The 127,500-nt window shown below is 41.1% G+C and overlaps 9 protein-coding genes across 12 annotated transcripts; 4 read left to right on the top strand and 5 right to left on the bottom strand.

Moving 5' to 3' along the window:
- Positions 1-1,512: 1,512 nt before the first annotated feature.
- Positions 1,513-3,127, top strand: LOC308088334 (uncharacterized protein). The gene is made up of 3 exons (XM_080432741.1): positions 1,513-1,606; positions 1,820-1,977; positions 2,464-3,127. The coding sequence occupies exons 1-3, from the start codon at positions 1,591-1,593 to the stop codon at positions 2,926-2,928; spliced, it is 639 nt and encodes a 212-aa protein (XP_080288867.1). The 5' UTR covers positions 1,513-1,590; the 3' UTR covers positions 2,929-3,127.
- Positions 3,128-4,497: 1,370 nt separating this feature from the next.
- On the bottom strand, positions 4,498-9,961 carry spring1 (SREBF pathway regulator in golgi 1). The gene is made up of 5 exons (XM_080432393.1): positions 8,958-9,961; positions 8,338-8,494; positions 7,507-7,658; positions 6,488-6,601; positions 4,498-5,077 (listed from the first exon to the last, which is right to left on the bottom strand). Exons 1-5 carry the CDS (start codon positions 9,051-9,053, stop codon positions 4,994-4,996), a joined length of 603 nt encoding a protein of 200 aa, XP_080288519.1. The 5' UTR covers positions 9,054-9,961; the 3' UTR covers positions 4,498-4,993.
- Positions 9,962-11,916: 1,955 nt separating this feature from the next.
- On the top strand, positions 11,917-28,314 carry rnft2 (ring finger protein, transmembrane 2). Its single transcript, XM_080433272.1, has 9 exons — positions 11,917-12,002; positions 13,945-14,471; positions 15,011-15,087; positions 15,909-16,009; positions 17,016-17,169; positions 21,128-21,277; positions 25,705-25,770; positions 26,348-26,449; positions 27,848-28,314. Exons 1-9 carry the CDS (start codon positions 11,956-11,958, stop codon positions 27,980-27,982), a joined length of 1,359 nt encoding a protein of 452 aa, XP_080289398.1. The 5' UTR covers positions 11,917-11,955; the 3' UTR covers positions 27,983-28,314.
- A 4,640-nt stretch (positions 28,315-32,954) lies between these two features.
- Positions 32,955-59,184, top strand: fbxw8 (F-box and WD repeat domain containing 8). The gene is made up of 11 exons (XM_080432323.1): positions 32,955-33,557; positions 34,200-34,304; positions 35,291-35,455; positions 35,637-35,725; positions 38,836-38,993; positions 39,884-40,080; positions 41,264-41,482; positions 51,896-52,023; positions 56,557-56,730; positions 57,156-57,272; positions 58,254-59,184. Exons 1-11 carry the CDS (start codon positions 33,114-33,116, stop codon positions 58,417-58,419), a joined length of 1,962 nt encoding a protein of 653 aa, XP_080288449.1. The 5' UTR covers positions 32,955-33,113; the 3' UTR covers positions 58,420-59,184.
- Positions 58,829-68,839, bottom strand: tesca (tescalcin a). Its single transcript, XM_080432324.1, has 8 exons — positions 68,483-68,839; positions 64,033-64,102; positions 63,166-63,246; positions 62,254-62,393; positions 60,292-60,353; positions 60,066-60,170; positions 59,779-59,826; positions 58,829-59,673 (listed from the first exon to the last, which is right to left on the bottom strand). The coding sequence occupies exons 1-8, from the start codon at positions 68,553-68,555 to the stop codon at positions 59,584-59,586; spliced, it is 669 nt and encodes a 222-aa protein (XP_080288450.1). The 5' UTR covers positions 68,556-68,839; the 3' UTR covers positions 58,829-59,583.
- Positions 68,840-71,926: 3,087 nt separating this feature from the next.
- fbxo21 (F-box protein 21) lies at positions 71,927-84,486 on the bottom strand (the record flags this gene model as incomplete). The annotated part of the gene is made up of 12 exons (XM_080432771.1): positions 71,927-72,891; positions 73,761-73,918; positions 74,984-75,174; positions 75,621-75,753; positions 76,975-77,151; positions 77,794-77,930; positions 78,042-78,178; positions 79,220-79,366; positions 81,468-81,589; positions 81,796-81,905; positions 82,706-82,841; positions 84,248-84,486. The coding sequence occupies 12 exons, from the start codon at positions 84,484-84,486 to the stop codon at positions 72,632-72,634; spliced, it is 1,947 nt and encodes a 648-aa protein (XP_080288897.1). The 3' UTR covers positions 71,927-72,631.
- A 3,281-nt stretch (positions 84,487-87,767) lies between these two features.
- LOC308088545 (DNA-directed RNA polymerase III subunit RPC6-like) lies at positions 87,768-88,709 on the bottom strand (the record flags this gene model as incomplete). The annotated part of the gene is made up of 1 exon (XM_080433021.1): positions 87,768-88,709. The coding sequence occupies one exon, from the start codon at positions 88,707-88,709 to the stop codon at positions 87,768-87,770; it is 942 nt and encodes a 313-aa protein (XP_080289147.1).
- Positions 88,710-90,528: 1,819 nt separating this feature from the next.
- On the bottom strand, positions 90,529-96,802 carry gpr135 (G protein-coupled receptor 135). Of its 2 annotated transcripts, XM_080434008.1 has the most exons (4): positions 96,767-96,802; positions 96,475-96,586; positions 93,443-93,580; positions 90,529-92,308 (listed from the first exon to the last, which is right to left on the bottom strand). In XM_080434008.1, the coding sequence occupies exons 2-4, from the start codon at positions 96,504-96,506 to the stop codon at positions 90,982-90,984; spliced, it is 1,497 nt and encodes a 498-aa protein (XP_080290134.1). In that variant the 5' UTR covers positions 96,507-96,586; positions 96,767-96,802; the 3' UTR covers positions 90,529-90,981. The 2 variants fall into 2 exon arrangements, with proteins under 2 accessions (XP_080290134.1, XP_080290133.1); XM_080434007.1 differs by lacking the exon at positions 96,767-96,802 and having other exon boundaries at positions 96,475-96,763.
- Positions 96,803-101,884: 5,082 nt separating this feature from the next.
- LOC308088784 (uncharacterized protein) lies at positions 101,885-113,432 on the top strand. 3 transcript variants are annotated; one of them, XM_080433366.1, is made up of 13 exons: positions 101,885-102,279; positions 102,832-103,093; positions 106,708-106,806; positions 106,961-107,095; positions 107,759-107,968; positions 108,105-108,224; positions 108,502-108,624; positions 110,062-110,160; positions 110,549-110,680; positions 110,960-111,079; positions 112,095-112,208; positions 112,321-112,968; positions 113,230-113,432. In XM_080433366.1, exons 3-13 carry the CDS (start codon positions 106,774-106,776, stop codon positions 113,287-113,289), a joined length of 1,794 nt encoding a protein of 597 aa, XP_080289492.1. In that variant the 5' UTR covers positions 101,885-102,279; positions 102,832-103,093; positions 106,708-106,773; the 3' UTR covers positions 113,290-113,432. The 3 variants fall into 3 exon arrangements, with proteins under 3 accessions (XP_080289492.1, XP_080289491.1, XP_080289490.1); XM_080433365.1 differs by lacking the exons at positions 101,885-102,279; positions 102,832-103,093 and adding an exon at positions 104,940-105,129 and having other exon boundaries at positions 110,549-110,674; XM_080433364.1 differs by lacking the exons at positions 101,885-102,279; positions 102,832-103,093 and adding an exon at positions 104,940-105,129.
- Positions 113,433-127,500: the final 14,068 nt, after the last annotated feature.

Raw genomic sequence — 127,500 nt, 5'->3', positions numbered from 1 at the left:
CTTTAACCCTATTTTCTCTTGGGCTATGCATAAACAGTTGATCTAGAAGCTCATGTGACGCCATGCGATGTGCTGTGAGCTTGTACAGCTGCTTTTTAAAACATTTATTTTGGAAAAGTCTTGAAGAAAATTTTGAAAATATTTAGAAATTGTTAAACACAAATCTTCTTTTATGGGGGTCCCTGGCACAAAATAATTTCCAACGGAGGTCCGCACTGCATGTAGCATCTTCAATATCTGCCACCTACAGCTCTGCCTTTTGTCTTTTCGTCAGTGCCACCGTTTGCAAGCCATATAGCATGGCTGGTCTCACAAACATAGTTAACCCCAGGTATTTTAAACTCCTTCACCTCTTTGCCACCTCTCCTCCTTGTATCCTCACTGGTCCACTGTCCTCCCTCTTGTTCACGCACACATACTGTACAGTATTCTGTCTTACTCCTGCTAACTTGCATTCCTCTTCTCTCCACACTCTCTTCAACCTATTCCCTCCTCTCACTACATATCACAATGTTACCTGCGAACTTCATAGTCCACGGTGCCTCCCGCCTGTCCTCATCTGTCAACCTGTCCATTACCAATGCGAACAATGTAAGCCCACTTCCACCGTGAACCCAATCCTGCAGGGGGTTCAGTTTCAGCTTCACCCAGCTGGTGGCTGCTCAGATGGTCATGATACCCACTAAGCTACTGCCGCCACGTGGCGTTATTATTATCAACAGTAGAATCTCAACAAAATGAAACCTTTCACAGTTTATCATTTATAAAATACATGTTCAATGATTCTCATTTACTTTACTTTATTGGACATACCATCTGCCACATAAAATACATAGAATTATAATGCAATGACAGACATGAAGTGAACACCAAAAACAGGTCCAGACATGTTTTTGGTGACACATTCAGTACATTCAAATACATGTAACACAGCCCATCATATAGCACCCTCCTTGTTTAGAAGATACACTGTTGAAGGGATGAAAGAGTTCTTACACCTATTCAGGTATCTTTATGTTTATTTAATTGGAACCCCATGGGTCTACCTGATGACAGCAGTTTATATTCTGAGTACAGATCCTAAAGAGGGGCCAGTGATACTTTTCCTAGCATTCCCTTTCATTTATACATTTTTACTCTTCGTATTCTTTGTATTTGTTTCAAGATATATTCTTTATTGGGATTGTAACTTCAAATTGTCACTTGTGGCTATAATCTTTTATTTACTCATTTATTTATTTGTTTTGCTACAGTATCTGTTTGAGTTTGCAACACCAAAACATTTGTTCTCTTTTTTTTTTATGTGAACATTTTAAATGCAATTGACATGACACAGAAATGACGTGCAAGGCATATAATAATTTGATCTTTATCACTTTGAAGAGTGTGGTTTTTTTTTTTTAACCAAAGGATACAGATATGAAGGAAGTCATCATTTGAGACACCTCCTCTATGAGTCTTTCTGAATATATATAAATGCATCTTGTGTGATTTGGATATAGTCACTGGATATAGTCACACACTGCAAAGGTTATCTGACATTGCTTTAAAAAATATTTGACAACTGTGCACTTGTTCTCGTCTTTCAGAATGAAGTACAATTCAGGTACAGTTAACAATACTTGGTTCATCATTTCAACCATTCAACAAAAACATTGTGACAGTCTGACATTTCTTAACAGCAGACCATATCTTTGAACCTTTACCAATACAGGATTACTATCTGTGTGCTTTCAGAGCGACACAAACACTCACATTTCTAATTTAAGTTTGAACGGTGAGCATTGCAAGCATTGTAACTGTGCTCACATCTCCTCAGGATTTCTCAAGGTGACATTTTTCTGGGTGCTGATTGTGAGACAAAGCATGGATGCCTCCCATGTGCCTTTGAGGCGTCATTTCATCGGTGATCCCTGCAGGCCCAAAGAGTTGACATTCCTTTCTGAAACTCTTGTCAGACAGAGTTTGACCCTCTTTGTAAGTATTTCTTTGCCTTATTAATGTAACGTTGCTTTTGCCTTTATAAGACTTCATCTCATGGTGTTTTAAAGCTATTTTCTTTCACACTTAACCCATTTCAGCAGAATAAGGCTTACATTTTACAGTACATTTTTAACTTCTAAAACAGTTGTGTTGTTGTTATTCATGGACTGAAATATGTTTTGGGTGTTTCATGACTTGGTTTTGAATTGGCAAATTGTTTTTATGGTGTAAAGACGAAGTGGGGTTTAGTGCAGATTTCTTCAACGAATAATAATAACCATAGTGGCTCCATATTGTGTGCTAAATACAGTATGCTTTGAGAAGGACGTGATCATGACATAATTTTTTTATGTTTAAGGAGTGGGTGAATAATTAAAGAATTATACAGTAATAATGGCATTTGGGTTTTGGCCCTATATCTTCTGCAGATTAATTGAATCAAATTCTACTTAATGACACGCTGTTTTTCTTTCCTTCCAGAATGAATGGAATGGAAACGATCTCCCTCCATGGTCCCCTGGCTTTCCTGAGCTCCGCACTCCCAGGAACTCATCTCAGACTGGGTCAAAAATTCAGTGTAGCCTGCTATTCATGACCCAAGCCCTGGTTGAAATCCTGAAGGAGCAGGAGGACGACATAAACCCCAAAGCCAACGACCTTCATGATAAGCTCAAAGAGGCTATTAAAAGGGTGAAAAGCCTCGCTGTCTGTCTGAAGGGAGTTCTTGGAGGGGAGTGCTCCCCAAGACCGCCCAGACCCAATATGCCAAATCACACCTTTGAGAAAAAACAGTGGGGACATACGCTATTGGTGGCATCTAGGGATTACCTGGCCTGGCTGCAGCATGAAATCACGCTTCAAAAGTCAAAGGTCAATATGAAACATCGCACACCTATCAAGCCGGCTCTTGTTAAATACTTTGAGGGGAGCGGTTATCTTTTGTAAGTCTGGAGCTGATGCAAACTTTAAATGCAATGTGTTATGCAGACATGGATATTGTTTTTTGGCAGTTTATCTATGTCAACATGAATAGCATTTTAAAGGCATTGGTCTATATGTACCACTTTACTACTGCATTTTTTGAATCAAAATGTATAATTGATTGATCTTTTTCACATCATGAAATTCAGTTCCATCATGTATTGCTTTGGATTTACATGTTTTTTAAGCTTTATACATTTTCTACATATTATTTTCTATTAAAAATAAATGATATTATATTTGATAACGAATTCTTCGTCCCATTCTTAATGCGATAGAGATTCATTATGTTCTAGCCTTTACTTTTGGCCTAATGCAGAATAAAAGCTTTAAACCCACGGTGCTTTATTCTTGCCCAGTTAACTATTGTACTGACAATATGAACCATGGCTTTGCTGATTTAATAGTTTATTTAGTGACAACAAGCTGCTCTCCAGTGACCGTAATTAATCAACTTGCCAACGAGGCAAAAATGAGAAGGAGTTCTAATAAATTTCCTAATTACAATACAGTTTGTTTTCTGTGCCTTCAGAATGATTAATTGTGCTGCTCTGACCATCCTTCCCATGTGATTGGTTTACTTTGCCTGAGGTATGAAATGCTGATAAGAATCATCTTCAGGGAGCCAACAGTTTGGACTCCAATCACTAAAGTCCATATTGCAATTTGTGGACAGATGGACAGTGCACAGTAAGGCAGATAAGGCTGTCAATCTCTGTCACATCAATGCAAGGGAAACAACTGCGCTGCAAACAAGACCGATGTGTGTGTGCCGTCTTTATTAAATTAAGTTTTCAATTCATATTCAGTGATAAAAGGTTTCATGATCCTACAGGAGGAGTTCCCAAAAATGTTCAGCTCGAGACCCAAAATATCAATTTAGTGTCTCCACGGAACCCCCCAAAAAAAACTTTATATATACATACAAAAAAAAGATGTATATAAAAAAAAAGGTTGGGTAAAAAAAAAAAGGGATATTACTACACGACCCATAATGCGACCTTATTTTGGGAAACAATGTTATACAGTAGCTTCGTACGTCATGAGTCATCGTTTTCGGAAATGTTTTCAGTTTGACTTGATAAAGACATTTTCCTATGTTGTCTTTTGATTCATCCTAGCATTACTGCCACTGATTTCATCATCTGTGATTTTTCTCAGTTCTGTGGTTAAGAAAGTGCACAGAAGCTGCCATGACATAAGACTTTGTTCTTTTTCAAATGTCTATCGCCTTTACCACATCAGTTTCATCATATCTGTTAAAGCTACTGGAAAGTTGGGTTGCTGCTCAAAATGGTCAGAATTGTTAGGTAATACTGTACAGTACCTAACATTTAAATTTAAAATCAGTTTTGCAAAACAACAAAGGCTTTTGAATCTTTTTGGAATTAGTTTAATTAAAGAAAATTGTATATTTATTTTACATTTCTAGTTACATTCGTTCATTATAATAATGAGAATTTCCACTGAAATTCCACATTATAGCGAATACTGTCTTAAACAATTAAAAAGCATAAAATATGAGCCAATTAATTTCACAGTTACTTTTATTAAATAGCTATTCCATATGCATGCGCTACACACATAAGTTATGATACATTCTTTTGCAGTTTAAAAATACCCAACGATACATAAAACATTATTGCCTTATGTCAGGGGTTAAAATGAAGCCTATTACATGATGGTTGGTATGAAGATAATTCCATTGGATGAGCTGCCTGCTAATGTAGACCTGATGATCATCACGGATGAAGTTATGAAGCATTTCTATGCACTTATGAAGTGTAAATAACAAAGTCACATACAGCATTTGTCCATTCTGAGGTTGCTATTGGAGGCATGGTTATCCAGCCTTATATATGTCACCGCAATTCAAGATTGTCCAAAATAGCAATTCAGACAGAGATGGAGAGGGCTTTGTTGTTTTGTTTTTCTCCAGGCACCATTAGTGGTCCCACATGTGCACTCTCTCTAGGACCACTGTTCTTCTTGTACTTCCTTAGTATGATAGGATGAGGATAGCAAACATTCATATAGGAAGGAGTTCTGGAGGGCTTTCTCCATAGCAGTACTTCGCCTGAGGATTTCGATAGGTGTTTTCATGTTGAACACTCTGAAGGAGAAATAAAGGATGGGAATACTTAAAAGGCAGGCAAATACATTCAAGAGTTATTCAAAGTGAACTTGTAATACACTACTTCTGGGATATTTAAGTCCTATCCGGTATCCACTTAAACCCTATATTTATATATACAGTATATACATTGACTGGAGTCTCCCAGGGGCCTTAACTAGGCCCTCTCCTTTTGTCCTAATCCAAATTTAAATGTATCTGGAATGCCTCAAGTGTAAGTAAGGAGGAGAAAACGTTATTTTTTTTGTTGCCTCTGTCTTTAAAAATGTATAAGATTAATAATGACAATCTCCAGCACTGACAGTGTCCAAAAACTTGTTTTATTGTGAAGAGAAGCAGCCTACAAAAAAATCAGCTAACTCACTTCATAAATAAACTCACAATTACCAGATTAATGGTAACTCGTTATTTTATGACTCAATGCCCCTCTAGTTATTTTAGACAAGTTAACAAAGTGGAATTTACATTGAAATATGTTTATTTGTATTCTTTTGCCATATGTATCGCAATATCTAAAATGCATGAGTTGCATAATTCTACCTGATACTGTATGTAGATCTGCAAATATATAAACTTCAATAGCTCCATTTATCACTCTACAATGATTAGGGTGAATTTAAAGGGTGAAATAACTTGGCCATTGTTCGATATTCTGGTTGACTCGACATGACATCTCTGTGAATGCAATATGTGCGTACAAGATCACCAAGAATTCATTAAATCACTGGTATTTATCAGATGGACTGACTCACTTAAACTATGTTTCTTGCAAAGTAGTCATGAAGAATGCAAATATTGCCAATTTTCATTTTATATACTGTATCAATAAGTGAAAGTCTTTTAATACTAAGTGACTGACTGACTCAACTTGCCTTAGCTATACTTAGCAAAGTCACTATTGCACATGTGTACAATGTGGTGTCAATGTTGAAGCAATATGTTGAGTAGGCCTGTCACAGTTATTACATAATCGCCTAATCGCAATTATTTGAGATAATCACAATTATTTTGCATAATCGTCATAATCGTTTCCATGTTGAAAAATGCTCATACAGAAGCAGAAACAGTTGATCTACAAGCTTAGATCGTAGATTGCGAGCTTGTAGATGAGCTATTTCCGTTTATTATATCATTATTATTATATCATTATTATTATATCATTTCTTTATATCTTTCAGTTATTTGTCATATCTGCCCCGTGCAATTTTCGATTACAAAGCCTAAAAGGCAAACAAATGTAATTTGTATTCATATGTTCCAATGTCCAATGCCAAAAACGCAATAAAATCGTTAATCGCAGTTATTTGTCCGACAATTAATCGTCAAGTTGTTTTATAGCCGTTTGAGCTGAGATGTCACAGTTGACCTCAGTCTAAACTCTAAACCTACTTGTGAGGACGTCCTGCACTTGGCCAGGCACAGTTCAAAATGGTCCTCCACTGCGGTGAACAGGTTCTGGAAGCCCTCAGCAGCACGGTTCAGGAAACGCTCCAGCAGAGGTTGCTGAGGAAGAGGAACAGAGATAAGAACGAGGCCTGTGAGTGTGAAATTAACATATTTTGACCCGAGGGCGATTTCTAAAAATGCCTTCTAAATCGTTTTTCTGAAAAACGTATGTTGTCGGGAAGAAACCTCTATCTCCATATTTGATTTTTTTTTGTTTGTAAATTAACACCCTACTTGATCATACTTGATCATACGTCACACTGAAAGCATCAAAAGTAACAGATCCGGCCCGGACTGCTGGCGTAGCGGTCCGGGCACCTAGGCTACGATGAAGCCTGACAGCGCATCGCGGGTTCCAGTACCGATCCCGAAAGCCTTCGCTGCGTGTCACTCCCCATCTTTCTCTCCCCATTTCCTGTCAGCCTACTGTCCTATCAATAATACAAAATAATAATAATAAAGGCCCAAAAAAAAAAAAAAAGCAGATATACAAGCTCGAAGCGTGGCGCGAAACGGCGCGTTTTGAGCTTGTAGATCTGCTACTTTTGAGGTTTCCATCCGACCGAGACGATGTCTAGCTAAAATCTATAAATGACATAGATGCTTTCTCGGTTTCAATGGGTTAAGGCACAGAATCTGATTTCAATCTGCGCTCGACTGTTTGTGCTCACATGCTAAGCCCACTGCCATGTGATGTTTTTAGGTGAAAGGTGTTGTCCATCGAGATTAGAATTTGAGTCATATCTCATCTTACATGGTAAAAGATAAGCACACAGCAGTTGCAATGTCTCAAGAAACTGTGCAAAATGCATCTGGGTACACAGTAAAATCCAGAGTGTTGATTTCACTCCAAGAGTGTACAAATGGAACCAAACAGGTTCATTTTGTTCCATTTGTACACACTCAGAGTCAAACTAACACTCAGAAGCCCCCGGGCAGAGTCCCGACATTATGTAGACTACCTTGTCAGGTTGGAGGCAGCAAGACACACAGTACTCGTAGATGTTGCAGCAGCCATTGGCCAGACAGCTTTTACAGATGTACTGCCTGGAGCTGGGAGCGTTCACGTTACAGCAGCCGTTCACCAGCAGATCCTTCCTCTCGCAGACATAACCTGTGAATCGTTAACAATGACCCAGATCAGTGGCTCTCTTTAAACATTTTAACAACACAAATCTTGTATGGGGGTCCCTGGCACAAACTCCTTTCAGATGGGGTTCCGCAGCCAATTACATGTCATTTTGGGGGTCCTTGACATGAAAGTCTGAGAACCACTCAGACCAAAAATCTTCACAAGGCTACACATATCTGTATGGTAGAGCCAGAGTAGAGACAGAATTTTGTGTTGGAGTTTGGAAGCGCTCGTGTTCAGTAACGCAACGCCCTGCTGCCTCCTGCATTATGTGCAATTTCGAAACAGGTGGCACGCAGGACCGTTGAGTGATTTCCAACGAGCGCTTCCAAACTCGAACACTTAGAAAGATTATCACCTGCCCAGGATTTATTGACAGAAAGTAGCTCATAACATGTCTATGGTGGATTTTTATGAAACAAAAACAGTCTACAAAGAGGATAATCCAAGCTTTCCGTACAGCTGCAATGTTGGTGAGTTTAACGCTGTTTAATACAATCAGATCGGACCTTTCTGTTTGGATGTATGGGCTGTCAAGGGTTGGTATTGCAACTCTAGTTGGCAGATATTAAAAATGGCATCTAAGAGTCGCTAGCGGCTAGGCAACACATATCTGTAAGGTAGAGCCAGGACTTCAATCCAGGCCTATCTCAGTGCTCACCAAGTTCATCCGTGAGCAGCGTCTTGCCCTGGATGGAGTTCCTGCACTGAGTGATCTGTCGGCTGCTGTTGCCCAGGTTGAAGCGGACCTTCCACGGGATGCGATGGTCCGGATCCCTCACCTCCAGGAGGGTGCGGTCCCGTATGGTTCGCTCCTCCTGCGCAAAACATACGACAGCAAATCATTTTATAACCTGCATCGCCCTGGATCACAGATTATAGCTCGACAGGCTCAGGGAGGTTTACCACAGCACTAGGGCACTAGGAACCGGATCCAGCATTGAGGAACCGGAATCGGTTCCATCACGTTTGGAACCGTTTCTGGAGCCGGTTTATCACACTGTTAGAGTTGGTATGTGGACTTCACGTCAATTACAATACCGGTGATTCTCAAACTTTTACATTTCAAGGACCATCATAACTCTGAGAGTGTACAAATGGAACCCAATGGACCTCAGAGTTACAGACCTGTTAGTGTCCATTTGGAACCCCCTATAGGAATCGTTAAAGGGAAACGTTAAGCAATCGGACCATTAAGGAACCAGAATCGTTAAAATCCTAAAGGATCCCATTCCCAACCCTAACCACGGCACAGCCGGGGCAACATTAGTTCCAAGTTACCTGTTTGAGTGTGCTAGTGAGGAAGTAGATGAGGGAAAGTCCAAAGACTACACCTAGGACCCAGCGCTTTCTTAGTAATCGGCGTAGAACCATCATGGCATGGTCTTCTTGGGGAGATGCCACCAGACCAGTGAGCTCTCAGTCCAACCCTCTATAGGTCTGAGCTCTGGGATGTATATGTAATACTGTCTGACAATACCTTACTATGTCTCAACCCCTCAGACGACAGCTAGCAGGGAGGCTAGCTGTCTTTATTAAAACACAAAGAGAACTCCCAGACACAAAGAGGCCAATGCATTCCAGTATTGAGGTTAGGACCTCTATGGAAACAAGTCCACTGGACTTTTTTTTTTTTGGGGGGGGTGATCCTTTTTTAGACTAAGTGTTTGACTGTGCTGTTTGCATTTCTGTCTAATAAAATATTCAATCAATCAATCCACTACTTCAGCTAACCCATTTTTGCACGTTTACTAGCAGCTGGCTGAGCAGATCATGCCTGTGAGACGCGTTGATGTGCAGCTACAGACATGAAATCACAATATGACTGATGCACATGCACGCTGCACTGACAGAACAGATGATGGGGTGTGCATTCCCTGTGCATTCCCTATGCATTAAAATAGATGATGAAATTCAGTATTTTCTGCACTGTTTGTTTTATTATTCTATGAATTTATTTTCTTTTCCAAAGCTGCTTGCAGATGGAAAACAAATGACAAATAAAGCAATCTTGAATATTGATGCAAGCAAGCTAACGGTTTATCAACCTAAAAAGGCTGCTTTGTTAGCCTATATAGCTAGCTGGCCCTGCTAGTTGTCTCACGTAGACGTCCATGGGATAATATTTTTAAACACTATGTTTTTTTTTATCAAACGCTCTTCTTGTGACTCTATAAGTGTAATAATAAAGTATATAAGGGTCCAACGTGGTGTGATCAGAGAGCGGCTGGTTTGGTTCGTTGGGTTGAATCCTCTCTGGAGCTGCTGTGACTGACATCCACCATCAAAACAGACTGCAAACCAGCGTTGCCAGATCGTGCGAGAGAAACAAGCAACCAGAGTCTAGGAAAACAAGCCCAAAAGAAGCCCTTTAAACATATTTAAAGGGCTTCACGCTTCAAGCTCACAACGCGTCGCGATGCGACCCGTTTTGAGCTTGTACATCTATTTTTTTTTTTTAATCTTGGAAGAAAATGTGAAAATAATTGGAATCATTTTGAAACTTTTAGGCTAACAACAAATCTTGTATGGGGGGTCCCTGGAATAACATATTTTCAAATGGGGGTCCGCAGACAAATACATATTAATTTGGGGGTCCTTGACTTGAAAATGTTTAAGAACCACTGGTTTAAACAACATTTAGGAAACAAGCCCAAATATGCACCTTACACTTTAGAAACAAAAACCCCAAAAAAACGCTACTCGCAACTAACCAATATTTTCATGCAACTTTGCAGAAAAAGAAGCCCAAAGTCGCTTATAATAAGCCGACATGGCAACACTGACTGCAAACACGGATGTGTTGTGATGGAAGGAGAGGCTCGCTGATTGGTGGACGGGCTGTCTGGTGACGTCACGCAGGAAGCTCTAGCTTCTTTTTTTTTATTGTCGGCGAGTCTTGTTCATCCCATGGCCCGAAAGGACGGTCATGTGATTGGCTATAGTTGGTTGTCTAGCAACCGTAGAAATATAAATTTAAAACACTGCTTCATGGATTTTTTCATATTTTAATGGGTATGTCACCTACTACAGCAACTCTGTAGTAGATGAGTCTAAATGCAGTCTAAATTAAGAAATTAAATCCTAGTTTCAAACATTTTATTAAATATGGCCTAAACCCTTTATTTATTTATTATTTATTTTATTTCTTTATTTTTATATTTTTTTGAAATTGCAGAACTACAAGCTCACAGATCAGCTATTTTCGAAGACTTTTGTTTTTACGTCGTCGACATCACATTCCCTGACAACCAACTAGCCAATCGACAACGAGCAGTCACTTTGGGCTATAGGATCTAGAAGACTCGCCCATCAATTTCCCACAGCATCGAAGAATCTCTCAGCTTCCAGCTAACCAACCTATCTAACATAGAATGACACATGCAGGAGGCTAGTGACTGAGGTAACATTTATCTTATGTGTAGGTTACCACTTACAAAGCTGTAGAATAATGCATTCAATAAAAAACAAGGGCAGTATATAGCAGGTGCAGCCAATCCACCTGTCATGTTGATGCTTTGCCTTTGTTATTGTGCATCCCCAATGCAATGTGTGTGTGTGTGTGTGTGTGTGTGTGTGTGTGTGTGTGTGTGTGTGTGTGTGTGTGTGTGTGTGTGTGTGTGTGTGTGTGTGTGTGTGTGTGTGTGTGTGTGTCCAACAATGTTGATGTTTTGTGGGTGTCTGTGTGCATCCCAACAATGTTGATGTTTTGCGGGTGTCTGTGTGTGTGTGCATCCACCCCAACAATGTAAATTTTGTGTGTGTGTGTGTGTGTGTGTGTGTGTGTGTGTGTGTGTGTGTGTGTGTGTGTGTGTGTGTGTGTGTGTGTGTGTGTGTGTGTGTGTGTGTGTGTGTGTGTGTGTGTGTGTGTGTGTGTGTGTGTGTGTGTGCGCGCGCGCATCCATCCCAACAATGTTCATGTTTTGTGTGTGCATCCATCCCAACAATGTTCATGTTTTGTGTGTGCATCCATCCCAACAATGTTCATGTTTTGTGTGTGCATCCATCCCAACAATGTTAATTTTGTGTGTGTGTGTGTGTGTGTGTGCGTCCATCCCAACAATGTTAATTTTGTGAGTGTGTGTGTGTGCATCCATCCCAACAATGTTGATGTGTTGCGTGTGTGCATCACAACTATGTCGACGTTTTGCATGTGTTCATCGATTCCCGACAATGTTGCTGTTTGGTGTTTGTGCATGCAGCTGGATGATGTGTTGATGTTGTGTGTGTGCTTGTGTATCAGAGCAGGACTGGACCATGTGGTGATGAGCAGTGTGCCATGCAGAGGAGACACAGCAGCAACACGGATGGCATGCCCTCGGAAAGGTGGGGAGGGGAAATCACACAAATAGGCAGTGGTGGACAGGAACAAATTAGATATACTTGAGTCCTGTACATAAGTGTGTCCGGGTAGCTCAGTCGGTAGAGCTCTCTGCCTTTGGACCACAAGAGGTCATGAGTTCGATCCCGGGCACCGCCAACTCAGCGTATGAGTAGCACAGCTTGGGTGAGGCATGTTGTACGGTAAGCACTGGGAGCTGATGGGAAGGTGTGTCTCTCCACCTCAGCATTCCATCTCCCATGAGGTCTAGCTAACGCATTGTAACGGGGACAGACTCCTCCGTTCTCGGCTGCTACCGACAATAAGCCTCTCTGACCTACTTAGTGTACATAAGTAAATATTTTTGAGTGTCTGTGTTTTACTTGTGTAGTATTTCTGGATATACTTATGACTTTCGCTCCACTACATTTCAAAGGCAAATGGTGGGTTTCTGAAGTGTCCACAGCCCTCTTATGAGACACAGACCGAGTAGAAACAAATGGTACCATTTTATCATGAGCATTAGTGAGGACCAATTATTTGAAGATAGGTTGAAAATGGGTGAGGTCATTCTTTAAGTATTTTCTAAACCATGTGTTTTCACTTGCAGTTGAGTAATATTTGACCAGGAGTATTGTACTCGAGTATACTTTCACTCAAGTACTAGGAGTGAGTACTTTGTCCACCACTGCAAATAGGCCACATGCAGGCCCGCTGTGATAGTGTTGCTTTTTGATCAGCTCTCCTTACTGTGTCAGTGCTGCAATGTCATACGCATCGTTTAATACAGTGATTCTCAAAGTGGGGCCTGGGGACCCACATGGGTCCCTGAGGGGGTCCCAGGGGCTCCCCAGCAAAATGAAGAACAGTTTCCAAACGAGTGAATGTACAGTATAAGAATGGCTGTTCAGATCATAGGTTTCAGTCTCTCCATTTCTATCTCACAGTAGACTATTAGACAGTTGAAGAATTACTTAGAAAATCTAATTTAACAGCAAGAATCTTCTCTTATGGGGGTCCCTGGCACAATGTATTTTTAAATCTGTGTCCGCAGCCTAATAGGTGGAACTTTGGGCATCCTGGACATGAAAATGTTTAAATTAAGATCCACTGGTTCCACTATAATAATAATAATAATAGAATAACCTACACCTCATGAAGGCCACTGGTCTCTGCAACATGGTGATGGCATTTGCTCACAGCCAGCTAAAGAGTAGCTCACCTTTCTAGAAACAAACAATTATTAAATTTGTATTTATGAATGAAATAGCACATGCAAAAAGAGACACTTCACCTTTCCATTAAATAAAAAAAATAACAAAACCTAGAAAAATATGCTCAAAAATATCCTCAGAGCACAGGTCTCTGCCAGGCTAGGTAGTAGAAGTCAATCTTAGCCAATCAGGATGAAATCTGAAAAATCGGATAGGTCCGTCTTGATAATATGACTAAGACTGAGATAATGTGTACAAATTTGTGTTGTGATGTTTGGACAAAATCTGTTGGAGTAATAATTTTGCAAAAATCTGCCTCCTGGTGGCGCTATAACAGGACATGTGAAAAGGGTGACATTTCTTCCTCAGCCTAGTGGGAATGTGCGTGCAAAGTTTCACGGCAGTCGGACGCTGCGTTCATGATTTGAGGCATTTTGTTCAAAATGACGCTGCAGGAGATTAGACGGACGGACAGGGGGCAAAAACATAGTCTCGGCCACGCCTTCGGCCTGGCGGGGAGAAAAAAATAAATCACCCAATTTATTGTAAAATGTACCACAGTTTACTATGTACCCACGTTCTTTGTGTGTTGCAGCCAACCAGCCCCAATGTATTACGCACATTCTAAAATATACATGAAAATCATACATTACGCTTACGGTATCCCCACATATGATAAGAAATAAAAGGAAGACTCTTGTCTAACGGTTTGGTTTCAATGCCTCCCATACAGGAGTCGTAGCCAAACCCTAGGGTCAGAGAGCAGCCTGGATGAGGGAGGCGTGTTTGACTGCCTGAAGCCCGAATCGCCCACCTCCCCCCAGCAGCTCTTCTCTGGTCTGGTGGGAGTCCCCTCCGGCTCTGTCTCCTCTGCAAACTTCCAGGCAGCCGGCCTGGTCCTGGGCTCGCCCCCGGACGTTTTCATCCAGATGACCGCCTCGACCAGGGAAGAGGGGGGCTCCCACCTCACCCAGGGCGGGTCCTTCCTGGTTCCCCGGCCCCCGCAGCCGCACCACCACCACCTCCACCACCACCATTTCCACCACCAGGCCCTCCAGCACCGGACCTCCTCCCTCCTGCAGCAGGCCACGGCGTCGGCCGGCGGCTCCGAGAGGCACGGCTCCCGCGAGGAGGCCCAGGAGGACCCGTCCACGCCGGCCCCGGCCCTGTCCGAGCTGAAGGCGGTGGTCACTTGGCTTCAGCGTGGCTTCCCGTTTATCCTCATCCTCGTGGCCAAAGTCTGCTTTCAGCATAAGCTAGGTAAACCCATATGTACTGTACTAGTAATACTAGAACAACTCTACAGCTCTTAAAAAAAACTAAAAAACTCCACAGCAATCACATCACAGGTTTACAGGCATAAAAGAGTGGGTGAAATTCTTTGTCATTCAATTTCCATTATTAGCATTTTCAAGAAAGAGGAGAAAGAAATTTGAGCATGAGCAGTGTATAAAATATACGGGTGCATGGTTAAAAGTAGCAATGGAATGAGACATTTAAAATAGCAGCTGGTCTGTATGGTACATGGCATAAAGAAAAGGCCATGTAATAGCAGCAGATATAACAGATGTTTTAACAGTTTGACCTTTTGTTTTGCGTTTGGATATTGCCTATTATTGCATGCCATTGCATACCCTGGATGGGGGTCCCTTCTTTTATGAGCCTTCCTAAGGTTTCTCTTTTCTTTAATTGCTGAGAGTTTTTCCCTTGCGCAGATGAGAGTTGAGTTTTCAAGTGCAGATGGTGTGGTGTCGGGTGTGGTTAAGTGACAGCGTTGTGTGTCTCTCTGTCTCTGGCAGGTATTGCTGTGTGTGTGGGGATGGCCAGCACGTTTGCCTTTGCCAATTCAACATTTAAACACCAGGTGTCTTTGCGGGTAATGATGAGTAACGTGCACTTTAACCTTTCACTCTGCACTTCAGATAACACTCAACAGTGGATGACAATATTATGTTACGTTCATTTAATATAAGCATTGTGGGACATTAATACTATGCCACCAGCCAAATGTGGCTAGATTTTGACTGTGGGCTGTTAAAGTTTGTCTTCAGAGCCAGGCACTTTGGCGGCTGACCAGACATCATTAAAATCGACTGTTTCCATTTTTAATTTCCAATTTGGCTTGTAAAATCCTGTAAGTGGCAGGTGAATATTGCAATCCATTAGCTGGTGGACACATGGACAAAGAAAGTTGACTGAATGTAAACCTACGGAACACCACGTCATCCTAAGATAACAGAGGTGGTGTAAAGTAACTAAGTACATGTACTCAAGTACTGCACTTAAGTACAATTTTTACTTTACTGGAGTCTTTCCACTTTTCTGTACTTTTACTTCTACTCCACTACATTTCAGAGGCAAATATTGTACTTTTACTCCACTACAATTATTTGAAAACTTTAGTTACTTGTTACTTTGCAGATATAAATTATTACATTATAGAACCTACATTAACCACTTTAGCCCTATTTTATACCTTGGCTATTTTCAAACATTTTAGTACTTTTACTTTTGGTACTTTAAGTACATTTTGATACCAATACTTTTTGTACTTTTACTCAAGTAAATGTTTAATTCCGGACATTTACTTGTAACAGAGTACTTCTACATTGCAGTATTGATACTTTTACTTAAGTAAAACATTTGAGTACTTTTTCCACCACTGAATAACAGTACCTGTGCTCTGTCCTTGTTCAGGAGGAGCGCTCTGTGTTCTCTGCCCTGTGGATCATGGTTTTCCTTGCAGGGAACATAGTGTATCTCTACTACACATTCAGTCAAGAGGAGCTTTATAACAGGTACAGTAGAGTGGTGGAAGCAGGTATTGTTATGAGCTCTTTATTGTTTGTAAAAGTTTTTGGTTCCTGGTTTAGCTTTTAGTTGTCCTTAATTTGCCATTTTTGATTTTCATGTCCATTTCTTGTAGGAAGTGTTCCCGTTCATGTCTATTCTTGTCCTGTGAGTATTTTGTGTTCATTTTGTGTTCATTTTATTGATTTTCGGCATATTTTCTGTTAGGGCTGCAACTATCCATTATTTCCGTAGTGATTATTATATCTTATTACATTTTTGGTTTATAGAATAATCGATTATCCCATTTAGACGTGAGGCAGATTCTTTCTAAGTAAATCGATGATTAGCCTATTTTATATTTCGCCATACAACATTGTGTTGTGCTTAAATACTAAATACTGAAGCAATGTACAAGCTTGCATGGCCACGTGTTGAGCTTGTAGAGCTGCTATTTTTGCTCTACTAAAACCTACATTTAAAATGTTCCCCCAACATCGATTATCTTATTAAAATATAATTTTTATAATCGATTAAGTCCACTAGTTTTATTAACTGTTGCAGCCATGTTTTATTTTCTGTTCCTCTCCATCTCGTCCATCTTCCATGACGACCCCAGTGTTGCTTGTCATCCCTGTCGGGCAGAAACCTTGTACTATCTCCATGATTCAACTTTTTTAGTTTTTTTTGTAAATTAATGCCCTACTACTATGCCATAAAAATTGCTGATCTACAAGCTTAACAACGCGATTAAGCTTGTCAATGGGCAATCTTTTGCTACTTCTGAAAACGTTTTAAAGTTAAAGTGGTTAAGCCTGTCTGTGGGTTTTACAAATATTGAACAAATGAAAGTATTAACAAGAGCTGGTGACTAAAGAATAACCACTGGATCCATTCGAACACAGGTTTCTTTTTTTAACATTTCCTGAAAAGTAACTGTTTTGGACATTGGAGTGTTCTACCCGACGTTGACCTTGTAATAATGAGTCATGTTGATATTCTGTGTCCTTCCAGTCTCATGTTTGCAAAGCCCAACATCAACAGCTTTGACTTTTTTGACCTGATCTGGGCGGTCGGCATCACTGACTTTGTCCTCAAGTACTTCACCATCAGCCTGAAATGCTTCGTCCTCTTCCTGCCCAAGATCCTGCTGGCCTTCAAATCCAGGGTAGGACATCCATCTTTCATGCTCCTTTTCAGCTTTCACTAGGCCACCTGTGGGCCGGGGCCTACTGGGGGCCTGTGATGAAACTGCAAGTGGGCCCCCACATAATCGGCAAAACCTTAACCCCTTTATAGATAATATAAAATCAGATCAATCTATAAAAACAAACAAAAATCTGTTTTCTTTAAAACCTTTAAAAAATAGTTGTCATTGTGATACTGATAAATACAAACTTTAAGTATACTACGCTAGTTCACTTAATCAAAGCCGTAACATAATCGATTTGATTGATCATTTAAATAAACATGCTCTGAAAATGCATGCGGCCCACCCCTCTGACCACTCAACACAGCAGCCAAATGGCTGCCGTGTTCAGATCACACTTTTAAGATTTTTCAAGTGGGGCCTGATCCAGAAACGGTTGGGAAATGCTGCATTAGACAGTGCAAGAAATAAGAAGGATGGGTGTTATGGGAGGATGAGGGCCTTAACTGTATTTGAATGGAATGAGGTGAAATGTGTGCATCCTTTTATTCACCATAGGGCTGGGCAATATTATGATGTCATATGTGATAATGGCATAAGTGTTATCTTTTCCTGCCATTATTAACCAATTAAGCCCTACATACTTTGTCGTACGCCAATAGTGAAAATAGGCAATCTACAAGCTCACAACGTGCCACATTGTGACACGTTGTGTGCTTGTAGATTTGCTATTTTTTTTCTTACTTTACATTTCTGACTGTTTTTATGTTCGCCTAGAATGACATTCCCAAAATACTATAGGAATGCCGATGTTGAAAGTGGTTAAAGGCTGTATTACAGTCTTTACCCATTAATTATTCTATAGGCATTATTGACGATTGTTTATCAAAAACCTCATTGTGTAAATATTTTGTAAAAGCACCAATAGATATCCCCACAACACTGATGATTAAACCACAAGGTATTTGGGCAAAAATATTGTGATATTTGATTTTGCCTATAATATCGCCCAGCGCTCATTTAGCCCATGATGCAAAAACAGCATCTGTTAATAATGCATCTTCAAGTGCAGGTGGGTGAAAAACCTGTGTGAACTCTGTGGAAAAGGCATCTTAATTCTGAAAAACACTCCCGCCTTGAGATGTTGTCCAATCGTTAACGCTGGCAGTGATTTAGTGGTAGTCCCATGGTTGAGTAATGAGCAAGGTGACTGCCTGTGTTGAGGACAGAACCTTGTAGACTTTAGGCAAAGAGGAAAGGAAACTATGGTGAAATGAGTTTGGGCGACTGCACACGGTAATGGGAACTGCTACAGGGTCACAGTGTGGTGCTGATTTGTATTCATAGGGTTTGAAATGGTACTGTACGCCTAAGGTGAGCTTTTTGGAGTCTGACCATGTTGTGCACACGTTTGACTGTGTATCAGTGCTGTGATCGCCATGACCCAAGGCAATAGAATGTTTTTATGTGGCAGGGTGGACACACACACACACACACACACACACACACACACACATACACACACACGCACACATGTTTTAATTGCTATACTTGTGAGGACATAGAAATGTTAGGTTGGCATTGAATATAGTCAACCTCTAAATGCCTAATCCTAACCCTAACCTGAATCTTTTCCTAATGTAAGCCCAACTCTAAAACAATTTTTTAACCATAAAACAACAATGTTGTTGTTTGACCCTCACAAGTATAGTAATACTAATACAAGTGTACACACACACACACATACATGCACGCACACGCACACACGCGCACACACTCACAGTTGGCGTTACACCTGCATCGCACTAGAAAAATGTGTGTGTGTTTGTTATTTAGAGGGGGGTTGCACTGCAGACTATTTGGATAAAATTTTCCACTGATAAACAGAGCAACAGGCCAATCTGAACCATGGCAGTCTGCAACTGAGCTCATTTTCCCCAGGGGGCATTAACATGGGTGAGGTCATACCTACTCCCTTGAGCTGGACTATTACCTGTACACTCCACTCTGACACACACACGCACGCACGCACGCACGCACATGCACGTGCGCACACGCACACAGATTATAGACACACACACATGCTCACAGTGTTGGACGTGCACAGGCTCAGCTTTGGCTCTTCCCAGACGGCGCTGCTCTCTCGCTCAGCCAGGACCTACAGTACAAAGTCGTGCCAACAGCCTCATTACCGCATCCATTCGAGGACATGCTAACGATCCCACACGTAAACACTGGCGTCAGCGCGAGGTCTCGTGAGTGATAGCACGCTAGTCAACGTCAGGCCCAAGACAGAGAGAGATGAGATGCATGAGCGTGCTTAGATCTCCCTCAGCATCGTTTCATAGTGGTATCTGTGTAATCACACTGATGCCGTGCTGGGACTATTGACCTAAATTTATGTTCGCTAATAGTTTGGTCTCATGAACAGCTTTTGTGTTTATTTTAACCTATGTACTATTTTTACACTCTCTGACCTCTAGTTAGTAAGATTTAATCAGGTGTCTGAAGCTGAGTGAGCTATAGCTCAACAGGAGCACAATTGACTTGTATGTATACATGCGTTTGTGCATGCATGAGTGTGCACGTGTATGTTTTCTGTGTTAGCGCAGGATCAAGAGATCAGCCGCAGTGCTGAAACAGAACAAAGCAGGAAACTCCTCAGCAGGTTCCTGCTGCTGTGGAGTGAACTCAAACTCCCTGGCTCGGGTCCAAGCTTTAGATTTGACAGGTTTCTCTTGCGTGGGCGTGATGGGCACAGTGGGATGCAGGGTTGAGAGGGACAATAAGGAAGATGAATTGCCCACTAGCAGAGGTCTGCCTCTGCTACCAACCTGGCTGCTTCAGGCTCTTTACCCACAAGTCATCAATCTTTGTCAGCCGGCATCCAGGAAGTCATTATGCAAGCTGGGGTGCCACGGGCGCCATCGGGGAATCAAGTTTGCCTTCGGTTTGGGCATCTCCTTGCTTTTTAACCGCTCCCCTGTTCCACTTAACGTACTTTGTGGCGGCAGGGACTTATTCAGAAGTTGGTTTCTGACTCTGCGTTGACGGGTGGCCCTTTTTTAAAGGCGGCTGGCAGCCTCCCGTAGGGCTAGGCTTGATGTGGGTACTGGGTAGCAGGTGGAACAAGCCACTGCCAGTTCCCCTTGCAGTGTGGGGAAATTGCCTGTACTGCTGTGAAGCTGCAGAGCCTTGGACAGTGGCCATGTTTGGGCTGGAGGCATGCTGTTTTAAGCTCTTCCCACTGCAGGACTCTTGACTAGATAGAAGAGGACCTGGAGGCTGCTTGGTCTCTCTGCTTTGTGGGCAGTCAGGTGACAGACTGAATACATATTGGTCTAATTAAGTATTAAAAGAGCTGCTGTTTCCGTTGTTTAAAACTTTGAGGTCTTTGATTTCTCCAACTTTTGTTGTTTTTTACTGAAGCCCTGCCAGCACAGATGCAGTTAGTAACTTTGAAGGACCATACTGATGGTGTGGCATGTTTAGACCACCACTCATGAAATACTTGACATTATTGCTGACCATTTTCCATGTTCCATTAATTTCAATAAGGTATGAAAGTAAACCGTAGAGACTTTCTTAACATAGTGTTAGGGTTAGACAATGAACTTTATGTTCACTTACTTTATCGTTGTGTTTCAGTGCAATTTAAAGCACAGATTTATGAATGAAATTCAAGCATCCTTGACTTTTTTAAGGATGGTAAGTTTGGGACCATTTTAATGATATAATGGAGAAAATATGGAAATAAAACAAATTAGGTAATTAACATGAACATGGAGAGAATGACTTGTACTTGACACCAAGTCCTTGACGGTTTCCTGTACTTACAAGTCACAAGCATATTTACACCCCATCTAGAATAAACAGTTGCCTGTACTTGTGGGATTGTGTGTGTGTGTGTGTGTGTGTGTGTGTGTGTGTGCGTGTGTGTGTGTGTGTGTGTGTGTGTGTGTATCGGCATTCCCAGGGTAAATTCTACCTATTGATTGAAGAACTGAGCCAGCTGTTTCGGGCCCTGGTCCCCATCCAGCTGTGGTACAAATACATCATGGGAGATGACCCGTCCTCCAGCTACTTTCTGGGAGCCTCGCTCATCATCATCTACAGCCTCTGCAAGGTAACCTTTGACCCTCTACCAATCCATTGGAGATTGACTGTATGCTAACATGATTATATTGCCGCTGTCAGAAGCTCTTATTAATACATTCATTGATTAAATATTCATAAAATCCGCAGACAGACTTAACCGCTTTCACTTAAAAAAGATGTTCACTATTATTTGCTATTTTTGCTACTTTTGTGCGGTGAAGTAGGGAATCCTTGAAAAAACATAAAAAGTTGAATTATGGCGATACAAGCTTTCTGCCCAACGGCAACGAATGATGGTAATACACCATGGGAGTAGCCTCATGTCGCGTTTAGCTTGTTTGTCGGTGCAATTGCGTGTGCTCTTGCACCAGCATACTGGGGAATTTTGGACCACGGTTTTCTTAACTTTTCTATGATGTTATGATATCTTAGGATGAATGGTAACCGTACAGTAGGAAAATGTCATAACTCCATCCCGGGTCCGCCACAGCTTAAAACGTGTGCCAATAGGGCATAGCAGTGGCGGCCATTTCCTGGTTCCACTTCAAAATACTCAATGCATTTTTCCCATTCCAAAAATATTTATATCAATTAATTTAAGCCTAGAATCAAGCCATCCAGGGTCCTGGTGAATCATGACCATTAAACATTTTTTTCTGTGATTTTACTTTATTTAATTATATGATATACTATATTTAATAAATACCCTTTGTTTTGCCGTTTTCAAAAAAGTTTTTTCACAGAATCAAACGTTTTATAGTCATGATTCACCAGGACCCTGGATGGCTTGATTCTAGGCTTAAAATAATTGATATAAATATATTTGGAAATGTCAATGGGAAAAATGCATTGAGTATTTTGAAGTGGAACCAGGAAATGGCCGCCACTGCTATGCCCTATAGGCCTTGCGTTAGATCGCGTATTTTAATATATTTTGGGTTGTTTTTTTTTGGTGAGATCTGACGTTCATAGTGACAGAACACTATGCAACCTGGGAAAAAAACATTGAAATCTCGAGATTTGAATCTCGTCTAGCGAGACTTCAGTTTTTTTTTTTTTGCATAGTGTTCTGTCACTATGAACGTCAGATCTAAAAAAATATATAATAATTAAAATACGTGATCTAACGCAAGGCCTATTGGCGCACGTTTTAAGCTGTGGTGGACCCGGGATGGAGTTATGAAAATGTTCTACTGTACCATTCATCCTAAGATATCATAACATCATAGAAAAGGTAAGAAAACCGTGGTCCAAAATTTCCCTTTAAGGTTTAATGACATTCACTTTTACACCACATTCAAAGTCTTTGTCCTGGTCCTTCAAAAGTGTACAAAAAGTTTTAAGTGAAAATTCCATTCCAGTGATCAATGGCAGGTGTTTTTCTCTCACATTTCTAAAGCCTTTTCAACTGCAATGAAAAAATAAATCTTTGCCTGCGGGTGTCGCTGGTGAGGGATTTTGCCTGTCAATCATCGCCTCTGCTCCGCCCCCCCCAAAGGAAAGGATAGGGGAGGGGAGGGGCGAGGAGGAGAGTGGGCGGGATTATTCGACTGTGACCTCACTGTCGAAGGGCCAAGCTCAGATTACTTTTCAGCCTAATTATTCAGAAAACCCCAGACCACAGAAAATCCACTGAATAGTTCAGGTTTTTTGGGTGTAATTGAGGTCATAAAACCCCAAATAAAACATTGAAAATAAAAAAAGTGAAAATGAATGTCATGATACCTTTAACCCATTAAAACCGGGAAAGCATCTTTGCCTTTTTAGATTTTTTCATTGGCTATTCAAAAATAGCAGATACACAACTAACTACTGATTTAGAAGGCATTTGTAGAATCGGCCTCAGGTCTTAATGGGTTAAACTCACACCAGCATACTGACTTAAACTCTGTATGAAGGTATGAAAGTATAATCAGAAAGAATGATGATTATTTTGTGATCACATTGTGAGTTTGTAGATAATGTAGAAAATGATTAGGCTAAAGTGGTTAAATAAAATACATTTCCATTCATGTGTATTTTATATTGGCTTATTAACTCTCTCAGTGCCAGGCCCCCGAGTTATAAAAAAATTGCTGGCACAGTTCGCAATATCTTTTTTATTTCATTGGCACTGAAAGAGTTAAGTGTACAATTAAAATGAAATGTTCTTTTCATATATTTAAGTTTAACATAAAGTATATACTAAGGTATATAACAAAAAAGGCAAAACATTGGTAGACGGTGGGTTTCTATCAGACCCCCAAAATCTGTCATTGGTTGGGCTCTAGTGTTGTACATGCACACTAATATCTTATTTACTGTTTGCACCATTATTTTACTGAGTTTGCACCATTAACCCTGGTCTAAATACTTGACGCATAATGTAAAGGACCTGGACGTGTTGTCTCTCTTTCCTACATCTACGTTTTATGATACTGTACATAATCATTCAGACATATGCACACATTAAGAAACCTACAAGAAATCGGACAATGTTTACATGCCTAAACATTTATTGATTGTCAAAAAACAAAAACACCTTAATCAGGATGTGCTTACCCTGAAATCAAATGACGGTGTTAACATGACCAACGCATCACATCGCAGGATGCTGTGAGTTTGTCTATTTGCGGTTTCCATCGTTTAGCAAATTTTGAAATTGTTTGACATTTGTTTTAACATTTTCTCGTATACAGTAATGACATGCCCAAAATAGGGACACCATGGTTATTTGGTTAATCAGGGTGGGATTGGCATATTAGTGTGAATGCACAATGTATTTTGAAAGACAAGTGACGGGCAAGGACAGCCTTAGAAAGAGAATCAAGAGGGGTTCATTTGTTCATTCATTCATACAGGTACGAGCAGCGAAACGTTGCTGGGACATGATCCGCAAAGACTAGACTAACACAATTTAATATAACAATATAAAAGAGAGGGATTTGTGGAGTCATTGCTGTTGTGTTGAATGAGGCGTACATGGAAATTCACACAGTCCCATGCAGACATTGGTTTTGCGTCATCTTAATTCACTCTGCATCATAATGAGTTGGCAGGAAATTGTATCAGTTAAACCGAGATGGAAACTAGATCAGTGAATTTGTGAGCTTTGATAAGGTGTTTCATAATGCAACAACGATGATGCTGTGTGCACAACACTGCGGTCACTGGGCCTTCTGATGGAATGTGAAAGTTTTGTTCAGACCTGTGATTCAGTGGATAACGTTCTGAGTGATGGACATCACTAGTAGTACTGTACTTAAGTACAATTTTGAGGTATTTGTACTTTACTTGAGTATTTCCAATTTTCAAGACTTTTACTTCTACTCCACTACATCTCAGAGGCAAATATTGTACTTTTACTCCACTACAATTATTTGAAAACTTTATTTACTAGTTACTTTGCAATTATCAATTATTATATTATAAAACACACATTAACCACTTCTGCCCTATTTTATACCTAGGAGGCTATTTGAAAATAGCAAATCTACAAGCTCACAACGCTGCGTTGTGAGCTTGTAGATCTGCTATTTTCATTACATTTTAGTACTTTTACTTTTGGTACTTTAAGTACATTTTGATACCTTTGTACTTTTACTCAAGTACATTTTGAATTCCGGACTTGTACTTGTAACGGAGTATTTCTATATTGCAGTATTGATACTTTTACTTTTAAGTAAAATATCTGAGTACTTTTTCCACCACTGGTGGTATCTCCCAAGGTCAGGTCAGATAGTGTGGTAGTGAGAGCAAGTGGAAACAAGTGTGGTCTGGCAGGATTTTTGTAGTCGTATACAGTAGCACTGTAACAGTAACACTATACAGAAGGGATGCACATCATATAGTTTCAGCATGGACATTGCAAATAATGTATGTGCAAATGTGACACAGCAAAGTGTAGCCAGGTTCACATTTGTCTTGACTAATCTGGAAGAAAAAAACTTATAGTGCAATGATTTTAATGGCTTCTCTGTAACTGGTCTTGTACGAACATTCTGCGTCAGCCAGAGTAATGAACAACTGAACATAGGAAAACATTCTGCCAAAAATAGGTGAACATTTGGTGAAAATAGCAGATCTACAAGCTGACAGCATGTCTCGTTGCAGCTGTAGGCTATCTGGGAATGTGTGTAACTGTATGAATGTGGCTGTACTGAACATTTATAAGTGTAATATGAATGTGAAGTTGTGCCCCATTGAAAAGGATTGATTGTGCTCCATAGAAGCTCTTCCATGGATAAATAAAGGTTAGAAACATTGATGGTAAAGCGATGCTCTTAGTTCAAGCTCCAACCATACAACCAACATCTCCAGTTTGAGTCCGCATCGGGGGATCATTGTTACTCTCCTTTCTCTGCTCTTTTGCGTTTTAGTCATTCCTCACAAGTGAAAGTGTAGTGAAAAGTTATGCAATACTGAGACACTTTGAAATTGAAAATCTTGATAAGCTTTTTTTTTTCTTTCTTGCAGTCCTTTGATATCTGTGGTCGTGTATCTGCTATACGGAAAGCCCTCGCCATCCTTTGCAGTTCACAGGTAAGATGCAATGACGTCCTTACATGTTTTTCATTGCAACAAAACTTTTCAGTATCCACCAGCATTATCAGACGTGATATCAAGCCGCTGCATTCTATCTCCAATGTTTTTGAGGTATTTTGCTGATAAGCCAAGATTATATTCAAAATTGTGCCTTATTTATAAAAATAATTATGGTTTGACTTTGACCCCATACTCCGTTATGTGACTTAGTGTATTCTCATTCAGTGAACTCTACAAAAATCCTTGAGATTGTACTGTACCATTTGGTCAGACTGGATTGGGCAGTCGGCTTTCTCTGTGAAAGCCACAACTCTGGAATGCCTCCTACTGTACCTGATGACATGAAGAGCTGTAGTTCCATCAGTACTTTTCAAACCAAATTTAAAAAGTCTGCTAAAAGCTACTCAACTCTGACTATAAGCTAACCATGGTACAGTACATCAAATGGTGACATTTATGTTTAACTGTACATGGTCTCTTACAAATAAAATAAATTAAATTAAGCTGTAATTATATACAACCCACTCGATGCAGAAGTTAGTTGAAACCCCACTCTTGTCTTTGTCTGCTCCAGAGTTATGGCGTGCGAGCCAGCATCCAGCAGTGCAGCGAAGCGGGAGACGTGTGTGCTATTTGTCAGTCTGATTTCAGAGAGCCAGTAGCCCTTATCTGTCAGGTAAGAAAAGCTCAATGACCAATGAAAGAGTTGAAACCACACATTGTAGTTTAACTTAGAGAACTTAAATGGAACCAAATAGACGTGTCGAGATCCATTTGGTGTGTGTTCATGTGCGTACAAACAGATTTGTTATTGTACGTGTCCATTTCAGGAGAAATGTGAAAGACACTAACTATTTGGCCCACCCGTGTCAACTGCTGTTGAACTCCTCACATCACCAACTATACTAATATGTAATAGTGGTTCAGTTTTCCCCCCCGAGAAGCTTATCATGACCATCTGAGCAGCCATCAGCTGGGTGCAACTGAATTTCCCCTGTGGCATTATTAAGGTCTACCAAAATTAGATGAATTTTATAGATAGAAAGATAGATAATGAATTTATCCCTGTGTGAGAAAGTATATGCTGAGTATATTATCTGGGATACTGTCTCATTATTACCAATTACAGTCCTATTAAGTATACACTGTTTATAATGCATCTTGAACCATTTTCCCCCTATCTTTGCTCTCTGGCCAGCTAGTGATTTAAGGAAGTTGGTTACAGCAAAAGAGAGACGAAGGTTCCAGTTGTTGCTGTAAATGTTCTTCATCCTTTTGAGAATTAACCTTATTTTCCATTGGCTCCTGCTTTTAGCCGTTCCACTGTAAGCATGGCAACAGTATTTCCCATAACTGTAACCATGGAGTCAGAACTGCCTAAATCATGGATTTTCAACCTTTTTTAATTTCAAGCACCCCCAGTTTTAGGCCACAGAACCCCATTTGATAATGACTTTTATCTGTTGGTCCCCAATCTACACTGTAAAATCGTCATTGTTAATTGAACTCTGCAAGCCTTACGGGTCCATTTGGTTCAATTTGTATACTCCTTTAGAGACCTGTAAGGGTTTATTTATTTCCTAACTATCAATAATTTAGCTGGGGACCCTCTCAAAGGCCCCACGTTGAGAACCAGTGCCCCAATGTACAAAAGGGCACTCTCCTTTCCCAGTTAGTTCCAGATACTTAGTGTGAACCTTCTGCAGGGGTACGAAACAAATCAATCAATACCATAAGTCCTGTTTGTCTCTCAACAACACTACACAATGGTATCAGTCTTTGATGGTAGACATTGAGTACACCGTCAAATCCTGAGTGTTCATTTAACTTAGTTCATTTTTACTTGAGTTACAGACCCGTAAGGGTCTATTTGGTTCCATTTGTACACTTTCTGAGTAAAATTAACACAGGATTGTTTTTGTGTAATTGAGAAGGCGACCTGTTTTTGAAAATGTTTACAGTACTGTCAGCAGAACATTTTTTAACACGTTTAACAGTTCACACAGAATGTCCACTATTCTTCCTTGTGCTTGGTAAACAGAATGTGTTTCATTTCTTTGTCCGCTCCACCCAGCACGTGTTCTGCGAAGACTGTCTGTGTCTGTGGTTCGACCGGGAGAGAACCTGCCCGCTGTGCCGCTCTGCTGTCGTTGAAACCCTGCGTTGCTGGAAGGACGGCACCACCTCTGCACACTTCCAGATCTACTAACACTGCTGCTCCTTAGGCCCTGATACACGATTTATATTTACTTCATGGCTTGCTGAAAATAGCCGATCTACAAGATGCTAATACATGAGCTGTAGATTGGCTAGTTTGGGCATGTGACCGAGTATAAATTAAACCTGCAATTCGAGGGATTCGAACCTGGCTCTCCCTTCCAAGCGCCAAAATCCCTACTGCTGGGCTAACACGGAAAGCCTGTTTGGGCAGAGGAGATATTATGCTTTGAGCTTCAAGCAGTACACCTTGTCAACCTGTAGTGTTCCTACCTGACCACATGATCTAGGTTTCTCAATAGAATAGCAGTGAGACCACCTGCAACCACCGCAGTTGTTAGTTATATTGTATTAACATGCTGTGTCATACAGATTGGTCAAAGTAACAACGTTATTCACTACAAAATGTTATGGATTTCAGCTTTAAGCATTACACTCTACCTACTGAATATGAGTGACATTAGGATATGATGCGTAGGTATAGTGTCACAGTGTCTACTGAACTTTCTATGCACATTCTCAAGGTTAAAGTTTGGTCATGTCTTGATATTGTACTCACATTTGGACAATTTCTTTTATCATATGCTTAAAAGTGCCCCCCCCCACCCCACCCCAAGCATGTTATATTTACCATCCGAAACAAGTGACACTGCACTTAACACTTACAAAGTGTAAACTAGTAATGGTCATTTAAGAGAAAGTAACTTACGTCCTTTACTGACAAAATATTACTTTTACAGACATTGAATGATGGAAGTTTAGTTAAATGTTGAGCTTTTTTTTTATTATAATGGAACCTCTTGGAATTTAACACTATTATTGAAAATCGGAAGCAGTGCTTTTGATTATATAGGATTAATACTTTGTATGGATCATGATGATGCAGTCAGTCATTGCAGTACAGACAGTGCTTGCGCAGATCTGGAAAAGTCTGGAATTATATATTACTGTTTAAGTACTGTATGACATTTTGGGTGAAAGTCTTGAAAAAGCCTGGAAGTTTTGCTCATAGTAATGCATACTGTTCAACAAATATAAAAAACAAGTAATTGAAAAGAGAAGAAAAAAGAAACTTGTGCCTTGTTATCAAAAGATTGTCCACATGTGCACTCTAGTGTTTGTTGTGATAACTGCCTGGATGACAACTTTCAATCTGTGAAACATTTCTAATTCAAGAAACGGGCTGCATGGTATAATTATTGCCTTTAGTGAAGTTATGCAACTGTTAAATTGTGCTGAGTCAGCGAGTGGGAAATGAAATAGGTTTGTTCTCTAGTCTAGCATATGGACCAACTTATCCTAGCCCCAAGTCAAACACTAAAGCATTGTAAAATATGCACCAAAGACTCTGACATGGCATGGGAGATGGCTGTGTTGGTCAGCCATCTGCAGGGCAAAAAATATGCAAGTCTCGCTGCCAGTGCTTTGAGGTCACTGCCAAAAAGTCAATATCTCAACACAAAGACTACAAAAACTAGAGGTTTTAAACGGAAACAAATTATCAGTCTGGAAAAAGTCTGGATCTGTTTTGGGAAAAGACAGCAAGAGTACAATAGGTTTAGTCGTTATGTACATTCTGCTTTCTCTTTTAGTGGCAGCCATTTATTTTTTCCAGTGCAGTTAATTTTTTATTTTATAATTTTGTTTATAAGAAGGTGCTTTTATAAGAACATTTCAGGTGTTACCTGTAGGCTCATTTCTTATTTTCAATTGAATCAAGGCAGCATAGCAGCCTATTTAAGTTTTTTCTCATCGAATAGTAATGGCAAACACACACATATTTCTGAAAAGCTTTTTTATTAACTTGACTACTCAAAATTCATATGAAAGTTATAAGAATTATAAATAGCACACACTTTATAAAAGACAGTTTTAATAACTGTAGTGCACTCACAACAATTTAGCAATTTTATAAAAAACAGCTTATTTTCAGAATCCATGGATAGCACAACAGCATAGCTTATTACTTATGACTGATACCCCAAAATAAATAAAAAGTAAATATTAGCCAAATAATAGCATAATCATAATAGACTAATAAACAGATGTATTTAAAGCATAGATTCCGTGGAGTCACTATCTAAATATTGTATAAAAACAGACTGGTCAAGTATTTACATATTTCACAGGCTCTAGATTTACAGTATAGGCTAATAGGCAAGCTTATGTAAAAAGTACAGTGCAACGTGGAGGCCTATATAATTTGCCTATATGGGGGCATTAATGCACGGAGAAAACTGTTATCCAGCATAATTTTCTATGGCAAATGAACTGAACGTTTGAGTTGTATTTGCGATTATGTCCACACATTTTAAGAAATCGTTAGCCTCATTGCGTAATTGCCCAAGACATTTTTGGACCAAATTGACATTTCTGCCTAACTACTCTCCTAACACTGCTGCTTCATGATGTCCTCAGCCTATCAGAATGCTTGTTACATTCCAAAAATGACTTAGGGAATTATGCTTAATGATTTTGAATGTAACAATCATTCTGAAAGTCTGAGAACATCGGCAATAAGGGAGAATAAATCAGCTGTGTTAGGAGAGTAGTAGAGTTAGGCAGATATAAATAAAGGCAGATAAACATGACTTAGGTAAAAATGATTTTTTTTGTTTCAATTTGTTTTCCAAATAGTCAATTTGTTTTCCAAATATTTTATTTCTTTCCTGAAAACCTTCAAAATATGACTAGGCAATTAGGCTAACGAGATGTAAGTTTCAAGTGTCGCATTGGTGATAGGCTAAAGTTTTCCCTTGCATACACTCTCCTGGGAGGATGACCTCACCGTGTTATACTCCGCAGTACAACGGTGTCGCTAGCCAGAAAGAACAGAAATGAAGCTTTGTCAGACAGACAGCCGGGGTCTGCGGCTATACAGCCTAGTCATGAGTGGAATTGTTTGGAGTTTATAATGCGTTATGAAACATGCACGTCGCCCACATAGACCTACAGTACAGTAAGTCTTCATGACACACAATGGTCGGGCACACAGTTATGAAAAACATATTTGGTCCCAAACAAAAAGCGACCATGCACCGCCAGACTCTAGTTCTTGATGCCTTGCGGACGCAGCGCGTCTGGACCATGATGTGGTGACCTCTGCATGCCCCATCAGTGCATGTTCTGTCCTCAAGCGTGGTCTTCAAGGCACCATCTACATAGGATAATATAAATGATAAGAAATATGTATCCCCATCAATGTGCAATACCACCTAGCTCACTGTTTCCCAAACGGTGGGTCGGGACCCATGTTTGGGTCGCGTACCAATTGTTATGGGTCAAGAGTAAATATCCCCTTTTCTTCGTTTCCTACATTTAAAATAAATATAAATATATGTATACATTATTTCAAAATATTTCAAAAAGGAAAAAAAAGAGGAAATCACAACTTTTCACCTATTCAAAATAATTCCATCATTTTTCAAAATATTTCATAAATAAAATAGATAAATATAATAATTTCCATACATAAATAAAAAAAATGTCTAAGAAGTAGTGAAAATATATATATTTTTTGTTTGCTAAATAAAGTATTCAATCAATGAATCAATCAATCATCTAAAAGGTTTGGGAACCAGTGACCTAGCTCTAGCTGACACCCCCCAAAAGTAAAGAAATCGTCTACATTTTGTAAATCACCACTGAATATGTTTTTTTTTTTTAAAAGTCTTACAAGTGGCTTACATCATTTTCTCGGAAGAAAGAATACGCACCTGTGAAACCAATGCACCTGTTGCAGGGTTTGTTGTGGATCGCGCCCTACAGGTGTCGCCGTCTGACCAGCAGCATGATGACAGTGATGTGTATGGCCGTGCATAGGAAGCTTCTGAAGTGGCCCTTGTTGTCGCCGTCGTAGCCACTACTGTCACTGTCACCACGAGGCGTCCAGCTTTGATCCAACTCGTCCCCGATCCTCCTCAAACGTGCAGCGAGGAGCTGCAGGACGGCAGAGCATGGTGGTGATGGTGGCGAAGGTCCCTGATCACACCTTGTGTCGCCTGTCAGGAGCAGAGGCTGCTCGTTGGGGAGCCAGCACATGTTTAAAAGTCAATATAAACAAAGCAACAGTTGTGTTGTGTTGTGTCGTCGCTCCTTTATGGTCGTCCTTTGCTGTCCGGATCAAATCTTAACTGTGTTTGTGTTTCGCTCACACACTCTCTCATTCCCTCTCCACTGTATTATTCATTAAAGTGTCACATGGTGTGTGTGTGTGTGTGTGTGTGGGGGGGGGGGGGGTTTACATCATCTGCTCCCAAAAGAGAGAGAGAGAGGGAGAGAGAGAGAGAGAGGGAGGGAGAGAGAGAGAGAGAGGCAATCGTTAACTCTTGAAACGCATCGTCTGGACGGTAACCGGAAAACTCGCCCCAAAACACGCTCGCCCCCATTTTTTTCGTGGACCCCCGCGGTTCTTGTATTTGTTTTACTGAGGATAAGGTTAGAAATAACAAATAAGGTTAGGTTTTGGCACCGTTTTACTGAGTTTACGTCTAGGAATAAGGTGAGGTTCCGTTTAAGCAGAGTTTACTGAGGTTACGTTTAGGAATAATACCAGGACGACCGCTCTGAGGTCGCCGGATTTGCCCCCGGGGCGACTGTGTTTTGGGGCGAGCGTTTTGTTATTCGTCTGGTCTAGTGAGCCTTTTGTGTTTAATAGGGTGAAATGGGACATTTATTAGCCATCTTTTTTTTTGTATAGACAGCACACAACATGTTAGGTTTTAACAATTCGCTATGCAAACTACATATAATGCATTATGTTTGTAATAGCGAATAACTCCATTATTAATTAATAAAATAATACCACAAAAATCGCTCTGTGCGTCAAGCGTGCCTATAATGAACGCTGAGGAATTAAAATGTGCGGAACTCATGTACGGTGACGTGTTCCCTCTCGGACTGTTTATAGCGAAGGAATGTTTACGTCTAGAGAGCTACGTTATGTCTACACCCGATATGTTATAACAATAACTGCTCGTTACGTATCCTTACGTCCGACTATGAATGATACTTTACAGTTACACCAGATTTAGCTTTTTATTTTAATTTATCATGATCCTACCATTTTCTTAGAGCCTGGAGTTGCGGTAATTGTTTTTATTTGAACGTTATGTTTGACGAAGATGGCAGATCATGAACTTGCGACGTTCAGGGAGGATTGGAAGCAGGAATTATACAGCAAGAAACAGGAGCCCGAACCTGTTCCTTCTCTTCGAAAGGGCTCTCTGGGTGAGAATAGATATTTTGAAGACTCCTACTGTACCACAGAACCAGCTAAACCAGAAGAGAGCAGCTCGGCCCACTGTGATTCAGAACGTGCTGTTAGAGCAGAACTCCATGAGGGTGCAGGGGAATCCAAAGATCAGCCACGGTATGTGTCCATCGCCAGCAGCTTGCTGGATGGAAGGACCAGTCCCTTGCTGGACAGGATCCAGCAGGAGAGGACCAGGAGGAAGAGGCAGTATCAGGACATGACAGATGCCTGCAGCGTGTCTCTGCAAAGGCAGCCGGCACAGAAGAAGGCAATTAAAGGCGAGAAGCTGGTGGATCAACTCATTGAAGACCTGGTATGATACACTGTCTGTAAATCAGGGGTCTTCAACGTTTTTGAGGCCAAGGACCCCTTAGCCGAGAGAGAGATGAAGTAGGGACCCCCCAAGTGCTACATATTGTATAGCATTGTATAACCTTTCATAGATTTCATAGATAGCTTCATAGACTTGTTTGGCAGCACTACCATTAATGTTGGATTCATTTTGATGTGTATTGTCAGACAGTTATAACCACTTAAACCCTCAATACTTAGAAAACTTGTATTTGATCTGCTCTTTTCCCCCCTACATCAAACCTCATAGCCGAAAATAGCCGATCTACAAGCTCACAATTCTTCTCAGTGCGAGGCGCTGTGAGCCTGTAGATCTGCTATTTTCGGCTAATGTTTCCCTCAGAAAAGGAATTCTAGGGTTCAAGTGGTTAATGTAAAAAAAATGTTCCTATCACACAACCATTTGGTGGCCGCCTTGTAGTAACTCTGAGGACTCCCTAAGGGTCCCAGACCCCTGCTGTAAATTAGCACTGGTAATTTAATTCTCGAGAGAGAGTGTACAAAATGGTTCCATTTGTACACTCAGAGACAATAGTTACAGACTTGTTAGGGTATCTCAGGGATTAAATTAACCCATTCAATCTCAATGTCCTTAATGTTTCAGAATGAGGTCAATGACATTCCCTTCTTTGATATTGAGCTGCCATATGAGTTGGCCGCGAAGATATTCCAACATCTCAACGGTGCTGAATTGGGGCGATGTGCCCAGGTAAGCTTTTTTTCCCCCTTTTGACACATTCCACATCATCCCATCCAATCTTGTCCCAGGCAGTGATGGAAGAAGTACTCACATGTTTTACTTAAAGGGATACTTCACTTTCACATAAAATAAACATAAAAAATAAATATAAAAAAAAAATGAAAGAAGTTATGGCAAAATAAAGGCCCCCTCACACATTAGTAGGACACTCTAATGCGTGAGGGGGCCGTGATTTTTCCATTACTTTTTTCATTTATTTTTAATATATTTTTTAAATGTTTATTTTATGTGAAAGTGAAGTATCCCTTTAAGTAAAAGTATAAATTCTGCAATGTAGATAATACTTTGTTACTTACTCTGTTAAGTAAAACTCTTGTATTCAAAATGTACTTGAGTTTAAGTACAAAAGTATTGGCTACAAATTGTACTTAAAGTACCAAAAGTTTAAGTAGTCATTGTGCAGAATGTCTCATTTCACAAGTTCAAAATGTATAAAAAATCATTTGAAAATAGCAGATCCAAAAGATCACAATGTGTGGCATCACGACGCATTGTGAGCTTGTTGCTCGGCTATTTTCAAATGGCCGATATATATACTAGTTATATATATATATATATATATATATATATATATATATATATATATATATATATATATATATATATATATATATATATATCTATATATATCTATATATATATATATATATATATATATATATATATATATATATATATATATATAGGGCTGTATATGTTAATGTATGTTTTGTAATGATAATCAAAATCTACAAAATACCAATAACAAAAGTTTTCATGTAATTGTAGTGGAGTAAAAGTACAATATTTGCCTCTGAGATTAGGAGTAGTAGAAGTAAAAGAACTGTAAATTGGAAATACTCAAAGTAAAAATACCTCAAAATTGTACTTAAGTACAGCACTTGAGTAAATGTACTTAGTTACTTTCCACGTCATCCCATCCAATCTTGTCCCAGGTGAGCAAGGCATGGAAAGTCCTTGCAGAGGACGGGGTCCTGTGGTTCCGTATTTGCCAGAGGGAAGGTTACCATCGGGAGGCCAGTGTGTCCGACTTCCTCTGCTGGAAGAGCGCACTGCGAGACTGCAGGAACTCGGATAACACTGTGCGCTATAACTGGAAGGTGAGCTCATACCCCAAGGCCCAGCGTTGCTAGTTATTAGAGAGTTCTCCGACATGATGGATGCATTTTATCAAAATGTGAACAATTCAGTATAGCGATTAATGAAACATTTTTATATTTTCAATTTATCTTTCAACTATGATATGGCTAAATCATCACTCTACACACGTTTTCTCCATAGAATCGTGTGGGAGCCATCAGCCAGCTTCAGTTTGAGCTGGGAAAGGTGCTGTGTGATGTCAGCTCCTGTGACAACTTAGTCTTGGCTGGGTAAGTGTTTTACAGACGAACACCTGCGTGACATTCACACTGACATACAGTTGTATTATTTATTAGGTAACTACAATTACAATTTAAGCATTTAGCCGATGCTCTTCTCCAAAGTGACTTACAAAGTGCAAGATCTGAGTAAATTGCAGAAAGGTCTTTTGTCGTGTTTTTAAAATAAAAATTAGAGTGGCAGCAGACCTGCAGGGAGTTTGTTCCAGATACTGAATGTGGTGCATAAAAAATGAGTGTTTACCAGGTAAACATAAAACCTATCATCTCTGGCATCTCTCAACAACATGCTATTGAAGTAACATTCTTCACATTTGTTGTCAAGCAAACAGTATGTATTGTCTATCTAAATAATTACTGTGAACAATTAAAAAACATCTGTAGCATAGTATGTCTAGCATCTGTCACAAAATAGGTAACATGAATTGATACAAGGAGAGAGGAGTGCTGGGGCAGAGGAAGAGTCTAAAGAGGTTAGTTTTCAGACTCTTCTCCAGGACACCTGGAGGGTTGGTCAGGGATTCATAGGTAAGGGAGGAACAGACTTCCTGTGTTAGCTGATCTAAGTGTGCAGGAACTTCGGGAAGGGGTGTAGGAAGGTGTGGATCATGTCGTCGATGCCATGTCCTTGATTACCTTTGAGGTTATCACCAGTATCATGGACGTGTGCCCTCTTATTTTACAGAGCGTCATTTCGAACTCTGAATTCAGCTAAAGTGAAAATGAAAGACTCTTTATGTCGCTGTACATCAGGAATGGCCTTCAGAGGGCCGATGTGCCATTTTAGCTGCTGATCTTCAATCTTTTCTAAAAAAAGTGATCTAAATCTAAACAAACATGCATGGTCTGCTTCGCCGCTGCAAACCTTCCCTTCAATACATTTACTTACGTTATACATTCCAGTGTTTCTTTAGTCGATGTCCAAACTCATAACATGTTGCATAGCGATGTGTTGTGAGCTAGCAGATTGGCTATTTTAGCGATTTAGACATCAAACCTGGCATCTATCTGTATAACACACTTAGCATCGGTCTATAAGTAAACAACATACCTAGCATCTACCTAAAGTGAGTGCACTTTTTCAATGGCAGCTGTTTAGGGAGGGAAGAGCATATTGCAAAGAAAACAAATTAAGCTCGCGGCAACAAGGACGAGACAATGATGGATAGTGAGGGCCAGCAGGAACCCAATAGACTGCTCAGAAAGTGATCTGCATGGTCTCGAGAGAGTGGTCTGATTAGATTCACCACGGCCCTGGCCAGACTCATCAGAGACAGCACTGTTCGTATCATTTAAGGTTAGCCGATCTAGGCTGTAATAGCGCCAAGGAATCTGGACGGACTGATGCACCATTTCACAGCTTGTGAGCATGCAACGGTGATAATTAGTACATGTATGTACATCGAGCAACAGTTGAATATTTCCAAAATTATGCAACGCTAATCCGAGGCAACAGGAGTGTTGATGATCACAATATTAGTAATATGACTTAACCCATTGATACCTGGAACGCTTCTGTGTCACTTTAGATGCCTTTGGCTATTCAAAAATAGCAGATATACAAGCTCATAGCGCGGCACCGAGTGCCGCGCTACGAGCTTGTAGATCTGCTATTTTTGAAAAATCGTGAAAAAATATTTTTTATATATTTTTTTTAAAAACTGTTAGGATTTAGATTTTTTTAAAGAATCGCCTCAGGTCTTTATGGGTTAAGTCATGTCCTGTGAAGTCTCATCTCAAGTGTCATTAAGCCTGATTTATACTCAGTTGTGCGACGTTGTCGCCTGCCAAAAATAGCCAATCTACAAGCTCACAATGCATTCCACTTCATTATATATATATTTTTTACTACTACTACTTTTTTCTCCCCAATTTATTCATTATGCCAATTGATTCCTCCCCACACACATTTCTGTGTGTTGTCACTGCTTTTGTATCCTACTGGCTCACCCGCCAGTGAGGAGCCCCCAGCGGGAGGACGTAGAGCCCTTCGTCCTACTCCTCCCGCCCAACACTCCCTGCTGACAGGTGCCGCCCCAGCCCGTAGGAGTATGTGCACTCATGCAGTGACTAATATCACCCTCCTCCCCGCCTGGCTTCCCTCCCCCCAAACACGGGCCAAGTGTTAGTGCAGACGCTCGACAAAGCCGGATGCACTTCGGTGGATTTGAACCCCCCAAACTTCACGGTGGTGGGCAGGTACTATACCCACTGCGCCACCTGAGCGCCTTGCATTCCGCTTCATAATCTGGTTAGAGAGCTGTTGCACACAGCAGAAGTCTTGGCTTCAGTGTCGGCATCCTTTTCATTATTGGCGCTGACACGATACACCAATTAACGGTGTCTGTTCCTATTGTTAACTTCCTGACGAGCCCTGAGATGTCAAACACACACACACACACACACACACACACACACACACACACACACACACACACACACACACACACACACACACACACACACACACACACACACACACACACACACACACACACACACACATGCTCATACACACAGATGCGCTCATGCTGTGACACGGATGTGTGGAAGTGTCAACGCTGGCAGCGACAGTCTCGTGTCCCCCACTGGGACCACAATGACTGGGGCGAAGAGAAGGAAGGGGGAACGGAAAGATGTCGAGTGTGATGGAGGAAGTTGTAAAGGGAGTTTGTAGGAAGGGAGTTGCCACTTGTGACATTGTTAGGGCCTTGTTAGGGCCTTGGTGAAAGTGGGGGAGTGTGTGTAGCTCTCAAGAGGAACGTGTCGAGGACAGCGTTGAGTCATGTACAAGTCGAGAAGTACAGACATCCAGCTTATGTTATACGAAACGCTGGATAAAATAAAAAAAAATAAACTACTGTAGAAGCAGAAATGGTAAAATAATAATTTGGTTCACAAGGTACTTTCTTGCCATTTGTAGACTATCTACAAGCTGAGCAAATGTAGCCGACGACCATGAAAGTAGCCGATCCTACAATCTGGGGGAAGAGGCAGAGAGGTGGTCCCTGCCGACAGGGGTATTTACAGATTGGGGCTTAAGTGGTTAATGGCTACATTGAAGAGTGTGTAACATGAAAGAATGTGTGCATGCGTTTCAGATACACATCAGGAGACGTGAGGCTGTGGGACACCCTCCACTGGGACTCAGGAGCCACCTACCTGAAGACCAACAGCCTGTCGGGGAGCAGCGAGCCCCGGCCGTATGTCAGCCATGTACAGGTCAACAGCACAGTGGCCGCAGCGGCTTATGAAGATGGTGAGTGCTCAAGAATAGCAGGACTTGTTGATTAAGATTTAATATTAATGAATATTGACTGACAACAACAACAAAAAGGTTTAAACCATCTGTAAAATCATTGAGTTACTTTACTTGTGCCCTTCTTGCCAGGATCTTGGCACTATGACCACAATTGTATGTCATACAATTTAATCATATCTACTGTACAGTATATTGGTCGAGGAGTTGCATTTATGCATATTTCACATTGGAATTTCATGAGCAACAATGTATAATCAGCGCTATGACTATTGTTTAGCTTACAATATGTTAACATATTCTAAGCATATTCTAGCATTATTTGTATAACTTCACCTCTGTACTTTTTGCAAAGTGTTAATAAAAGTTTTCAACCAATCAATCAAATGTCCACTAACTCACTAGATGCTATTTAGGGCTCGGTTAACTGGCATCCATATTTTGGGCATTTCATTATAAGCAACAATCCTCCTATAATTCTACAAACCTCTGTGAGTGTGGTGTGAGGGTGGTGAGCCCAAATCTCTTCTGCCCGGTTCTCCTCAGTGGCTGGAGCAATTGATCTGAATTTGCACACAGCCATTCACCATTACCATGTGCACGGAACAACGAAGCCTGTTTTTCCGCTTTCCCCAAATGTCAGCTGTTTATTAGCGTTTTTGTGTTCGCTGGCTCCCGGGTTGCCAGATCATGTGCGCATATCCCCCCACGGGTATGGACTAGTGTTCATAAATAGGGAAAATGGCAAACCTACAGGCTCACAATGTATCGCATCACGATGCATAGTATATACTGTAGGTCTTAAGTGGTCAATTCATTCAAAGCAAAAGTAGGAATGAACCCCATATTTCTAAAATAGCTATAATTTTTTTGTTGCTGTGTGGGTGTAGGCTGTGTGGACCTGTGGAGCATAGAGACTGGTGGGCAGCCCATCCACCACTACCAAAGCCCAGGAAGGATCCAGGCTCTGGCCCTCAGCCCAGACAGTCCCTCTCTGGTCTCCGCCGACGGGCCAGATGTTCGGTTGGACTGCCCCGATGATCATGGATACTGGAGGACCCTCTGCCAGGCCCGTTTACCCAAGGCTGTAAGTGTAGCCTGTATCCGAGTACACTACGTCTCCTGCTATGGTCAAAGAGACTTGTAGAAATGATAGTTCATTTGGTAAATGGTAAATGGTGCATTTATATAGCGCCTTTTATCCAAAGCGCTTTACAATGTGCATTACATTCACACATTTGATACATTTACATTCATACACCGACGGGCGGAGGAAACCATGCAAGGCACCAACCTGCTCATCGGGAGCATTTAGGGGTTCAGTGTCCTGCTCAAGGACACTTTGACACTTACTCTGGGAGAGCCCGGGATCGAACTGGGAACCTTCCGCTTCCCAAGCGGCTCTACCTCCTGAGCCTCTGCCGCCCCCCCTTTCTCATATCTCTCCTGATTAAAAAAAACAAGACGGGGTCTAATAACAGCGTGGCTTCATGTGGATCTCGGACTTCATGTGGCCAGTCTATGGCGCCAGTCGTCTATAACTTATCTATGACGACATTGACGTATGACTCGATATTTGGATATGGTTTCAGTCTGATTCAAGTAAGTGAATGGTGGCATTAATACTCGTATAAAGAGGATAGCTGATGACGTTATCCGTGCCCTATTTTGGAGAATAGGGCAAATAGTATATAACATACATTATGTGAACAAAACAAGAAATTTGGCACTGAATCGGTCCATTGGTTTGCAAGATTAGCTCCAGACAGATGGACGTAATCTTTTTAACCCATTGAGACCTGAAGCCGTCTCCTAAATCTCAACAGTTTTCTGAAAAACGTATGTTTCTATGTCAGTGGTGCTCAATCTTTTTCATGTCAAGGACCCCCAAAATTATACGTATTTGGCCACGGACTACCATCAAAATATTATGTTCCAGGGACCCCCAGAAGCAAAGATTTTAGTTAAAAATGTTCGCTTTAAAAATATATATATTCAAAGATTTGCACACATTTTCATGATTTTTTAAAAATAGCAGATCTACAAGCTCGTAGCGCGGCACTCGGTGCCGCGCTATGAGCTTGTATATCTGCTATTTTTGAATAGCCAAAGTGTAAAATAATGCTTTTTAGCTCAAATCAAAAAATGACACAGTTCCAGGTCTTAATGGGTTAATCTATTTATGTATTATTTCTTCTGAAGTGAACTTCACTGACCTGGTATTTGGTCACATTAAAGTGTGTGTCCATATCATCCATAATGTGTGGCAGGTTGAAAGCATTGTGCTGGTGCCGGGCCGGGGACGGCAGAGCCCACTGGCAGCCCTGGCAGCCGGGGACGGCGTTTACCTGCTGCGCCCGGCAGAGGACGAGCCGCGGACGCTGCACTCGGTGTACGGCCACCCGGTCACCTGCCTGGACGCCTCCAGCTCCCGCGCCGCACTGGGCTTGAAGAGCAGTGGCTGGGCCATGCATGATGGAGGCAACAAGGTAGGCTCCGGGACGTTGTACCAGCGTCGCCATGTCTGCTTATTGTAAGCGACTTGTTTTTCTATAAAGTTGCGTGTAAATTATCGGTAGTTTTTGGGCTTGTTTGTAAAATGTAGTTGCTTATTTGGGCTTGTTTCCTAATGTTGTTTAAACCAGTGGTTCTCAAACATTTTCATGTCAAGGACCCCCAACAGACCCCCCCGCCCCCCCCAACCAAAAATATGGCAGAGACCCACATGCCAGATTTGTGTTTTTACAATGTTTAGAAAGATATTCAAAAATGTTTAGCTTTTTTTCCAGATTTGATTGAAAACAGTGTTGCAACGTGTCGCATCGCGGTGCGTTGTGAGCTTGTAGTCTATTTTCAAATAGCCGATGCATATACTGTTTAAAGTGCTCCTTTGGCCTATAGTCACTTCTATTGGGCTTGTTTTCATAGACGTGGTTGCTTATTTCTCTCGCAAAATCTGGCAACACTGCCTTGTACAGTTTTCCTGAAAATACAAACTGTCTGTTCCGTGTTCCCTCATAATGGAATTGAGGTGCAGTATTGTTGTCTCGGGTACTACTCGTAATGTCAGTCCAATCTGAGAGATTTTCACACATAAAGGACTGATGAAAAGGTTTTGTTGTATAGGAAACATTATTGGAATATTATGGCACTCACATTCAGATATTTTGTCCGCCATTATCTTACCAATTGTGTACCACAAATTAGCCTACGTTGTATATCTCTGCTAATGGAATTGGTGGAACCGTATCAACCGCCTCTTCGGTTTGCCAGGGACTTGACATGGCAGGGAAGCCAAATCATCACCATTTGGAAGGTACAAGTTATAGGCCAGTCAGCCTTGAACGCTGGCAACCAGTAATTCATGTTCTGTTGCTTCTTTTGCAGCAATAATATATCAACTAATATCTAGGAGTGCAACAGTTAATCAAACTCATACATTTGATCGATTATAAAATAAATAAAAATTGGGAGAAATTGGAATTTCTTAAAAAAAAAATCCTCCATTTTTTAAAATGCAGTAGTATGGAAGTCCAATAGGTCTGCAACAGATAACTGGCGCCCCTTGTAGATCGCTATTTTTGCACAACAGTGTTGTACGAAATATAAAATAAGTGGTTATTCTGACTAATCAATTTAGTTGATTATAAAAAATCTATTCGAATTTCTTAAAAATAAGAACAATATATAAAAAAAACACTCAATTATTTGATAAATCGAAAAAGCAATCGATAGAATAATCGCTAAGGAAACAATCGATAGTTCCAGCCCTAATACAGACAGTAAAATCTCCTTTTTTCCCTCTTCACCAAATCTCTTAGCCGATCTACAAGCTCACCACGCGCCGCATTTCGACGCATGATAAGTAGAAGATTGTAGATCAGCTATTTTCGCCTATTGTGACATGCCCAGAATAGGCCCCGCTGTGGTTCATGTGGTTAACTTCACTGTAACTCTCAGTGGAGTAACTCTCCTTTGTCTTATGCCCCCTAGAAATAAACATAGGACACCTGTAGGGGATACAGCAGGTCTGGAGTAGAAGTAGCTTAAATAGTGCACGTCCTCCTGGGCCCTGTCTCCTATTTACTACAGCACTTAGTGTTCTTTTGATCTCCACTCTTAATTCCCAGAGCTGCTTCTGCTTGCTTCTAATAATGTTGTTGTAATGTTTCTAAGGACCGTGTGTACCTTAACTGGGACTCGTGCCTTTATTTGGAAAGTACGAATACCCAGAAGACAAACTAATCAGTCAGGATTTGGGGCGAGCTGCTATTCCATTATTTCAATGCCGTCATGCTCTTCAGATCAAGGTTGCATGCTTCGTCAAAGAGAGGTGCTTTTGTGACATGCCGAAAAGGAAAAACAATGTCACAAAAGGCTACTTGAACCTTCAGTTGCGTCCAAAGATTATTGTTTTGTTTTTTTTTGGGGGGGGGGAGAGCAGCGGGCACCCTCAGTTATTGCCCAAGTGGTTTAGGAGTGGGGTCCTGAAGCGAACCCTCTCCTGCTGTTGTCGCCTACGCGGCTAAATCTGTCTCGGAGAGTTTAAAAAATGAACCCGTGGGGGTCAAATGAACACTCTGGATCTTGCTGTGTTTCTGTGAGGGATAGGTCTTTGGCAGCGCTCCTTATGTGACATCATCCCTTGTTAGCACAGCATGGCTCACACACGGCATTAAATCTGGACTGGACTGCCGTAGCAGCACTAAAGCACCACATAGTGGACTGAGGGGAGCGTAGCACTTAGGAAGATGGATGTATTCTCTCACTACGATTATGTGGAGGTGAAAAAAATCTTGTATCAGATAAAGCTACTATCTGGTAAATTAATTTACGAGTATAACATTTTCATGCCAAATTAATCATTAACCATTTAACCTCATTCTGAAATTTGTTCTAGTTTTCTTGTAGACTATTGTCTTATCGCATACCAGCCTTTACTTACTCTGTGTGTGTGTGTGTGTGTGTGTGTGTGTGTGTGTGTGTGTGTGTGTGTGTGTGTGTGTGTGTGTGTGTGTGTGTGTGTGTGTGTGTGTGTGTGTGTGTGTGTGTGTGTGTGTGTGTGTGTGTGTGTGTGTGTGTGTGTGTGTGTGTGTGTGTGTGTGTGTGTGTGTGTGTGTGTGTGTGTGTGTGTGCGTGTAGGGGGAGGGGCATGTGTAACCAACAACAGGCAATGACAAATGCCCGGGCAATAATATGTATCTCGAGTTGTATCACTGAGGTCGGCACCTTGGTACAACACGAAGGTGATTTGAATGGCTTACACATAAATTAAACACAGAAAAGAGCATATGAAATGATTAAACAAAGGAAAACAATTGTGGTTCCACTGTCTTCACCAGAGGACAAAAAGCCACACTGTCCTTCCTGATAGATCATGCATGACACCTGACTGTCCCTTCGTCCTTTCACACCTACCTGTCCCTTTGTCCTTTCACACCTACCTGTCCCTTTGTCCTTTCTCATGTTGAATTATTCAGCATCTGAGTAAGTCATATTTATTGATTATTGATTGTACTGTATAGGGTGTATACATGTGTATACTTCATTCATATTTGTTTGAGGGTGTCTTTATCGTGATGTTGTTCTTTTTCTGTACAAATTGTACTTTGCCCTGTATCTGTAACTTTTACTGCTGTGCTGTCTCTGGCGCCTGAGTTTCCCCCGCGGGATCAATAAAGGTATCTTATCTATCTAGCCTCACTCACACGCCAAACCCGCAAGCCACCGTCTGAACTTTCTGGTTTGCATGGCAAACTTGTGCCAACTTCGTGCCTAAAATTATGCCAATTCATGTTGAGCCGACTGTCTTAGCTAATTAAAATATTGAAGACGTCTAATCAGCCTTAACCAGTCTGTTGCTCTCCTGACTGCGATCTCATGCCGCAGAGCGGAACCACGGTTTGCCAACAGAATCGAGCGATGCCAAATTGTCTTTTCGGCAGCGTTTAATAGGAAAACATATGCCTCATTAAAAGCTGTCAAAAATGCACAGAGGTGGCATCCGAGGATCTTTTCACACACACACACACACACACACACACACACACACACACACACACACACACACACACACACACACACACACACACACACACACACACACACACACACACACACACACACACACACACACACACACACACACACACCCTCAGTGAATCATCACTATTATCTGCTGCCTTTGGACTCTGGTGAACTGTGCATGAACTGAATGAGTTGTTTCTTATTCAGTTGATGGTCCCTTACATCTGACTTGAAGGTTGAGTTTTGTTAACCACTTAAATCCTATATACTTAATTGACCAGGGCCCCCCCAGGAGTCTATCCTTGGCCCCTCATTTTCTCCCTCTGCAAATCTCTACGCCGAAAATAGTCGATCTACAAAGTCACAATGCGTCACAGCTCAGGTGACATTTTCACCAAATGTTCGCCTATTTTTGCCAAATGTTTACCTCATGACATGCCCAAAATAGGGATGTCAGGGTTCATGTGGTTAATGTAATGACTGCTTTTTCACATCCTGATTTGCTTTTCTACCTGTGGCTTTTTCTTCACGCCTTGATGAGTAGAAAGCAGCACACCCCTTGCTTCATCTCTTTCGTGGTGCAGGGAATCAATCAAATCCCTCAAAGATCCAATAACGGGTCTAATAACGGTGTGGCTTCCATGTGGATCTCGGACTTCATGTGGCCACTCTATGACGTCACCCCTCTATGACACATGCCCATATTTGGGCACGGTTTCAACCTGATCCGAGTGCTTCCGACTGCAGTTGACTTCTGTTGTACAATTAAATCAAAATAGTTCAAAAAATATAAAAATCACACCCTGTGTGAAGTGGACGGTGTCTTGCTAGCTAATCACAATACTGAATGGAGTCATCCAATCATGTACAAAAAATAAATACATTTATTGAAACACTCTTTATGATGGAAGAAACCATAACTTAAAAAAACCTAATTTATTGTTTTTTTAAAGTTATGGTTTCTTATATAGGGCTATGCACATGTGTCATGTGACACTGGCCAATCACAGTCCTGAATAGACTGTGATTGGCCAATCACGGTGCAGGGTTAGGCGGGGTACATTTTTGGCCAATCACAGCGCAGGATTTGTTCTACAAATATCCAAACCTCACAAAAAATACAGTATGTGGATGAAGAAGATGCATGGAGGTAATTCCCTGGCCTACTGGCAACATGCACAAGACATGTGGCACTGATTGGTCCAGCAGTTAGAGAGATTAGCCCCAGACAGACAGGCTCACAGACAGACCCTCTTCTAGATGGCTCTGCCTGCTACAAAAGCCATGCTGTGATTTTTTTTTTTAATTCTCTCACACTAATCACTCGATTCGGTTACAAGGACCTTTGTCTTCATGCCTACCACACCTTTCTTTGTTTCTGTGATTGCTGTGTGCGTGTGCGTGTGCGTTTCTATTGGGCAAGGGATGCACCGATATGCTGATACCGATATCTGATTATTTTCTATCCATGTTATTGTGCACATTATTGTTCCCTCTTCTTGTCTGTTTGATGTCCAGGGTAATAGTCTATCGATATCTGTCTGTCTGGCATGTGTGTCTATGCCTTTTGTCAGTATTTGTGTCCACACGTGCGTGTGTCTTGTACCACTGTCCACATTTGTGTGTGTGTGTGTGTGTGTGTGTGTGTCTGTGACTGTGGGCAGACGCAGGTGCCTGTGTGCTCATATAATATGCATACTGGTGTCTGTCGTCTGTTGGTGTGTGTGCGTATGTGTGCGTGCACATGTTTGTGTGTGCGCGTGCACACATGTGTGTGCACGCGCGCGTGCGCATGCGTATAGAGCCCCTCCAGCCTCCAGATCTCATTACCAGACATTCCTTTCTTGCCAGGGGACCTGGGACCAGCTATAGTCTCCTAGGTCTTTTCTGGCCACTCAGCATTTGGCATCATTGTGTGGAAGTCAGTCCATGGACTCCATGCATTGAACCAGTCCAGTACAGCACACATCACTGTGTAGAAGTCAATGTGTCACATTGTGAGGTGTTGTGAGCTTGTAGATAGACTATTGTTGTTATTTTTGTACAAAAAAAAAGTCCCCAGCTTGAAAATGGTGACGCTTTTTGGAGGAAGTCAAAATGGTGCACATACCTGATCACTCCTTCCAGCTGTCTCAGTGGATGACACTGTGAGAAGCCATCTTCCAGATTTCACATTTATATTTATCTACCGCATCTTTATTTAACCAGATTATTTCAACAGCCCCTCAATCACAATTTATGGCGTATAGCCTTGAGGCAAAATGTGGCAGTGGCAAAATGCAGTGGCAAAATGTTTTTAGTCCATGAAAATAGCATGGGAAAGAAAATGTCATCATTAAATACAAATATAAAACATGAAGGCTACATCGCTTTGTGGCTCTCGTACTTTTTTTTTGTGAAGCCTGCTCATTCCCTGTATCGCCACAGTGGGCTGCGTTTCTGCCTCAGCATTTGCTCAATTATCTTTAATGAGCAAGTATGGAAAAGTGTGAAGTTTGATAATATTTGGAATTTACCAATATCCCTTATAAAATTATTTCATATCAGTTTAAATGTCAAGTACAAAGTTCTTTTCAATCAGTTCTAATGGAACTTCCTCAAGTTGTCCTCATGGCATATCTTGGTGGGAAAGATTTACACATTTGCGCACCGTAATATGACATAAAATGTAAGGTGCTGTGAAGTAACAATGTAATTCAGGGGTGCCGTGGATGAAAAAGTTATTTACAGGGATGTCCTGAGCCAAAAAAGGTTGAGAACCACTGCACTAGATCATGGGATCACAGACTGTTTAAGTTTGTTTTTTTTTTTAAAGTTTTGTTTTGGCTTTTCTGCCTTTATTGATAGTATTGTGAAGAATGACAGGAAACAGGGAGAGAGAGACAGGGAGTGATATGCAGCAAAGGTCATCGGGAACGGGAGGCGAACCCGCGACACGCCATCAGGCATCAGAGCCTATGTGGTATGCGCCTGGACCACTAGGCCAGCGGGCGCCTCGGACTGTTTAAGTTTGAGACCCAAAAGTGAAATTTGGTCTCTCCCCGGGTCTCAAACGTTCAAAAATACCTTATGAATTATCCAATTAAGCCCTATTTCAAAAGCAATGAAACTAGCGAATCTACAAGCTCACAACATGGCACATTGCTATTTTCACAATGCTTTTGATTTAGCTTTTCTGAAAATATATTTTTTTCAATCGATTTTTGGCAAAAATAGATACACACTGCACTAGAGGTCAGATGTTACTGTTGTCTTACATTAGATATCGTTAGACATGGATTTTTCAATACTGATACCGATTCCGATATTTAGGACAGCAGAAAGAAAGACTTCGACATCCATAATTAACTTCTAGACAGGCATGTTTATTGTTGACCCTAATTTACATTTCATACAAACGTTATGCATAACAAATGTTGAATTACACTGGATAATTAACATGTTTATCAACAGTGTGCATAATTGTCTGTTTAAAAGCAAACAAAACTTCACAATTTTGAAAATAATCTGTGAAAAAAGAAAGAAAGAAAATGGTCTTATCGGCGTCCAATAGCTGCTGATACCGATATGGTATTTCAGCTTGATATTGGTCAGTCTGATATATTTGACTACCTCTAGAACGTACTTGTCTGGCAGACAACAAGAATTGGCGAGGCACAATGAGATAAGAAACAAAACCATGAAGTGTGCCCTTGTGAGCACAACAATAATAATTGGGCCACGCCCAATCTGTCCAAATAAACAACACATACGTTGTTAAAGTTAACATGGTCGGACGAAACCTCCATTAAGTTAGCTTTATACGAGGACCTTGCCAGGGTTCCAGTGAGTGCATTAACCTAACGACTCCTCAACGGCCAAACTCATTATTATTTTTCTCCCAAAACATGCTGATGCACATCTAAAATGTCCCCAACAACATTAGCGCAAAATGGCCGCCCTGCCTCCCCGGTGACCATTTCTTCAACGTAATGGTCGGTTCGAGCTCTTCAATTATGTAAAAAACCTTCCCAAAAATGTAATGATTCATTGAGAACAGCAGGCACAGCCTAATTTCTCTACCCCCCTTTCACCACACACACACACACACACACACACACACACACACACACACACACACACACACACACACACACACACACACACACACACACACACACACACACACACACACACACACACACACACACACACACACACACACACACACACCAAATCCTATCAAGCTGTCATTTCAAAGTCCAGTTTGTGGTTTTGGTCCCAGGGGTTCAGGAACAATTAAGGCTGTTCCTCTTGGCTCAAACAGGGCTGGCACCTTCTCAACCCTTACATCATGCCTCTGTCTCCTCTCTCTCTCTCTCTCTCTCTTTCTCTCTCTCTCTATCTTTCACTGCTACCTTTTCCTATCCTTCTCCCTCCGTCGCTTCATTTTCGTTATCCTTTTAATTATGCAAAGACCATCTTGCCTGGCGGTCGTCTTGTTTGCTCTGCGTTATTTGGACATGGAAGCAGCAGCTACTAATTGACCAATTATGCCAGCGCCAGATTACATCATGGCAACTTGTTTAAAGAAAGTTAGCGGTTGCCATCGAGCCGGAGGCAACGATGTGCATCTCCCTCTGTAATTGAAGTGCTCTGATCGATTCCACTTCTCTTTGTTCCCCTCATCTCCAGTGCTCAAATGTGGCCGTGAGTGTAATTAAATGACACTGTATCGCTGCGGTTAACCTTATCTGCATCTGTCTTTTTGTCCAGTTTATCTATATTAGAATATTGATGTAGTTTGATAAGTAGTTTGAGCTTCTACGACATTTAATTGATACACTTTTCCTTCCGGCTTACGACGGGATTCATTCAGAGTCTTGCTCGTGGACACTTGATACACTGACAGCACTCGCAGTTGTCGATGGCTGTTAATCAGAGTTGATGTTCTCTGTTCTGAAGGCACTACAAGGCTCTAAATTTTTTTTACATTTAAAAGGATATTTGCCAGCCCACTGGTGCCACTTAGGCACCAGTGGGGCACCATTTAGGGCTGCAAGTATAGTTTTAGTGGAAGTTTTTGTTGTTGTTGCGAATTATGTTTATCAAATTTCAATAAACATACAAGACACAATCACAAAAACTAAACAAGAAGACAGCTCAGACACAACATGACAAATTGAAAGAGCAGAATGTACAAAAACATGCAGACATGCAAACTTTTCAGCTACAATAGCCGTTTTAATCCAAATAGGGTAATTGTGTGACACCTGACCCGAAAAAAACAACAACAGGTTGTCACCTTTTTCACCTCGGGGCTGTTTGCATGCCTGAACATGAAAATAAAGAGTAAGAAGGAAAGAAGAGTAAGAAAATCCCTCTTGACCATCGGTAGCTTTTAGAAGAAAGAAAAAACATGTGATGTATAAAAGAAAATGTTGTATACAGGTATGTTTGTAAACAGACCAGTTATCAAGAGCACCAAAACATTGGAACATTAAAAAGCTGGTATACAGACAGGCTAGACTAAGGAAATCCCTTATTATAGTGGAAGACAATGTAGGTCCAATACAGTCCAAATATGGATCCCAGATTTTATAGAAAGTGTCCAACTTGGAATGCAACAAGCATGTAATGTATATTCACCATGGATACACTCCATTATAAATGTCATGCCATGACCTTTTTGTTGGAGCTATGTCCTTGATCCAAAACAAAAGAATATTCTTCCTGGCAGCAAGCGTCAATAAATTAAACAACCTTTTGTGTTTGATATGTACAATATGCCTGTCCGACTCAAGCAAAGGCACCAAGCAAAAGGCACATGGGATTTTACTCAATAGGAACACCAGAGATAACAGAAAGTTAATCTGCAATACCAGACCAATAGCTCAGGAGCTTCACACAGGACCAAAGGCAATGAATGTAATCGCCAATTTCTGTCTGGGGACATGGCATCCATTTAGTTTTTTAAGATGAATCGAATAATCAAGAAGCATGTTTTTATTATTATTTTTATTATAACGAATCATGTGAAACATTTCAAATACATATTTTTATTATCGACTAAACAGATTAGTCTGATTAACCACGGTGATTAATGGTGTGTCGTGCAAAAATAGTGGAAACAGCCCATCTAATAGCTGAGGTTGTAGATCGACTATTTCCGCAATTTTTGCTACTTCTATTAAAAAAATTTAAAACATGAATAAAATAACTTTATTTGTCCTGTAATTACAGTGATGGTATAGCATGTGCATGTCAATACATTATTGCTATTGTCTTATGTCCTATGTGGGTGTTTCACATAAAATGTAAGTACGTCATTATTTAATGTATGCCCTGAATAAACAAAACTGTTTTTTATATCTTCTTTTATTTAAATCTACAATCTTAGTTTTAGTTTGATCCTCTTTTGCGCCCCTACACTGATGCACTGATCTATAGAATGAGAGGTGGGCTATCCACATAACTTGTTGATCAGAGCTTCTGGCCCGAGGCTTTCAGAGCACTAACTCCGTACAAAGGATGTTAGTGGCTGCCAGAGGAGATTAAGGGGACGGCGGGATTTGAGAGGAAGGGAAAGAAAATGATGTGATCAGTCTAGCAACCCAGACAGATAACATGTTAGGGATTCTCCAAGGGCTTTTAACATAGTGTGCACACAGACACATACACACTTCTAATGGGCATCTAGGGAAATTTGTAATAGCATGAATTATTCAGTAGTTCTACCATGCTGGATTCAACAGTGGGAGAGAGAGAGAAGAGAGTGTGTGTGTGTGTGTGCGTGTGTCTGTGTGGAGTATCTACATGCTCTCTCGCCTATCTGTGTGCATGTATAACTTAATGTATCCTGTGTGTGTGTGTGTGTGTGTGTGTGTGTGTGTCAGATCCAGGTCTACAGCCTTGAGACAGGACTGTCTGTGGCATGTGTGGGCAACTCACCGGGAGACTTCACCTGCCTCAACCTGAGAGACGACCCACCTCACCTGCTGACCTGCGGCAACAAAGACAGGAGGTAGGAGGTCCACACACACACACACACACACACACACACACACACACACACACACACACCTCACTGGCTACAAACAATAATGCCGAAACGTGTGCACACACCCACATGTACACCCCCAGACACAAAAGACCACAGACGCGAGGACAACCCCCCCCCCCCACCCCCCCCCCTGTGTGCTTCTCGGTAAACTAATCCGCCAGGCAGAGAGACGACAGTCCAGGTTTGTGCCAGCGGCTCCATCGTATGGCAATGTAGCCAGCAGCTATAGTTGGCAACAGATGTGACTAACTAACCTCCTCAACAGACGGCAACTGCACCTGATGAAAGGAGGCTGGGGAGAACGGTTCTACTTCAGAGCCCCGACCCATGCCAGGTCCTTGGGTGCAATGCCGATCCTGATTTTCGAGTCCTTAGACCACCGATGACCGATGTTTTGACTGATACTTTGTCCGTTCAATTTGGAAAACTTCAATAATTGCAGATACCGTAACAAAGTAAAATAATGGCCGATAGATCGGCCTAGCAGGATATATATCGGTCTGGCTCCTACTTTATAGCACAGAACAGGTGCCGAGAGAGAATGTGAGAAAACAATGCACTGTTCAATCTGTTTGTTCTTCACACCTCTGTGTCTGTCTGTCTGTCTGTGTGTCTCTCTCTCGCTCTCTCTCTCTCTCTCTCTCTCTTTCTCTCTCTCTCTCTCTCTGGCGCGAGCTGGCTCACCTTGAAAGACAAAGCCTCAGAATGCCTGCTGAAAGGGGACAGGAATAATGGCAAGCCAGGCATCGCATGCTCTGTTGGCCAGTGTCGCTTGAGTAATGTGTGTGTAAGTGTGTGTGCATGCTTGACCACTGGATTCAACTGAGCCCACTAGCTTATGCCTCCCGCTGTCTACCAGACAAATGCCCCTCGGTGATGGAACACACACACACACACACACACACACACACACACACACAATTAGACTCATGCGCACACACACTCCACAGGCAGTTTTGCACTTGCGCAGTCTGCGCACACACACACACACACACACACACACACACACACACACACACACACACACACACACACACACACACACACACACACACACACACACACACACACACACACACACACACACACACACTCAAACAGTCATACTTGCCACATCCATAACCTGGCTCTCCCGAGAAGGAAAACAGACATAAAAGAGCCATTCTCATCTGCTCGCCGCTCACTAGCCGACAGCACAGCACACAGGCTGGCAGCTGGAGAAAAGGCTCAGGCGGCGTGTCTTGTCCAAGCCCGATCCCACGGTGGCTATTCAGCCCCGAATCCATCAGGCACTGAAGTAGGTAGTTGGAAGGGGGGGGAAAAACACAGCCCGCCTCCTATTCTTCTCCTTCTTTTCGTTACAGTTATGGACCCCGGTCATGGCGAGGAGACGAGATAGCCTCGTCACAATGCACAGGGTTTCATGAGTGGGCGTGCAGCGGAGAGATGCTTCCTATTGTTGTCTGTTGGAGTATTATTTAACCACAAGCTCACAACGCGTCGCAAGTTCGCAACCTGACACGTTGTGAGCTTGTAGATTGGCTATTTTCAGTGAAGAGATTTGGTGTACAGAGAAAAGGGAGTGAACCAAGTATAGACCCTTGGGAGACCTCAACAAAATATATAGTGTTCAAGGGGTTAATTGAAGAGGAATTCAGGATTTAGAGTAAAGGTCATTACACACCGGCGATTATGCGAATATACGCAAAATTCGGACTCGGTCCGAAGAAATAAAAGACGCTTTTTCGCTCCACGAAACTGTTGTGGAAGCTTGCATTGACTTTATAAGGTTTAAAAAAAAAAAAACATTATTCGCATGAAAAAATCGCCCCCTGTGTGTAAGGACCTTTAGAGTTATATTTTTAAACCTCTTTGTTCTTTGTTTTGTCTCAATCTCTACTCTATGATGAAACTGTAGTCCTGTCCTGTGTTGGAGAGCGAGTCAGCGGCACAACTTGGCCGTGACACTTTGGCCTTGTTTGATTGGCTGTACTAATGGGGGACAAATGGAATCGGTGCCACCATCAGGCGGGGTGGCATAATGCCAATCGACTAATGCATCCCCCCCCCCTCCCCAAAATGAGTTGTGTGTCCCTCCGATTTCTGGAAGATCCAGGCAGTAAATGAGGGGTTCCTGATAAGGGCGGCCTGGAAGGGTGCCTGATCGGGCATCTGAGCAAACGGGAAAGATTGGATGGAGATGTAGCAGAAGAAGGCAAGAGGGAGGGAGGGAATGACGGAGAAAGAGAGTGAAAGAGAGTGGGCAGGTGCAAACAGCTCTCTGAACAAACCAGTTGAACAGAGTGAGTGGGTTAGCTACCAGCCACAACAATGTGTTTCTCTGTGAGTACTGGGGGCATCTACTGGTGTGGGAGGTTGGAACTACGGCGTTGAAACAACGTCTCAGCCTAGGCCTCATTTCACTTGTCCACATGTCACATGGTATGGTTTAAATCCTCAGAAAGATCGTCTCTTTACAGTACCATTTATCTTCACTCTATTGTTGTCCTTGTTTACTATTCCATATCCTATGAATTATGCATATGTTTGATCCTCCAGAATTTGGGTAATCCAACTAGTATCCAGAGAGATACAACGCATGACAAGACCCACGGTGGTGTTGGGTTACGGGGCAGCATTTGTTTTATATCCCTCAACATGGCTCAAGCTTGTAGATCTGCTATTTTTGGAGAAAAAAAAAGAATACATTTCAAATCAATGTACAGATTATAATTTTTGTTTTGTCTAGTTTACTGAGCAGTGAGCACTACACTGTCTCTCTGCATGTGATGTATGTATTTACCTTGCTTATTGTAAGTTGCTCTGGTTAAGAGCGTCTGCTAAATGCCTAAATTGTAAATTCTGGAAACTTTTCACCCATAATGATAACATGCCCAAAAAAATAGGGACACCAGGTTGAAAGTGGTTAATTGAGAGGAGCCTGGCCACTGGCAGCCAGCTGAAGATCGGGTCGCCGGCAATATTAGAGTTATTGCTCCCCACCGTCTGCCAATAACGTTTAATCCTCATCGCTTAAAACGTGCGCCCCCATCACGTCATGCCACTCTACAGCAAGGCAAAACGCACAGATGCAGCCCGCTGCCCTCGTTTAGCCGTTCAGCCCTGATTGGTTTAGTGTTTTTTTTTCCTTCCGGGAACGGAAATTAAATAAGCCCACTCTCTGCAACTCGACCACCCGCCACCCCTTTCCCCCCGTCAAATGAATGAGATTATGGTAATGAAGTATTTGGGAGAAGAAGGGTGGAGTGTGGACGGATCCATGTCCTGGACGCTCTGAGACCCAATAAAGCCGCCGTCACGGCAGATGGAGCCGAGGCCCGCTGGGCACGTGGGGCTCATGAAACTCACCACTCACTGCTCTCACTTTACGGGTTCCATGTTGATGTCAGAAAGTAAAAACTGGTTTATAAGTGCTGTCTAGCGACCGATGGTACAGGCTGAAATAGTAAGAGCTTTGTTTACAGGCGGGGATGAATACAGACCAGGGCTAGGCTAGTATCCGTATTATATCAATATGATATGAGACTAGATCAGTGGTTCTCAAGCTTTTTAATTTCAAGGACCCCCACCTGAAAATGTTTTGTGCCAGGGACCCCCAGACGAGAAGAAAAATTCTAAATCATTAAAACATTTTCAAACACTTTTTCAAAAATGTTCAAAAATAGCAATATTATAGCAGATAAAATGTGGATACAGGGGTTAAAATTATTTTTAAATGATTTCAGCTATTTGCTGTATTAACAAATTTAGCTGGGGACCCCCTGAGACCCCTGGGGACCCCCTGAGACCCCTGGGGGTCCCCGGACCCCACTTTGAGAACCACTGGACTAGATGTCGTCTGAGATATCGTCTGGGATTCCTCATTTTATTATATTGATTGTTGTCATTTTTTATGAAATGGCTAAAATAGCCGATCTTCAAGCTCACGGCTCGTTGTGAGCAATTTAATTTTTTCATTAAAAGTAAAATGTATATTATCGTCACAATAAGAATAGAGGTATTTTTCAAATATTGGGATATTTAATTTTGTCCATATTGCCCAGCCCTAATAAAGACCATTATTTAAATAATCCCATTATTTAAAATCACTTTTATCACTTTGGGTTTTGGCTTTTCTTTGCAACTGGTCTTCAGCCAGGATGGTCACAAGTGCTCTTTGTAGTTCTTCCTTTAAAAGGGAGAATAGTTGGGTATTGTCTGGAAATGAAAGCACTCTTTCACATAAACTGTGAACTGTGTGTAAACTCCCGTAGAGACTTGGTGTCCACTAGAGTCGCACACCAGTGTGGACAGGAAATGAGAATCAGGCAGTTTTTGGCTGTAAATGACCTATACTGTTGTTCTCATTGCTGAAAAGTTGGTAAAGTGGCAAAGAGCTGATTTCTCAAAACAATATATTATATAACATTCTAATAATGTAATAATAACATTCTTTGCCATGTATTGTTCTCATTTCTCTGTGATGCCCTGCAGGGTGAGGGTGTTTGACCTACGCACCGGCACCTCTGTGGCGTCCCTGTATGCCCACCACCTGGGCGTGACGTCGGTGCGAGCGGATGATTGGAAGATTGTGAGCGGCGGGGGCGAGGGATTGGTCTGCGTGTGGGAGATGAGGATGGGAGCCAAGCTGTGGGAGATGCACAACAGGTGGGAGGGCATGTCTTTGAGCCAGTGAGAGCACATGTGTGCTGGTAATCAATACGTTTTGTGGCTGTCGGCCAGAACCGTGTACTCCCTTTATCATCTCTTTGTTTTACCCCCATAAATGAATGCCCTATTTTATACTTTATTATCATATGACAGTGTGTTAAGTCTGTCTGTGGGTTTTATAAGTAGAGCTTGTGGCTAAATAATAATTTCATTGTATCCATTGAAACACAGGTTCATTTTGCCATTTGCTGTAAAGTAATGTTTTGGACATAAACCAACGGCGACAATTTAGTTGTCTGTACCAGACGACCAGAATACTAAACTTTTAGAGTAACATCCCCTGTGTCATTCTGCAAACAAAGGTGCCCATTAGCTTTTTCTCCCTTTGATTGCATTAAAGCATCCTTTTGCCTTGTATGCAGGCATCCTGTCAGACACGTGCGTTTCAACAGCAGCACCCTGATAACAGCCAACATCCCAGATGAGAAGTCACCCCGGGGGGCATGCATCAGCGACGATGACCTTACAGCCCACCGCAGGTCTCTGATCCTACACCCTACTCTCTAGTTTTTTACGTTTTTTTGGGCGGTGAAACCGCCCCTATAAGTGAGGTTTGGAAATTTGTACAATTATCCTGCGCTGTGATTGGCCAAAAATTTACCCCGCCTAACCCTGCACCGTGATTGGCCAATCACAGTCTATTCAGGACTGTGATTGGCCAGTGTCACATGACACATGTGCATAGCCCTATATAAGAAACCATAACTTTAAAAAAAACCATAAATTTGTTTTTTTTAAGTTATGGTTTCGTCCATCATAAAGAGTGTTTCAATAAATGTATTTATCTTTTGTACATGATTGGTTGACTCCATTCAGTATTGTGATTAGCTAGCAAGACACCGCCCACTTCACACAGGGTGTGATTTTTTTATTTATTTTAGATTGTACAGGAAAGAGAGGATAGAGAGTTATGGGATATTAAATGTACACTGGAACTCAGGACCCTGCATTGTGATTGGGCAAGAGGCATTTGGAGCCGTGCCAATAATCACAATACACGGGTAAATCACCGGTAAAAGTATAGCTCTGTGATACGTTGTGGACCAGTCCAACTGCCGGTTGCTCACAGCAACAGTAAACAATGGGGAATTAACCCTTTTCAGAATGTAAAGGATTGAAAGCAATGCATTTTAGCTCAATTGAACACACTACTAACCAAAAAAGATGGAACAACTTTTCTTTATCATGGTTATTGTCATGGCCGTGAAGGGTGACGGCACTCTGCTTCACGTCTTGCCTATGCCACAGCACAGCTGTGACAATAACTTAATTAAGCTCACTCACTCCCTCTCGTGTCTAAGACACCTGTATGCCCAACAACTGGTACAGGTGTCCCAGACACAATTTATTTTAAAACAAAACAAAATTAACTTATACTCACTATGAAGTTTTTTGCTGTACACATCAAGTTTATATTACTTTGTCTTTATAACTGCTCTGACTGCGCTTTTACATTTCAGACACCGGGGCGTCATCTGTTACTATGACTTCTCAGAGGAGGCCACGTCACAGGATCACATCCTGCCTATCTGCAGGTCCAACTACGCCGAGTCCCACGGCTACAACTACAACATCGGCCTGGCGGTGCCTTACGACATACTGTCTGGTGCTCAGCCATCCCACTGACAAACCTCTTTACTGGGCATACGGACAATAATATAGCTGTTTGAGAATACCGGCCTCCATTGGTTTGATTCTCCAAACTACATCTTTCCTTCACTTTATTTAATCTCCTAGTTTTAAGTAAAGTTTTTGAAATGATGGATACATTATTATTTTTGTAAATAGTAACATTAGATAATTGTTGTTTCAAGTTAATGGTCCACACTTTGACATGTTATTGATCGACATTGTAGGGAAGAACATTTATTGTTAAAGGATATCATATGTTCATTTACCTGGAAGTTGAATCGAAACATGAATTTAATAAGATCTGCTTTGTGTGCCTACTTGGCTTAATGTGGTCCTTTACTGTATCACCAACAACAAAATACCACCACAAACAACAAAACACCTCTGCTGGACTCCATGCATCTGTTAATCATCAGTTTATTTCATCCATTCATATAAATTATTGAAAGGGTATACATTACAGTTCTTTGGCAAAAACACACAATCAAGTTATTTAAGTAAGGTTATTTGAACACAGAATTAGTAGTAGTAGTAGTTCTAGATCCCTGGATCTTGTTGGTTGAGCAGCAATGTTTACATGAAGTCTCAGTGCAGTATATGAATTCGACCTGGAACTATCTTGAGCCCTGAGGGAATGCTACGTGCCTGTTCTCTCATGCTCTGGATGTTGACCATAACTGATGACCCATGAATGCCGGACGTAGATCGCTGACATAACCTTTCATGTATATACAGAACCCAAAAGATAACATCACTGTTCACTACATTGCCCTGGGAATGCCTTGATTTTCTTGGCCTAATTCCCAAGGATATAGTAAGTATTTGAAATGCTCAATATTAAAAAAAGAAATTCAATAAGAAGGCATTACTGATAATGGCTTTGGCTGAAACCTCAACATTCAAGTGAAAATGTTGGGCTCTGACTGTTCACAGACTTCATCGTTACCTCGAGCACCGTCCAGAACTGTTATGCTGGTTAATTGGCATAGATTCTTCATGTTTAAAATTAAATTCAACATGTACTATAGGAATTGTGCAATCGTATGAAAACATTAGTGCATATACAAATTTGTATTGTGTTTAATCTCAGAGGATGGCTGGAGAGGTTCTGCTAAAAACAGCAGTTACATAATATATTTGTTTAGAAAGCACAAATGATTATTTCCCTTTCCCACAACGCATCGTTGATGTGTTCACATCCAGGAATCGGATATGCATCCTTGATTCCATCTCGAGGCCTTTTAAAATCTGTGCGAAGACAGAGGATTATTAGGTAGCTATGATATATCCATATATAAAACTACAATGTAGGAAGTTAAGCTGTGTATTTTGTGGGGCTAGAATTGCACCAACCTGTTCAAAATGCTCAAAAGTAATTCCTTCATAGAAATCATCAGGTCCCTGAAATGATCATGGAAAAAAAGCAACTTAGCCCACATCTGTACAGTGCTGCTACTTTGTACGTTACAAATGTTTTTAGGCATTTTTTGTTGGTTGAAAAAGGACATCGTAGACAAAGAGAAGTTACATGCAATGGAGGAATCGAATGCAGGATGTATTAACGTTTTCAGCTGCTTGAGCTACTAGTGTAACCCATGACATAATTAACTAAATGCATATTATTATGCCGCTGCACTTACCATGTGTGGCATATTTATGCTTGCCACTTCCAACATGGCAGCATCTGCAACGGCCTTGGCAGCCTCCTGACCAATGTCGGTATTTGACATAAGTTCCTCAACTACCTACGGAAGTCAACAACAGAACATAATTCATAAAGTGGAAATCTATAATGTTCTCCATCCTGTGTAACTGTTCTTTTAGACACAGTATCTGATGCGTTGATGCCGTCCATGGTTTACTTACCTTTCTATACTCGTCCAAAGTGATGGTGCCATCATTGTCTGTGTCATGCATGTTGAACAGGACTAGGAAAAGAGAATACAACATAGTCAAAATAAACGTGTATAAACTACGGTATACAGTATGTATACATTTCTGTGGACTTCATAAAGGGTTGCATTTGACACAGGATGTCGCTAATAGACCGTTCGACATCACCAGGACAAAGGAGGAAGCTGTGATTAGAGGAAGGTTGGCTCTCAGAGACAAAAAAAAGAGTTTAATAACAAGCAGTTTCCTTACTGGTCTTATCTATAAGACTAATGAATGTAATGTACTCAAACAAGGTAATAGATAGCCCTTAAAATGTCAATGGTCTCGTGTACGCTGACATTTCAGTGATATATGCTATTCATTGACTCATACTTAAAGTTTAGCTTGACTAGTACGGCTGGCAAATAAAAGGAGGTTGCCATGCAGTTCACTTCCTCTGGCTACAGTACAAAAACATTTCGACTGTGCTGGCACTGTGCCTTGAGGTAAGGAAAGCATTTTTCAAATGGACTTGCTAAAGGCTGGATCTGTGTGAAAAATGGGATAACTGTGTGTCGATAACCTGTTGGTGACTTAACACAGTAAAAAAAATCCTCAGTTAATTTATCCATTTGTAACTCTGATTGTGTACAAATGTAGCCATTTCTTTTGTACACTCAAGAGTTAAATTAACACTCCGAATTGTACAGTATATGCAATCTGGGAATCCATCGGCCAAAAAAAAAAGGCGGAAGAAATATTTTGTCGCAGAGCTCTGAATCTGTCTTGAGAGATTACAGAATAAGGAATGTAGAAACTTAAATCCAGTAAATCTAGACAGTCCTGCTGTGAAGCCAAGAACACCTGCTCCTGGTATTTAAATGGATGAACAACAAGGTAGCTGTGATAACAACACTCCTGCTGAAACACTGCGCTGCAGGGCCCTCAGAAACATCAAACCGGGCTTATTTATTATCACAGTAGTTGGCATTAACAGCGAGTCTGTTAATGCCACAGTCCTAGCCAGATTCCCTGAACAGCTGTGACTCTTTCCATTGGGACTCATAGCTGATGTGTGGTGATTATCACTACTTTAAATAAATCCCATGATTAAAGGCAAGATACATACGTATTCACTTCTGCCAAGAGCATTTACTTCACTAATTTAAATGGAGTTTAGCGTAAATTCAGGCAGGAAGACTGCCAAAAACCTCTTTAGATACAATCAGTTTAAACTTTGCAGATGACTCTAACCCATTGGTACTTCTGAATGGACATTATTTCAATTACCAGTAACCGCCAATTAGTTCAGTTTAAGAATTAACACCTTCTGCCACACCTCTATGCGAGCCAATGACAAACGATATCTACCTTCCCCCCTCTCTCCACCGGTGTTAAGGATCTATTCTAAATGGTGACTCAGCAACCTCAAGACGAAAAGCCTGAGGGGTGTTCTTACTATGTTAATCATGTAGTACAAGTCTTGTACTGTATGCCTTGTACACCATGATGAGAAACCATTTCAACAAGAGCCAAAACTTTAACTTTTTAAAGAATGCGTTTACATTTATTTAATTTAAGGTTTCTTTGTTTTCTGAAATTGTAAAAAAAAAAAATAGTTGTAGTAGCAGTAGTAGTAATACTCTGAGTAATACTAGTAAGAGTTGTGTGTCGTGTCTCACAATAATAATAAAAGTGGTAGTTGTACTAATCGTAGCATTAGTGGTGGCAGTGATAATAGTAATAGAAGAGTAATGGTACACAGTCATTTTAGTAATAGTTGTGTCTGCTGTGTACTGTTGGTGGTAGTAGTAATAATAGAGAGTGTGTGTGTGTGTGTGTGTGTGTGTGTGTGTGTGTGTGTGTGTGTGTGTGTGTGTGTGTGTGTGTGTGTGTGTGTGTGTGTGTGTGTGTGTGTGTGTGTGTGTGTGTGTGTGTGTGTGTGATCCTCACAGCGTAGCTTCTCCTTCCTCAATTTCTCCTTATCTTCCTCTGTCATATTGAGTCCTGGGGGTCTGAAGTGGGACATGACCATGAGGAACTGCTCGAAGCCAATCTCCTGGATGGAGCCCACCTCTTCCTCACCCTGGTTCCTGGGTCAGGGACACAAGAGCACAATGTTCTAGTAGTCCAACCAGCACAATGGTTCTTTATTCAATAGACGTCATGTGACACGGCGTCTTCTGTGATAAGTGAGAATTTCTTGAGCAAGCTGTCTTTTAAGAATTACAAAGGTTCTTTTAGATGAAGTTTCTTGTGTCTCTTTTCCACTACAAGAACTAAGCGAACCATGCCGTGCTTTGACACGTATTTCATAGGTTCTGGATTTGTTTCCATGCAGTCCAGCTCAGGTTATCAGAACCTAATTTGGACCCTGCTCAGGAGGTAGTGCTAACTACTAACCCTGCACTCAGAACTTATACTTTATTTTTTCTTTCGAAAATAGCACATCTACAAGAACCCCCTTCAGGGATGGTTTTGGTTATAATGGAAACGTAAACCAAAAAAACGAGCACAGAACTTAATAGGTTCTAAGTTTCAGGTTATGGAAGATTCTGGGTTACTTTTCATAGTCGAAAAGAGTATTGGACTTCATGTGGCCAGTCTATGAAATCAGTCATCTATGATATATCTATGATGTATGTTGGGCAAAGTTTCAGCCCGATCTGACCCCCATTGACTTCCATTCTAAAATTAAAGTTCAATATTTCAAAAACAAGGTATGGAGTTTCTTCCTTAGCCTACTGGCTGCATGCACAAGAATCTAGCGCTGATCAGTCCAGCAGTTTGAAAGATTAGCTCAGGACAAACAGACAGACAGACAAAATAGAAGTAGGCTAAGTAAGTTTGACCATACATACCCACCTTTTGTCAAAGAAGGCTTTAATAATTTGGTCTCTGAGTGGATTATTGGCCAGGGCAGATATGTTCTCCAAGTTCTCCCTGCTGCAGTGCGACAAGAGAAACATTGTTTGAAGGAAGAGACTGAAGCTTAACCTATACTCCATCGCACCTATACTATACATACTTTATCGCCTGCGTGCGTGCGAGAGCTTCTATAATAAATCTTCAAAACCCACAACACATCTCTCCGGTCCAGTCAATTATAGGTGACAGCGGTATTTCAGTTTTAGTGCGGACAGTGCTAGACACATCTTTCTCATCACATTCAGCAATGTGTTTCTTCTTCCTGTGCTACAACGTAGCTATGTCGTTTATCGTATGGTTTATGCTAATATTGGAATGGCGTGTTGACATAAGGTCAGTACAGGGTACTGTAAGCTGTCAGGAAAGTAAACACTGCTCTATCTTTGAACAGTGTCCTTCCCTGCTTCTTTTTAGAGAGAAGGAATGTGCAATCTGTCACTGCCCAATGCCCATGGTACGGTGCCAGTGATGACTGGTGGGTGTGTGTGTGTGTGTGTGTACTTGGCTTGCGTGTGTTTGTGTGTGTTAAAGAGACGGAGGGGGAGCGGGAGAGAGAGATTACTGTATGTCATGTGTATCAACCAACTGTGTGTGTGAGTGTGCGTGTGCGTGTGCGTGTGTGTGTGTGTGTGTGTGTGAGCTTCTATAATAAATCTGCAAACCCCACAACCACAAATCTCTCTGGTCCAGTCAATTATAGGTGACGGCTGTATTTCAGTTTTTAGTGCGGACACTCATCACATTCAGCACAGTGTGTTTCTTCTTCCTGTGCTACAGTGTCCTGGGTGGTCCAGTGCATCGAACCTTATTGTCTCTGTGTTGTCGCTCAGTTGCTTGAATCTCTTGTGAAGGTTGTTAATCTGCTCCAATGAAACTGAAAGATAACATCAACATGAGAATACTATTGAGACACAAGCATCGTATGACAGCACTCACATTCCTGTCATTGTCAAATGGATTTGTTCCGCCTGATTTTATACTTGGTAGGCACGCCAGTGTCTCGCACCGAAAATAGCAGATCTACAAGCTCACCGCGCGGTGCGCTCACTGCGCTGTGACGCATTGTGAGCTTAGAGATCTGCTATTTTCTGTGCGAGTCTGCGAGACATGATGTGCAACGAAGTAAAAATCAGGCTTGTTAGAAACGGCATTTGAGAGATATTTAGCAGTATCCTCAAACAGGTACCGTATAACGACTTTGTTTGACATATACAGCTATAGAATGAGCTTACACAAGAATCTGTTTAGATTGGATGGATGAGTGGATCACTGAGTGGTATGACAATACTATCAGATTAATGGCAGAACAAATATACTCTGCTGTGATTGGGTTTGCTTGCCAATTGAAGGTTTTCCTTTAATCATTAACTCGCCAGGTAGACCAGTGGCCATATAAAGGATTAGCCATATTATCTAGATGTAGTGGCATGTCTGTCTAATTTGACAAGGGTCAAGGTTTCTTTATTAGTACCCAAGGGCCATGGTAAGCTGTCACCACGCCTTTCTTTGTCCTTAATTCAATGTAGGTTGCAGGTGCGGTAGTGTCAAAGTGGAAAAATACTTGTACACCACAAAAAGTTTAAGGATGACTCCTTAGACAGAGACTAGAAAATAAACTTTTTTCCTTATATTTTACATACTCACAAAAGTGCTCAAGAGCTCAAGTGCAAAGTGCTAGGACAAATGTTTCGGTCATAAGACCATTGTTAGTAAATTAGTTGCACAGAGGAGATTCACTGATTAAAAACAAGACATCACAACAATGCTGATTCAAAAGACATCAAAACAAATACTTAAAGAATGATGATCAAAAACAGTATATGAACTCCAAAGAAGGTCATGACAAAGTCCTTTTACACACTGGCAAATACGCAAGCACACACACACACGCACAAAAGCTTAGGCGAAGTGCATCATCTTGTTCTATTTTGTTTAGTAGTGTATTGGCTGCAGGTAAGCATTTCTGTATTGTTCTCCACCTAGTGCAAACCGGTGGCTGAAATTCAATATAAGGGATAAGAACAGTCTTGAATGCTATAGTTTGCCTTACAGCTGTGACGCGTAAAGTGATAGGTGAGTTGAGCCTCACCTATAAAAGCTCACTAAGCAAGACGGGTTTGGCATTTTGAATAGTTTGGGTAAACACTAGAGTTTAGACTGAGCCTCTGTTCCCTCCCTGTTTGGGCTACTGAATTGATGTTTACTGTTGCAACAATAGCTGAGTGTGAGGTGAAGAAGAACTGGCCACAAGCTCATTCAGAGACAGGTTTATGGGTTTGTGTGCAATTGTAACACTTACTAGGATTAAACATGAGGCTTACAGTTTTGACAAGGGAGAATTATTGTGGTGTTTTAGTAAACGCGCTTAAGAGATTTGTGTGGACAACATTTGAATTAGCCTAATCACCTGACACATAATGAAAAGAAATGGTCACTGAAAATGGAACACTACTATATTGGTACAACAACTTTGTTAAAGCTGCAATCCAAAACTTGTATTGCAAATAAAAAGTTATGGATTGCTGATTTAAATTGCTTAACCAAACAGAGTTAAGAATATAAATCCATGGCTAGGCTACGTATTGCCACAGTGCTGTCAGGTATAGGCTTGTTTGTGGAATGAAAGATTTCCCCACAGAAGATCAACTCATTTGTACAGTAGACACAGACACTCCACCAAGGAGAAATAGGTCAAAGTCGCACCCAACAATGAGCTATAAACAAGTTGTAAGTTGTTTGATGTCCCAAGGTTGACCCTGCCAGGCAGCAATTTATAGTATATAGTACTAGGCTACTGCTCAAACTTTGTCAACAAAGCAACAACATTACAATTTCATGTCACTCCGCCAACTTAAATTACTTGTGCTGTTTTCTGTTTCATTTCTTTACAAACTTCTTAACCGGTCTAGGAGGGAACAGGGAAGAATGTTTTATGACAGCTGATAAGGTCAAAAGCTTGCAGTGGTGGAAGTACTTCGATATTTTACTTAAGTATCAATACCACAATATACAAAAATACTCTGTTACAAGTAAAAGGCATGTGTTCAAAATGTTACTTGAGTAAATTTACAGTATTGGCATCAAAATATAATTTAAGTACCTAAAGTAAAAGTCCTAAAATGTTTGAAAATAGCAGATCTACAAGCTCACAACGCATTGCGATGCGACGCGCTGTGGGCTTGTAGATCGGCTATTTTCAAATAGCCTATGTATAAAATAGGGCTAAAGTGGTTAACGTATATTTTATGATATAATAATTCATATCTGCAAAGTAACTGGTTACTAAAGTTTTCAAATAATTATAGTGGAGTTAAATATATGTACAATATTTGCCTCTGAGATGTACTGGAGTAGAGTACTTATACTGACATTTTTAATTCCTCAAATTTGTACATAAGCACAGTGCTTGAGTAAATGTACTTTGTTACTTTACACAGGGGTTGACACTAAGGTCTCAGAGGCACTTGCCCGTCGGGCAAGTACAGGTCATTTTCTACTTGCCCACAGGTCTTGCCCACTTGCCCGAAAAGTAAATCGTCCTTTATAAAATGATAGGTTAAATTTGAATTACCATTCAATTAAACACTTATTTTTTTTACTTTCTACTTTATGGGGCTGCACGATAAAAAATGTCATACCTCAATATGTATGCCAAATATCTAAATAGCTATGAATATGACTATGGGTTGAAGGTAGGGTAAGTGATATTTTTTGGTTAAAACAAAAAGGGTTTTGTTATGGGTTAAAGCTCTATATTCTGATAGTACTCATTGCTATAGAGTGTTTGTTCAGTAACAGGGGTCTCTCTGTCTCCCCAGCTCTTTGATAGACAGAAAATAAATTTCCAGTTAGGTGACACCATTTCAGCCAATCAGGAGAGAGTACCCATTTATCAGCTTCATTTTTATAATGTTCCAGTTCCAATTTTACATGCACATTTCTTTGTGTCATCACTTCCAATTTCACTTGTTTAATCTGTATCCTGTCTGAGTTCTCTGTCCTGATTCGATAAAATTGGTATCCTGACTCGAAAAGGCATTTTCTGTTTAATAAAAAGAGCTGGAGAGACAAAATGTGCACCTGCCCGTGGGGCAACCAGATAGCAAACTTCACCTGCCCTACCATTTTATTTACCTGCCCCGGGCAGGCGGGCAGGTGTTAGTGTCAATCCCTGTTTACACCACAGCAGCTGATAAGATCAATAGCTTGTCCCATGAAGAACACATTTACAGAGTAGAGCAAACTAAACCGCAGCAGCTAGTGAATAACCTGACAGATAACACGCCAAACCCACTTGACTAACATAGTCCAATACACACAATTTGACGCGTTATTATGCCGCAGGGCCATTCAAAACCGATAGGCCTACCAATCGAAATGATATGCAAAACATATTTCACCATGATGGACATCATATATCACAGACTTCCATGCCTTTAATATGCTTTGCCTACAAAGGGACTCTTGTTAGTATAAATGGATCTATCCGATCCTGACCAACTTTTCGGTAAGCTGTCAGTCTAAACGCAACGTAGCCAAACTTGAAATAAAGTTTAATTTATGAATGAATAATATGTAAATCAGTTACTACAGTAGCCTAGCAGCTACACAGTAGTCTACATGATACATTATACAGATATAGCCTTGGATCAAGACTATCATAGGTGTATTTTATCGATTTTGACATTTTTATATCTACGATAGTCTTGGGCTGCATCCCCCAGAGCGTCCTGCACTTTCACCAGTGAAGCCCGTATTTCTCTGGACATGTACAAATGCAAAATATGAGGCTCTTACCGGGTTGCCCCAAATGTTAACTCACCCTTCGGAGTCTTTGTTTAACGTATTAGGCCGTGTTTTTCAATAAATAAGTGTTTTAATCCCGTCTGTGGCCGAAAGCCATTTTATTTCCTCGTTTACATCTTGTGTACATAGTGTAATACCGGCTTTCGCCTGATGCGCCCCGCCAGTACTACCCATTGAGGAAGGAATACAGGGAACTCCGAAGGAATCCAACAGACGGGATTAAAATACACATCTATCGAAAAATATGGACTAATATAGTGCAAACAGACTCCGAAGCGCGAGTAAACATTTGGGGCAACCGGGAAAGCACCTTATATATATTTTTGTGTACATGTACGGAGAAGTACGGGCTTTACTGGTGAAAGTGCAGGACGCATTACATCTATAATAGTCTTGATCCAAGGCTAGTACAGATACATTGCCAATGCAATCGCCTAGTTATACTTACATTGAGTTCTGTCTGCCAAGCCCTGATACTGTTGGTATTGCGGGTGCGTTTGCGAGCACTGCGAGGCTCCCATCGCTACTGGCCGGTGTGCAACAGTACAGTGTGTATGCGCGTGTGTGCGTGTGTGCGTGTGTGCGTGTGTGTGTGTGTGTGTCTGGACTGGAATGACTCTTAACGGCCGATCTACACCAGACTTTTCAAAGCGCGCGTATGCGTGGTGCGTAGAGCGCGTTTGTTTAGATCCAATTGATATCAATGATAGCGGCTACACCAGGCGCGCGGATACGCGAGTCCCGCATACGCAGGCTTTAAAATAGGACTGGATCTAAAAGTGCGTGTCTGCGTGTGTGCGTGTGTGCGTATGTGCGCGAAAAAAGTCTGGTGTAGATCGGCCGTTAGACGCCCTGCTGTGTGACTCCACCTGACCTGACTGCCTCTCCACAAGGAAGTCAACGCAAACATCTGGCATCCGCGAGGTCCTAAACCCCTCAGCTATTAATAATCCAGTGGTTCTCAAACTTTTTAATTTCAAGGACCCACCCACACCCACAGTTTGAAAATAATTAAGCAATCGTCCCTTATTTGATAAATTAAGTTCAAAGCAGTGGTGGAAAAAAGTACTCAAATGTTTTACTTAAGTAAAAGTATCAATACTGCAATATAAGACATTTTAAATGTCCAGAATTCTAAATTTACTTGATTAAAAGTACAAAAGTATTGGCTTCAAAATGTACTTAAAGTACCAAAAGTAAAAGTACTAAAATGTTTGAAAATAGCAGATCTACAAGCTCACAACGCGTCGCATCGGCTATTTTCAAATAGCCTAGGTATAAAATAGGGCTAAAGTGGTTAATTATGTTTCATAATGTCAGAATTTATATCTGAAATGTAACTAGTAACTAAAGTTTTCAAATAATTGTGAGTAAAAGTGGAGTAAAAGTGCAATATTTGCCTCTGAGATGTAATGGAGTAGAAGTTAAAGTATTGGAAATTGGAAATACTCAAGTAAAGTACAAATACCTCAACATTGTACAGTACAGTACTTAAGTAAATGTACTTAGTTACTTTCCACCACTGGTTAAAATTCGTGTCCCTGAACTGATAAGGGACAGTCTGGGACTGGAACACACTTTGTTTCTTATTTTTGGGAATCAATTCAATCAATGACACACATCTTACAAGATCAAACAGCTCATATGAGCTATATAGCCTACATATGGGTCAGTGTTGTGACTAAATGGGGTTGGCAAGATGACATATTTAGAACTTTTATTTTATGTATCAGGTTTGTTAAAAAGTAAATTGGTTTTAGTCATGTTGGTTTCATCTCATTTTAAAAGACATTTGAACCATTTTTACAAAATGACAGAATGCAGTTGAAAGTTTAGAAATATTAAATATTTTATCCACTTGAAGTGAGTGAAAGTCTATCCAAGTTGCCTTGCTCAAATAAAATGTTAATTATTTTTTCACTTGAAGACCGCATGCCTTAGATTTTTTTTCTTGTTGGTCTGCAGTTTATGCCACAGGGGAGATGAAGCAGTACCTCTTCAACTTTGTGTTTGTGTTTAATTATGTATACCTACCTGTTCCACCAGAACAACTGTCTAGAGAGCCACTTGATCCACGAAGCGCTTCCTCCCTTTGTTTCATAATGGTCAGTATTTGAAAATAGTAGATCTACAAGTTCAACGCACCACAATGCAGTACAGTGAGATTATTTAAAAAACTATTATATACATTTTGAAAACTTGTGAAAAGGGACATTCTGCGTAACGAGTACTTTTACTTTTGTACTTTAAATATATTTTGATGCCAATACATTTGTATTTTATTTGTAGATTACATGCGGGATTGGATTGAGACTTTAACTTAGTCTAAACATTTGAGTACTTCTTCCACCACTGACCAGTGGGGGAAAGTAATTAAACTAATTAACTCAAGTATTGTAGGCTACCTAAGTACAATTTTGAGGTATTTTTTACTTTACTGGAGTATTTGCAATTTTTAATACTTTTACTCCACTACATCTCAGAGGCAAATATTGTACTTTTACTCCACTACAATTATTTGAAAACTTAACTTTAGTTTCTATGGTAGTTAATTTGTAGATTTTGATTATTACAAAACATACATTAAAGGGATATTTCACTTTCAAATAAAAAACATTAAGAATATATATATTTTTTAAATGTAAAAAGTAATGGAAAAATCACAGCCCCCTCACGCATTAGAATGTCCTTCTAATGCGTGAGGGGGCCGTGATTTTTCCATTACTCTTTTAATTTATTTTGTATATATTTTATGTTTATTCTATTTTAAAGTGAAATATCCCTTTAACCACTTCAGCCCTATTTATACTTTGTTATTATGTGATCATTTGAAAATAGTCAAATACTTTTGTACTTTTACTTAAAGTGATTTTTTCCTACATTGTGGTATTGATACTTTTACTTCTGAGTACTTCTTCCACCACTGGTCCTACCCATCAGCAGGATCTAAATTGTCTCAATGAAGTGAAGGGAGATCACCTTCAAACGACTGGAGGCAGATGTGCTATATTGTATTAACATACTCTCAGATTCATTAAAATAACATTTAATTCTGGAACCAAATGGACCGGTTCCATTTGGACATGGACTTAAATTGACACTAAGGATTTTACAGTGTTAAAGAATCCTGCAGATTTCAGCTGTGAAGTGTGAACATGGCAAATGCTGTAATTTAAATGGATATTTCATTTTTTAGCATGTTTGGTGTCATTTTAACAGCTACTCAGGCTTTTGTGAGAACCCCAAACAGTTTTTAAGTTGCTCGATTCAGGATTTGAATATTCATTTTATCAGACACGCCCCCTTCCTATACAAACCCGTTGTAACTTCAAACAAAATTTTAACCATATTAGATTCACCTAATATGGTTCTTTTTTTCACTTGGCTCTCGAGGCAGAGCGGCCGCTTTGGAACGGGAAGGTTCCCTGTTCAATCCCGGGCTCTCCCAGAGTTGTGTGTCCTTGAGCAAGACGCCGAACCCCTAATCTTCCCCGATGAGCAGGTTGGTGCCTTGCATGGTTTCCTCCACCAGCGATTGATTGATGGCGGTGTATGAATCATTGTAAAGCGCCTTGGATAAAGTAATTGAAAAAACACGGCCCCCTCACGCATTAGAAGGCCAATATCAGTCACCAGAACCAAGGACGGGTGTTTTCAATGAATCCAACATGGTTAAAATGGAGTTTGAAGTTACAATGGGTTTGTATAGGAAAGGAATGAAAATCAAATATCTAAACACTGAATCAAGCAACTGAAAAATTGTCTGGGGTTCTCACAAAAGCCAGAGTAGACCTTAAAATGACCCCAAACATGTTTGAAAGTGAAATATCCCTTTAAACCCTTCGTCCAATATTACTATTGAAAGTAGCAAACCGACAGAGAAACAAAACCTTGAAACGTTTTATTTTAAATTTCCTCATTGCTCATTGTCATTCCTGTTTCAAGTCACTGTGATCCTCATTTGGTTCCTCTTTTTACACATAATTAATGAACAGCTCAACACATTGATGAGCCCTTATACTCTACAATGTTTAGCTTTTAAATATACAGAAAAAAATACCACATTCTAGAAATGTGAAAGTCAAAACTTTCATAAGTGCATGAATTATGATTAAAGGAAGTGACACGTGGATGGTGTTAAAAGCAAAGTTCACTTCATCTTTTTGTTTGTATGTGTGTTAGTCTTTGTGTGTGATTGCAAGGGGATGGTTTTGTCCAGGCATGGAAGCATTCCATGGATTCAGGATCGGAACATGTTTATGTCTGGCTACCGATCCTGATCTCATTACTCCTCTTTAATATCAAATCCTCCAGTAGATCATTTCAATAGATCAATACTGAAAGGGTATCGTGCAAAATTACAACTACTGCCTAATTTCTCCTTAGGCAAGCTCAACAGTCTCTGGAAATATGGCTGACTGGTATAGCCGTCGCTATATCCTACACAAAGTGAAATTAGCGTTACACTTGTGAATGAGACCTGACCTGAATATTCAGTGAATACTGTAAAACAATATCAAGTTGGCATGTGACAAATGGCTGTCCAGAGGGAAGTATCTTCCTGGGCAGTTAGGGGGTTTGCTGGATCCATGCTTTGCTACATGGGCGTGGCCTGGTGGTTGTTTTGGTCCGTGGCGGGGGGGCCCTGGTCCTGTGTGCCAGCAGCAGCAGCACCGCTGGGGGGGGCCGGTCTGTGGTAGAGCTCCTGCACGGTGCCCAGGGTCTCGGTCATGTCCTCTGGGTAGCGCGTCTGAAGCTCCTCGTTGGCAACGTAGTGGGTCTCGGTGAACTCGGAGAAGTAGCGGCCCACCTCCGGGTGGCCGATCTCCAGGGGGGCCGAGTGGGGCTCCAGGTTCTCTGTGAAGAGCAACCACAAGGCACAGGTGTGTGTCATATACTTTGTGTAAAGAAGTTCTGGCATGAATTGGTGTGAATGCTTAATCTATTCTCTGTCATTCGATGTGCCGGGCACAGACAGAACATAGCAGATCTACAAGCTCACAACGGGTCGTGGCGCATTGTGAGCTTATAGATTGGCTATTTTTGGCATGCGACACTGTCATGTGGAGAAGCATAAACTCAAGATGTATATGGAAAGACAGGAGAAGTGACCACTGCCCTTCTACCACAAATTAAAAAAATAGCAGTGAAGAAGCCTATTCGGTTCTTAAGTCTGACGTCATTTTGTAGTCCGACGTCACGTCCGGGTCCAAAAGGCACCAGCGCCGTCCACTCTTCATTGTAAACAAACATGTTGGAACCCATAAATCTTTTTACAATAACCTCCTTTTTCAGAAATGAACCATTGAGGGTAAATAAGGGTCTTAATGCTAATATCATAGACAGTAAAAAGTAGGCTAATATATATATTTATATTTGTATTTATTTATTATTATTATTAACATTATAATATATATTTTTTATATTTATTTATTAATATATATTTATATATAGATGTAAATAAAAAAACGATTTCCTCTTCTTTTTGTCGTTGCCAGGAAAGCGGTAGAATGACACTTTAGTCGTTATTTTAGTCTCAGATCTGTTAAAACAGCGAGGGACACAACACTTCGCATATTGGGAAAATACACACTGGGACCCGGAAGTTATTCTAGCGGGGCGCAACGTCACGTCTGAACAACCGAATAGTGTTAAGAATACTGTGTGTGTGTGTGTGTGTGTGTGTGTGTGTGTGTGTGTGTGTGTGTGTGTGTGTGTGTTCTCACCCTGTGCAGCGTAGCGACACGTGCCGTCCTGCACCAGGACGTTGTAGAAGGGCTGGTTGGCCCCACTGGACAGCTGCTGGACCCTCATGGTGGTGATCCACTCCTGGCTCATGGTGCACTTGGGGTCCCAGCCGTAGATCACACAGTTATAGCCCGACCTGATGGAGGGGGGGGGGGGGGGGGGCGCACAAAACATTTTCAGATGGGGGTCCGCGGCCAAACACATATCATTTTTCGGGGTCCTTGGCACAAAAACGTTTGAGAACCGCTGATGTAGAAGACATTTGTATAATCGGCACTCAGGTCCTAAATGGGTTAAAACAGGGGTTTTCAACTGATTATGAACCAGGGACCACCACCCTGACTAAGAATCAACCTGGGGACCACTGTTGTGTTGGGAGGGGGGATATGGGCGTGGTGTGGGGGAAAAAGCTTGAAATGAAATACTGACTGGTAAGGGCTTAAATTCAAGGTGAATTAAATCAAGCCCTCATTTCCTAATAACGATGACTCAACCAGGCAATCCGGTACAGTTTCCCTTGAGATTCCAACTCCCTTTTCTGTGGAAGTTCTTGACGTCCGACTTCCCAGTAACTGACAACATTGACGCGTCATTATACGTCACCAGGTCATTTAGTGCGCCGTTTCTCAACTAATGGTCGATACAAAATAAATAAATACCGTATACAAATCTTCACTTTCCTACATTACCAAATGCATGGTCAGGGACCACATGCAATACCTTCACGGACCACCAGTGGTCCACGGACCACCAGTTGAAAACCCCTGGGTTAACCCATTGAGACCTGAAGCCGATTCTACATGTCTCCTAAATCCCAACAGTTTTCTGAAAAACTTATGTTTCTATATCAGTGGTGCTCAATCTTTTTCATGTCAAGGACCCCCAAAATTATATGTATTTGGCCGCAGACCCCAGTCAAAATATCTTGTTCCAGGGACCCCCAGAAGCAAAGATTTGAGTTAAAAATGTTCGCTTTAAAAATATATATATTCAAAGATTTGCACACATTTTCACGATTTTTCAAAAATAGCAGATCTACAAGCTCGTAGCGCGGCACTCGGTGCCGCGCTATGAGCTTGTATATCTGCTATTTTTGAATAGCCCAAAGTGTAAAATAATGCTTTTTAGCTCAAATCTAAAAATGACACAGTTCCAGGTCTTAATGGGTTAAAAAGGTCCTATTATGGGAGTTGCGACCCACCTCTTGTGTTTCATGACGAGGCCCACAGAGTACTGCACCTCCCCGTGTTCTGGAGCGCTGCGCCTCTTGACTTCAGGCTCCACCGGGTGCCTCTTATGCTGGATGTGTTCCAGCGTGTGCTGCACCAGGTAGCCCACTGCCCCGTGCTGGGAGGGGTCCAGCGCCTGGATGTGCTGCAGAATGTCCAGCACCTGAGATAAGGGGTTGAATGAAAGATCAATAACAAAACATGTAGTGTTACAGTGTGGATTAACAATTATGATGGTTCACTCTGCAATTCAAATGCCTGCCACATGTAGTCTATCGACGGTGTGCTTAAGTTAGTTATTGATTAACTATTCACCTCTTACTTAAGATGTACAGTAGGCCCTGGTCACTCCACCGCACAACGGAGTTGGGGGTCAGAAATAGCAGATTCACAAGCTCACAACGTGTTTTGAGCTTGCAGATCAGTTATTTTCAACACGTGACTCCGTCGTACGGTACGACTAAGCATAAATCCCCTGTTAGAGTGTTACTGACTGCTATTAACTCACTCAGCAAAACAGGGACATTTTTACACACGAGAAAAGCTCATAAGAAGGAACGCCCTCCAATAAAGAGGCTGAAAGATAAAACCCGGGTTCTGTGTCTTGACCTTCTCTGGCCAGATGCCAAGGTGGAAGTAGAGGCGAGCCTGCAGCAGCAAGTACTGGACGTTGTCGGGATTGATGGTGAGGTAGAGGTCCAGCGAGTCCCTCAGCAGCTGGTAGGATTTCTCATTACCCTCTCTGCAAGGAGCCACACAACAACGCTCAAGTTAATGCAGATATGGAGGTATACTGCTGCCATGGCAGAAAAAGGAACAAAAGGATCAGTATGAAAGGTTATTTTCATGTTATGACATACAAACTTATCTTGTTATAACAATACACTTTACTATTCATCTTAGTTATTATGTGATAACTTATTGTTATAAAATAACGTGATAACAACATATTCTTATAACCGTATATAAAAGTTATCACATTATAAGTTAACAAGATGAATTTGAATCTATGTCATAACATGGAAATACCTTGTAATGACGTGACACTGATACTTGTATCTTTTTGCAACAATACGCTTCCATAACCCAACCAGAAAGTAAACTGATCCTATAATTTAAGCATCCATCAATACAACTATTCCAGTGTCTCTCTCTCCCTGGTCTGGAGCCCAGACTGGACTATTTCTCAACACTAGACTTAGCATGAGCCAACGTTGCATTCAATATAAATGAACCTTGAGGGTGCCCATTCCATTACAATGCATGCCCATTGCCCATCCTTTGAGACAAATAACCCACTACCTGTCCCAGTGTCCCTGAGATGGGAGAGATTCAGACACATTCATTATTTGGCCAGACACTCATCTATCGATCCACTCCCCAGTCCACACCTGCTCACCCCTCCTCTTACCAGCCGTTCATATACACCAAGTGGCCGTGTTTACAATTTTAATGTAGACCCTTACCAGTGCTGTAGAGTAACTAAGTACATTTACTCAAGTACTGTACTTTTTTACTTCAGTATTTACAATTTAATACTTTTAGTTCTACCCCACTACATCTCAGAGGAAAATACTGTACTTTTACTACAATTATATGAAAACTTTAGTTACTTATTGTTATTATTATTATTATTACAAAACACACCAACCACTTCAGCCCTATATATATTTCGGCCATTTGAAAATAGCAGATTGATAGCATTGTGAGCTTGTAGATCGGCTATTTTCAAAAGATTTGTTATACATTTTGAACTGGGAGATTGGGAGATTCTGCACAATGAGTACTCTTACTTTTGGTACTTTAAGTATATTTTGATGCCGATACTTTTGTACTTTCACTCTACATTTTGAATACGGGACTTCTACTCGCAATAGAAGTATATCTACAAGTACATCGCAGTATTGATACTTTTACTTTTAAGTAAAACATGCGAGTACTTCTTCCATCACTGACCCCTTACCCTCTCTTTCCAATGTTCAGCAGGTTTCCAACCATCCTGAGCAGCACCTCTGTGGTGCTAATGGCACTGTAGTAGTCTGCTGTCACCTGGTGGCCGATGAGATACTCGCACTCCTTAGCTGTCAGCTGCTTGCCTTTACCAAAGGCGTCGATGTAGACAAAGTCATAGATGTCTACGCTGCTGGAGGGAGGACATTTGGTCAATGCAACATTTAAACAGACAAGTCATTCATAGAACCTCATGCATTGTGTGACTGATTCACAAGAATGGCCTCGAGCTCGTGGTTACTGGACTGTAGGCGAGCGGCCAAAATTAAATTGAATCAGGGATCAAGAAGGTTCAAGGCCAGTTAGAAAAGGCTAAACTATAATAACCTTGTTTCTGTTTATTTTTAAAGCAGTTTTGTTAGTTTCGTTTATTTATTTATTTTTAAATGCTTACTATCCACTCCAAATACTTGGCTTATGTATGAAATAAATTGCCTATGAAATAAAATGACAAAGACAAAAACTAAGGACAGTTTCTCAATGGTTTTAGTTTGCTTTAGTTAGTTTTGCAAGCTCACAAACACAGTTTCAGTTAGTTATCTTTTTCTTTTTGTAAAGCCGAATTTTTATTTAATTTAACTAAAATGTGTGGGTAATTAGGATTGTAGTAGCATAGCTAACCCATAGAAAATAAGTCCGTTTTGAAGGATTAAAAAACCCCAGACATTATAGTCATTGGTTGAATGCTATTGACTGGACAGGTGGCTCTGTACTTCACCACCCCACCACCACCTGCTCATGGGCCACGAGGGGAGAGAGGTTAAGGACATACCCTGCTGGTTTCTGGCACCAGCGTAGAAGGAAATGATTGGGGAAGTTCACGGGCTCCAGCTGAACGCCCAACTTCCTGGCCAGCGTCATGTAGAGAACAGAGAGGCTTATGGGAATGCCCGTATGGCGTAGTAGCACCTGGAGGGAAACGCAAGTGTCATTTTATGTAAGTGAATCGAGACAATTAGTGTAAAATGTGTGATGCCTATGAAAAGAAGTCCTGGAGAATGATATCTGAAAATCATATACCTGGTGGATGTAGGAGTTCAAAGGGTTGTAATAGTCAAACTCATTGCCCTTGTATTGCAGCTGCTCGTAGAGGACACAATTGAGGGCGCTGACCACTTGCCTCTGGAGCTCAAAGTCCTCCACGACGAAGCAGTCACCTGGATTACAGATCAGATGAGAACATTTCATGAGAACATTAGCTGAATGGTAATGCATAATTCATGATGTGTGACTTCAAAAAATGTCATATTTCTATTTGAGGCAAGTGTTGACATGTCTCGATAAATAACATGACACTACGCGTCTCATGTTATGTTCTGAGATTTGAGCATTCATACTGTCCTGAGATTTGAGAATTCATACTGTCCTGAGATTTGAGCATTCATACTGTCCGCGACTCGCCGAAGTCAGCACCACTGAATACATTTAAATCGATTATACAAAAATTATCGATTTCAATAAAATAATCGATTTTGGGGAATTTGGGAATGTTATTATAGGCAAGAGGTTTCATAGTCATACATTAAAACAAAATACCTAATCTATAATCTGCGAGCTTGTAGATCGACTATTTTGCTATTTCTGTGTGACCCGTTGTAGGTATAAAATAGCAAAAGGGGCATAAATCAGACTAATCGATTCAGTTGAAAAAGTGATCAACAGAAGGATCTATAATAAAATAATCAATAGTTGCAGCTCTACGTTTGACTGTTTTAATCATAAAAAGGCACTTGAGAGAGAAGCCTGGGCTATGGCCGTTCAAATGCCCAGGCCACTTCTAATGCACTTTGAGAACATAGCCTGGAGCATAACCTGGACTTTTCTCCATGAGTATAACTACAGTCCTCTCAGTACAGGGTTGTGTACTAGCATGGAATGGCCTTCCTCTGCGTATAAGGGATTGTGCTACATTTCCATCTTTTAAATTCAATCTGAAAAGATGGTTGCTTGAAAACCAAAGCTGCAACCATTTGTGATCTTGTTTTAGGTTTATTTTTATGTGTTCCCTATGTAATGTTATGTAAATGTATTCCACTGTTTGTCTGTCTGTTTTCGGATTTTATGTTTTCTGTGAGGACTGCGGATGAAAACTAGCATCTTTGCTAAATCCGGTGTATTTACGTCCATGTGACGTCCATTAATATGCATTGTCCTGTCCAAATAAACAAATCAAGTTAAAGTAAAAGTCGAAGGCTCACCTTGAGCGATCCTCAGACTGGGGTGGGAAGGATTCTTGATTCTCAGCATCTTCTTCACCTTATCTGTGATCTCCTCCAGCTGGGATGATATGCTGTCTACGGTGACATCTGCCAAGGGGTTACAATACTGGTCCACCAGCACAGCACCTAGGACAGCGAGGAGACCAATACTGAATATGGTTCAGACACAGCTTTTACTTTACATGGCATATAAACTTTAGAGCCTGACCTATAATATATCGGTTTGGCTGATTTATCAGCCATTGTTTCACTTCTTTTTCACTTGCAGATTTTCTATTTTTGAACACCTTTGAATAGGACTTGTAAGATTGTTTCTTTTTCTTTTCTTTTTACAAAATATCGGTTGAAACATCAGTACTCAGTCGTCTAGAACTGTCCAAAATCAGGATTGGACCCAAAAATATGGCATTGGTTGGGCTATATAAACCTTAGTTTAGTTTCAGATTTTAAATTACTTTGCGATTACATAAAGTGTAACATGCAAAGAAACTGAACATTTAGTGGTTTTACATAATACCTGGCTGCTCTGTAATAACACCAATACTTTGCCCAAAGATTTCCACCAAAATGTGCAGATGTATACAGGTTTTCTAAACATCTAAATAGTAAATAAATGATTGACTCCTTTCCCGCTGCCAGTAGACAAGTATGCCTTTCTGTTTTTCCACCCTGGCGTTTCTCGTTCGATGTTGTGAACGCATCAGATCATATGGGAATAAAATTACAGCTATATCCACTAATTATGATGTTCTTTCACCAGAAATGAGTATGAGCTTCATGGACATGCATTCATGAAATGCCTGCAAGTAGTGCTTGCTTTCTCTCACCGTCACTCTCTGCCTCACTATCGTTCTCAGTCTCTCTGACCAGAGCCGGTATGCAACTACAACTACCCAAACTGATGACAATAATTGTTTTGGGATTGCTTGCAATTATCAAGAGGCACGGGGTTGGAGGGGAATAATAAAAGGTTCTGAAAGATTTAATTAAAAAGATTACAGTAGTAATCTTTACTCGCACACTGTCCTCGTGAATAATTTTTTCTGGTTCGCACGCAAATGCGAGTGAAATACTCGCACTGATGAATGAGAGTGAAACAAGAGACTGGATCGCCAGGCTTACTCACACTCGCACTGTAACATTAGAGCCAAGGAAAAACTCTCTCATAGAATCGTGCTGGAAAAAGGGACAAAAATGAGCGTGTCTACCTGGGAGTCATGTTTCCATCACAGCTATTCGGAGCTGGAGCAAATAAATACCTGTGCCTACTCCAGTCATTTATCCCGGGAATGAATGCTGATTATAACCTTTCGCACTAATGACAAAAGACAAATGTTAGTGAAGGTTGGTGGGTTTTTTGTCCTGTGGGAAAGGGACTTATTTTAGTAGTGTCTATAGGAGGTTGGTTTAGCACTGTGTGTTCTGTGGATCAGTTCCCCTACCTGGGTAGTCACCTCTCCTCAAGGGCAGACATTGACAGTGAAGTACACCATCGCATCTGCTATGCCAGTGGGGCTTTTGCAAAGCTTTGTAGAAGGGTCTTTGAAAACTCTTGACTTGCTGGCAAAGACCAAGCTGCTGGTCTACAAGGCAGTGAGTTATCCTGCCCACGCTCCTATATGGTGCAGAGAAATGGACCACCTACACTGTGCAGTAGACACATAAGAGCCCTGGAGTCCTACCACCAGAGGTGCCTGCTTAAAATCCTGCACATCACTTTAGATGATTATCAGTTTTTTGTCATCTATTTTAAGCGTTAAACACATCTTGTTGCAACGTATTTTCATGTAACGCTAAAGCAGAAAATTGCTATTGAGACTACTGTTACTAGGCATTATGGTCAATGGAAAAAACACCAAACAGGTTAAAGCAACATTCTGAGACCTTGCACTCTTCATAAACAAAACTGGTTTGAACACAACTGGTTAGATGGTAGAAAACATTTGTTAGTAAGTAAGCCAGTCGGAGAGGCTTATTGTCGGTACAGGCCGAGAATGAGGGTGTCTATCCCCTTTTGAGGTGGAGCGCAACACCTACCATCAGCTCCCAGTACTTACCACACGCGGCTTACCCAAGCTGTGCTATTCACACGCCGAGTTGGTGGTGCCCGGGATCAAACCCAGAACCTTGCGGTCCAAAGGCGGTTGCTCTACCGACTGAGCTACCCAGACACACCCCATACCCTACACCAGCATTATGAAATCATAGTCCATGTGTGTAGTAGTACCTTCTAGAGCTGCCTGCTGTTCTGAAGGCTGTTCCAAAAATGTCTTCAAACTCCTCAGGATGTTCTGTTGTCTCAGGAAGTAAAGGATCTTCTTCGCATAGTACTTCAATGTCAAGCTTTTTCTAAAGAGCAGTACAAAGTAATAAATATAATGACACAGTTATACATATACTCATATCATGTTAAGTACAGTATGAACTGTGGATACACAGTAAAATTCCAAAGAGGTTACAACTTGAACTAAATGGACACTTAAGGGTCCATTTGTACACTCTTATGAGATTAATGAACACAAAGGATTTTACTGCGGCTACAGCACGGCTCTCACCTTTTGTCTGTGTTGAGTATGAAAAGGAGCTCATCTTCACAGAAGTGCTCCGGTGCGCCGAGTGACTCAATCTCTGCAAAGCTGTCTCCCAGCACCTGACCGACGCAAGGCTGTGTCACAGATCTCGGGGTTAGTTTGAAAACTTGCAAACTCAAATACTCTGATGCACACACAAAAACAAAACACTCATATATCAGGCAATTCAGTTCACAGAACCAAATGACATTCTAATCTAACATTAGCTACTGTAGAAGAACTATGCCTGCAGCAAATATTACCGCAGGACAGAGTTTGCAATAAACATCAAGCAGGCTTAAGTTGGTTTCATTGATCTCCATTGCTAGAGTAGACTACTTTTTTAAATTTTCTTTCTGCCTCATTTGGCCAGTGGCACACCACTGACACAAAAATGGGGTCACATTCGTTCTACTGCTATGCCACCAGAATGTGGAATGCCCTACCAACAGACATCAAAAAGTGTGACTCTTTAGCCCCCTTCAAAAACCGCCATAAAAGAGCACCTGTCTGCAAATGGTAACTTGTCTGATTAACGTCTAACTTTAACACCAGAAATGACCCCCCCACGCCCAACTGTTTACAGTACATATATGTTTTATTGCTACTAGTGTTGATGTCTAGGATATATTATTGTATGTCTTTACATCTATGAATTTAATACACAGGACAACCATTGAAATAAACCCTCAGGGCTTTTTGTTTTATCCTTTTAGCACCATTGTATAATCCTTACCACTGTACTATTTGCAAACTGTTAATAAAGTATTCAATCAATCAAAAACTGACAATCTATTAATAGCCTACTTTTTAAATTACCATAGGGCAGGCTTCAATTCTAATCCAACATAGTGAGAGTGGTAAAAATAAGGTTGAGCTTAGAGGGGTTACTTACAACCTCTGTGAAGAATCTCTTGGAGATTGATTCTACCGTCCTTCGGATCTGTAAACCAACGACATGTCGCGTTCGGTATTCTCTGAGCCAGTCACAAGACTCATTCTGACGATAATACTTCTGTAATCTTGGCCATCTGTTGAGAACAATTAATGCCATGGTTCAAATACAGTTTAAAAACATCGGGAGCAATACCACCAGACTCAAGAACAGTTTCTATCAAGCAGCAATTAGACTGCTGAAGTCTTAAGAGCTAAGCCTGTGGCCACTGCACAGACTGAACTGAACTGTGTTTTTAATGCAGACTGAACTGATCTGTGTTTTAAATGGACTCTCCTTTACATACTCTTAAATTATTATGCACATTAGACACTTTGTTGTGCACTTTATTCTACTTATATGCTTATTCTCTATCTATTTTTAACTGCATTGATGGGCCAGCCTGCACAATTACGAATTTCTCCCATGTTACTTGTAAGGTGATTTGACAAAAGTTTGATTCTGAGAAGCTGTTCAACTTTTGCGAATACTTCCTAATACTGGCATCATTTAAAAACAATACATGTTTAGTTTATATTACTAAAGTTTAGCATACATTCTTAAACGTATCCATATGATTGCTCAGATCATAAAAACACAAAATCAGCTGAGAGTAGTGACAAGTTCTGACAACCAAGCAGTACAGCAGGTAATTGCCTCCCTTCTCTCTGTAAAGACAAAAGCATTGCAATCTGCTGGATAATAACTTCTCAAAGGTGGGTTTGTGGGAAGAAGAACTGCATTCTTTTGTATTGCACATGAAACATCCAAGGTCACATGAACAAAAACACTCTCAAGATTTCTACTGTGGAGTGTCTTAAATTGACTGCAGTGCATAGTAATGCCTGTCTGTGGCCTGATGATGTTAAATTACATCAGCAGAATCTGTCAACAGTTTGACAGCTCCTGTGGAATTTGCAGCAAAAGAAAAAAAACTACCCTTTTTAACCCAACTGAGAATCATTTTGGACATCTAAAAGTAGCCTGCCAACAATGGTGGAAAGTAACTAAGTGCATGTACGTAAGCACAATTGGGAGGTATATGTACTTTACTTGAGTATTTCTAATTTCCAATACTGAGCACTTTTACTTTTGATACTTTATGTCCATTTTGAAACCAATACGTTAGTACTTTTACTCAAGTACATTTTGAATTCCAGACTTTTACTTGTAACAGAGTATTTTTTACATTGCAGCATTGGTGCGTACAGCACGAGTAGAGTACAGCAAATGGGGAGTACTTTTCCCACCACTGCTCAAACTGACTGCATAGTAAAGCCTGCCTGTGGCCTGGTGGACATGATGTTAAATTACATCAGCAGAATGTCCAACGGTTTGACAGCTCCCAGTGGAATCTGCAGCAAAAGAAAACCCCATTTTAAACCCAACTGAGAATCTTTTTTTTTGTTTTCTTTCTAAAAGTAGCCTAACCAAATAATAATCAGATCAGGAAAACGTGTCTATACCACCCAGAGAGAGAGATCTAAATAATAAAATCACCACCTGAGTTTGTACTGGTGTCCCCAGACCTTCCCTCTGCCGTGACACACGTCATGGAGCCTCTTGCAGCTGCAGGAGACATTACAGATGTCGTCGTGCTGGAGGACCGGGGAGCAGAGGATGTGTTCCAGCAGCTCCGCCGGCAGGGAGGTCAGCTTCTTGGCGTTGTTCTGGGGCTCGGAGACGGTGGTACCGTTGACGCTCTGTGACGAGAGCCGCTCTCTGGCTCCCTGCGTCGCCATCTTTACTGTTTACCCCAGTTCTTATTACATCATTGCTCCGGCCCGGCCCCTTTATGGCGCAGGGGGCGGGGCTTAGGGCGGGGACAGGAGCCCCCGATTCCCTCCCCTTCCGGTGGATTGTAATAATAATAATAATAATAATAATAATAATAATAATACAAATAAAACTATCTTAATATAAAAATCCAATCATAAAATATAATTGAACATCAAAGCTTATGAATCTCACTGAAAATAAATAAACATGAAAAACAAAACACTGAATTTAATCTAATTAAATATTTAAACTAATTAGTCTAGACTCTAGCATGAAGTTAAAAACAGAGATTCAATATATTATTAATGATTCAGTGCATCTTCCAATAGGGCGGGGCCTATAATATCGGCTTTGACGCGCCTCATGAGTGTAAACTAAATAATCATCATTAAATGGGTCGCCTGGGTAACGCGACTTTTAAACCTCGCGGCACACCGTAACCATGGCAACGTCCACACACAGATCGGAGGTCTTGTGTGCAACGTCAGAGGACTCCTGACGTTGCACACAAGACCTCCGATCTGCGTGTGGACGTTGCCATGGTTACGGTGTGCCGCGAGGTTTAAAAGTTGCGTTACCTGACTCAGGAGGTTGCCTCTATTGACCAATCAGAATCGGCCACGTCAGAGCCAGGCGATGTATAAATGCTCAGAGAGAGTCTGCATTAGCCCTACACTTTGAACTCAGTCTGATCCTACCGTCTGTAGACAACAGTCCAATAGAGAGAGAGAGAGAGAGAGATAAAGAGTCATGACAGAGTACATGGACTTGGTTAATATGCTGCAGCAGCAGAGGTCAGAGACAGAGCATGAGACCCAGAAGAAGAAACCACGCCTGTCCCGCCTCCGATCGCTGTTTGGGAGGCGCCACCGGCACCGCGGTGATGACATCATCACCATCAAGGCATGTCCTCACTGTGCAGCCATCATCTTCAAGGACAACGTCAACGGCATCAGGATCCACACCAACGTGAAGGTGGTGGAGGACGTCCAACCCTCCAATATCATCAGGACGGAGGAGGACAACGATATCTTGTACCCACACCTTAACGGCGTGGTGACTTGCGCCGCCTGCAGCCGTGAGTTCCCCTGGACCACACCCTCTGGCAAGGAGCAGCCACGGAGCAGAAAGGAGAAGGTTCTGTTGTTTCTGGGGAGGCTGGGGCTCAGCGGCAAGAAGAAACCACCGAGCAGTGAGAAGAAGGAGAAAGGGGTGCCTTTGCTCATTGTGGTTCCGCTTCTAAGCCTTTGGGCAATATCTCTTCAAGCCAGACTGCACTCCACATTATCACCTGTGGAGTGGATACATTATTTTTATTTAACCCGTTGTGACGATCTGTGACGACGATTATCGTGGGTTGTGCACTTATTTTTTACCTCATACATTTTAAAAACTTGTGAAATGGGACATTCTGCATGTGTTGACCAACCCCGGACACATTTTGGAGGTCATTTCAATTAAAGTAGTAGAAGAACCATGGAGCAGTGAGGAGGAGAAGGAGGAGTTTCTGTTTTGGTTCATTTTGTCGCTTGTGGTAATACCGCTTGCGCTAATATCACCTGCGGGGGGCGATCATCATCCTTGTGGGTGGAATGGTGGCCGTGTGTATCGCTGAGAAGCTGAGGGAGTGAGTGATGGACAGGCACACTGTGACTCTGACAGCGGGTACTGCAGGTACTGGGAGGGGCACACATTTCTAATGGACAAGTTCCCAATGGGCATTGGGCCCAGAGTTTAAAAAATGCAAAATAAATGTACTTTTTGTTACATGTACAGAATATTACGACACTTTACCTTTGTAGATCTGCTATTTATGTTTTAAATTTGTACTTTTGTTAAATGTATTACGACACTCAAAACTCTGGTTCAAGATCTTGTAATGTGAAATGTGAATAAATGTAAAAATGTGAAATGACTGTGTTATGCCTTCTTATTGACTACTAGTGTATATTGTTTTGGGGAGGGGAGGAGGGTCCTTGAGGAGATTGTTCTAAATATGCTAGTGGGTCTCCAGAGCTGAACAAAGGTTGAGAAGCTCTGATCTACAAGACCACAAGGGAATGTAATAATAATACTACTACTAATAATAATAATACAATCTTAATATACAAATCCAATCTTAAAATATAATTTAACATCAATAGCTTACATAACATGAAAAACAAAACAACGAATTTAATCTAATTAAATATTCCAACTATTTAGTCTAGTATAAAGTTAAAAGCAGAGATTCAATGTATTATTCATGTATTCAGTACTCTGTTACAAGTAAAAGGCCTGTGTTCAAAATGTTACTTGAGTAAAAGTACAAAAGTATTGGCATCAAAATATACTTAAAGTACTAAAATGTTTGAAAATAGCAGATCTACAAGCTCACAGAGCTTGTAGATCTGCTATTTTCAAATAGCCTATGTATAAAATAGGGCTAAAGTGTTAAATGTGTGTTTTTATTATATAATCATTTATATCTCACTAGTAATGTTTTCAAATAATTGTAGTGGAGCAAAAGTACAATATTTGCCTCTGAGATGTAGTGGAGTAGATGTAAAAGTACTGAAAATTGGAAATTCTCCAGTAAAGTGCAAATACCCCAACATTTTACTTAAGTAAATGTACTTACTTTACACCACTGGTAAACGGTGGAAACTTTCACTTTATCCTCATTCCTCACACACTGTGGGACAAAACCTGACATCATCATAATAATAATAATAATAATAAAATAACAATAATTCCCTCTCCCTCTCCCCCTCTCTCTCTATGTATATACGGTATATACAGAATATTGTGTGTGTGTGTGTGTGTGTGTGTGTGTGTGTGTGTGTGTGTGTGTGTGTGTGTGTGTGTGTATACACACACACACACACACACACACATATATATATATATATATATATATATAACTATGCACAAAGTACCTTCAAGCACCAAGTGTGCTATGACTGACTAATACATAATTTTTCAATTTGTCTTACTAATGTTGCTATTTAGTTTTTTTATTGTCTGTCTATTATTGTTGTTATTGCTGCTACATTGTTGGGGAACCAAAACCATATGATTTTACTCTTGTGTATAGCTACTTGTATTTTTACTTTTTTGTCCGAGTTTGATCCACAGTTTTCCACACACCATGCAAATGGAGACAAATACATAGACAGATGGATCATAGACAGAAAATAGCACATCAAATGTTTTCATCATAGAGAAAGTCAGACAGGACAGACAGTATAGGTCAGTCTGCTGTTCAGAAGTCCAACCACTCTTTCATGTACATACAGTTGGCTGGAGAGATCTCACCTCCCGCGTGACAGTCATCAAACACCGGACAGTGTCCACAGGGGGCTTTGACCAGTCCAGTGGGCTGGATGATGGGGTTCACGCCTCGGTACAGCTTCATCTGTCCGTCTACGCTGCCCTCTGTCCCCTCCTTGACAGCGACGATGGTCATGTCCACCTTCCCATCATAGATCAGCATGTTCAGAATGGTCTCTATGTCCTCCATGGACAGGTCCACCTTGCTGATGCCCAGTTCACTTATGTATTTCCAAACTTCGTGTGGCATGGCGTAGGAGCTGTTCCTCTGAACCATGGGACTCTGTTTGCTGTCCCTCGCTGCCTCAACCTTGCTCTGCAGGAACTTACAACACTGCTTGTTGAGGACATCCACAAAGACCTGGTCAATGTACAAGTCTGCTCTGGTCACAGAACGATCCGGCTGTAGGTTGTATAACATGTACACCTTGGCAGACGCAGCCCCCGATTTGACAGCTTTAATGAGTTCCTTGCTCTCCAGGTTCTTGAGTATCTTGTTTACCTCGGTCAGAGGGAGGTGGCTCTTAAAGTGTATGTCCCTGCTCTTGATGCCTTTGTTTCCTGTGTCCCCGATGACCTGGTAAACCAATTTCTCCTGGATGTCTGTGCCTTTCAGCTTACTGGCTGTCTGCGTGTCCGTCATGACAAAAATGGGGTAAGTGCTCTTTTTTGACTTGTGCATTTCCAGCTGCCCCAGTTTCACCAGTCTGTTGAGGACCATGGCTCTCTGCTGGGGCAGCAGGTGAGGCATGTCATTCCGAAGCACCTGGTCTGTGAGGCCATGAGGGAACTGCTGGCATAGAGCCTGTATCCTGCATTCTATCTCCTCAATATCAGAGTCATTCAACTCCTTCTTGACTTTGACCTCTGCCATGTATTATATGAGTTAAGTCTCACCTGGGTCCTAAAAAGCTGTTTAATGGTGGATATTCAGGTTGGGGGCAGTCACTTATTGTTCATAGCTTGCAGCTGTTGTGACGGCTTAATAGCATTTCCTTCATCAATGGTGTTCAATGGCTGAAGGTTTTCATACTAAATACGAATGTAACAGTTGCAGAGTTGCTACAGTTAGCAGGCTACAGATCTGACTCATCATGACTTATTGATGACATATGCCCATATAAGGAGCTTTGATCAAATAATTATATGAAGGTCCATGTCAGCAATGCCCAAGTATGGAGTAAATTGCAGGCCAGTCTATGATGTCAGGACTATGACATCATATCGATGACATCAAGGATATGGGCATAAAAGGGACTACATACTGACAGGCAGAAACACAGATTTGTGGATCACACCTGGTCTTCAACCTCCCGAAACATTCAAGTCTCTCCTCTTTTGTGTTCCCTTCAATCAATCGATTCCGGTTGCTGCTCGCTCCCAGTACAATAAACACTGGTGTTGGCCTACAAGGCAACCAAAGGCATGGCACCACTGGACCTTCAGGACATGATCCAACCCCACAACCCATTCCCACCTCTCACTTAGATCAGCTAACACAGGAATTCTGTGAGTCTTTCTAAAACACCCTGTACAACATTCCACTTCTGACCTGCTCTCCTTCCTATTGCCCAAACTGTGGTATAAACTCCCCCTTGCAGACAAAACTGCACTCACGTCCAATTTTCCATTGCTCTTCAGACTCCACCTCACCCCCTAGCGCTCCTCACTCCTTATAGCCTACCCCTTTTTGTGGCATCACAGGCTGGCCACATTAAGTCAGAGCGCCACATGTAGCCACGGATCCCGACCTTAACGATTACATTTTTGGACCGACTCCTGTCTTTACTCTACATTGGCCATGTAGCCTATATTCATTCATACAGGCCTACTCACTGATGATAGGCTGTACATTTATACTTACTATTTATTGATGGACTGTTTCATTCAGAGACCCAGTGACCCTTTATATTATACATGATTCTTGTAATTATCTTGGTTTGGCTGTTGCTGTTAATTACACCTGACTCGCTCGTTCTTGATTGTCTGATTATTAGCCGGTTTATACCTAGTATTGTACCTTGCTAAAATAATGGCATATGTCATTTTTGAAGTTTTTCAGAAAACAGACACAACTGAACCAAAACAAACGATATGATATTTCTTAATCATTTCACCCAAAACGTTTGTAGCAATATATGACGCTGTCTGTCAGTTATGTAACATAAGAAGATTAAATGACTTAGACTAATTTGTGTTTTGGCCAAATTATTAATGGAGTAATGATTGTTTTGCCTAAGTCACTTGTCTTTGTGACTTAGGCCATAAAATGGCCTATAGGTCACGCTCTTGAGATAGGCCATTACCATTATACTACTAGAGAAGGAACAGCATGATCCTTTTCAATAAGGATATAGGTGATTTTACCAGAGGTGGCCAGTGTCATGAAGAGCTGATTCAGGCAAAAATTGAATTTTCAAAAAATGACATAGGCCATTATTTTAGCAAGGTGAGGAATACTCACACAAAATTGATGTGAATAGGATAAACGTTGTGAGTTTAGTGCCCCCATGTGGCCAATTGAGACCATATCTCATGAGGCCCGTATTTGATGCATTTATGATCAGTGTGCAACATTTTAAGTCTATTTTCCATTTGATGGGACATTGAGAAAATGTACAATGGAGACTAACAAAAAACGCGTAAAAAGTGTTTTACTTAAGTACGCATACTGTTATAATACATTTCACATTGTAAGAGTATAAAGTTTGTCCAACATCGATTAGGATTCATGGAATGCAAAATTAAATGAATAATCAATCTGGTCCCAAACATGGCTCATACATATGCATACACATTTATACATAAACAGATGATTTGATATTTATCCATCCGTTTGATTTTTTATACAAATCTGTTTGATTGTGGTTTACCGCTGCTCAAACCAGGGGGAGTGAGAGTTAACCAGTTAAACCCTAGGGGTCTGTCCTTTTAGGTTTACGTCTTTCCCACTCTATTCCCCCCCTCTACGCCAAACCTCAACATGATGCGTTGTGAGCTCGTAGATGTGCTATTTTCGCAGAATGTTCACCTATTGTGACGTACCCATACGAGGGATGCTGGGGTTCAAGTGGTTATCATTTTATTCCCTCTTATGACATCCACTATCCCTGTTCAGGTTTCTGGATTGAAACTTCAAAAGACTGTCACAAGCACGTGTCAGCTGTCTTGACCTTTGGAGAGGTGGGTTCAGTGGCGGTGTCAGGCTGAGCCTCTCGACAGAAGAACACAGCAGGGTTTTTACAGGCCCACATCGCCACCTCCCCTCCCCTGCCTCCGTTTCCAGGACTTGAACTTGACAGCTGGCTGTTGTTCACTCCAACTCGACTTATGTAGCGGTCCCTGATTCGGTCTGCTCGGTTTGGCCGAGTCTCCCGGTTTTGGGTTTGATTGGATAAGTATGAAGCAATATTCCTTGTTCGATAGCCCTCTTCCCGGCTGCGTCCCAGCAACATGGATATGTTGGGGTTCCTCAGGGCGTAGATTAAAGGGTTAATTGCGCCATTTGCCCAGGCAAGCCAGATAGCCACTGTGTCCATAGTGGGGTTGAATGTGTAGTTCCCCATTGCTGTAACTAACCCCATTAAACAATATGGCCCCCAGCACAAGATAATGAATACAATCATAATTAGTACAGTGGTAGCTGTTCGCATTTCACTGTAGAATCGTAGTAAGTAGGCATACGTGGTCACAGGTCTGACACGGATTTCAGAAAGCCGAACTGTCTTACAGATGTTATAATGACAGAAGCACATGAGGGAGAAGGGTAATAGATAACATATGGATATGAGAGAGATACTATAAGCTGTCCCCATTCGGGACATCCCGGAGTGAAATACATACATGCAGTGGTAGAAACCCTGCTTATGGACCTCTTTAGGGGTTCGGACAAACAGATACCAAGGCAAAGAGAAAATAACAGCAGTTAACCAAACAGCTGCCAGTAATTGAACTGCTCTCTGGCGCCCAATTTTTGCCTGTGGCTGCCTTACTATGGCATAGTATCTGTCGAAGGAGATGAGGGTCATGGTCAGGGTGGAGATAATGCCAAAACACATGTTGAAGAATCCATTGGCTATGCAGAAACGATCGCCAAACATCCAAATGCCGTCTTTACTGAAGAGCATGAGGAAGGAGAAGGGCAGACACAGGACGGCAGAAAGGAAGTCTGACAGAGACAGCGACATGATGAAGGCATTGGTCACTGTTCTCAGCTGTCTGTGTTTGATGATGACGATGACAACCGCCGAGTTGCCGAGGCTAGACAGGAGGAAAATGGAGAGGAGGACAATCGCCTGGGCTGCCACTGTGACTCCATGTAGGACAGAGTTCCTCTTCACAGAACTCAGCACAGAAGGATGGTAGGACTGGTGGATTTGTTCTAGATCATCACCTTCTCTGAACCCTGTGAAGTTTCCAATCACCATGGCCTCTGTGGTTGTGGTCGTTAAGCTGGTCGCTATAGAAACCACCCTAGGAACAAAAAAATCACGGTCAAAAAAGAAGTGTATCTTGTGCGTAGTACGAATTCGAATAGATTAGTGCAATACTCCAAATATGACAATTATTATGTACAACGGCTGACCACCAGACATAACACAAAACATCACTTCATATAACAATACATATACAAATGGTTTGATTTGGTTGAGGGATAAAATTGAGAGAAAGTGCCAGAAGCTGTTTGAAAATTATGGATCATTTCTGCACCGTGACCACGCTGTTTCTACTCAATACTTTATATTTGCACTGAAAGAACTTATTCCATATTCACTGAAAAACTAAAAGCACAACAGGAATATTGGTGAGGTGGTCAGAGAGTAGGCTACAGTTGTACACAAATTTAAAAAGAACAAATCAGTGTATAGCCATAAACTGTTCATATGAAAACACATGACCAAACTCGCCAAAAGGTTTGACACTAGTACTTCGGTGCTATTTGGGAAAGAAACAGCCACTCGAGACTGTCACTGTGCTACTCCTTACAACCAGTATGGTTTGAATCGGCTGACATTTGCTATCCTTAGAGCCGCAATCTCACTAGTGGGGCAAAACATTAAGGAGGGAAAAGGAATATTTAAAATTATTATTAGTGCCAAAAAGTCACTCAGTAGTCCTGCAATCTGCCTATTATAATATGGTGGGGCATTTATGCTGTGGCCTGGAGGGACGGTTGCTCTGCAATTAGTGCACTGCCTGGGTGCATGTCTCGTGTCTGCAATAGGCTAGTTCTGCTCCACAGCATGGCGGGACTTTGTTCCATAGCCTATTCTCTTCTGTAGCCTGTCGGCTACGGAACAAAGGTGATGCTGATTGGTCCAGTAGTAGGCAAGACAGGCACACACACACAGACATCTCCTGGCAGAGGTAACGAAGTGGGAAGTGTGAAAGGGAAGGAGAAATGTGGTTATATTAACCCATTAAGACCTGAGGCAATTCTTTTTTTTAAAAAAAATCATTTTTTTTTTCAAAAAATAGCAGATCTACAAGCTCATAGCGCGGCACTCGGTGCCGCGCTATGAGCTTGTATATCTGCTATTTTTGAATAGCCAAAGAGATCTAAAGTGACACAGATGCGTTCCAGGTCTTAATGCGATAAGGAATTACCTTGAAATGCCTAGTTCATTTATGAAGTTTGCAGCAGATGTCTCGGTGGTGTAGTTCCCGACACTGCTGCCCGTCTGGGCCTCGCTTCCAGGTGAATCCATTAATGGGGGACCAAATAAGACGAGAGGAAGTCCATCCCTTGTAAAGGATTATCAGTGTTACATGTCATTGTCCATTGTCAACATCGGTCACATAGTTTACATAAACCTCGAACATTTTCCCCCAAATGTATTTATTTTTGGAGATGTTGTAATTGTATATGTTTTATCCATATTCAATAACAGAATGTATCTAATTATTTTGTCAATGTCAGCTAAAATTCACTATATTAAAAGCTAAAAAGAAAAATAATTGAGATAAAATTGCAGCACTTTTAAGGAACTATTTGTCAAGGCCATGGGTCTTCAACAGGTGGTCCGGGACCCCTAGAGGAGTCCTAAGATTTAATAAAAAAATTCCTAACACACCAAATGTTTGTGTCACAGGAATTTATTTTTCTTTCAAAAAAATTTAATGTCTGAAAATACACATTAACATGAATCCAACATATTATTAGCAAGGATTGTGTAAACAAACGAACAAAAAAACATTTATTTTACACAACACTGATGACAGTGCTGGCAAATGAATCTATGAAGCCATCAAATCTGAGCATCACTTGGAGGCAACCCAAGGGCACTTAAAAAAAAAAAAAAACGTGGAACACTTCCAAGCTAGTCTCAAACAGTCAACAGACATTATGAGACAATCAGCTAAATATCGTGAGTTAGCTTTAAAAACCTCTTATCAAGTTGAATATGAATATATAAAATAAATAAAAAATTTAATAATAATAACACAATTTTATACAACATGTGTAGTGTAGGTCCCTGCTTCATCTCTCTCTCAGCCTCAGTCCTTGGCCTGAAAAACGTTGAAGACCCCTTGTGAATTTCATGTTCAAATTGGAACTATTTTTAAAGGCAAATACAAATTCTGCCTAATGGCTGTATTAGTAGACTATTATAGTAGGCTTTAAAAATAAATGGCGTAGGCTACAGATTTTCAAAAGGGTGAAAGGCTCCGATTTTTTCCACCCTTTCAACATGAATGGCAAATGAATGACATCTAGAATGTAGGCTCTGATCTGGATGCACTGTAGTAAGCCTATACAATTATTATTAGGCTTAGTTTTTTAAACATAGGGCAATCAAAATGAGCTTTTCCTGTTTCATATGTCTGTTTATATTTGATGCTGCTATATTAGTAGACTAGGTGAACGAGCAGAGCAGATGTATCACAGTGCACTTCAAATACAAATTGTATTTGAAGTGCACATACATCTGTGTTACACCAGTCAACTAATATAGCAGCATCAAAAATTAACAGACATATGAAACAGGAAAAGCTCATTTTGAAGCGTATACAATTATACAATTATAATTGTATTATACAATTAACATATAGCCTACATGATCAGTGTAGGCTAATTAAAATAGGCTAAAATGAAAACTAAGAAAGAAGAAGAAACCGTTTTCTGTAATTTCATGTTATTCTGTTGCATTCCATCTTCATTTGAGAAGTATAATGGCAGAATAGCTTTTTTGTTTTGTTTGTTCTGCATATTATCCATTTTGTTGGTTGATGATTTGATGTTTTTAGTGGTGTGATGATTTTTTTTTTATCCAATTGCCTATAGTAGCACTTTGCAATTTTCACAAAAATAAAATCCATTATTATTATTATTATTATTATTATTATTATTTTACTTTGTTGGACAAACGTTTTTGCCACGTACCACTGTATAGTGTTGTGTTGTTATTAGGCTACCAGTTTCAACAGTGTGAGGTAAGCCCACTTGTGTATTCCACCACTCTGTCTGACTGATACAACAGCAAACACCAACACATAACGTTAGTCTACCAACCAATGGTGTAAAGTAACTATAAGTACATTTACTCAAGTACTGTACTTAAGTACAATTTTAAGGTATCTTTTACTTTACTGGAGTATTCCCAATTTTCTGTACTTCTACTCCACCTTATCTCAGAGGCAAATATTGTACCTTTACTCCACTACAATCATTTGAAAACTTTAGTTACTAGTTACTTTGCAGGTATAAACTATAACTATTATATTATAAAACATGCATTAACCACTTAAGTTTAGCCCTATTTTATACCTAGGCTATTTGAAAATAGCCGATCTACAAGCTCATTTTCAAACATTTATATTAGTATTAGTAGTATTAGTAGTAGTATTAGTATATTAAAGGACATTTTAACCCAGACCTTATACGTGTAACAGAGTATTCTTCTATTGTGGTATTGCTACTTTTACTTGAGTAAAATATCTGAGTACTTCTTCCACCACTATGAGCCACATATCAGTTCACTTTCACAGTTTACTGTATCAGTTATTTTCAGTTTCTCGGCAGTGTGAGGTAAGCCCACTTGTGTATTATTCCACCACTCTGACTATACCAGTGGTTCTCAAACCTTTTCATGTCAAGGACCCCTAAATTAATGTGTATTTGGCCGCGGACCACCATCTAAAAATATTTCATGCCAAGGACCCTAGATACACAATGTGTGGTGGTAAAAATGTCAACAATATTCAAAAATTTCAAAACAAATCTAAACATTTCACAAATAATATATATATTTGTTTCTAAAAATGTCAACATTTTAAATAGCTGATGTATATAGGGTCCTAGGGGTCCCCAGAACCCACTTTGAGAATCCCTGCATTAGACCACGCCAACCACCATAACTCTGAGTGTACAAATGGAACCAAATGGACCCCATTTGTACACTCTCAGAGTTACAGCCACATAAGTGGGTCCATTTGGTTCCAATCCTAACTATCCATTTATCTGGGGACCCCTCAAGGACCCCTGGGGGTCCCCGGACCCCACTTTGAGAGCCAACAGCAAACACCAACACATAACGTTAGTCTACCAGCGGCCATTGAATGTATTCATAATATCACACCAAGCTGGCTATTGCATTGCACGATCAATAACGGTTCTAATACCCGTGTTTTGTTTTCACCATTTGTTGATGGAAACGCTCCTCAGTTCCATAATAGCTCAATAATAGCGCAGATCGTCATCATCCATTGTGCCAATCCTATTCAGGATCAAAGGTGTCGACAGGAATCCGTCTGCAAAAGAATTGCAAAAGCATGAGCATGCACGATCAATGCCGTTCTTCTTCTTTATAGCTCTGCAGTGCTGATCAGTGGATTTTTTTTCTCTCCTCTGATTTCCCCCACAGCACTTTGTTTACCCAACAAACAAGAGGCAGATCGCTTCTCAATATTAGGCTAGATTTGATACGATACCTGCTGGCTGTCTGTCGCTCCTAGGGTCTCTCTCACCGTTGCCAGATTGTGTGAGAGAAATGAGCAACTAGGTCTATGAAAACAAGTCCAAAATAATTTTGTAGATCTGCTATTTTTAAAAAAAAATGCTAAAGAACATTTGAACATTTTTAACTTTTAACAACACAAATCTTGTATGACGCCCTGGCAGATGGGGGGTCTATGGACAAATATTAATCTGGGGGTCCTTGACATGAAAATGTTTGAGAACCCACTGGTTTAAACAACTTTTAGGATACAAGCCCAAATAAGCAACTACACTTTAGAAACAAGCCCAAAAAAAACGCAACCTGTGACTTTACAGAAAAACAAGACCAAGGTCGCTTATAATAAGCGGACATGGCAACCCTGGTCTCTCCAGATTCCAAACCCGAAAATCTCGGCCACTCGCTCACTCCCACTCGGTCACTTCGACTCCAAACCGGATGTGCTAAATTCCAATTACTCAGTTGCTTCTTGGAGGAGGCGAGTGGAGTCGAGTGGAGGAGCCGAGTCGGCTCTCTACTTCCGCATTTAGCGAGTGTACATCAAGGGTGCGTTCGGATATTGCACACCGGAGCGCACTCGCCTATTAGTTTGGGTGCGTTCGGATATTGCACACCGGAGCGCACTCGCCTATTAGTTTGTATTGGCCAGTGCGCTCAGTGCTGTATTTCCGAACGCACCCTTTGTATTGGCCAGTGCGCTCAGTGCTGTATTTCCGAACGCACCCCAAAGCCAGATTCCAAACCCGAAAATCTCGGCCACTCGCTCACTCCCACTCGGTCACTCCGACTCCAAACCGGATGTGCTAAATTCCAATTACTCAGTTGCTTCTTGGAGGAGGCGAGTGGAGTCGAGTGGAGGAGCCGAGGCGGCTCTTTACTTCCGCATTTAGCGAGTGTACATCAAGTGTAGGCTCGACCACTCTCGTCAGCTCCTCTGCGGCAGACTTCCGCATCACGTGTAGACGTTTTTTTTGTTTTTTCCCTTCTGCCGTGACGTATACATGGTCCTCCTCCACATGTGGCCACATAAACAATGCTTGAAACCCGAAACCATGCCCCGAAAACACCGGCTCCCCCCCCCCCTCGCCCCCGCCGATCACTCGTTGCCCATCTCACACACACACACACACACACACACACACACACACACACACACACACACACACACACACAGTGTAAATTAACTGAAAAGACGCAACAAGCCACTGGCTTTATTGCTTTGTATGATATAAAGTATAATACAATTATATACATTGTAATTTATTGTGCACACTTATACTGTCTCAAAAGCTGATAGTTCATTTCTCTCCGTGCATGCCTCAATGCAGTGCATGGACTACTATAAATCACTGTGACAAAGATTATGTTTAAAATAATGTATTGTATTTATATATAGACTGAATAGGGTGACTATATTCTGAATTCCCCAAAAAGAGGACACTTTACGCTATTTAACTCTAGCCGTACTCATTCAATTCTGAACCGATTCTTAAATTTTAAAATTCTCTATTTGCTGTGAAGGGTCTTCTTTCATGTCTATCAGTCATGATTTATTTCGCTATCAAACAATATCAAGCAAAATCACAAAATCGTCTGAGTTTTTTTCTTTTTTCTTCGTCCCAGAAGTGGGGAGGATATCACCCGAACTCTCAAAACCCCGGACATTTGAAGGATTTTATAAACCCCCCCAGACAGCCCCCCAAAAGAGGATATGTCCGGATAAAAGAGGACGTATGGCTACCCTGCATGAATGATGTAATTCAGAGTCAGACATACTCTGTAATATACGGTGGCTGTTATAAGCAGCAGTGCCGTGCGGGACTGCTGCGGGGGGTGGGGGGTCTGGGGACTGTAAGAGCAAAAAGAGGGACGGGTCAGGATTTAATTCATAAATGTAAGTTTGCTCATCCTGGCGCTTCGTTCACTATTTCAGGAATAAATGGCTTTGCACAAAATGTTAACTATAAAGATAACAATGTGGCCATCCACATTGATGAATTGTCTATTCTTATATTCTGTATTATTCTATACCTGCATATTATTCTATGCATGTATATTTTCATCCACGGCTCTGGTCCAGCTGTTTGAGACGTCATAAGTGATCGCGGAATTTGCCGTCGCTTTGAAATGACGCGCTAAGTGCAGTCCGATCCTTTGAAGCCAGCTGGTCGGCCACTCGTCCTCGCAAATAATCCTCGGCTCCTCGCAGGGGCGGGGCTTAGGCGCGAGTGGAGGAAGCGAGGAGAGTGAGCGAGTGACCGAGCTTTGGGGAATGGAATCTGGCTCAAGTGTAGGCTCGACCACTCTCCACAGCTCCTCCGAGGCAGACTTCCGCATCACGTGTACACGTTTTTTTTGTTTTTTCCCTTCTCCCGTGACGTATACATGGTCCTCCTCCACATGTGGCCACACAAACAATGCTTGAAACCCGAAACCCTGCCCCGAAAACACCGGCTGCCCCCCCCTTCGCCCCCGCCGATCACTTGCGCATCTCACACACACACACACACACACACACACACACACACACACACACACACACACACACACAGTGTAAATTGACTGAAAAGACGCAACAATACGATATAAAGTATAATACAATTATATACATTGTAATATATTGTGCACACTTATTCTGTCTCAAAAGCTGATAGTTCATTTCTCTCCTTGCATGTCTCAATGCATGGACTACTATAAATTACTGTGACAAATAACAAAGATTATGTTTAAAATAATGTATTGTATTTATATATAGACTGAATATAGGAGAGGACACTTTACGCTTTAACTATAGCCGTATTCATTCAATTCTGAACCGATTCTTAAAATTTAAAATTCTCTATTAGCTGTGAAGGGTATTCTTTCATGTCTATCAGTCATGATTTATTTCGCTATCAAACAATATCAAGCAAAATCACAAAATCGTCTGAGTTTTTTTCTTTTTTCTTCGTCCCAGAAGTGGGAGGGATATCACCTAAACTCTCAAAACCCCGGACATTTGAAGGATTTTATAAAACCCCCCCAGACAGCCCCCCAAAAGAGGACATGTCCGGGGAAAAGAGGACGTATGGCCACCCTGCATGAATGATGTAATTCAGAGTCAGACATACTCTGTAATATACGGTGGCTGTTATAAGCAGCAGTGCCGTGCGGGACTGCTGCGGGGGTGGGGGGTCTGGGGACTGTAAGAGCAAAAAGAGGGACGGGTCAGGATTTAATTCATAAATGTTTAATCATCCTGGCGCTTCGTTCACTATTTCAGGAATAAATGGCTTTGCACAAAATGTTAACTATAAAGATAACAATGTGGCCATCCACATTGATGAATTGTTTATTCTTATATTCTGTATTATTCTATACCTGCATATTATTCTATGCATGTATATTTTCATCCACGGCTCTGGTCCAGCTGTTTGAGACGTCATAAGTGATCGCGGAATTTTCTGTCGCTTTGAAATGACGGACCCAGTGCAGTCCGATCCTTTGACGGCAACCACTCGACCACTCGTCCTCACAAATAATCCTCGGCTCCTCGCAGGGGCGGGGCTTAGGCGCGAGTGGAGGAAGCGAGGAGAGTGAGCGAGTGACCGAGCTTTGGGGAATGGAATCTATCTGTGTGAAGACCACGCCTTCCAGACTTAAAGGGTTGGAGTCTCCAAACCTTAAGACTTGGAAATATATTATAACTCTCTACGAAAAAGTTTCGAACATAACCGATCTACAAGCTCACAACACTGATTATTGTCTCTTTACTCACTCCTCCTGCCTGAACAAAGCAGAAAATGTATAATAATAATAAGAAGAAGGAGAAGGAGAAGATAGCAAAACTTTGCATTCTTCTAGTCACTTAATTGTGAAAAACAATGGAAACAAGCCATGGGCTTTCTTGGGTTTTAAATCCTCTTAAGCTACCCTTGTATTGAACTGTACTTTCATGTGCTTTTTTCTGAAAACTGCTAATAAAGTATTCAATCAATCATGGTCGATGCAACGTGTCGTCACCAGAGCCATTCAACTCTAATACAATAGTCAGGGGATATTAGCAGAAAGATTTCCAATCTTGGAATAAATTCCTTACCAAAAAAAATCCTCACCAATGTGTTTGTAAAGGTGTCTAGTAACACATCTCACAAAGACTGAAATTCAGTTTCCCTAGGAGAATTTTTGACAGCTGCTGAAAGTTGGGGTACCCACCATTTCCCTGCATTTCCATGCAGGGCAAAAACAAAATCTAATTCTAATTCTGTTTTAAGTAGCATGTGAGGGGTCAAACTAGGGTGTTTTTATGATTCTGAATCCATTGCAAGCATTTGTTTTGCACCAAAACCACTCCTTGGGCTAAAAACGGCCATAGCCATTCTTGTCCAGGTATACTTTTTGTGTAAAAAGCCCATTGAGATTGGGCTGTTTTTAGCCCAAGGAGTGGTTTTGGTGCAAAACAAATGCTTGCAATGGATTCAGAATCATAAAAACACCCTAGTTTGACCCCTCACATGCTACTCAAAACAGAATTAAAATTTGTTTTTTTTGCCCTGCATGGAAATGCAGGGAAATGGTGGGTACCCCAACTTTCAGCAGCTGTCAAAAATTCTCCTAGGGAAACTGAATTTCAGTCTTTGTGAGATGTGTTACTAGACACCTTTACAAACACATTGGTGAAGATTTTTTTTGGTAAAGAATTTATTCCAAGATTGGAAATCTTTCTGCTAATATCCCCTGACTACAAGGCTGAGGCTCTGGTAAGGGGGTCGCCAACAGTGTTGCCAGGTCTGCTTATTGTCATTTCCCCTCAAGATTCTATTTGAAAAAAGCAGATCTACACTACAAGCACACAACGCGTCGCGATGCGACGCGTTGTGAGCTTGTAGATCTGCTATTTTCAAATAGCTGATGTATGTTTAAAGTGCTCATGCGGGATGCGGCCCCATAGTCGCTTGATCGCTTCTTTTGGGCTTGTTTTCCTAGACCTGGTTGATTGTTTCTGTCACAGAATTTGGCAACACTGGTCGCCACGCCCCCTTTTGGTGCCGCAGCCATGTCCGGTGTGTGAGAGTACAAAAAGACGCGCTTAAAACTAGAGAGATCAGAGATAGTAGTGACGATCACGGTAGATGTCGGTGGTGTTTGACTGTGTTTGTAAACATAGACTTCTTTGCCGACCACATAGTGACCGGAATGGATCGAAAGAACCTCGCGCTCAACATGCCATACAAGGACAAGCTGAACGATGAGGAAAGACAGCGTTACCTCAGCAAAATCGCGGACATTGACGGTCTGGACCCGTATGAACACACAGAGTGGATAGAAGATGATTTCGAACTGCTTCCACCACTTACACGATTATACCTGATTGAAGGGACACGTTTTTATACATTTAATAGCTTCCATAGCGAAACATCTCTCCCGGCCCACGTTTATTTTACATCTGGGTGGGTGCACACACTGCAGATTCACAGTGTAAACAAGAGAACCGTCATTCGTGCAATGGTAGGTAAACAAACAAACACACACACACACACACACACACACACACACACACACACACACACACACACACACACACACACACACACACACACACACACACACACACACACACACACACACACACACACACACCTCTGAAATTATTATTTATTATTGATGAGTTATTGTTATAGTCATGTAATTTCATACTTTGTTGTTATAGTAATCTAAGTTATTATGTATGTTTGTTCATACTTTATTGTTATAGACATGTAAGTTATTATGTATGTTTGTTCATACTTTATTGTTATAGACATGAAGTTATCATGTATGTAAGTTCATACTTTATTGTTATAGTCATGTTAGTTATCATGTATGTATGTTTGTTCATACTTTATTGTTATAGTCATGTAAGTTATCATGTATGTTTGTTCATACTTGAACTTAAACACAACAATTGATGTCATTTCTGGACAGTTTTGACTACTTTCTGTAGCCATTTCTGTACCATGTGAATAGTCTGTTGTTTGCATTAGTTTTAAACTCATGTGCATGCTCTTTTTTTATATATAGATATATCAGGTTAAACACTCTGAAAGTGTTGGCTTAAAGGCGAAGCCGCTTGAGCCATGGGTGATCCTCCAAGATGATGGCAGTGTGATCAGTGCACACTGCACATGTGTGGCTGGTCCAGGAGAAAGCTGTTGTTCACATGTAGCAGCTCTCCTCTTCAAGATTGAATGCATTGTGAGGCTACGGCACAAGAAGACTGAGAAGAAGATGTGGCACAAGAAGACAGTCACTGAGAAGAAGATGTTCGACGAGGCCGCCAGTGGTGAGAGGGAACTAGGGAAACGTAGTCGTGGTTTCCTTTTGCTCCCCATAGAACCTTTCTCAGCTGCAGACACAGATTTACTCCCGATCATGCTGAAGAGGAAATCCATTTGTTTGTCTACATTTCCGGAATACTGCCATCTTTATCTAGACCCTGTTAAACCCTGTGTAGTGCCAAAGTCCCTAAAGACTAAAAACAAAACAAACAAGTCCCTAAACAGTACGCAAAGGGCACGAAACAGCAAGACTGTACAGACTGCAAAACTATATTGCATATGCAGAGGGAGTGAAGACGGCACCATGGTGCGCTGTGACACACTAAGATGTGCAATCAAGTGGTTCCACGTCAGATGTGTTTTGAGTCATGTACCAAAAAAAGGCGAGAAATGGTACTGTGCCACATGCACAGAAAACAAGCGAAAATAGCCGATCTACAAGCGCACAATGCGTCAAAACGCAACGATGTGTGATCTTGTAGATCTGTTATTTTCGCTTGTTTTTTTGTGTAGATTCTTGTAGCTTGGGTAATGTGGTCGTCTCCACATTGTAGCTCAGGCTGTTGGCTGCTCAACATTTACAACCAGCCTGCCTACCTGACTCACTGTGTTTGAATAACAAATGACTGAAAACGGGGCATCGTTACCCTGTCTGGCTTCACATGTAAAAAATTAATAAATTGTTTCATTTTTAAATTGTATTTCACTTATAAATTGTTGTTTCTAGAGAAGCTGTTTTGCATCTGTATGCTGTAGTCGTTGCACGAAAACCTGTTGGTCAAGAACCTGGGTCACTCTGAATGAGTCATATCTGGCTTGCCAATGGCTTATAATTTACATTTTCCTGTACTTGAAAGTTACACAGCCACTTTTTTTCTAGTTGTAGCAGAGCTGCACTGGGACTGTTGAATGTACAGTACTTTATTTTTTTACTTGACTTCACTTTATTTACATTTTAATTGTCAACTGTATAGGATACAGCCACTTTTTCTAGAGCGGAAGTGGCTCCAACCACTTAATCACTAATCAGTCAAACCCACTAAAACTTTTTTTAATGAAGTACAACTAAATGGAAATTCAGGCTAAATGTCAGGCTAGAGGAAATGCACTTTGTGATTGAAACATGTTTGTTTGTTACAATGAGAGGAAAGTTGGAGAGTAACAATTACCCCTCTAAGTTCTGAATTATTTATAAATCAGACACCTTCAGGTAATTAGGCTGGACTTCCCACAGTCTCTCTCAAGCTGGACTCTTCCACAATCTGAGAATTGAGTCCGAAATGCCAAACTAACACACTATTTAGTAGACTAAATAAGATGTGAGATTATTTAATATTCGAAGGTTTAGGTACTAATTAGTAGTAGAGTGGCATTAGTGATCAAATGGTAACATGTATGTGTAGTACTTCTGTTGGTCACCAGATGAGGACTAAAATAGCTGACCTACAAGCTCACAAGAAGAGGGAATTTTGGATCATTTTTGAAACATTTTAAGAATACAAAAATCTTGTATGGGGGGGGGGTCCATGGCACAAAATATTTTCAGATGGGGGGTTTATGTGGACTAATACATTAATCTGTGGGTCCTTGACATGAAAATGTTTAAGAACCACTGGTTTATACACACAACATTAGGAAACAAGCCCAAATAAGGCTGCAACTACACTTTAGAAACCATCCCAAAAAACGCAAATATTTACCAGCGACTTTACAGAAAAACAAGCCCAAAGTCGCTTATAATAAGCGGACATGGCAACACCGAGTAAAGTTTGAGAACAGGAAGCTGTCTTCAGACCGGAAGGGTGTTCACGAAAATGTATTCCTTCCGGAAACATAACCGAGGCAGGCGAGTGTACGGTTTGTTAAAACCAACATGGAAGATGCGACGACCAAACCCGTGAAAGAAAACACCGTGGAGAACACTGAGACACGGAAACGATCATGTGTGAAAGAGGAGGACGAGGAGGAACCTTGTTCAAAACGTGTTGTTGTTCCTCCACCTCCACAGTTAATTGAAATTGAGGAGGAAACAGATGTGGAGGTTAGTTCATAACTACCGTCTAATGGGTTAGTTACTGAGCTTTGTCGTTGGAGACATGGGGCCAGTTGCACCACCTCACACTAAGTTCAAACTTAGCCTATAGTTATAGCTTAAATGGCTTTAAAAAAGCCAATTAGACCAGGAAAACATCTGTGTCATTTTTAGATTTCTTTGGCTATTCAAAAATAGCAGATCTACAAGCTCATAGCGCTCATAGTGCCACACTATGAGCTTGTAGATCTGCTATTTTTAGAAAAAAAAATTAAATATCTATTTATATATATCTAGTTATATATATATTCAAAGATTTGCACACATTTTCACGATTTTTCAAAAATAGCAGATCTACAAGCTCATAGCGCGGCACTTGGTGCCGCGCTATGAGCTTGTATATCTGCTATTTTTGAATAGCCAAAGAAATCTAAAATGACAGAGATGCGTCCCCTCCCCGGATTGAATGGGTTAGGCTATAACTAGGCTAGGTTTGAACTTGGTGTGAGGTGGTGCAACTGGCCCATGGTGTACTGTTCTTTGGCCAGATGATGTCTGTTTGCAGTGGTGGAAAAAGTACTCACGTTTTGACTTGAGTAAAAGTATCTGCAAGGTAGAAATACATCATTTACTTGAGAGAAAGTACAAAGGTATTGGTATCAAAATGTACTTAAAGTACCAAAAGTGGAAAGTACACATTCTGCAGAATGTCTCATTTCACAAGGTATCATATTGTATACAATGTATTAAAAACCTTTTGAAAATAGCAGATCTACAAGCTCACAAGGCGTCGCAATGTGATGCGTTGTGAGCTTGTAGATCAAAGTTTAAAGAGCTGGTGCCATATTTTTGCACTTTTTCTGTTTTTCATGTGTCTATGGTTGATAGAACTTCATTAAGCCCCCCGGTTGTGTTTTATGGTGTTTTATGTCTTCTCTGACTATTTGGAGTTTCTTCCTGGAGGCTGAAACCTTGAGGGTCAAACGTGCCAATAGAGAAACAGCGCTTTAGTGACATCACAAAGCCATACCCTCCCTCTCATTATCATAACACAACAGGTGTGGGCATGAGGAGGAGGAGGGACTAGGACAGGTGGGTGGTGCTAAGGTGGTGGAGGAGGTGCTAAGGTGAGAACCAGGTATACTTAATGAACTGGAGGTGTGTCTACATAAAAACAACATTTTAACACTTACTGTACACTTTTTTTTTTTTGGAAAAAAATCCTTACATAATAATAATACCTTATGATCAGGTTTTAGGGTTGAAAAATATCATGGCACCCCATCTTTAAATAGGGCTGAATTGGGTCATGTATGTTTTGTAATAATAATACAAATCTACAAAGTAATTAGTAACTAAAGTTTTAAAATAATTGTAGTGGAATAAAAGTACAATATTTGCCTCTGAGATGTAGGGGAATAGAAGTAAAATCATAGAAAAATGGAAATACTCCAGTAAAGTAAAGATTCCTCAAATTTGTACCTGAGTACATGTACTTAGTTACTTTCCACCACTGTCTGCTTGACACATGATTTATTTGTTTGTTTATGCGTTAGGTCTTCATACATATCTTCTTATTTTTTTTAGCCTGGTACGTTTTCAGATCATGCCTACACAAGAACATCCACAGGAACATCCACAGAACCACCCACAATGACTTCAACCCCTGTGACTGTTAAAGTCGAGGTTAGTTGTCTGGCTATGTTTCAACTGTTTTGATACCACGATTAGTAGTTTAGAAAATATCAAATTAATTGAGAAACAAAATTAAATGGAGTTATTTAATCATTTTGCCCAAGTGTGTGCCCCTGACCCAGTCTCCTGTCCTGTGTCCACACAGCAGTGTGATGAGAGTCTGCTTGGTGCAAGACAGACTGAAGCCCCAACGCCTGCCGTGACATCTTCAGCAACCTCTGCACTTCCAGCGTCCAAAAATACATCAGTTCCTGTTGCCTTTTCACCTCAGACAGTTAAGGTTAGTTTAGATCATTGGTTCTCAAAGTGGGGTTTGGGGACCCCCAGGGGTACTTGAGGGGGTTCCAGGGGGTCCCCACTAATTGGAACTAAATGGACCCTTATGGGTCTGTAACACTGAGAGTGTACAAATACCAAAATGTACCAAATTGACCCTAACGGGTCCATTTGGTAACATTTGTACACTCTCAGAGTTAAATTAACATTGATTTTACAATATGAATTGGGGTCCCAGAGATATAAATGCCATTAAATGGGGGTCCGTAGCCTAATGCATGTCAAACTGGGGGTCCTTGAAATTAAAATGGTTGAGAATCACTGCTAGAGCCGTAAACATCTTCTCTTATGGGGAGTCCCTGGGGCATATCTTTTCAAATGGGGGTCCACGGGCTATTAAGTGTCAATTTGGGGGTCCTTGACATGAAAAAGTTTGAGAACCACTAGTTTAGATTAAGTGATTCCAAGGTTAAGTAAAGTGACATAATAAAAGGTAGGACGGAAAAGATGAGTGACATGGCATTATTACAATGTAATACATCCATGGGTATATGACATGAGTATGTTTCAATCGCTCATTACTATTTGTAATGTATTATTTATTAGTCCGATAAACATGGCTTCTCCCTTTCCCTCTTACCTCCCTCCCCTCTCGTCTACATTGCAGTGTGCTGTAACAGCTGTTAGCTGGTTAAGTGCAAAAAACACACAGACTGATGTCCCTAAACCTGCCTCCACTCTTAAACCACCACCAGTGACATCCGCCATTACGCAGACTGAAGTCCCAAAGCCTGCCGTGACATCGTCAGCAACCTCAGCATTTCCAGCATTGAAAAAGACATCAGTTCCTGTTACCTTTTCACCTCAGACAGTTAAGGTTAGTTTAGATTAAGTAGATCCAAGGTTGAGTGACATGGAATAATAAAAGGGAGGATTGAAAAGATGAGTGACATTATTACAATGTAATAATTCATGGGTAATAATCCTTCCCTCTCCTCTCGTCTTCATTGTAGTGTGCTATTGGCCGGCTAAGTGCAAGAGACACACAGACTGATGTCCCTAAACCTTCCTCGACGTCTAAAGCACCACCAAAGACATCAGTCCCTGTTGCCTTTTCACTTGGGACAGTTAAGGTTGGGTTCAATTCACAACTCATAATTTAGTTACTATTAAAATTTTCACTCACTCACTCACTCACTCACTCACTCACTCACTCACTCACTCACTCACTCACACACACACACACACACACACACACACACACACACACACACACACACACACACACACACACACACACACACACACACTCACTCAAGTGATCAGGTTACTTGATTATTTCTCCAAAAGTTGTGATTGTTGTGACAGAGTAGAAATCTTCCTCTATTTGTCTCCCTTTCCACTTTGCAGCATGCAGTTGACGGACTTGCTTTCACTAGTACTGTCACCATGACTGCGACTACAGTAACTACATCTTGGTCAGACGTGTCAACATCCTCCATGAGTCAACTACCTCTGATCGCTCCTGAAAGCGTAAGTATGTGATTATACCCAAACAAAAGACTTACTAATTACAGTCAAATTCTGTTTTTGTAATTGTAGCAAAAATATTTGGTAATCTTGTTACGTCTTTGACCTGTTCTTTAAGTCTTTTTGGCGATGCCTCTGGCGAAGTCCTGGTCATTACAGCGTTTAGTCTATTCGGAATCTACTGTATCGTTTCAAAAGGAATGCTGCCGGTTCCTAACGTCTGATCATATTTTGGAACGCAACAAGAAATTGTCACTCTTGAATAAAAAAAGTGTTTAATAATGTTTAGAAAATGTGTAAAAAAAAGACGAAGAAAGGCGCTCAGGTGGCGCAAAGTCCTTGCCCACAACCACAGAGGTTGTGGGTTCGATCTCACCGTGGTGCATCCGGCTTAGTCGGGCGTCAATGCGAACGCAATTGGCCCGTGTTCGGGGCAGGGAAGCCGGGCGGGGAGGGTGATAATTGTCACTGGGGGGGCTGGGGCGGCACCTGTCAGGGGGCGTGTTGGGCGGGAATAATAGGAAGGGTCTACGTCCCCCCGATGGGGGCTCCTCACTGGCAGGTCGGCCAGTCGGATACAACAGCAGTGACAACACACAGAAATGTGTGTGGGGAGGAATCAATTGGCATAACGATTAACCCATTAAGACCTGAGAAGATTCTAGAAATGTCTTCTAAATCCTAACAATTTTTTGAAAAAAAAACCAAAAAAAAGTTTTTTCCTCGATTTTTCAAAAATAGCAGATCTACAAGCTCGTAGCGCGGCACTCGGTGCCGCGCTATGAGCTTGTATATCTGCTATTTTTGAATAGCCAAAGAAATCTAAAGTGACACAGATGCGTTCCAGGTATTAATGGGTTAAATTGGGGAGAAAAAGGGGGTCAAAATAATTGTCTACTTTAAATTTAGGAAAATAAATAAAATAAAAACGACAACGAAGAAAAAAGCACATTCTTGTGGAATGGTTATTGTGAAAAATATAACAGTGAAAGATTATATGAAAAATACATTTTGTTTTATTGAAAAAAGTTACACTGTATGTAGCTCCATAAAGACGAGAACACTCAAAGAAAAACGGGAGACTGTTGCTAAGAGTTAGTCTGAGGTCCACTTCAAAGCAATACCAAGAAATACCATGGCAGTCCCTGGCATGCATGGATTTGTAGTTAAAGAAGTCATGGAGCTTGTGAACAAGGAGTGCAGCAACCTTACCGCTTTGAATTTCAATTCTATTATGCGCCACATCAGCCCAACTGCAATAAAAACCTTCAAATGTGAATGTGAATTTGATACAGGTGTGGAAGGATACAGCACCAACCCTTCCTTAGTTTTTTTCATGCTTGATTGTTGGTTGACCAGATGATGTCTGTTTGACACATGTTTTATATGTGTTAATGGGTGACACTCTCTCCCTTTTTGCTGAACACCTTACACTTCTAGCGAGGTACTTGGTCAGATGGATCTACAGAAACATCCCTAAGACCACCCATAGTGACTTCAACCCCTGTGTTTTGCCTTTTCTCCTCAGGAAAAGTCAAGGTTAGTTTGTCATCTGGTCAGTGAGTCAGGTGGTCTTGATGTGACTGAATGTGATCTAAACTACCGTGTCAAGATTTCTCTATCTAAGTTGATGTGGCACATTTATCAAACTTAGCTCAATGCTCCAAACCAGAACTTTAAGATTTTTAGTTGAAGTGCAAATGTGCAAATGTGCATGTGGTTCTTTAGTTTGTGTGAGGACAATAAAAAGCTGCTATGCCTATTCATATTTCTTCAATATTAAGTTTTAGATGTTTCAACTGTTTTGATGGCACAGTAATTTTTTGGGGAGAAATTAATTGAGAAAAACTATATAAAAAAAAAAAGTATGGTGTTATTTGATCTTTTATCCAAGTGCCCCTGACCCTGTCTCCTGTCCACATTGCAGCGTTATATGCTTGGTGCAAGAGAGACTCGGCCTGAAGTCCCTAAGACTGCCTTGACATCGACAGCAGAGCCAAGAGTTCAAGACCCAAAAAAGACATCAGTTCCTGTTGCCTTTTCATCTGAGACAGTTAAGGTTAGTTTCAATGGATCCAAGGTTAAGTGACATGAAATGATAAAAGGAAGGACTGAAAACATGAGTGACATACTGTAGGTAGACTTTTTTATTAATCCTGCATGGTCAATTCAGCTGTCATCGCATGACTAGCATGACATTACAATGTACTGTAATAATCCATGGATGAATTATATGAGTATGTTTCAATCACTACTAATACAATAATTTTTTATTGATCATGTATTGTACAATAAACATTGCTTTTCTCTCGCTCCGTCCCTCTCATCCACTTTGCAGTGTGCTGTTAGCTCACTAAGTTCAAGAGACACGCAGACTGATGTCCCTAACCCTGCCTCCACCCTTAAAGCACCACCAATGACATCAGTTCCCGTTGTCCTTTCACCTTTGACAGTTAAGGTGAGGTTACATTTCTTACTCTTATTTACTAGTAAATCTGTCTGTCTGTCTGTCTGTCTGTCTGTCTGTCTGTCTGTCTGTCTCTCTGTCTCTCTGTCTCTCTGTCTCTGTCTCTCTCTGTCTCTGTCTGTCTCTCTCTAGTTAGGTTTCTTATTAATTAAGGTTTCTAGATCATTATTATTATTATTATCATCATCATCATCATCATTTGGTACTAAAAAAATATTTGAGACCTGCCTTGTCACGGATTGGTTGCACACTTGGTTGAGTAGAGGCTGTGAAATGAACGACTTTAAATTACAGACATGTTTGATTTGGAGTAGCATTAAACGTGAATAATTGTAAGATGATCTTACTCTTATTAGGATTGTATTTGAACAGAATGTGTCTACAAACAGTGGCATTCATCATTTATTTTAACAACTGAATTTATTCTATGGTAGGGCTACAGTGACAATGTAGGCCAACTTTGGAAAGGTGTTGTGGGGTTGTGAGAAGGTATTAAACTACATGGTTTCTACTTTTAGGTGTGCAAAATTGATAGTCGATAGATGTGAGTTAAATGCTTGCTACGTCAGAACTTATTCAGCAATGGTGTTTCCATCTAACATTTGGCACATTACCTCTTTTTCAACCTCAAGCAAGCATAAAAACATTCTATCGTCATTTCAAGATTTATTTTCCCCCACCGTATTTCCTGCGTTTCCATTCAGGGTTTTTTATGCGCAAATCATAATGTATAAAAACTGGTTGATTGAAACCCAACTTCTCTCTCTCCAGACATGCAAAAGTGTCACTTTTCAGCTACAGTCACCTTTTTGAACCCAAATAGGGCAATTGTGTGACACCTGACCCAAAATAAAACAACATGTTGTCACCTTTTTCACCTCGGCTGTTTGCATGCCTGTCTCTCTCTCAACTGATTACTTGATTATTACTCCAAGAGGCATATTGTAAAGTTGTAGTTGTGTGTCAGATTAGAAACTGTCTACTTTCCCCCCTTTCTACTTTGCAGCATATATTTGACAGACTCACTGTCAAGACCGCAGAAGCATCTCAGACAGACTTGACAACGTCTGTGATTCCTCCTCCAGCAGAGCTGAGGACTAGGCCTAAACGGTCTACAAGGGTGAGTATGTGATACCCAAAAAACAGAATCAGTATTTACAGCCCTTCATCTGCTGTAATTGCACGGTAAAAATGATGTAATCTTGTCTTTTTTACCTGTTGTTTCACTATAGGTCGTTGTGGAATATGGCACCTCACAAAAGTCGAGAATACTCAAAGGAAAATGGGAGGCTGTTGCTAGGAGTTTGTCTCAGGGCCGCTTCAAAGCAATACCAAGAAATCTCATGGACATCCCTGGCATGCGTGAAGTTGTAGTTAAAGAAGTCATGAAGCTTGTGATCAAGGAGTGCAACAACCTTTCTTCTTTTAAATTCAACTCTATTATGCGCAAGACCAGCCCAGCTGCGTTAAAAGCCTTCAAATGGGTGAATTTGATAAATGAGTGGAAGGCTACAGCACCAACCTTCCTTAGTTTTTTGGAAGCGACAAGCAATAGCTCCTCAAATCAATCTAAGAGACGTTCTATGGCAATGGCTGGGGCAAATCTTCTAAAGGCACGTTGTGACCACATGTGTGCACCCATGTTCCGTAACTCCATGATCCTATGGCACGGAGGAGCCGAAAAGAGATGTGTAAATATGATGTCCAGACTAGGAGTTTGCGTGTCCCTTACTGCAACCCTGAGCAAACTCAAATCCATTGAGCAAGACTTTGACAGCAGTTTCCTCCAGCGGATATCGAATCTTTCTGAGACTGCCGACAGCACAACCGCTGAAGGAGCGATGGATCCTCATCCCGGGTCCACTAGTAATGAACGTCAGGTATGTTTTCCCAAATTAAATTTGAAATTGGTAATTTATAAACCAGTTATTAAGTAAATCAATTATGGATATTTACCCATAAACAGAGTTGAAGAACAGGACTTATACATGGGTTATGAGGTTCTATTTCCAACCATGCTAACTCAAAAGGCTATTTAGCTCAAATTGTTTTTTATCAAAGCTGTTTTCTCAAAACTTGAAAGTACTGACCTCCTGTTTCTCTCTCTCTCTCCCGCTCTCTCTCTGTTGTCCATATTGCAGCATGATGCGAGTCAGCTAGGTGCAGGCGACACGCAGAGTGAAGTGACTAAGCTCCCATAACCGGCTTACTGTAGCTCTAAAACCTCAGCTGATTTGAAAGAGATTGTTCTAGAACGTATGAATTTCTTACATCTTTCATACATTTTTCAAAAAGAGCAAAAACTGACAATCTACAGTATGATGAAGTACATAGGGTTTAAGGGTTTAAACCAACTTCATTAAGGGGGCCATGTGTGTGTGTGGGGGGGGGGGGGGGTGCGCTGTCAGGATGATACTGTCACTGACAACAATGATGTACAACAGTATTTGACATTTAACAGAATCTATGTTTCTGTTTAGACAGTACTAAATATAATGCTTCCTCGCCTCGAGACCAACTAATTTCAATTATTGGAACAATTCAGATGTGTGACCAACTGTGGAGGTTGACAGCGACAGCTACACCCAAGGTGGGAAAAATGGGAATTGACAATGTCAACTGTTGGAATTTAATTTCACCTCATGACCCACACAAAGTACAGATACTTGTAGCACGGAGACAATAAGGAAAAAACCAAACTCAGACAGGCAGCCATTGGGTATAATGAAACAATTGATTGTATTCAGATCAGAGAGACATTAGAAGGTTACAGTATATCACAGGTGTCCGCATCATCGGTCGCGTCTCTCCGCAGTGTAACAGAGCAAGCACGAGCTTTTAACATTGTCCAGTAACATAAACATATGACATCATAGGATGTGACATCGATGAGGTTCCGGTCGAAGGTGGACTTCTCGGATTGGATGAGACTGATGGTTACGTCGTCGTCTGATGATGGTAGATGATGGTAGATGATGATTGTGTGACAGTTTATCTCTGGACAACAGCGTCCCCATGTCTGGGTCAACAGGTTTGACATCTGACTGCTCTGACCTGTCACTGGTCAGTGGAGATTTGGTGACACTAAGGGAGACAGCTGTAGAAGAGAAGAGAACACCCAGATACCGTGTTCCCAAAACAAGATTGCCGCAGAGAAAGCCTGCTTGCTTGGATTTGACCTTGGTTGGCAGACAGAGAGACTGAGAGTACAGAGTACTTTTACCATGACTGAGGTATTACAGGCCCATTATGAGACCATAATTAATAGGACATTTTAACCAGGTTAAGGACCCTAGACACATTATGATAATTCAGATAAGAGACCAAAATGACTCTATCAATCTTCAAGAGGACTGTATAATTTATTTATTCAAATAGGAAGCAAAACAGGGTTTATAGTTCATGAATTCCCAAGACACTCCACACGTGTTCCAAGTTTTCCCTTTGCAACTTTGCAAATAACTTTATTATAATTCAAAAAAATCTCAGCTAATGTCACCGTCCCAAGCAAATCTTTTCAACATGTTTGGTTTAACTAAGACAGACAATTTTAGCACAGTTTAATGGCATGGCAGCAGAGAGATTGTAGGGAGGGACAACTCACCAGTCTGTAAGTTTTCATATTGAAATCTGACAAGAGACCTACGTCTCGGGTCATTGATTGTTTCTGTACACGTTCAGAAATAGAAAAGTTACCTTCCTCCTTGTGGAGCTGCAGTCCTTGTGCTTTATCAAGATACAAGTATTTAAAATGGAACGGGACACTTCTGTACTATGTAAATTTGTACATCACTTTACACTTTATTTTGGGAAAAAACTTACGTGATATCATCTTAAAACTCAAGAAATACTTCCTGATTGCATGTAGGCATGTGGCATCAAACATCTGTCTATCCAAGACATAAGTTGAAATCTGTAAGACAGAATGGAAATCAAATTTACTGTTTGGCAGAGTTTAAAACAGTTTGACTGTAGTAACCGACAGTTTAAAACAATTTGTAACCAAATATAAAATTAAAGTTTAGCCCTGTATGTACAATTGTATGTACAATTAGCAGGTAATGTGACCAGTGATTGTTGTCCAGGAATTGGATTAATGGGGTGGTTTACATTTTCGTTCTAAAATGAAACAAAATGAAAATGAAACACAAAACACAGTAATTAAACATTTAAATCATAATCATATTTAAATCAAAATCATCAAACTCCCCTCTATTTGACACCCATATATCTATAATATAGTGTGTGTCAGATGATTTGTTGATGAGAAAGGGGATGAGAAAAAAATTATGAAAAACTTAAAATTAAAAAGTTATAATTAAAACTTTTAAAATTAAAAATATAACAATGAAAAATAAGGAATAAACATCTTTGTTCTGAAGAGTATATTGAAATGAGATAAGTACAGAAAAATAGCTTCTGAAAATTAGCAAATCTACAAGCTCATAAAAAATCTTAAATTAAAATGATAAAATATTTTCAAAACTTTTTAAAATAAATCAAAATGACTTTATAATAAACTTAATATTATAGTTAATGTTCACCAATATTGATATAGAACAAATTGAATCTTATAGGGTTAATTTAACGGATCTATGTTTTAAATGGAATTCAATAGTGACTCTACAGGATTAGGTTGCCATGGAACCGTGTCTAACATACCACTAACACTTCCTGCTGAAGGAATTATGGGAAATGGAGTCTAAGTAGCCCAGAAGGAATTATGGGAAATGGAGTCTAAGACCAGAAGGAATTATGGGAAATGGAGTTTTAAGAGACCAGAGTGACTTTGTTCTAACTGACTGGAGAATGACTAAAATTTTGACTAAAATGGTTAGAACTAGCGAGACAGACACACGCATTCATTCACGCATGCCTGCATATCACTCATACATAGATAGCAGGGAGAAAAAGATAAACAGATAGACTTTCATTCCTTAGCTCCCTCGCTCGCCCGCTCGCTCACACACCGTAGACAACAGCTTGCTGACCCATAGAGAGAGAGAGAGAGAGATAGAGAGAGAAATCGTTCATTACTACACACAGACAGACATACAAACATACCGAACATAGATATCTTCCAGCAACAAACTAATTTTGGAATGAAAAAGATTTTAACCTGATTGGTTTACTTATTATTTTAAATTATATTCAAAATATTTTAAATAAATTAAAACTTATTTTTTAAGGCAAATATAATTATACTGATGGTTCAATGAATTTAGAACAGTGTTAAAATATATATATTTTAAACTTTTAAAACAAGCCTTCATAGTTATAGTGTGTGAATGTATTCTTCTGTGGGCATAGCCTTGTTATGATACCAGCTCGGAACAAGAGAATGTAAACAGATAAGACATGGGAGAAGTGAGAGGCTGTATGGAAGAGGGGTTTAAAACCTATTGTTAAAGCTTAATATATTAAATGGATGGATGATTTAACTCCAGTGGTCAAAATAAAACAAACATATAAGACAAAACAAAAAAATGTACTGACAAGTAAGTAAAACACAAACTTCAAACGGACACACGGGCCGATGCAGAAGTTTCTGAATTAAAAGGGAGACAACCTGGCAATTGTCAATATGGGTCGAACATGTTAGTAATGTTCGGTATGCAGCTGGCTGGTAATATTTCGTACTAAGAGGGATGGTAAGGGTGGTACTGACATTGAAAACACAGATCTGTATACATGGTGTTACCTGTGGCGAGCAGGTAAATGTAGCCAGGATTGGAGAGTGACACTGAAACACTCTCCTCTTATGGGTTGATATGAGACCCGTTGTGTAACATTAACCCACATATAGCAAATAGGCAGTGTAAAAGGAGGGCTATATCTGACTGGGTTAATCTTAGGTCAAATATCAGTATAGAAGGAAAATTAGTACATTATGACAATTGTAAGGAACTAGAACAAAGGTAATATATATTCATGCAGGCACACAGACAAACCCCCCGTACCTAGTGTAAAACTAATATTAGATAAATTCACCCGCACCGAAAACCAAAGCGTGAAAAAGTGGTATTTCGAGGTACAAAAAAATAAATCCATATATTTATATATATAGCCATGCATTGCTCGAACACCCAAGTTGAATTGTGGGTTATTCTAGACGCCTTGACATAAATATGTATATAAATAAAAACAAATAACTGATAGTAACAGCTGATAGTTAAACATCAGTGTAAAAAAAAACGTCGGGGTGTCTCCGGTGGTCTCATAAACATATACAGAGACAAAGACAAACTATATAATGACCCAGGTAGATAAGAGAATTTATGAGACATTCAGGAATGTCCTCCCAGGAATATAAGGTGATAAAACATTTTTACTTGACTCACTCCCTAGCGGAGTTATGTTAAACAGTAATTTACAAACAGGCTGATAATTATGAGACACATGGTTCGGTAAAGACAATAAAGAAAAAGGTATACTCATCAGATCAAGGGAGTTACATGGAGATCCCAATCACTGGATCATGGTACAATAAAAATAAAAATATATACTCATCAAATCTGATGTTGGTTCAGGGATCCCGACCCCGATGGCTGGACCATGTGGAATTTGAGACATGTCGAGGGTCCAGTCCAAAGGTCCAGCGATCGCGTCCAGGTCCAAAACAAAAATAAATTGTGATACTGTTCAAAGTTAACCTTCATCTGAATAGAAGTGATAAGTCGTTACACCCAAGGCTGGTTCGTTTGATACGTATTAAAACATGGTCTGCCGGGGAAAGAGAGTCTGATAATAGCTCAGTTCCCCCCCGTACACCATATTTCAAACATATCCGGGCTCGATGGACCAATTGTTGGAATTTAATTTCACCTCATGACCCACACAAAGTACAGATACTTGTAGCACGGAGACAATAAGGAAAAAACCAAACTCAGACAGGCAGCCATTGGGTATAATGAAACAATTGATTGTATTCAGATCAGAGAGACATTAGAAGGTTACAGTATATCACAGGTGTCCGCATCATCGGTCGCGTCTCTCCGCAGTGTAACAGAGCAAGCACGAGCTTTTAACATTGTCCAGTAACATAAACATATGACATCATAGGATGTGACATCGATGAGGTTCCGGTCGAAGGTGGACTTCTCGGATTGGATGAGACTGATGGTTACGTCGTCGTCTGATGATGGTAGATGATGGTAGATGATGATTGTGTGACAGTTTATCTCTGGACAACAGCGTCCCCATGTCTGGGTCAACAGGTTTGACATCTGACTGCTCTGACCTGTCACTGGTCAGTGGAGATTTGGTGACACTAAGGGAGACAGCTGTAGAAGAGAAGAGAACACCCAGATACCGTGTTCCCAAAACAAGATTGCCGCAGAGAAAGCCTGCTTGCTTGGATTTGACCTTGGTTGGCAGACAGAGAGACTGAGAGTACAGAGTACTTTTACCATGACTGAGGTATTACAGGCCCATTATGAGACCATAATTAATAGGACATTTTAACCAGGTTAAGGACCCTAGACACATTATGATAATTCAGATAAGAGACCAAAATGACTCTATCATCAACATTGGGGTTGTGGTTGTGGGATTTCTTTTTTGTGTTTGTGTAAAAAAAAAAAAGAAGAAGAAGAGAGATGTCTTGTTTATTTATTGAGATGCTTTGTACTTAATTTTTTGTGCCACATTTCTTAAATAAATAAAATAAAATGTGGCGCATAACAAATTCCACAGCTGTGTCCTGCTCTGCAGTGTTCCTCTCCTCTGGCAGATATTAGGACGAATTTGTCTAATAGAATTGATTATAATTAAATATTTAGAGCAGTGGTTCTCAGTCTTTTTAATTTCAATGACACCCAGTTTGGTATGCATTATGCCACGGACCCCCACAACAAATGGAACCAAATGGAAGGGTGGACCAGTAAGGGTCGATTTGGTTCCTAACTATCAATCATTTAGCTGGGGACCCCCTGCAACCCCTCCAGTACCTCTTGGGGTCCCCGGACCCTACTTTGAAAACCACTGATTTAGAGGGTCCACTCAACATAGAATAAGGTATAGAATAGGTAGATGGTCCACTCAATGGATAAAGGCACCTTTTGCCCTGCCATAATGGAAATGGTTAATACACAAGACCCAATCAGGGCAACACACTATTATTCATCATATCACTACTCATACTGAATATTTTACATGATTTTTTTGTTTTGTTTTTCAAATAAGTGTTAAATAGCTCTACAGTATATTCTTAGCCTGGAATCCAGACTGATAGCTGCGATCAGCGTTTTATTTTTTTGTTGAGAAAAAGACAAACGTAGCGAATCAGTCTGGATTCCAGGCTTCTAACAAGAGTCTCCATGTCAGTCTCTCCAGCTCTTTATTGTCTCCGCCAGGCCGAAAGGCATGGCGAGAGAGTATGTTTTGTTAGAAAATGCATTTCCAGGTGGGGACACCAATTGTATCCAATCAGGAGAGAGGTGTCAAGCTTAGAAAACGTGTGCTCTTTTATGGCAGTTTTGAAGGAGCCTAGGACTAGGGAGTCACACCTTTTGATGGCTGTTGGTAGGGCATGGCACATTTTGGTGGCATAACAGTAGAACAAATTTAACCCCATGTGATTTTGTGCTGAATCTGGGTTGAACAAGATCAGTGGAGCTCCCTCTGGTGTTGTGCCTGTGTGGGTGTCTCACGTTAATGAAGTACTTTGTTTGACCCTGGTCCCTTGAATATCGTCTCTGCTGAGCCGTCCCACCGTAGCATAATGAGCAGGGGTTAGGTGAGTCCTATAGGTGTGAGGTTTAGTAGTTACCTGATTAACACCCACAAAGGCTTCAATTTAGTGTTTCAGTTCAAATTTGTCTGCTCTTTTTTTTGTTGTTTGTTTAATCACTTATTACTATTTAATTTATAATACATATTTTTCTTTCCAACCTCAAAGCCCTTTTGATGCTTTGTATTGTTTTTTTTGTTTCCCTTCAAGATGATTATCAGTGTTTCTTGAAGTTCAACATGTATTTTCTATTTCATGGAATAATTTTCATTTTCATTCATTTTAAATTTGTAAATAGACTGGTTGATACATAAAATGTCTTAAAGGGTGGTGTGATATATTTTTTAAACAAAATCATTTTGTTAAAAAGTGAACGCTCTATATTCTGATTAGTGATCATATATATGCTATAGTTTGTTCAGTAACAGAGGTCTACCTATCTCTCCAGCTCTTTACTAAACAGAAAATACATTTTCAGGTGGGACACCAATTTCATCCAGTCAGGAGAGAGAACCTGTTTAATCAGCTTGAATTTTGTCTATTTATTTTGTATTGTTTTGGTCATATTGAAGTTCAATATGCATTTTCTATTTTATGGAATACTTTTCCATGTAAATATAGCCTTGTTGATGCTTAAAATAATGTTCATAACTTGGGAGTACTGTGGTAACCTCCTTATTAAACACTATTAAACACAAAAATGTCTGCTGTTCAAGTATACACTTTTAAAACACGTGCTACATGATCTTTACTGGAGTATTTCCAATTTTCAATACTTTTACTTCTACTCCACTACATCTCAGAGGCAAATATTGTACTTTTACTCCACTACAATTATTTGAAAACTTTAGTGACTAGTTGTTGATTTTGATTATCATTACAAAACATACATTTTTAACCAGTAGAGCTGAGAATTAAGTCTTTTCTTTAATGATGTTACACCTTAGCCTCGCGTTGCCAGACAATATCACACGACACACTGCGTGCCTAGGGCTAAAGTGCAATGCAATTTCGCAAAGGCAGATTCGGCTGGAACCAGGCTACTATCTTCCCCCTTCAGTCACGCTCAAACACACACGCTTGCCTACACACACACACGCGCTCACAGACGCGCTCACACACAGGCACGCACACATGCACACCGTGTTGGTGGGAGGGAAGCCAGGCGGGAAGGGCGATCTTTGTCGCTGCACTAGCGGGTCCTACGGGCTTTGGTAGCACCTGGCAGCGGGTGGGGGTTGAATGGGAGGAGCAGGACGGAGGCGCTATGTCCTCCCTGTTGGGGCTCCTTACTGGCACAACAGCAGTAGCAAGTCTTAGCTGAACAGAAATGTGTGGGTTGGCATAACGACTAAATTTGTGGTAAAAATAATTGACTGCCAAAAGGATCAAATAAATGTCTTCATTTTAATATTGTGTCCCTTTTTGTTTGCCAAATATGATGAAAATGTATTTTGATTTCTTTAATCATATTCAAATATCATTGGTGTCCTTGACTGTCTAACTCTAACATGTTACTTCAACAGCTAGAGTCTAATAATAGCCCCACCAGCAGCCACTAGAGGCAATGCTGCTCCTTACGCCCAACCGTATACTGGGCTGTTTGGGGGCAAACCACTAAGCTACGGCCGGCCACTACACTATAGTACAGAAACTAAAGTTTGATCAAATCTGCCGATTCAAGAGATTACTATCAACATCTTGGGTGCCAAGTTGACACTTTGACACTTGGAGCTAGAAGAACATTCATGGGGTCATGCAAATGCATGCATGCGGCCATGCGTATGGCAATTAGATTTTGAGATACAGTATGCATATGGAAATTCTGGCCTAAGCAAAGACCATGGGGTCATTAAAATCTATTGAGTTGCAGCCTCTGGGGATTGGAACAGGAAGATTAGTTCACACAAAAATACACATTCCAATCCTTCTACTGGTCAACACACACACGCACGCGCACGCGCACACGCACGCGAACGCGCACGCGCACAAAAACACTCCCCTGCTGAAAACCCACATTTGTACCAGGTGAGCATCTGGCCTCTCCGTCTGAGTTATAATTTTCAGTTGGTTGCCTGGCAACTTCAGTTCATTAGCTCTCAAAAGTCTGGTATGTTAGTTGACAAAAGCGGAGGTACCCTGACCCCCACACACCACACCCCAACCCGCACGCACGCACGCACGCACGCACGCACGCACGCACGCACGCACGCACGCACGCACGCACGCACACACACACACACACACACACACACACACACACACACACACACACACACACACACACACACACACACACACACACACACACACACAAATGCCACCTGAGGCCAGAGGCACCACAGTTGTTGCTGCTACTAATAAATTATGTCACTTGGTTCTGGGGTCAGACCGATATATCGATCGAGCCGATATATCAGCCACTATTAGACTTTTTTGTCTCAGCAATTATGCAGCCGATGTGAGTAGTTTCCGCCTTTTTAAAAACAAATAGCAGATCAACAAGCTCACAACACGTCGCGATTTGATGTGTTGTGAGCTTGAAGTACTATTATTTATTTATTTTAAATCCAGCTCAAGTGGTTATGTTGCCAAGGCGACGATGACGGCGCGGTACTATGCCCGATTATGGGCACGACGCCAGCCTGACGTCGTCTTAGGATCATACAACATCATATTCCACTCATAAAAGCACAGCTGCGAGACACAGTGTGTGGTGTGTCGAGCAACAGTTAGACAAAATGTCAGAGTCTGTCCAGCAGTCACTGTCCGTAAATGACCAGCAGAATGACCAGCAGTCACTGTCCGTTGCAGCCATGGATCTTCAAACACAGTTTCCTGAGAAAACAGTCAGGCAACTAAAGAAGATGGTAAATGACCAGCAGAATGACCAGCAGTCACTGTCCGTTGCAGCCATGGATCTTCAAAAACTGTTTCCTGGCAAAACGGTCAGGCAACTAAGGATGAAGTTGAGAGGTTTGAGTCGAGAACTGAGGCAACTAAATATTGCCCTTATCATTTCGACAGAGACGACTGCCAAACTAGAGAGAGAGAGGAAAGCGGCAGAGAATGGGAGAAGGATTTTGAGAGTTTGCTCAAACAGTCGGCGGCAGAGAGAGTGGCGGCAGAGAGTGGGATCAGGAGTGGGGAGCTGTTAGGGGTTAAGTGTCTTCGACATGTAGACGTAAGCAGACCGGGAAGCAAACCGGTGACCTCCAGACAGCCACTCCACCCACTAAGCTACGGCCGCTTGTTTGGCATTCAATAAAACTAGATAGGTGCACTCAAAACTCCACCAGGAGGCACGTTGCACGTTTGTATGAAAAGACATGGGGGGCAATGGGGGTAAGAGCTATGAGAATTTGTGTTGCACGGGGGCAGCCTGTGAACACAAATCAGCCCGGGAATTTGAATGACAGCGACCCCAAATCTGTCCAAATCAACATAAAAATATATATTTTTAAATGTAGCTAAAATGTGTCCACCAGCTGATCACCAAGTCTATGAAAATAAGCCAACCCAAAGGGAGCAGGATAGGACAAGCCCTATATGTGTGAAATAAAATCATATTTTGACAGCACTCTGGAACCACTGGTTCGGTGGCGAACCAGCGGAGCGGCAGGAGCGGAACCGGCGGTGGCGTGAGGATATCGCCCCCACTAGACATCAGGCTGCGGAGCCCGACAGCGAACTCATTGGGCTTGCAGCTGAGGTTGAGGCGAAGGCGATCACCCCTTGGAGTCATGATTGCACCTTTGTGGATGCCGGGAGGACTGAGCTAGATCAGAGTTCCACCGCTGCGCACTGGACAACGATCTCCAAAGGCAATCACGAACGAGTCCACCCCATCACGGACGCTGCCATCAGATGATGAACGGTTGAGCACGCAGTGGCAGAGGCTTAAAGGTTTAATGACATTCACTTTTACACCACATTCAAAGTCTTTGTCCTGGTCCTTCAAAAGTGTACAAAAAGTTTTAAGTGAAAATTCCATTCCAGTGATCCATGGCAGGTGTTTTTCTCTCACATTTCTAAAGCCTTTTCAACTGCAATGAAAAAATAAATCTTTGCCTGCGGGTGTCGCTGGTGAGGGATTTTGCCTGTCAATCATCGCCTCTGCTCCCCCCCCCCCCAAAGGAAAGAATAGGGGAGGGGAGGGGCGAGGAGGAGAGTGGGCGGGATTAATCGACTGTGACCTCACTGTCGAAGGGCCAAGCTCAGATTACTTTTCAGAAAACCCCAGACCACAGAAAATCCACTGAATGTTCTAAGTTCAGGTTTTTTGGGTGTAATTGAGGTCATAAAACCCCAAATAAAACATTGAAAATAAAATAAGTGAAAATGAATGTCATGATACCTTTAAACTAAGCAGTCAACAGTCACCACCAGTCAGCAGCAACTGCCTGGCCGACGAGCCCACCGAGCTACCACAAGATCATGCCGAGGAGAATACCGACCCTGCGCTAAGCACAGCTATACCAGCTAGCGCGGAGCCGAGCCTGGGCCCCGTCCCTACCACGGAACCGCTGCAGTCTGCGCTCCGCTCACAAGAGACGGCACAGGAGCAAACCTGTAGCAGAGCCCGCAGTCATGCCCATGCCGCATGACCTCGGAGACGGCCCTCCCCACCATGACATCATAGTGGCAGAGACGCCCACCCCTTCATGGGGGAGCAGACGAGGGGACGGAAACAGCCCTCCGGTCCCAGACGATGTTGGGAACCTTAACACATTCCCTGCCAAAAACGTAGATCTACGTTTTTTTTGTTTTTTTTCTCTCTGGAGATATCATTTTTCGAGATCTAGACTCCTATCCACTTCCTGGTTAACTTATTACTTTAAAATGCTGTATCTCGCCTCCTGTGTACCTTTTTTTTTTACTATGTATTTTTGGCGAAACATGCTATTTTCAACTGGCTGCAATTATGGAACGGATTACCGCAATCTGATTTTTTCCCCCCCGATTCCTACGAGACTCCTGTGTGTGTAATGAGGGGATCACCGTGAGGCCGGTGATTACGGAAAATATTTTGTGACTACTTAAAAAGGTTAGAAAAATCGAAAAGCCCTGGCAGTAAAAAAAAAAAAACAGGTACATAGCGCTTGGCAGTGAATTAACAAATCCCTTACAGCTGCTGCATCATCTGGTACACAGACGATGCAGGGGGGAGCGGATCCACTAGAAGGAGACCCCCCCCAACAAATGATATCAACCTAAAGTTTGTCCTCGGATACGAAGATTCCTTGAAGTTACCACAAGAGGAATCTATGCAATTGGTTCCCTATACAGGACCGACAGCTACAGCCTGGCAATCAAGCCAGGCCGGGCGAAGCCCGTTCCGATATCGACGCCTGACTTCGCAGCAGTGCCTCTTCGCCCTCCCTGATGCCACAAGAATCGAAGTGATAAAACTACGGCCCTGGTGGGGGAGAGGCCCACGAGACGAGAGAAGGCTCCCCACACTGCCGCGATTAACAACGCAGAGAGTCCTTATAGACTCACAGGATACAGGAACCACCGGTGCAGTAGGTATACTACCCACCGTGGCCTCCTTCGAGGTGGAACCGGGCACGGGACTGGAAGGCCCTATCCAGAACGATTTACATTGAGGCCAGGCATCAGAACCAAGAGACGTGAGCTTGATCGGCTTTGTTACCCTGATGTTCTGTGTCGCCGTGACCACACGTTACGGTCACAACCGCAGGCTCCACCTAAGCCAACCCCCCTACAGCTACACCGGGATCACCAACTGTATGACACATCCATCCACATCGCTCGCACCCATCGGATATGTAGAACTAGATTGGTACGAATTCCCTCTTCGTACCAATTACTGGAATGAAGAGGAGAGCGCACTCATCTCGTCTGACGTCCGTGAACCTACGCCTCACGGAGTGCAATCAACCGTGGCACAACGGCACAACGGCTAGCTCTCCTGCCAAAGGAGCTGCTGTCGATTCAGTATGTCGGAGTCCCTAGCCTGGGAGGAGATGAAGGCCTAGTACACCGACACGACGATCTGAAGAGAGATCCATGGCATCCCGCCAGCCCAACTCACTCTACTCAACTAACCATTTGGTCGACGCACCCAACCAGATGGCTTTATGCCATGGTGCGTTGGAAGTGGACCTTAGAATGGATATGGTGCATGATGAACGCTTGAAAGTATCTCTGACGCTCCGTAGAGAACACGGTAGGGTCCCCAGACCCGACCCTCCACCCCAACCATCAGGAGGAAACCAAAATCAAAAGACCGAACAAAGGAAAGAAAGAATAACGAACGTACCACCGAGCATCGTCACTTCGCGAATCGTGAGAGCATGCTCGCACGGCCGGGAGATTTGCCAAGGCGACGATGACGGCGCGGCACTATGCCCGATTATGGGCACAATGCCAGCGTGACGTCGTCTTAGGAGTAACCTCTACAATACAGGTTAAATAAAATTACGTTCAGGTCGTGTGTATTTTAGATTTACTTGCAGTTTCAATGTTCTTTTCATATATTGAAGTTGACTTTACATTCCTTTATCTATTAGGTTATTTGTGTTAATCTATTTATTTGTTTACTTAAAGGTAGGGTAAGTGAAATGTTTTGGTTAAAACAAAAAGTATTTTGTTGAAAGGTTAAAATACTATATTCTGATAGTAATCATTGCTATAGAGTGTTTTTTCAATAACAGATGTCTCCCTGTCGCTCCAGCTCTTTAATAAACAGAAAATACATTTTTCGGTAGGTGTCAAAATCTCAGCCAATCAGGAGAAAGTACCAATTTTTAAGCTTAATTTGTATAGTGTTCCAGTTCCAATTTTGTCTGCTCATTTCTAGTGTCATCACTTCCAATTTCACTTGTTTAATCTGTATCCTGATTGAGTTCTCTGATGGTTGGATAAAATTGGAATAAGAGGTGGAGAGACAAGGAGACTCCTTTTACTGAACAAACACTCTATAGCAATGAGTACTATAAGAATATAGAGCTATTTAACACTTATTTTAACCAAAGCAAATCACTTACCCTACTTTTAAGTTAAATGTTCTCAAATAAACTTTAATCAAATGAAAGTTTTTCAAATTGATCTGAATGTTTATTTACAAAATAACCTTTGGGGTCGAGACACCCGCCCTTGACCTTTTAGGATAGTGTTAATGCTGGAAATTCATGTACAAGAGTCAGGTAGTTAATTGTTGTAGTAAATTATTATGGACAGGAGATGGCGGTGTTGCACAAATTACACCTAATGGTGTTGGGCAAATTGCATTGATTCCAAGGTACTGAATGGAGGTTAATACTTCAGTAGCCATCTAATCAGGTCATTCCATAAGATGGGCGCAATATGTTATTTCTTCTTTAAATGAAGCAACCTATTAGATATTGCACCACTTAAAACACTTTAAACTTCCCAGAAAGTTTTTATTTTCCCACCTCAGGAATAAAGACCTATATCATTGTCTCCATTCAATTCCGACAGGAGACATCTGATCTGCCCAACAACAACATTGCTGTGTATTAGCCTAGCCTACACTATTGGTAGCATACAAACATTTGACCGTTTCTATACATATATAACAGCATGAAACTTGTTAAACTGTGTTTGCTCATGCACTTTTAAAGTATATATTTCTGATTAATTGAGTACAATGTAAACAAGTCCCTGTGGCTTTTAGCATAACCTTTCACTATAC

Source organism: Gymnoscopelus braueri (assembly GCF_963280865.1).
Source record: "Gymnoscopelus braueri genome assembly, chromosome: 7".
Lineage (NCBI taxonomy): Eukaryota > Metazoa > Chordata > Actinopteri > Myctophiformes > Myctophidae > Gymnoscopelus > Gymnoscopelus braueri.
Note: the sequence above shows the minus strand (reverse complement) of the source record. Positions and strands in the feature narration are given on the sequence as shown.

Excerpts from the sequence above, each read along its gene's own strand:
- LOC308088334 (XM_080432741.1), top strand. Across the intron at positions 1,978-2,463 it reads GACAGAGTTTGACCCTCTTT|AATGAATGGAATGGAAACGA; the intron begins GTAAGTATTTCT and ends CTTTCCTTCCAG.
- spring1 (XM_080432393.1), bottom strand. The coding sequence starts at position 9,053 with ATGATGGTTCTACGCCGATTACTAAGAAAGCGCTGGGTCCTAGGTGTA. Across the intron at positions 8,495-8,957 it reads TCACTAGCACACTCAAACAG|GAGGAGCGAACCATACGGGA; the intron begins GTAACTTGGAAC and ends TGTTTTGCGCAG. Across the intron at positions 7,659-8,337 it reads GCTGCTCACGGATGAACTTG|GTTATGTCTGCGAGAGGAAG; the intron begins GTGAGCACTGAG and ends AACGATTCACAG.
- rnft2 (XM_080433272.1), top strand. The coding sequence starts at position 11,956 with ATGCAGAGGAGACACAGCAGCAACACGGATGGCATGCCCTCGGAAAG. Across the intron at positions 14,472-15,010 it reads CTGCTTTCAGCATAAGCTAG|GTATTGCTGTGTGTGTGGGG; the intron begins GTAAACCCATAT and ends TGTCTCTGGCAG. Across the intron at positions 16,010-17,015 it reads CAAGAGGAGCTTTATAACAG|TCTCATGTTTGCAAAGCCCA; the intron begins GTACAGTAGAGT and ends GTGTCCTTCCAG.
- fbxw8 (XM_080432323.1), top strand. The coding sequence starts at position 33,114 with ATGGCAGATCATGAACTTGCGACGTTCAGGGAGGATTGGAAGCAGGAA. Across the intron at positions 40,081-41,263 it reads AGGCCCGTTTACCCAAGGCT|GTTGAAAGCATTGTGCTGGT; the intron begins GTAAGTGTAGCC and ends AATGTGTGGCAG. Across the intron at positions 52,024-56,556 it reads TGCGGCAACAAAGACAGGAG|GGTGAGGGTGTTTGACCTAC; the intron begins GTAGGAGGTCCA and ends GATGCCCTGCAG.
- tesca (XM_080432324.1), bottom strand. The coding sequence starts at position 68,555 with ATGGGAGCCTCGCAGTGCTCGCAAACGCACCCGCAATACCAACAGTAT. Across the intron at positions 64,103-68,482 it reads CTTGGCAGACAGAACTCAAT|TTTCATTGGAGCAGATTAAC; the intron begins GTAAGTATAACT and ends GTTATCTTTCAG. Across the intron at positions 63,247-64,032 it reads GACAACACAGAGACAATAAG|CAGGGAGAACTTGGAGAACA; the intron begins GTTCGATGCACT and ends GTCGCACTGCAG.
- gpr135 (XM_080434008.1), bottom strand. The coding sequence starts at position 96,506 with ATGGAACTGAGGAGCGTTTCCATCAACAAATG. Across the intron at positions 93,581-96,474 it reads AGCGTTTCCATCAACAAATG|GGATGGACTTCCTCTCGTCT; the intron begins GTGAAAACAAAA and ends ATCCTTTACAAG. Across the intron at positions 92,309-93,442 it reads AATGAACTAGGCATTTCAAG|GGTGGTTTCTATAGCGACCA; the intron begins GTAATTCCTTAT and ends TTTTGTTCCTAG.
- LOC308088784 (XM_080433364.1), top strand. The coding sequence starts at position 104,962 with ATGGAAGATGCGACGACCAAACCCGTGAAAGAAAACACCGTGGAGAAC. Across the intron at positions 106,807-106,960 it reads CTGTGACTGTTAAAGTCGAG|CAGTGTGATGAGAGTCTGCT; the intron begins GTTAGTTGTCTG and ends GTGTCCACACAG. Across the intron at positions 111,080-112,094 it reads TTTCACCTTTGACAGTTAAG|CATATATTTGACAGACTCAC; the intron begins GTGAGGTTACAT and ends TCTACTTTGCAG.